Source organism: Pelophylax lessonae (genome assembly GCF_965119305.1).
Source record: "Pelophylax lessonae genome assembly, chromosome: 6".
Taxonomy (NCBI): Eukaryota; Metazoa; Chordata; class Amphibia; order Anura; family Ranidae; genus Pelophylax; species Pelophylax lessonae.
This window is the reverse complement of record NC_138773.1, coordinates 92,263,944-92,408,122: the sequence shown is the minus strand read 5'-3', so window position 1 is coordinate 92,408,122 and position 144,179 is coordinate 92,263,944. Positions and strand designations below refer to the sequence as shown.

Sequence of the window (144,179 nt, the reverse complement as noted above, 5' to 3'; positions counted from 1 at the left end):
ATCACATCACGGTAGACACAGTGCAATATTTTGGAACCACGCAGGGCCCCTTCATCAAACAGGATACATGTATCACATGCCTGATGAAGGGATCCTGCGTGGCTCTGAAACATTGCACTATGTCTACTGCAATGTGATCATTCTTCAAGAAAAATTTGGATGTAATTGACGATCTGTGGTGTGCTGGCTAATATGTGTATTTGATCTGTGATGTTTCTAGTTCCAGCTGATTGTTGCTGCAGCACCCGTTATTTCCAAAGCCTTATCCAAGAAAGTGTGCGATGAGAATATTGTTACTACATTGTTTCTTATCAGGGACAGTGTAATGTAAGGTTGGTGAAAAGGGCAATGGTCTGACACCATATTTGTCACACTATTAACCTCCTTAGCGGTATTCCCGAGTGTGGCTCGGGGTGAAATTTCAGAGCCATTAGCGGTAACCCCCACAAACACCCTGATAACATTACAAAATAAAATAAATTCACATTAGTTTGCCCCCCAGTGCCCTTTCCTGCAGTTTTACTGTACTTTTTATATGTATATATATATATATATATATATACACACACACACACATATACATGTGTATATATATATATATATATATATACACACACACACATATATATATATATCTATATATATTATACACACATACATACATACATACATACATATATATATATATATATATATACTTTAACTTATTTATAGTTATTTATTATACTATAATTTATGATTTTGTGTTTCAAACTTTATCATACCCGAGATGTTATAAAGAAGAACGCACAGTAAAAAAAAAAAAAAATCCTGTTTAAAAAAGTTGGTTCGGGCTGCTCGTTCTTAAGAATTACATGCAAAATAATGGTACCGCTTTCAGCACCTAAAATCGGAAACAATCATACCGCCAGGGAGGTTAACCGTGAACAAATCATTTTGTAGCTGACAGTCAAAGAATGTCAACGACATCCAAAGTGACATTGTTTAATTTTATTTGAGATCTTTTTATTTTTTTTATTCTGAAAGTACCTCCCTCCCTTTCAAGTTAAAATGATGGCCCAAACTTATAAATAACTTTACACACCAGGAAAGGGCATAAAAACAGTGTTCTTTTTTGTTTTGAATTTTTTACAAGTACTGCAAAGAGAACACAGACGCACTTGCAAGCTTGTGGGTTAGCTGTTAGAAGATGGAAATCTGGATAACCTGCCCACACATAAAATGAATGTTTTGATAAGAATACGGAATTCCCCATAAACGAGCTGTGTGCTTTTCACTTGCCTAGTGCCAACTGGAGTAGACAAGAGGTTTTATCTGTGCTCACAAAAATTTAAAGAGCAACCATGTGTATAATTAATAGTTTTGACTGGAGAAATAAAATTGTATTTAAAGCCTAAACTTCTTTGTAGTTTTTTGGAAGGGTTATCAAGTTTGTCTTGTCTATTTTGTTGTCTGTATAGTAGATGCGGTGACGGATCTCTGGTTCATCACCCTTATGACATTTGCTAACATGTAGAGACTGGTACTGAGTATGGAGTATAGAGGTGGCATGTGACTAGGTCACTGTATGTATAATGGGGGACCTTGTAAGCAGGGATTAGTGCCCTTTTAGTGAGTCCCTCCCCTGGGTGAGTAGCTAGTGTGTTCTATATATTCTAGTACTGGAAGAGCCTGGGGAAGAGGGTAATAAGAAGAGGCTACCCCTGGTATACTCAGGGCCGTTTGAAGGAATTTGGGGGCCCCAAGCAAAATGGACATGTAGGCCCCCCCGCACACACGCAAAGCCAGTCAGAGGCTGTGCGGACATGGTACAGGAGATGTCAGGGGCTGTGCGGACATGGTACAGGAGATGTCAGAGGCTGTGCGGACATGGTACAGGACATGTCAGAGGCTGTGCGGACATGGTACAGGACATGTCAGAGGCTGTGCGGACATGGTACAGGACATGTCAGAGGCTGTGCGGACATGGTACATCAGATGTCAGAGGCTGTGCGGACATGGTACAGGACATGTCAGAGGCTGTGCGGACATGGTACAGGACATGTCAGAGGCTGTGCGGACATGGTACAGGACATGTCAGAGGCTGTGCGGACATGGTACAGGACATGTCAGAGGCTGTGCGGACATGGTACAGGACATGTCAGAGGCTGTGCGGACATGGTACAGGAGATGTCAGGTGCTGTGCGGACATTGTACAGGAGATGTCAGGTGCTGTGCGGACATGGTACAGGAAATGTCAGGGGCTGTGCGGACATGGTACAGGAAATGTCAGGGGCTGTGCGGACATGGTACAGGACATGTCAGGGGCTGTGCGGACATGGTACAGGACATGTCAGAGGCTGTGCGGACATGGTACAGGACATGTCAGAGGCTGCGGACATGGTACAGGACATGTCAGAGGCTGCGGACATGGTACAGGAAATGTCATAGGCCGTGCGGACATGGTACAGGAAATGTCAGGGGCTGTGCGGACATGGTACAGGAAATGTCAGGGGCTGTGCGGACATGGTACAGGAAATGTCAGGGGCTGTGCGGACATGGTACAGGACATGTCAGGGGCTGTGCGGACATGGTACAGGACATGTCAGGGGCTGTGCGGACATGGTACAGGACATGTCAGGGGCTGTGCGGACATGGTACAGGAAATGTCAGGGGCTGTGCGGACATGGTACAGGAAATGTCAGGGGCTGTGCGGACATGGTACAGGAAATGTCAGGGGCTGTGCGGACATGGTACAGGAAATGCCAGAGGCCGTGTGGACATGGTACAGGAGATGCCAGAATTATCAGGGGCCCTAATACAATGCTGATCCCCCCTCCCCCTAATACAATGCTGATCCCCCCTCCCCCTAATACAATGCTGCTCCCCTCCTCCTAATACAGTGCTAACCCCCCTCCCCCTAATACAATGCTGTTTCCCCTCCCTCCCCCTAAAATTTTGGGGGGGGGGGGATCAGCATTGTATTAGGGGGAAGGGGCCCCAGGGGGGGATAGCATTGGCAGATAAGCATTGTATGAGGGGGGGCGGGTCTGCATTGTATTAGGGGGAGGGGGGGTTAGCATTGTAGTACTAGTAGGGGCCCTAAAATATGCTGATCCCCCCCAAATGCAAGAGGTCCAGGTCCCCCAGGCCCCAGCCCATTAACTCTTGCCTGGCTCAGCTGGCTGTCTCAGGCTCTGCTCTGCTCCGCTCCGCCTCCGCTCCTTCAGACTGAAGGCTTCAGTCAGTCTCAGTCAGACAGACTCCTGCGAATCGATCATGCTGCTGCTGCTGCTGGCTTCTGCGTGCTGTGGGAGGGATCGGCGCCGACGCGCCGTGACCGTCTTGCGGAGTTGCAGCCAGTCAGACTGTCAGATGAATGAACAACCGCCGCGCAGCCGCTCCCGCCGGATGTGACGTCATGCCGCTCATAGCGGCTGACGTAGCAGGAAAGATCCATCACTGTCACTGGAGCACAGCGGGGGCCGGGGCTGCAGCCAGCCCTGATGATAATGTCAGTCGTCTGTGTCGGGTCTTGGGGCCCCAGGCCAGCTCGGGGCCCCAAGCAATTGCTTCGTTTGCCTGCCTTGACGCGACGGACCTGGGTATAGTGATATGTTAGCCTGTAGCATTAGAGGAAGTGCACCCTTCAGGGTAGGCCCATAACAGACTCGGCTGGAAAACCCACTTATGGGGGACCTATTTTGAAGTCATTGAAGAGTTTGGCGGTTATCCTATGTTTATGATGTGGCACTGTGTGGAATATCTGTGTCTGATCTGGAGGAGCAGAGGAAGAATTTTGTTATAAAGGACCATTCATGATGCTTCTACTACAGTAAAATTGTTAAAGAGCTGAACGTGTGGACATTTCTAATTTCTGAGGCTGGGCCTCAGGCCAGGAGAATGTGAGTAATCAGAGGCGATGGAGTTTCTCTATCTTACAGGTTTGTGCATTCTATCTCATTCCTGAGCAGGAGATTGGTTCGGAAGGGCATCTGGCCAACCTTGTCGTTGCTGGCTTTGAATCATGGCCCAGCTTCCACCCTAATAAAAAATGCTTTTTTCATTTTGGCCTTGATGATTGGTATGGTCGTGTTTTGTATTGTTTTTGTTTTCTTTTTTTTGCCTTATATATGTGTAAATTTATGTAGCTAGATGCGTTGCCTGTTGTGTGAATTCCCTGCTCTTCTTCTCCCCGATACTGGGATCTGTGAAAAATGAAAGCTGAGTGTGTAGTAGCTGCCTCTCACCCTGAGCTTCCCTGCTGTGTGGATTCAGCAGTTCTTTGTGTGATCTCCGGCTCACTCTGCCTCCATCTTGGCATGCAGCAGAGGGACAAATCAGAAAAGGCTGGAGGAGGATCCCCTTTGGAGCGGTGTCCACTGAAAGTAATGGGGCCGGAACCTTAGTTCACACCAGATCCTGCTGAATAAGGAGGGGAAAGAGCTGCATTTTCCAGGCTGTAGAGGACACGGCTTCCTCTTGCCATAAGTTAGCCTGGAGAGTGCACATCGCTGTTCAGTGTGTACCACCACTGATGCATAATGGCAGCCTGAGCAGGATCTGGAGTGCTGAGTCCAGAAGGGCCAACAGCAAAAGTCATCTGGGTGCAGAGCAGAGAGTAAACTAATCACTGTGTGTGACCAGATGGTGATCTGCAATATCGTTGGGACTGGTGAGGTGCTGCTGTGGGGATTACTATTTGCTGCTAGAGAGACTGAGCTCTTTGGGAACTGACCATACAGCCATCTAGTAGCCTTAATGCTGCCTGCAGGCTTGACTGGGACTATTCTCATGTCCACCAACAGTACAACTGGGCCCAAACGCTAGCTGGCTGACGAGTTAGGACTAAAGACTTCCCCTTTACAACTGCTACACAGAGACCTTGACCTATTGCTTATGCTAAGAGGTACATCTCAGGGGACATTGCACGCTATCATTGCCATTCTTTTAGAGTACATTCTAGACTAGTTATAGTATTATTATTCACAATGCAGTTAATGCTTATATGCACTGTTTAATCCCAGTCTAGTGCAGTGTTTCCTAACCTTTTTTCAGTCAAGACACCCTTTAAAATGTTGAACAATCTTGAGGCACTCTTTAAAAATTATGTACAGTCTAGAGGCGCCCCATTCTAAAATGTAAAAGCTTTTCTAATAGTTTTACATAATGCAGCAACATCCACAAGTCCAAGTAGGACACTTAACATTAGAGGTGATTACTTCTTCCAAAGCAAATGTACTTTTGCAAACTGGTACTGAGTAGTATTCCAATGTTTCTGTTCTCCCTCAGTTTTTCTTCTTCACTCAGCTAATGTGACGCCAATGCTGATGGAGAGGGGCAGGGGAGGGTCAAACAAGGATGCTATGCAGGCGACTGACATCCTCCTTATCAACTGATGATGCAAACCTGTGACTTAGTGTAACTAAAAGGGCAGACTTCATCCACACGCTGGCTCAGATACACTTTTTGGGCATTTTTTTTATTTTGCCAACTGCCAAGGCACCCCTTCCTGGGCACCCTGGTTAAAAAAAGGCTGGTCTAGTGGTACACAACTCTAGTCTAAATTACTTTGGCATAGTAATTATACTGTCTAGCGCAGTGGTCCTCAACCCTGGCCTACAGGGCCCACTAACAGGCCAGATTTTCAAGTTAACTGAAATACATCCCAGGTGATATCATTTGCTTGCTCCCCAAGGTAATACCTAAAATCTGGCCTGTTAGGGGGCCCTGTAGGCCAGGGTTGAGGACCACTGGTCTAGCGGACTGTATCTGAACCTACCTTATATGTGTTCATTTATGCTTAAGCCACCATTTATTGTAATCTATACCAATACATTGAGTTAATTTACCACAAAATGGTCTTATGTCTCTTTTCTGGTGCTAATTCACAGTCGTAGACGAGGTGCAGAACTACCAAGCAGCTACTGTGGGGGTAGCACTTATATTTGTGACAACAAATAGGGCATTTCTCTCACTTTGGAAAGATTTTCTTTTGATGCTTCTCTGGCACAGGAAATGAGGGAAAGTCTGCCCAAAGAGGCAATGAACACAAAAGATCTAGCAGGATTTTTAACTTTTACCCACACTATCCACAACCAAAAAAAGTTTAGGCTTAAGATATATTTACATAAGAAAAATAACAGGCCAGTACATAAATCCTATACTGCTATGTACACTTTCGGTTTCTGGCACTTTTATATGTCAGAAATCTGGTAACAATCTTTTTTTTTTTTTTTTTTTTTTTTTAAGAACACAGCTACCTCATTGTTAAAGACTTATTGTTAGACGTATGTATACATTTTTGCACCCTTTATTCAGTACTTCTCAGGTGTGTTTGTTTTTTTTTTTAATTATTTTAAGGCAGCTAGCTTCTATAAAGGGGTGAACAGAAAATACATGCACCTATGGAAGGAGAACTAGACAAATATTAACCACTTGCCGACCGCCCGCCGAAGTTTTACTGCGGCAGGCTGGCTCGGCTGCGCAAATCGACGTAGGGGTATGTCGGTTCGTGGAAGTGGTGCTGGGGGTCAAGCGCATGTGACCGCCTGTGCGCTCCCACCCCCACTATGCAGCAGGGATGCCGATCCACGGGACCGGTGGCCATGATTGCCACCGAGCACCCGCGATCGCTCCCCGCTGAGAGGGAAGGACAGTCAGCTGTTGTAAACACAGCTGACCGTTCTTCTCTCTGAAATGATCACAGAGCGCCTGTGATCCTTCTATAAAGGATCACAGGTCTCTATGATCATTTCACAAGTCCCTCCCCCCATAGTTAGAAAACACTTCCCTAGGCTCACAATTAACCCTTTGATCGCCCCTAGGTTAACCCCCTTCCTGCCAGTGTCATTATTACAGTAACAACCGCCACCGCCACAGGGAGACTCTACTCCAGCTACTCGAACAGGGATTACTGCAGGATATCATCTACTTCAATTACACCTTAACCGCTTGCCGACTGCGCACAGTATATTTACTGCGGCAGTCAGCCCCGGCCAGGCAGAGTGACGTAGGTCTACGTCGCTCGCCTGTCACTCCTTCTAGAGCCAATAGCGGGCGGGCGCGCGCCCGCCGAGGCGCGCGCCCGCCTCGGCTCCTTCACGGAGGAGTGCGGGAGTGTGACTGGCGGACCCGATGTCCGCCGGTCACACTACGATCGCCGGTACAGCGGGAGAAAGACAGAGCGGCTTATGTAAACAAGCCGCCTGTCAGTTCTCCCTGTGTAAAAATGAAGATCAGACGGTTCTACTATGTAGAACCCTTGATCTTTTTTTTTACACCAATAGGAATGTCCCACTACAGTTAGAAGCACGCCCCTAGGACACACTTAACCCCTCCCTGTCCAATAAAGTTAACCCCTTCCCTGCCAGTGTCATTTTTGCAGTAACAGTGCATATATATAGCACTGATTACTGCAGTAATGTCACTGGTAACCCCAAAAGTGTCAAAAATGTCAGTCAAGGGTCCGATCTGTCCGCCGCAATGTCGCAGTACCGCAAAAAAAATCGCAGATCGCCGCCATTACTCGTTAAAAAAAAAAAACACCAAAAATGACAAAAATCTTTCCCTTTGTTAGTAAACGCGATAACTTTTGCGCAAACCAATCAAAATACGCTTTTTGCAATTTTTTTTACCAAACATAGGTAGCGTAAAACAAATTGGCCGAAAATGTTAAAAAATTTTGATTTTTACATTTTTTTTGGGGGGAATTTCATATAAAAAAAAGTGAAAAATATTGTTATTTTTGCAAAAATTACGCTCTTTTTTTGTTTATAGCGTGATCAAAAAATCGCAAAGGTGATCAAATACCACCAAAAGAAAGCTCTGTTGGTGGGAAAAAAAGGACGTGAAATTAGTTTAGGTACAGCGTCGCACGACCGCGCAATTGTCCGTTAAAGTCACGCAGTAAAAAATCGCAAAAAAAACCCTGGTCAGGAAGGGGGTAAAATCTTCCGGGGCTTAAGTGGTTAAAGTGCTATATACTACCAAGAATAAGATATACCTGTACCTTACACATAACGCCCCCTCGGGGGACCATCTTTAGGGATCCTCGTGGGAACCATTGGTGGGGGATGGTCATACTTGCCATGGAATGACGCTTCCACCATTGCACCATTTCTCCCTAAGCTGTGGCAAATTTATCTTGATTTGGTTATACTCTCTGACTATGTCAGTGTTGTAGCAGTCCACTACTGGATGCACAACAATCCTGGTGTTTTTAACACAGTGGCTATATACATCACATGGATTGGCATCATTGCCTGAGATGCATTTCCACTGACCTCTGAGAAAGGCCAAGTTCGAAACGCGTCAGGTCACCATTTGGAACTCTCATGCTGTTCATTCCAATCCCTTTCTCAAGTGATGTAACTCAGGCGCCTCTGATGATGTCACAAGTTTGGCGATACGCGTAAGGCGGACGTATCGATGTGGAACACGCCACACACCGCGGTCTTTTCAAATATTGCAATGCTGTTGATATGACGATTTAAATGTAAGTGCATTACTTCTAATAAACCCTGCTTGTTTAGACTTACTTCACTATTGGCTGTCCTTTGTCTCTCCTCGAGCTTACTTTGCCAGAGACAGATAGTGGTATATGGTTTTGGGAATCATCATATATTTATGTTAAGAAGTCTTGTGTCTGCTGTGGAAGTGAATTAAGATCTACCAGTCTCACCATGGTTTTTATCATCCAATGCCTGTTTTGACAGCTCTGTGAAAGAGGGTCAATCTCTCTGGTAAGATGCCATGAGTGTCAGCACATGGTGCAATTAGGATTTCCTGCTACGCAGTGGTGATTGGTCGGCTGAGATCTGGTCTCTTTCTCCCTTTCCAGCTCTATTTATAAGACTGTTTTCTTGGACTTTATTGTCTTGCATTATTTTATTCATTATCATAGTTTTTACATCTATTTAAGCGCAGCTCCTTATCTATTTAATGTATTACATGGGACTGTAATCTTCCTATAGAGCTGCTGCCTTGTTCATATGTTTTCATTTACGTTGTGTTGAATTTATGTCTTGAGCGCAAATATTTTATTCTTTTTTGCATGACCATACCATACCCTCGCCCTCGCACGCTATAGTGACATGGGCTTTGCAGCCAAACTGGTAGTAACTAGTATTATACAGTATATACAGTATATTCTCATTCATGTAGCATAACTTGAATAAATATTTACCAATTGCTGCTTACCTTTTTTAAATGCTATTTTCTAAAATCCCCTGGACTGACCCCTACTTAGTTCTCTCCCTTTGTATGTAGTGCTTATGATGGGGCTCAGTTGTGTTTGCTAGAATTACCTTGTTTGTACTGTGCTGGCAGATTTTATCACTTGTAAACTAGATATGCTGGACTGTCTGTCCTATCAAAGGGTTAAAGATCTGAGACTTGAGTGGTGCATTGTGTTATTGCACTTTTGGAAAATAGTTTTTTGAATTTGTCCACATCTCCACATTGCCATTTATACAAGTTAATAGAAGCTGCCCAAAGGGTCCTATGTATAAACCTGCTCCAAAGAATCAACTAAAAAGGTAAGACTTTTTTTTAATAAATTAAAAACAATTTAATTTTACTATACACAACTGACCTCAAAGATGAAGATACACTTTAAGCATTGAGGGTGGAGGTAGGCATGCAGATGGCAAACAGGGGAGGAGTGGAAGTACACACAGAGAGTACATCAGAAGCGGAAGGACAAATATAAAGATATCGATGGAGGGGATAGTGAAAGATAGACACCGCCACAGACGTGTATGGCTGAGAAAACAGGAACAGCAACATGTACACTTATTAACTCATTATTTTACCCAAAATAACATTTACAATAATAATCTAAATACAGGATAGCCTTACCTTTTAGGCCCCTTTCACACTTGTAGACCTGAAAGTTGCGCGACTTTGCCGCAATGCCTGTGTAATCTTGAGGTCTATGCACCCTAAGTCGCATCAAAGTCTGACCAAAGTAGTGCAGGGACTACCTTGAAGACGCACAGATATGAATGGTACTCATTGGAAAGCATGGGGTACAACTTGTCATGCGACTTTGCCTGTTCCAAGTCCCAGGACAAGTCGCACAAGTGTGAAACTGGCCTTATAGTTTAGCCAAACAGAAAATATGTATAGCAATTCCATTTCTTATGGGCCATACACACTATAAGATTTTCTGAAGACTTTTTCCTTTAGACTTACCAAAACCATATAATATGAGGTCAAACCTAAACACTTTCAATTTGTATGCAATCTGGCAGGCCCTTGCACTACATAGAAAAGGTAAATCTGGAGGAAATCTAACCACAAAAGTTGGATAGTGTGTATCCAGCTTAAGTGTGTCTTTACCAAAATGGTGGCCACAAGCTGGAGTCTCAGCACAGGATATTATGTCCTCTACTGTGTGGATCTGTGGTCCATCTCTCATTGTTTCTTATTTTTTTTCAGTCCTTTTCCTGAAATGTTCATCCTGTGATCCTGCCAGTAACAAACATCCTGCCCTAGGGTGACAACACTCAATCACTGTGTTGTATCTAGAAAAAAGCAATGTCGTCACCCTTAAACTAAAGAACATCTTTCCCTCTCCTTATCTTAATAACATGGGGAGCGGGGTTCCATAGTTCACAAAGGTGCATTGAGCAGGGCTTTTTACATTGCTTGAGACAACACTGCAAAGACCACAGACACGTGTTTGCTTGCCGGATTCCCAAGAGGTGTTTCTTTGTACTTAAGCCCCGTACACACGCACCGATTGTTGGCCGACCGATCGGCCGTCTTTTGTCCAGTGTTGTTGTGTTGGTTGAAATGTGCTCTAGACTGCACACGAATTTTGTCGGCCAACAACAACCAACTGCAGAAGTGATGTCATGTTCTGGTCTACTTTTCGTGTGTTTTTTCTTCTCTGAGCATGCCCAGTCTTGCTCAACTGATTTTTGTCGGCCGAAATCTGTACTGACTGAAGAACAATCGGCCGTTCTGCTGACGGACAACAAAAATTTTATAGCATGCACACAAGATTTTGTTCGGCCGAAAAGTCGCAGTCGGTTGTCGGAATCATCATACTAACAAGCCGATAATCGGCCGATCGGGCGGCGGCCGAAAATTCACGGCCAACAATCGGTACGTGTGTACGAGGCTTAATTCAGCAGATATAACTAAACAACTGATCTCAGTGGTTTTTTTCCTACCAACCTTTCCAATACTACAGTGTCCTGAAGTGACATGGAAGTCAGCAGGAGGAACCACAGAGTGCAGTGCAAGACACAGGAGATCAACCCCCTGCAGGATCAGCTTCTACATAGACTTTGGGGACAATTTCTCTTAGCTGTAGCTATGTTCACTATTTATTCCCTGATTAATTTTTGTGACTTTAATGCTCTTGTCAAAACTTTTCTTTTTTTTTTTTTTTTCACTTTTTAGGTAGAGTGGTGAGGAGTCAGAACTTTTATCATATTTTATAGTATCCCTTCTGGGGGATTCACCCTCACTATTTATCATCGTGACCATTGGCACCAGTACAGAAAAGAAGATTGGGAAATGCAAACCTTTACATCTGTCAACAAAACAGGAGATGATGGGAAAACTTTGAATGGGGGGCAACTGTCCTGGTGACAACTGTGTAAGGGAGGGATTTCCTCTCACTTTGGGGGGATCACAACATAATTTCTGTCGTGTTGTAACAGAAGGTGAGGGGAGGAACACAGACTGCAAAATTATTAAATCTGACTGGGGTTCTAATCCTCTCCACTCTACACAACACTAAAAAAAGGTTTGGTTAGAAGCAACAGAAATAGACTGTTCTTGCACAAATGAATGTTTCAATGTAGATATAATTTACTTGTATTATTTGAAAAGAACTGATTACAGTAATTCCTCTATTATTAAAGTCAATCTCCATGTAAAACTTGTAGAGAGGAGTAACACTGCTCAGGTGAGTCTGTGTCTACAGTCCTAGGAGGGTGCTGGACCTCGGCTCGCCACCGCAAACAGCATATATGAAGAAATTGGTCGCACACCACCAGGAGATTCAATGAAGAAGAAGAAGATCTTCATTGTACATGCAAAGGTACAAGGTACAGCAGGATGGATATGGTAGATGTGTTTCACACTAATTCCATGTGCTTGTTCACTGCCTTGTACCTTGTAGTGAACAAGCACGTGGAATTCGTGTTAAACACGTCTACCATATCCATCCTCCTGTACCTTTGCATGCACAATAAACAGGGCCGGGACAAGGGGTGGGCAGGAGGGGAAGCTGCCCTGGGCACTGTGTTAACATGTGAGGTGGGGGGAGGGCAATACAAGGGGATGAGAGGGGGGTATTTGGGTTGGGAGGGGAAAGTTGGAGGGTGGCAGAGGATAAGAATAGGAGGGGAAATTAAAAGGGGTGCTAGGAATGATGATTTGGGGGGATTTGTGTTGGAAGGGGGAATGGGGAGGAGGATTTGTGCTTGAGAAGGGGATGCGGGGGATTTGGGGGGTTTCTGCCAGAAGAGGTGATATGGAAGAGGGGGGAGGGAAATTGGGCTAGGAGGGATGATTTGTGCTAGGAGGGGAAATTAGGGGGGGGGGGCGGGGGGGGATTTGTGCTAGGAGGTGGGAATAGGATTGAGGGGGGGGGGGGAATTTGTGCTCGGAGTGGACATTTGAGGGGTAGAGGATTTGTGCTAGAAGGTGGGAATAGGATTGGGATTTGTGCTCAGAGGGGAAATTTGAGGGGTGGAGGATTTGTGAAAGGAGGTGGGAATAGGATTGGGGGGGGGGGGATTTGTGCTCGGAGGGGAAATTTGAGGGGTAGAGGATTTGTGCTAGAAGGGGTGATTTTTTTTTTAGGGGGGGGATTTTTGCTAGGGGGATTTGGTGAGAGGGAGAATTGGAGATTGAAGGGGGGATGGACAAAGATTTGTTCTGGCAGGGGCAGATTTGTACTGGGAGGAGAGTGAATTTTTGCTTGGAGGGTAAGCATGCAAATTAGTCCTCAATTTCTTTTTTTGGGTGGATTTTTTATGACACATAATGCTCATGGGGGGGGGGGGGGGCAGTTTGGTATGTTTGCCCTGGGCTCTAGGTGACCTTGTCCTGGCACTGACAATAAAGATCTTCTTCTTCTTCACAGAATCTCCTGGTGGTGTGCGGCCAATTACTTCATATATCCATGTAAAACTTGACAGCCCCTCTCTAACCCATTCTCTGTGTTATTTTAAAACACCTTGTGAAAGCCAATGTTGTCATCCTTCATTGGTGTATTTTCCAGGTGACGGGTAATCAATCCCTGTGGATGTGCCCTCTACAGCCAGTCCCCTCACGCTGACATCATTACTTTAGTCCATGTTCTGGATCTTTCTGGACCCTGAGAAAACCCTGCCGCTAGGAGGAAGGAAGTGCGATGATGTGAACACCAGAAGAAGGACCCACCGCTTGTACACAGAAAAATTCAGGGCTAGATATTTTATTGGGAGCAGTGGCTGTGTCCATGTGGCCACTGCATCCCAGCTGACATCAATGTGGCAATGTGACTGCCTGCACAGGGATGCACAGAACACCTCTGCTTCCCCATTCAGGTAAACATGGCCTTCACATGGGCATACGCTGTAGTACACCCCATGTGGATGAATCCAGAAGTGGCGATTTAGTGTTTTTTTTTTTTTAACAGAAACTGAAAGTGTTTTTTTTTTTTTTCATGTAGACATTAGCTAGAGGCGCATGGGGAGCCTGAATTCAGCTTGAAATGCCTATTTAAATAGTATCAGTAGTGTTACTAAAAAATGCCCCAAGTATATTATTGTAGATGTTCTCTTAATCATAAGTGACTCATAAATTATTCACAATGGGTCTGTGGTTTTTCATAGAACTAAAAAAAAGCTTACATGTCTATATAATACACAATAGATGCTAGAAATGATAGGCACAATAAAATAATTTGAATCATTAAAACCATGCCTTGTCTTGTAAACTGGCAGAAAATAGGTGCCTCTTGGGCTCGGTTCACATATGTCAGACTGTAGTTTTTAAAAGGAGTGCAGTGCGGTTTGTTCACCGGTTCAGATGAAAATTTTTACTTGAAATCGCTCCGGAACCGGACTAAAAAAAGCACACAGGACTCTTTTTAACTACCTCAATACAGGGCACTTAAACCCCCTTCCTTCCCAGGCCAATTTTCAGCTTTTAGCGCTGTTGCATTTTGAATGACAATTGCGCGGTCATGCAACACTGTACCTAAACCAAATTTGTGTCATTTTTTCCCCACAAATAGAGCTTTCTTTTGGTGGTATTTGATCACTGCCAGTTTTTTTCCTTTTTGGTGCACAAATAAAAAAAGTTTGAAAAAAAAAAGTTTTTTTGTTTAGGTTATAAAATTTTGTAAATAGATACGTTTTTTCCTGCACTGATGAGCACTGATGACGCCGCACTGACAGGCACTGATGAGGAGACACTGATGGGGTGGCACTGATATGCAGCACTGATGGGCACTAATAGGTAGCACTGATATGCAGCACTGATGGGCACTGATATGTGGCACTGATAGATAGCACTGATATGCAGCATTGGTGGGCACTGATAGGCAGCGCTGATGGGCACAGATAGGCAGCACTGATGGGCACTGATCGGCGGCACTGATGGGCGGCACTGATCGGCACTGATGGGCGGCACTGATAGGCACTGATAGGCAGCACTGGTGGGCAATAATGGGCACTGGTGGGCGGCACTGATAGATGGCAATAATGGGCCCTGGTGGGCAGCACTGATAGATGGCATTGGTGGGCAGCAGTGATAGGGAGGGCATCACTGGCAGGCTCTCTGAGCTCTGTTTGCCAGCCCTGGTGGCCATGGTGGGCATCCCTGGTGGTCATCCCTGGTGGCTCTAGTGGCACCCCCAACCCCCAGGGCTGCACTGGTAATCAATGTTCTGATTACCAGCACAGACCCCCCCTGTGATCAGTGAGTAATTAGAAATACTCACTGATCCCCCCGGCTGCAGTACAGATCCTCTCTTCTTCTCCTCACTGACAGGATCTGTCAGGAGGAGAAGAGATCGAAGCCGTTACAACGGCTGTGTTTACATTACATGACAGCTGTGATTGGACACAGCCGTCATGTGATCAGGAGGGTCAGTCACAGGGCCCTCCTGCCGCATCTTGTTGCTCTATGTCCGAGGGACACAGGCACATCGAGATCGCGCCGCTGCGCGTGCCCGCGGCGGCGCGATCTCGCTCCTTCTGAAGGACGTTCCGGAACAGATCAGAAGGACGAGACTCCCACCCGGCCGTATATGTACAGTGTAAACAAGCAAAAAATTGGGGGAGCAAACCCTGAACATGTATATCTAAAGCCGGTGCAGCTATGGACCAAGCAAAATGTATATTAAAAAAGAATAGCGCAACCATGCAAAAGAAATGACTATTAAATATGGAGACAATCCATAAATAAAAATGGGGGTTTAGTCCCACCATATGGCCATATCGTGCTCAAGCCCACCACTGCGTCAAAGTACCCCATTATCAGTGGGTCCTACACTATCCATAGAAAAGGGGTGAATCCAGCCTCTCCAACCCTTGGAGACAACACTCCTTGCTGGGATGGATGTGCTAATGCATTACAAAGGACTCCTCCTGTATCTACTTGATGGTGGACTCTGATAGAGTACAGGTGTGTGTGGGGGTGGGATGCTCAACCACAGAAGTCTGGTTAGACCGAATACATAATAAACAAGCAAAAAATTGGGGGAGCAAACCCTGAACATGTATATCTAAAGCCGGTGCAGCTATGGACCAAGCAAAATGTATATTGAAAGAAGAATAGCGCAACCATGCAAAAGAAATGACTATTAAATATGGAGACAATCCATAAATAAAAATGGGGGTTTAGTCCCACCATATGGCCATATTGTGCTCAAGCCCACCACTGCATCAAAGTACCCCATTATCAGTGGGTCCTACACTATCCATAGAAAAGGGGTGAATCCAGCCTCTCCAACCCTTGGAGACAACACTCCTTGCTGGGATGGATGTGCTAATGCACTACAAAGGACTCCTCCTGTATCTACTTGATATGTACAGTGGCCGGGTGGGAGGTGGTTAAAAATGAACTGTGGCTGCCCCGGACCTATGTTAACTGGCTCCATTGAAAGCCATTCGATTCACATATTATGCGAATTGGATGCTGTTTAAAACAAATCCAATTCGGCTGTATGTGAACTGAGCCTTAGCCCCCGTTCACACTGGGGCGACGCTACTTCGCACCGCGACCTCCGAGGTCGCGGTGCGAGCAGCGCGCCGCTACCTCGGAGCGGCCGCCACGGACTTCATAACATTGAAGTCTATGGCGGTCGCCTCCTGGTCGCCCCAAAGAAGCTCCGGACCCTTTTTCTGAGTCGGAGCGACTTGTGTCGCTCCTATCAGAACGGGTCCGCAGCTTCCCTATGGGAGGCGACCTGCGGCGACCTGTGAGGCGACCAGGTCGCCTCACAGGTCGCCCCAGTGTGAACGGGGGCTAAAAGTTACAAACCATTTATTTAAAGGTATGCTCCTGTGAAACATAAATATTTTGCATTAAATACCTGGAATTTCAGCACCATTATCCCTTCATGCGGAACAAAAAATTAAATGAGATCCTATAGTTTGTTTGAAGAGATAGGGGCAGTCTACACATTGTGGCCTGTAGTATCCCAGTGTCTTTTTCCATTTTTTGTTCTCTACTACTAGAGCTGCATGATTAATCGTAAAAAAAAAATCTCGATTTACCCCCCTCATGATCTTTGTATGAGCTGAAAGTTTAGAGGGACGGCCAGGTCTTCGTAGATTTGCAGTAGTCTGATACTCCTTCCATTTCAATATTATGGCTTGCACAGTGCTCCTTGGGATGTTTAAAGCTTGGGAAATCTTTTTGTATCCAAATCCAGCTTTAAACTTCTCCACAACAGTATCTCGGACCTGCCTGGTGTGTTCCTTGTTCTTCATGATGCTCTCTGCACTTTAAACGGATCTCTGAGACTATCACAGTGCAGGTGCATTTATACGGAGACTTGATTACACACAGGTGGATTCTATTTATCATCATTAGTCATTTAGGTCAACATTGGATCATTCAGAGTTCCTCACTGAACTTCTGGAGAGAGTTTGCTGCACTGAAAGTATAATTTTGCACGCCCAATTTTTTAGTTTTTTATTTGTTAACAAAGTTTGAACTATCCAATAAATTTCGTTCCACTTCATGATTGTGTCCCACTTGTTGTTGATTCTTCACAAAATAATTACAGTTTTATATATGTTTGAAGCCTGAAATGTGGCAAAAGGTCGCAAAGTTCAAGGGGGCCGAATACTTTCGCACGGCACTGTATAAACCCCAAGAATCTGTTTTCAGTAAGTTCAGCATCGTTATTCATGTTATACAATTTTCTTTTATTTTTTGTGAAGTGGTGGCAAAGTTTCTTGCCTGAAGATCATCCAAGTAACAGCACTTCTGATTTCAGACTAACAATGCTACCTTGCAGTTAGCAGAAACATCTGCCATCTATCATACTTTAATATTAGGGATTGTCTTTTGATGTGTGTATTTAGGGACATGGTACCTCAGTCCTCCATCACGCCAAGATGAATATGTATTGTTGGCCTTCAGCTAGCCATTAGGCTGCCTATCAGATCTGCACATGCCTCCTGTAGATGTGCACAGATGATAACAGAATGTCAAAGATTAGTGTGCATCTTTTGATAAGCATGGACTCACACTGAGGATTAGAGTCTGAGTGCCCAGTTTTCACCTGTGACCACTTTTTTGGGAATTAAGGTTGTACTGTGTGACATGCCCCGCCTGGGACCCTAAGTTTTGTCTTTCTAGTGACAGCTGATGAGTTGACGGGAATACAGGAGGAGGAATCTTGTATGTTTATGGTCCCCAGCAACAATTACTGACAGTGCAATGGGTCATTGATTGGTGAGGCTCTTGCGCTATCAATAAAGTGAATAACAGATGACTAACAGACATCAAACACCAATTTAGAAAGATCCTTGGCTAATAAAATAAAAAAAAAAGTAAGTGTAAGGTGCTGAACTGTTAAAGTGATATCGCGCATAAAAGTGCTAAATTCCTCAGTCTTGTGTGAAAATCTATATATCACAGGGATAATACATGGAAACCTGGAAATAAATAAGAATACTGCATTCAAAAATATCATATATAGTGCAATGATATGCAAAGCTAGATAAGACATAGATGTGAAGCAGCAAATATAAAGGAATGACACATATAGTAATATTAAAAATGTTATACCTATATAAATAATGACCTTTAAAATATACACCATAAATATGGCTGCAAAAAAGTCCTTCAATTGACATATATCACGACTTGTCCCTTCACCATGTGCTGATAAGTTTATAGTGACTACAAAATGTGAATCTTCAGTATAGTGACACCGCAGTGCTCACAGGCCGCTCACCTTACTGCTGTAAGGTAACAGCATTTGATAATATAGCTTTCAGTGCAAATCCTTCACTCTCAGCACCTCTAGGGGTAAAAATGTCACCTCTGCAGTCCTCTTCCTTTAATCTTTAATAGACTCCAGTCTGGTTTTATCGCTTCATCGGTGTCTGTACATTGTGCTTGTACCAAGCCTCACTGCCCCGACCTATTTGTGTGTTCCTCTCCCAGTATTCAGATCCGAGTTTCTTCATCCACTCAGTCTTGGGAAGATTCCTGATGAATGTCACTGTTATAATTTGCTATCTCCCGACCATCCACATATCTGACCATAGAGAACACAGGGAGTCCGGATCCCGAAGAGGACACTCAAGTATGATAATACCGCAGAGAGTGACTGTCTCCCAACTTTTTTGAGATGAAAATCCATCTCCACAGTATGACAATGGGTCATACTGTAGAGATCATACTGTAGAGATCAGTGACTATAACTCATATTCAACAAGTCAATATGTTCAATCTCTGCCCTGTTAGATCTGCCTCTGCATTCTGCTGAGTTGGGAGTGGGAGTGGAAGAACTTGCCTGGTTTGAGCTCATCAACATTAAACCCATGTAGAATAAAATAGAACACCAACTGCGAGCCAGGCTTGATTGTCCAACTTTACCATCTAACCATTTTAGTTCTCAGAGATCGTTTTGCCATTAAGTTGCACAAAACCCTGACATCAAACCTTTTAATGGTTAGCAATAAATGGTGTAGTACTGCGCTGCCTCTCTAGAAGGTGCAATATGACTTAAATATATATTTCCAAAAAACAATAATAAACTCACATTAAAAATATATGCTTGCAGATAAAATCATAAATAGATGTTATAATACAATGTGCAAAAACTGCAATGATAATGTGAACAATAGATGGAATGAGATACCAAGTGATATTGTGCAAAACTATAATAATATTGTAAACAATGAATAGAATTGAGGTAGTAAAATTATAAGATACCAAGTGATATGTGGAGTATACAATAAAGTGCTCAGTGCTGGGAAACCGTGTGGTCACAGTGATGCTTGAGGTAGTATACAAAATTAGAAAGCTACAATAAATTTTCCACATATGTCCATGTAATCAATAAAAGTCCATGATTGAGTGAAAAAATTAAATATAAGAAACTTCTTTACCAGTGTCACCAATAAAGTCCAATTTGGTGTGAAAACATTTAAACAAGTGAACAATATATAGATATCCTTTAGGGGTGCAGAAATATTCACTTGTAGGTGTATTGAAGGAAGTGATGGTGTTCTTCTGTGCAGTGCCACCAACTAGTGTGCCTGGCCGATCTCACTTTCTTGAAAAACAGCCTTTTTTATATACAGTGCCTTGCGAAAGTATTCGGCCCCCCTTGAACTTTGCGACCTTTTGCCACATTTCAGGCTTCAAACATAAAGATATAAAACTGTAATTTTTTGTGAAGAATAAACAACAAGTGGGACACAATCATGAAGTGGAACGAAATTTTTTGGATATTTCAAACTTTTTTAACAAATAAAAAACTGAAAAATTGGGCCTACAAAAATATTCAGCCCCCTTAAGTTAATTCTTTGTAGCGCCACCTTTTGCTGCGATTACAGCTGTAAGTTGCTTGGGGTATGTCTCTATCAGTTTTGCACATCGAGAGACTGAAATTTTTGCCTATTCCTCCTTGCAAAACAGCTCGGGCCCATTCAGGTTGGATGGAGAGCTTTTGTGAACAGCAGTTTTCAGTTCTTTCCACAGATTCTCGATTGGATTCAGGTCTGGACTTTGACTTGGCCATTCTAACACCTGTGTTATATGATATACCTGTGATATGTTTATTTGTGAACCATTCCATTGTAGATTTTGCTTTATGTTTTGGATCATTGTCTTGTTGGAAGACAAATCTCCGTCCCAGTCTCAAGTCTTTTGCAGACTCCATCAGGTTTTCTTTCAGAATGGTCCTGTATTTGGCTCCATCCATCTTCCCATCAATTTTAGCGATCTTCCCTGTCCCTGCTGAAGAAAAGCAGGCCCAAACCATGATGCTGCCACCACCATGTTTGACAGTGGGGATGGTGTGTTCAGGGTGATGAGCTGTGTTGCTTTACGCCAAACATAACGTTTTGCATTGTTGCCAAAAAGTTTGATTTTGGTTTCATCTGACCAGAGCACCTTCTTCCACATGTTTGGCGTGTCTCCCAGGTGGCTTGTGGAAAACTTTAAACAACACTTTTTAAAGATATCTTTAAGAAATGGCTTTCTTCTTGCCACTCTTCCATAAAGGCCAGATTTGTGCAGAATACGACTGATTGTTGTCCTATGGACAGAGTCTCCCACCTCAGCTGTAGATCTCTGCAGTTCATCCAGAGTTATCATGGGCCTCTTGGCTGCATCTCTGATCAGTCTTCTCCTTGTATGAGCTGAAAGTTTAGAGGGACGGCCAGGTCTTCGTAGATTTGCTGTGATCTGATACTCCTTCCATTTCAATATTATCGCTTGCACAGTGCTCCTTGGGATGTTTAACCACTTAAGCCCCGGAGGATTTGGCTGCTAAAAGACCAGTGTGTATTTTGCGATTCGGCACTGCGTGACTTTAACGGACAATTACACGGCCGTGCGACGCTGTACCTAAACAAATTTGACGTCCTTTTTTTCCCACAAACAGAGCTTTCTTTTGGGGGTATTTGATCACCTGTGCGATTTTTTGATCATGCGCTATAAACAAAAAAAGAGCGTCAATTTTGCAAAAATAACAATATTTTTCACATTTTTTTATATGAAATTCCCCCAAAAAAAAAGTAAAAATCAAAATTTTTTAACATTTTCGGCCAATTTGTTTTATGCTACATATGTTTGGTAAAAAAAACCGCAATAAGCCTATTTTGATTGGTATGCGCAAAAGTTATCGCGTTTACTAACAAAGGGAAAGATTTTTGTCATTTTTCTTGTTTTTTTTTTTAACGCGTAATGGCGGCGATCTGTGATTTTTTTTGCGGTACTGCGACATTGGGGCGGACAGATCGGACCCTTGACTGACATTTTTGACACTTTTGGGGTTACCAGTGACATTTTTACAGTAATCAGTGCTATATATATATATGCACTGTTACTGTAAAATTACTCTGGCAGTGAAGGGGTTAACTTTATTTGAGAGGGAGGGGCTGTGTGTGTCCCTAGGGGCGTGATTCTAACTGTGATTGGCTGTGGCATGAGCTGTAGGAACAATGATCAACGGTCCTACATAGTAGAACCCTATGATCAGTGTTTCTACACAGGGAGAATGACAGGCGGCTTGTTTACACTAGCCGCCTGACTTTCTCCCTCTCCCCCGACGATCGCAGAGTGACCGGCGGACATCGGGTCCGCCGGTCACACGCGCAGGGGGGGACCGTGACCGCGCGGGAGCTTGCTCCCCAGAGCCTCACAGGCTAGTGACATACCGATACGTCACTCTGCCTGTGAGGGGCTGACCGCCGCAGTATATGTACTTGCGGCGGTCGGCAAGCGGTTAAAGCTTGGGAAATCTTTTTGTATCCAAATCTGCCTTTAAACTTCTCCTCAACAGTATCTCAGGCCTGCCTCGTGTGTTCCTTGTTCTTCATGATGCTCTCTGCGCCCATGCCCAAGAGGGTTAAGGCAGTGCTGGAAAATAATCGTGGCTACACAAAACATTGACACTTTGGGCCCAAATTGGACATTTTGGCTTAGGGGTGTACTCACTTTTGTTGCCAGCGGTTTAGACATTAATTGCCTGTTTGTGGAGTTATTTTGAGGGGACAGCAAATTTACACTGTTATACAAGCTGTACACTCACTACTTTACATTGTAGCAAAGTGTAATTTCTTCAGTGTTGTCACATGAAAAAATATAATAAAATATTTACAAAAATGTGAGGGATGTACACACTTTTATGAGATACTGTAGGTACATACATTGTTTGACATATGTCAATATGTAAAATGAATGCTGAACCACATGACCGGTAGGCAAATACAAGCTTTTGAGGTCAACCTGGGTCATTACTGGCACATACCAAATAACTGACTGCCAACTCAAAGACTCAACTTAAAAGTATCAAAACAGGAGAGGTTTTACGTCTAGTGGATTGCTAATGTTCTTTTATTCTTAGAATCACATTAGGATCTGGTACAAAACATAGTTCTGACTCACTTGTCATAATATAACTTTTCTGTGGTTTTTCGCAGAACCCAATAACTTGTCATTCGTAAAAAGTGTCTGCAGGTATATAAATGGGTGGTAGATATTTCAAGTGATAGTCAAAAAGAGTAAATACATAGGTTTAATATCGTTCCGTTGTAAAGTCGAAATATAAATCAATGAGTTGGTTTTGGTGCCGAAATTCTGGCAGTGCAACCAAAATGAGTCTGGATGGTAAATGAGTTCACTTACTTAACTGATTGTAATCCATGATGGGGAGGCATGTAATGTAATTACTTTGGTATTGCCATATACTTTTTATGGTGCACCAATGGTTGATGCACTAGTGATAAAATGAGAATATCTACATGAGTATATTGTAGATAGCAGTATTTCTAGAAGCTGTATATTTTGTACTACACTTAGAGGAGAGGGGGCAATGACTGAGGCTTACAAGTAAAGGCCAACAAAAATGGTCATCCGAAGGGGATCTTAAAATCACCAGGGCCTAACACAAAATTCAAACTTGACCCCTTTCAGGCCATAATTGTCTGCTTAGCCTTAAGGTGTTACTAAACTCACAACAGTAAAGTCTGTCTGAATAAAGCATGCTTGTTATACTCACCGTGGAACCAAAGGGGTTAATCCTCTGCATTGTGTAAAAAAGGCTGTTTGATCCTTTCTTCTCTGATCCTCCTCTTCTTCCACAGTGCCCGATCCATCTCTTAATAAGACAGTGCCTTTCAAGTAACCCTTGGGAGGGTGCATGTGATCAGCACAGGGCCAATAAGCACTGTCCAGACAGAGGGTCAGGGGTCCTGCAGTCAGAGTAGAATGAAAACTCCTCCTACAAGCTTTAGCCAGACACTGATAGAAGTCACAAGACTGCTATATACTGCTTAAGAGAAAAGGTATTTAGCAGTTTATATTTACTAAAATGATTTCATTTATGTGTTCTGTGTACTGTGTGAGACTAAATACAGTGAATGCAGAGTCCTGGGTTTAGTAACTCTTTAAAATGCCTATTTTTAATAAAAGTAAATGTAGCTCCCTCCTAGGTAGGCACTAGTCAGAGAATATAGTTTTTGCCTATCAAAGGAGAAGCAGGGCAATTTATATGGCTTTCTGCCTACCAGAGAGCAGCATCTGTGAGTTAGATCTGCTCAGTTTGTTCAGTGTGTGATTCATTGGGTCTAGATAGTGTTTTCACGCTGGTCCAATAATGAGGCAGGTTGGACAGTGGGAGGAAACCTGACCAATGAGTACAGAGGCTTTTATACAGTCCCAGTAATTGGTAGAGACTGGCTATGCATTATGGGATACTGTATAAAAGCCAGGAGCACATGTGCTGTGGGGTCTTTGGCTGATAAAAGGAGTCCCGGAGGGAGGGTGGCGGCTACCTCTTCCTCTGTAGCAGTGGCATGTGGTCACAGGCAGTTGGCCTGGGGACCAGTGGAAAGGAACTGAACCCAGAGGTCTAGGAGAACTGACTGGAGGGGTAGAGACACTGGAGACCCTAGAAAAACAGTATCATGAGTACAGGGGATCGTGTCTAGGGGCCTGACCTGAGGGGGACCCCTCGGTGTAGGATAGTCAGAGGATGGGTGTCAGTCTGTGGAGTGAAAGGGGATACTAGGCAGGTATCCGGTAGTTAATCTACTCAAATGAGTCGTCTGTAAAGAGACTTAACCCAAATCCATCTAGTGGCAAGGTGAATCTGCAGCCTGGCTGCATCTTCAGACAGGAGTCCTCATCCATTGTGAATAGTTCACTTTGGAGTATTCCACTCTTCCCTTCTCCCATCCCTATTTAAAATAAAACACCAAAAACAACTACATACCGCTGGACTGATCATTGACTGAGCCAAGAAGTAAAGTATTAATCTATGAATGCCAGTGTTGCTAACGGTAACCCAGGGGGACCTGAGAGTGTATTATTGAGCAGTCCTCAAGGGGGCAGTGCTACATAAAGAAAGAAAGTATCAAGACAGACATCTAAAAATGAAATAACTAACAGTGCTCTGAGAATTCTTTGCTATGAACTAAATGTTTTATTGTAAAACAAATACTGTAAAATCTGTATACAGTAAAAAGAGTTATACAACATCATTAACATGGAAAATTAAATGCATAAAATAAAATTTACTTAAATATTTATTAAAGCACATTAGAGAATAAGTCAATATTTCCCAATAATAGCAACCTAAAGCGATTGTAAAGTCTCTCTTTTTAAAAAAACAAAAAACAAACATGTTATACTTACCTGCCTTGTGCAGTTGGTTTTGCACAGGGCAGCCTGGATCCCCCAATCCTCGGGTCCCTCCCTGATGCTCCTGGCCCCTCCCTCCTATCGAATGCCCCCACAGCAAGCAGCTTGCTATGGGGGCACCCGAGCCGAGCTGCCGCTCCGCGTGTCTATTCAGACACCGAGCTGCCGTTCGGCCCTGCCCTCTCTCTCTCCTGATTGGCTAATCAACTTTGATTGACAGCCGCAGGAGCCAATGGCTCAGCCAATCAGAAGAGATAGTCCTGGAAGGCCGAGGGACTCATGGACATCGCTGGAAAGAGATGGGGTTCAGGTAAGTATTAGAGGGTACTGGGGAGGCTGCTACACCCAGGTTTTTTATCTTAATGCATAGAATGCATTAGGATAAAAACCTTCTGACTTTACAACTCCTTTAAGAAAAACTTAAGAAACAAAGTTAACATTACAAAATAGGAAATTATTTTTAATTAGTACATAACGCCAGATAAGCCTTATGTTGGTATTTAAAAAGTGGGTCATGATAGTAGGATTAGTAAAAAAAAAAAAAAAAAGAACAAAGTGAAGAGATGCTTTTGCTGTATATTTAAATTCATATAAACTTTATAACAATATGCAGTATTAGTTATTGGATCAGTTATTGGATAATTCAGTAAGTGGTCAACTAATGCACTAATGGTTTAAAGTAGTCAACTAATGCTTAGCCTAATTAAAAATTATTTGCAGGTAAAATCAGTAAAACAATAAATTCATTAAACATACTCTGCCAAGATTCTCTTTCACAAATTTTAAAAATGAGGGATATACATGTAATCAGTTATCATCTAAAAATGACTAGGCTAAAATTATACTATAACTCAAATTTGTTGTACATTACATTTACTTTTGCATTTTCAGCACTGTACTCACTTTGAGGTTTCTTATACGAAAAAGTTTTTACCCTAAATGTTTTACAAAAAAAAAAAAAAAGGGGGAACATTGTAAATAAAAAAATGTTGTACAAAATGATAAAAAAATTGTATCTATCTATTGTATCCAAACACGTTTTCTTTTTTGATTGGACAAAATGTCAAATAATGAAGATCAATGGCTACACCCAGCAAAACTGGAATCCTGGCATAGGAACTTTTGTTTAACTGTCCTTAATGGCCCCAAAACTGTTTTGTTTAACTGTCCTTAATGGCCCCAAAAGGATATGAATCCATTATGTGTGCACCCAGTACCTTTGCAAATACAGATATTGCTTTGTAGAAGTAGCAGTGACATCATCACCATGCTGAAAATAGTCTTTGCAGAGAACAGAGACCTTTGGGGGGGGGGGGGGGGGTAGCAGGTCCTTCCACTAGAGCAGGGGTATGCAAACTGTGGCCCTCCAGATGTTGCAGAACTACAAGTCCCATGAGGCAGAGGCATGTTTGGACTTTTAGTTTTGCAACATCTGGAGGGCCACAGTTTGCATATCCCTGCACTAGAGACTGCCTGTAGAAAACCACAAGAGAGGGGGGGGGGGGATGCATGATTAGTCAACCTGCATGAGTAGAAAGTGCAGCAGTGCCTGGTCTATATTCTAGAAAGCTCCTGCACAAAGCCAAAGTGCAGGAGTTTTTAAATGCTTGATTACTGCATAGATCTGAAAATATACAGATCAGACTTTAGGTAGGAATAAGTCTGCATCTTCTATTTGAATATTATTTATTCAGCCTGTATTTCAGGTTTAGGATTTCTAAATGATTTAAATTAAAGTGGAGTTCCACCCATTTTAATATGTTTAGATGTAAGTAATCCCCTTTAAAAATGCTTTTACCAATGTAAACTATTTTTTTCTTTTGCAAGGAAATACCTTTTTTTCTTCTTTATTCATCCGCACTTCCGGGTCCGGCCGCCTATAGGCGATTACGTCACTAGGAGATTCGCAAGTCCCAGCAGCCCTTGCGAATCGCCTAGTGACGAAATCTCGCATTATTACAGCGCCACCAGCTGTACTCAGGGATGGATTGCTTGGAGTCCGCGCTCCGCCCCGCCCCCGCCTCCGCCCCGCCTCTGCCCCACCTCCGCTTAGTGAGCTCTATGGGATGTATTGCTTTGAGTCCAAGCTCCGCTCCGTCTCCATCCCGCCTCCTCTCAGTTGGCGCGGACTGAAAGCATTACATCCCGCAGAGCTCACTAAGAGGAGGCGGGCGGAGGCGGGGCGGAGTGCGGACTCCAAGCAATACATCCCTGAGTACAGCTGGTGCCGGTGCAATAATGCAAGATTTCGTCACTAGGCGATTCGGAAGGGCTGCTGGGATACATGGAATCGCCTAGTGATGTAATCACCTATAGGCGGCCGGACCCGGAAGTGCGGATGAAAGTAGAAAAAAAGGTATTTCTTGCAAAAAAAAAAATAGTTTATATTGTGTGAGGGGTTTGCTCGGTAGCGAGAGAGGGTGACCCCTTGGGGGGGTTCGTTACACAGAGAGATAGCCGAGGAGTAGTTGAAAACAACAGTCTATGGTTTATTCTTGCAATTTTCTTCACACAAGTGCAAGCATCAAAAACAGCATAGTTCAAAACAAACATAAAATAAAATAAACCCTGGCCACTGTGGGCGTCTACCTTCACACACACACCTAGGGAGTCTGTCCCAACCTACTGCTGGGCAGACACTGCTGGTCATACAGCAGACAATCAATAGTCCATTTGTTTTCCTTTCACACAGAAAAAGTCCATGACCTCACCTTGAGAAGTCTTCAGCTGACTGCTCTCCACAGCGCACATCGCTTCAGGAGGCAGCAATCAGTAATCATCCTCTGGATAACTTATAGAGGCCTTAATTGCCTCATCCTGAACAGCTAAAGTCTTTTTAACGTCCTTACACCTTTCTGGCTACCTCTGCGGCCGACACCCTATAGTAATTGGTGAATTTTCTAAACGAGGTGGAAATGTATCTCCTGTCTGTGACAACACCCACGGATTTACCTGACTTCCTGTCACAATTGGTAAAAGCATTTTTAAAGGGGATTACGTCATCTAAACGTATTAAAATGGGTGAAACTCCACTTTAAGTAATCACTGCCTCCATTCAGAGAACACATATTTTTTTCAGTTAATACAAGATATAAGATATGGATAATTGCTAACTCTCACAATCTCTTTAAGGGGTAACTCCACTTTTATGGGAAAAAATAGCAAATAAAAAAATAATATAGCATGTACAATTTTGACACAAGTCATATTGTAATTAAATGTTATTAAAAATTACCTTTCCTTTTCAATCAGCAGCCCTGTAATTTTCTGTAATTTTCTGTAAAGTGCAATGCATTATTGCTACCTGGAGGTGTTCTGTACACATTCTGTGTACAGAACGCCCCCCCAGAAACATAATTTCCTGCATATGTGATTGGCTCACAGATTTTCCCAGAAGTCTACACTAAGATTTCAGGCATCCCCTGCAACAAAAATGTCATTTTTGGTGAGATACTTCTAATAGGAAATGTCCTCATTAGAGCCCAAATTCTGCAGCAGCTGGTTGATAATTATGAAACCACTTCCATTAGACTCACTCAGCATAGGGGCAAAGAGGAACAAACAGGGATTTCTTCAGAATACCAAAAGGTAGGAATCTGCAACAAAGTTTGTTAAAATTCTTGTAATGTACAGAGATAACCCAGAGGGGAATGTTTTTTTTTCCCAACAAAAGTGGAGTTACGCTTTAACACTAAATCAATATATCTGTGTAACTAACAGCATTCCTGCCAACCTTTGCGAGGAGAATATTTTTTATCCTTTAAACAATTCTTACTGACAACCTTTACAAAATATTAATCTCCAAACAAATTCATCAAGTTTACTTGATGATGTTAAAGAGTGCCTAGAATACAAGGTCTGATATTTTATCAATTTTATGAGAATCCCAAATTATATAATACATAGCCCCAGCATGGCGCATTAAGGTTCTTCTCATAAAATGTGGGTTTTTCAGCATTCCCAGAATCTTGCCAGGATTGTGACTTCACCCTTGCCAAAGTGTCATGGGAGAAAACTGTCTGTAAGGTAAGTATAGTGTCCTTTCCCCCATTTTCTTTTCTTTTTTTTTAACCACTTAAGCCCCGGAAGATTTTACCCCCTTCCTGACCAGGCCCTACTTTGCGATTCGGCACTGTGTGAATTTAACGGACAATTGCGCGGTCGTGCAACGCTGTACCCAAATGAAATTGACGTCCTTTTCCCCCCACAAACAGAGCTTTCTTTTTTTGGTATTTGATCACCTGTGCGATTTTTACTTTTTGCGCTATAAACAAAAAAAGAGCAACAATTTTGAAAAAATAACAATATTTTTCAATTTTTTTTTTTATATGAAATTCCCCCCAAAAAATGTAAAAATCAAAATTTTTTAACATTTTAGGCCAATTTGTTTTCTGCTACTTATGTTTGGTAAAAAAAATCGCAATAGGCGTATTTTGATTGGTTTGCGCAAAAGTTATTGTGTTTACTAACTAAGGGAAAGATTTCTGTAATTTTTGGTGTTTTTTTTTTACGAGTAATGGCGGCGATCTGCATTTTTTTTTGCGGGACTGCGACATTGCGGCGGACAGATCGGACCCTTGACTGACATTTTTGACACTTTTGGGGGTACCAGTGACATTACTACAGTAATCAGTGCTATACATATGCACTGTTACTGTAAAAATTACACTGGCAGGGAAAGGGTTAACTTTATTGGTGATGCAGGGGTTAAGTGTGACCCTAGGGGCATGCTTCTAACTGTAAAAGGGTGTGGCTAGTGATGTAACCACAGAGACATACGATCCTACATAGCAGGATCGTATGATCGCTGCAGCTAGATCAGGGAGAATGACAGGCGGCTTTGTTTACATCAGCCGCCTGCCTTTCTCCCTTTCCACCGGGAGATCGCGAGTGACCGGTGGACATCGGGTCCGCCGGTCACACGCGCGGACATGTTAGGGCCCTATAGGCTCTCAGACGAGCGACGTAGTACTACGTCACTTTGCCTGTACGGGTCTGACCGCCGCAGTAAATAGTCTGGCGGCGGTCGGCAATAGCTTTAGTGGCACAATTTAAGATGAGGAGGAGACACTATCTAATAGGTAGACCTTGTCTCTTTTTCAAGGTCCGCTTTATTGTAACATGGCTATTGGCCCTTTGTGGGACACTCTTCCACCCATCCTTTTTTTTAGAATGCAGTAACTACACTATAATCACTAGGAGGTAACATATTTAAAGCAGAGCTAAAATCTACATTTAAAAAAATTGACCTGCCTGCTTACAGTCTCTTGTAGAATGTACACTGCGCTGCACATTACATTCCAGCACAGTTCCCTTTTGTGCCGGGATGACTGAACTCAGTCATCCCGGCAACCTGTCACACTGTAGAAGGCAGGTGGAAGATGGAGGACCTTGGACGAGGGAGGATTAAGAAGAATTAAGTATTGCAGACTTTAGTTCCACTGAGTCTATTTGACTGCTTTATCAACAGATGAATGGATTTTTTTACAAATACAGCCTGTTTGGTTATGGGTGGATTCATTATTGGATCAACCTTTTTTTGCATTTAATGCTACGGTGCACAACATACATGGCCAGGGCATTCTATGCCAAACAGTGCATCCAAAATGCTGATTCAAATAAAGACCAGTTCACTCAACATACAGTAGTATATGTACTATGCAGTCTTGTGTTTCGTCTGAAGTTTGGTGTTACTCACCACCATCCATTTCCATAGTTTATTAGTTTCACTCAGCTTTAGAAAGGCTGCTCAGGCAGATCTGATGACCATTTCTGAATGAAATACACTATGAATACCACCATCTTGCCTTCACAGATTGTGTGTCTCCAAGCAACCTGCTCCATGTTAAACTATTCCACTACCTCTACTAAATTTACAAAGTAAGTGCCGTTGTATGTAAAATAGGTAGTCGGGCATTCCACCTCAGATATATCTTTCTCTTCCTCCTCATTAAGCAGGGAAATGTCTGGAGAGACAGTTGGATAGCATTCACTTAGAGATATGTCCTTGTTTTGGAGTAGACCAGACCAAGAGGGGACATCACATTCCTTATCTATCACAGGAACGTCATTTGTTGGAGTAGGAGCTTCCACTTTAATAGGAGAAATGGTCTCCTTCTGAAAGCACAAGATGGTGGAAACTTGAAGGGCTGAGTCCACAGATCTACAGTACTTTCCCTGTTGCTTCTTTTGAATGCATTTATTTGGATACTTAGTCCAGTCCTGAAACAACAAAAATGTTAGTGTATATCTATGCATTTACTGTATTTGCTTTTTTATTTTTTTGACTCTGAGAAAACAAAAAGATCAAATTATTTTCCTCAAAAAAAGGCATTTAAAAAAAGACAGGTTTGCCCTGATTTTCATTTCTTTAATGCCCCTTAAAGTATTTAAGTATTTTAAAGAATGTTTCCTTTGTCCAAATGCAAGATCCATCCTCGCACCTCAGCTCTGATACGGTAAAATCGAATATGTTAAAGTATCAGCAACGATAAAATTGTCCATGTACAAGTTCTTACAAGCTATATACAAATCCTACTTGGTAACATTTCCACTCAAATGGGTTATGTATGTTTCCTCTCACTAGACTGGTGTGGCCATCTATGACTTGTCAAATTCCTCCTGCATCTGCCTGGGTCCATCACAGAGGCATATGCACAGAGGGGATGCCCATGTCATACTTTTTTTATATTGTGACAAGAAATATTGTTACTCTCCAATTATCCTGAAGAAGTGAACAACATTGTTCATGTACTATATTGTTCATTGAGTATCTGATACAGTCCCACCATTGGATGAAAGCAAGAATGTGGAATCATTGGCTAAGATAAATTACTTCTTTTCAACGATGGGGCTCTGGTTGGAGGTGTTCTAAAAACAGTAATTGTAACCTGCACCAGCTTTTTATTTTAAATATTATATTTAATGAAATATAAATAAAAAGCATGAACATTGTCTACACCAGTGCTTCAGCCCGGTGTTCGGCTGTAGGGTTCCTTCTGACAATGATTACACACAAACTATGCCCTCAATGACCCCGAGTCTTTACTTTACCACTTTGGTGTCACCTCCTGATTATTGATTGCAGCCATCTCCTCCTCGCAATTCTCTGGCCAGACCTGTCTCCCTGGTAAGGGCTTTGTTCCCACCCCCATGCCTGCCCCATGTATTTTCTCCCTGCAGGAACCAACTAACTATGTAGTGTCTTGCCTCATCTGGTAAATAGAAATAAAGCAGTGCTCTCCACCCATCAGCACCATCTTTAATATGTAGCACAGACCTTGGACTGGCCCTACTGATTAACCCAGATTCTGATCCCAAAGCAAAGCAGTCAGTCACATGGAATTTTCAGCCAGTATTCGGTTTAACAGGCTGGGTCACTCTGCATTAGGCAAAGGACTCTGCTGCTCCAGGTTCCAGACCTTATATTCACCTCTCTACCCACTGATGGTCACTCTCCTGACCAGGGATTGAATAAAGCTGTATACATGGCCAGCTCAGGATCTCTCTCCACCCACTATATTCCAGCACATTCTGGAAAGAGAGGGGAAGACAGGTAAACCTGCAGTACAGAGTAACCCAGAACAGAACAAATCAATCGAACCCAGCTCCACTGACTAGAATAGAGCCAAAAATAAACAACATTTACCTACATCCTACCTAACCTAGTAGCACCTAACTAGGAAGATGCTGCAACTAAAGTTAAATAAACTGAAGCCCTTCATCTGCTTTTGTGTATTGAGACATTAACTGCCAATGTAAGAGGACACACTGAGCACCAATGTAAGGGGCACACGGAACATTGACCACCAATTAAGTAGATGCACTGAGCTTTGACCACCAGTATAAGAGGGCACACCTAGGACTAGTGTAGGGGGGCATGCTGAGTGAAGGTAGCACACTGACCAACAGCATAAAGGAGCATTAGTTCATAACCCCTGCACTCTGACTGTTGCACTGTATGTGGTATATTGTACATTACATAGTGCTGACTGCTACACTGAAACCTACGAAATATTATCTTATGCAATCTATCCACAAAAGTTTTTTGAAATAATGTTACGGTTACGGGTCCTGGTCTCACTAAGTTTTGGAGCCACTGGTCTAGACTACATGTGTAGTAGGGAAAAGGTCCCATGAAAAGTTATTGTATGTGGTTGTATTTAATCCTATATGTTGGTACTCCTCCGTCTCTTATTATGCATGATTATTTAGTGAAGGTACTGAGAACTTTGGCAGAATGAGCAAAGGGTGCAGAAGATGCTCAGCTGACAAAACATAAAAAAAGAGCAGAATAGGAGAGCAGTGGCATCAGGGTAGAAAGAGAACAGATGATAAAGGGCGGAATATATAACTGGAACAAAATAGGAAAGTTAGTAAATTAGGGAGGAGATTGGTGAAAAAAATACCTGAGAAAGAATGGTTGTAAGCAGGTTAAAGTGCTGGTTTGTGAAATAGCTGCTGCCTCAGCTGGGAAGAAAACAGTTAACCAGGTTTCCCCGCATCTGCCTCTTTCTTTGTGCTGATAATAAAAAGGGGGGAGGGCTCTACCCAGACACAGTCTGCTGCATGGGAAGGAAGACACAGACAAGCCACAGCGTGTCATCTCCAACTTCTTACAGATAGGAGAGAAGGGGAGTAGTTCCACTGTCAGGGAAGAACTTGATGAAGAATGGCAAATATGCCAATTTCCAAAATGGCTGTGCGGGACAGTCAGGGAATGGCAGATATGCCAATTTCAAAAATGGCCGTGCAGGACTGTCAGGAAATGTCAGATATGCTAATTCCCAAAATGGCCATGTGGGACATCCTAATTAGTGCCAATTATCAACATCCACTTCCTATATAAACTCAGCACTGGCTGCCATTTATTGCTGGATTATCTTCAGCTAGTACCCGATTTCCTTGTGCCTTGAAACTCCTGCTTGATTGATTACCCATTACTGACCCGGCTATCCTTGACCTGCTCTGGCTTTCTCCTGCTCTGAACCCGGGTTGCCTTACGGACTTCTCCCTGCCTGCTCCGGATTGACTACCTGTGTTTGATCCTCGGCCTGGCTTCTGACCTTGATTGAACTAACCTGCCTGCACTTCCAGTGATCCAAGTGACTGTCTTATCTACTGCAGATCCTATTCCTGACACAGCTACACCTGCAGGCAACCTGAGCACCTTTGGGCACAGCACTCTCTGTCACCATCTCCAGGGGTGCTCTGCACTCAACCGCAAGGGGAGCCCTCTCGTCACCTCAGCCTCCAACCAGGTTCGTGACATCTACCTTGGAGAATAAGCCTGTCTGCTGCCACATCCACCAAGTCGGGGGATTGCTGGGACCTGCAGTCCCTCTGAAAATACCAACCCTGGATACCGCCACCATGGATTTTGCCATAGATTGACTCACTGCAGGAGTAACATGGTGCGGAGTAAAGCAAGTGGTTACCAAGGTTAACAGAGGTTTGCAAAGCAGCCTAATGTGAAACATGTGCTTCTGACAGGTGGGGCAGCCTCTTGCAGTGGGAGAGTTGTTGTCAGCTCTCTCTCCTTGTGCGGTCCATCTCCTATTGCAACGGGAACACATCAGCACCGCAAATGTTCTCAGCCTGTGCACAGGTACGGAATAGAAAGTGTTAATGCAGAGCATGTATGGAGTCCATGTAAGGTGCTCGGCGGGACCCTATTCCGTTACTGGTAGTGAGGTAGCAGAGGACAGGTGGAGGGGGCATAGGCTCAGCGTGTCCCTCTTAAATACAACAGAGATAGTACAGTGTACATTGACAAGGGAGCAAGATAGTTAACTGGAATACAGTTTATCGCTCAATGTACACAGTGCACAGCACAAGTAAAGGTACCCTATGTGCAAGGCAAGTGACCCTGTTCAGAGTGCCCAGCATAGCCCAGATGAATTCACCCTGGGGTAGGCCTCCTGTGTAACCCACCCTTGGTGACCAACGAGGAGGGGAATATGGAGGAAGTGTCACCCGCCTACCCTTCAAGGCCTCTGGCAAGGAGTGGGACAAAGGCTTACACACTACCAGCAGTGGGTTTATGTCCTATCCACGAAGAAGTGGGAGCTTGGGGACTTGGCACCAACATCTAACCAATCACAAGCCCCCTTAAAAGCAGAGTAGTGGAGGTTCAGAAACTGCAATGAAGATGAATGAAACACAGAGGATGCCAGGGGAAGAGGAGAGAAGGGCCACAGAGAAGGAGCAAAAACACAGAAAAAGGTCAGTTAAAGAAGTGGGAATAGAACACTGAGGAGGATAGCATAGAATGAGGCGGTGCATGTTCCCTGAGGATGTGACATTGAATATGTGCAAGAATATATCACAAACAGGAAGTTACTCGCTATTTATACTATTGATTTTTACTTTACAGATGATGTTTACCTGAAAATTACCATTGTGCACAATGTACAGAGGCCTAAAGAAGTTGGCTGCTGTAGGGACCTCCTTTAAAAATGGTATCCTTAACCTTCAATATAAAAAAAAGCAATTATCAGATTGTACCAAAATCAGAAACACAAAATGGTAATCTATGAGGATAGAAATATGTGAACTACCGCTACTGACTTATCTTTCAAGATACAGACTTCCAGACCGTCAACCTGATGCAGTAACCTGGAAAAAGCATGCAACCTGTGAAATCTGAAGTCTTAATTCTTGCATACCTGTTTCAGGTCACTGACTCACTAGTAATGAAATTATGGTCTGGATGAGAGACCCAGAGACCTTTAAAAGGAAATAGTCGTTTCTTGATTTGTTTTTATATTTTAGCTTTAATTACCAGGGATTGCTTGATTTTGTTAAAATTAACTTGTATGCTGTTCCTGTCAGGCGGAGTGTCAGTTTGCAAGAGAGAAGTAAAAATTGGTTTTGATGGATCTACCATTAGGCAAATCCATGACTAAATTCTAGTATGGGTGGAACTAGTTCTGGTCCTAGGCTGTTACCTCTCTGATAGCAACACTAGGAAGTGCAGAAAGTGCTCACCAGATAGTAGGCTCTTAAATGTGTATAGAGGAGGGCCTGGTAGAAAAATGCAGCTCACTTTGAGGACTGGAATATTTGTAACTGCTGACTTTAATTTAAAAAAAAAAACTTGGTGAAGTTCCTCTTCATTGAATAACAGCGAGTTTACAAAAAGGAAGCCCTCTGGAGATGTCAGGGACCACACATAAGTGGTTTCAGGGTAAGTCAATGTGAACATTGGTGTTTTCTCAGGTTTTCTCTGTGTACTGTGCAAACTTTTGGCCCACTTGCATTCTTTACTTACCTTCTGCCTAAGCTGGAAAAGAAAACCAAGTACAGCAAGATACATGTCGTTGCCAGTGCGCATACAACCATTATTACATAAACGATGTTGACTTTGCCTTCATCTTTAGCTCCTTAAAATAAAAAGGTATAACATAAGAAATTTACAATTGATTGAAACATCAGCGTCTGGAAATACATAAATGTACAAGGCAGCGAGCTAGTCCATATGCTAAATCAACAGTCATTATAATGCAGTCAAGCAAATCAGGCAGTTTGCTGCACATTACTTCAAAATATGCAAATTCATTCATATACTGTATGTACTGTAGGAATGTGCTATGGTTGCAAATGCAAACCGGTATGTGAAATCCCTGATGGATGAGGGGTGTACATCAAGCATCGCCTCCGGATGGGGTCCGCTCTCTGATGGGGAAAGCTTGAGCTGGTTGATTGCGCAGCGAGGGGAGGGGAGCACACCAAACCACCCGGTGTGCACTAACACTTCCTCCTTCTACCTCTTATGCTGCAGAGCTCAGCGGAGCGGGATGGATGCGTGCAGCCGGAAACCGGAAGGACGTCATTACCGGATTTGATGAAACAGGAATTCAGAGCCAGCTTGACTTGCAAACAATGCCCAGTTGCCGCGACGACATGTTTCGCGGAAGTACCGCTTGGTCAAAGGCATCCATCCCGCTCCGCTGAGCTCTGCAGAATAGGAGGTAGAAGGAGGAAGTGTTAGTGCACACCGGCTGGTTCAGTGTGCTCCCCTACCCTCCCCGCACAATCAACCAGCTCAAGCTTTCTCCATCAGAGAGTGGACCCCATCCGGCGGCGATGCTTGGTGTACACCCCTCATCCATCAGGGACTTCCCATACCGGTTTGGATTTTTATTCTCAACTATCAATTTTCAATAAACTATATTGGTTCATGTTGGCTGTGGTTCCCCTATATCCACTGAGGCTAGCACTGGTCTCCCTGTTTTCTGTGTACTTTTTTGCTGGTTCAGCACCTTTATTAGCAGCACCACACGTGGAGTTATTATAAATCATCTATTGAGACTGCCACAGCTCCAGCGCTAGAATTTCTTTGGTTTTGTATGTTTGCAAATGGCATCTGAACGCACATGCACCAAAACATAGATATGAACTTCAAAGTCTACAAGGAGAAAGACTCAGAAACGAAAGTAACTAAATTTTGGCAGAATTGGGTCACTAACAAAGACAATTTAAAGTGTTACTAAACCCACAACACTAAAATTAGTCTGTATATGCAGTAAAGCAATGCTTGTAACTTTGTGAAACGACAAACAAACACAAGGGCGCACCGGCCTAGTGCATTATCCTTAAAACAGATTTATTAAAATGATGAATTAAAATTACTCACAAACGAGTTCTTGATAAAAGGCACATCAAACAAGCATAAAATCCTCAGCATCGAGATCGGGATTCCATCGTCCCCCGAAGCTGTACAGGCTTACCGGTTTCGAGGCAGCGCCTCTTCTTCAGAGGCTCTGAAGAAGAGGCGCTGCCTCGAAACCGGTAAGCCTGTACAGCTTCAGGGGACGTTCAGGGGACGATGGAATCCCGATCTCGATGCTGAGGATTTTATGCTTGTTTGATGTGCCTTTTAGCAAGAACTCGTTTGTGAGTAATTTTAATTCATCATTTTAATAAATCTATTTTAAGGATAATGCACTAGGCCGGTACACCCTTGTGTTTGTTTGTCGTTTCACAGTGTTTCCAGACTACCCTGGTCTAGTGAGGGGCTGCAAGGCTGAAGCATTAGAAGGTTGCCGAATGATTTGTTCTCATCTACAAGTCGAGTTGGATAGAGGATTGCACCACTTTGAGCGCAGGGAATAGGTGCAAAGCACTGACAGTGTACCTTCTTGCTTGTTAATGCTTGTAACTTGTTTGGAAAAAAAAAAAGCAAAGCAATTCTTGTGTTACTCACTGTGGAACCTAAGGGGTTAATCCTCAGCATGGTGTAAAAAGGCTGTTTGATCCTGTCTTCTCTGATCCTCCCCTCCTTCCACTGTCCCCTGATAATTTCCTGATAACACAGAGTCTTTGGAGTCAGGCTGCACATGCTCTGCTTGGTGTGTATTGCTAGAGAGCTTTTTTTTATTCTTGGGAGAGTGCATGTGATTAGCGCTGGGCCAATCAGCACAGTCAAGAGTGTCAGGGGTCTTGCAACCCTGTAGGACAGTCAGAAAACTCCTCCTACAAGCTTTAACCAGTGCTTGGCTGGATACTGATAGAAGTCACAAGACTGCTCTAACTGCTGATGAGAAAAGGTATTTAGCAGTTTGAATTTATTACAATAATTGCATCTCCATGTTCTGTTTACTGTGGAAGATCAGATATAGTGAATGCAGGGTCCTGGGTTTACTAACACTTTAGGTCCTAAGTATAAATTGGCTCCAGTTTCAAAGATACAGCTTCAGGTCTAAATTGCTTCAAAATAATTCCAAATTAGGAGGGGGATGTGCGTTTATGCTCCATAACTTTTCTGCAAAATGTGATATAGCAATGAGAATGGTGCCACACCAATCAGTAGAAATGTATCTTTTTATTGATACCAATAACATAACTTTCCATTCATTTATTTGTTTGCGTGTAACATTTTTATGCTCCCTTCACTACGAAAGGCACAGACTTTTTCCTCTTGTTTAGCCAATGAGGCAGATAGGTTGCACATGTTAAGCCCCGTACACACGTACCGATTGTCGGCTGTAAATATTCGGCCGACGACCGATCGGCCGATTGTAGGCTTGTTAGTATGATGCTTCCGACAGCCGACAGCGCATTTTCGGCCGAACAGAATCTGTTGTGCAGGCATTAAAATTTTTGTTGGCCAACACCAGAACGGCCGATTGTTCCTCAGTCAGTACAGAATTCGGTCGACAATCAGCAGATTTGCAAGACTGGGCATGCTCAGAGAAGAAAAAACACACGGAAAGTTAACCATCACATGACATCTCTTCTGCAGTCGGCTGTTGTTGGCCGACAAAATTCGTGTGCAGTCTTTTGCACTTTTCAGCGGACAGGACATCCCTGGACAAAAGACGGCCGATCGGTCGGCCGACGATCGGTACGCGTGTATGAGGCATAATGCAACAATAATGAGGGGCACAACTCTTGTCCTGATCCCCTATTTTGCATCCAAAATATGGGTGGTATGCCGTTTTTACCACCGCCGTCATACTGCACTTTTGAGATGCAAATGTAACCTCACCACAAATGTATCAGAAGTTATCTGCATTGTTTACACAGTTTCGAGCATGGCTTCTGAAAGAAAATAGAACGTGACTGTTCCTTGGAAATGTTAAGCAAAGACACTTTCACAAACCACCAAATGTAACTGTATGATGCGTAGATCTGACCAAGACAAGTTTACAGTGCAATAAAAGAATAATAAATTACAGTTAGGTAATAATCTTCAGTCTCAAAGTGAAGATAGATTCATACACTTCCATGTGGTACCATTGTTTCATTGTTCTATCATATTTTGCCAAGAAGTTAGGATGCAAAATGGTCTTTAGACACCTCCCTCCCGTGTAGGCGAATATAATCGCCTGTGTGTAAATCTTCATTGTGAAATATCTTGAAAACTTCAGCCAACCAGCACCTTTATCACCTGTTTTCTAATTCATCCAATCAAAATATGTAAGAATAAGCACATTTTATCTTGGAGGCCGATAATTTACCAAAATTTGTAGACCAGTGTTATCTGGGTGTTGTGGTGCACTGCTTTGATATAATAGTGCAGGTATATTTTTTTTCATGTTTTAGGGTGTAATTTAAAAGGAATGTACTGCATTAAAGTAGAACCCCAACTAATATATTTAGGGTGACTTCCGCAACTCCCCTCCATTAAAAAATATTTCAATTTTTTCTCACCCTTTCCAGCATGCTCCAGTACTGTCCCTGACTTTCTTCCTGGTTCAGCGCTGCCAATCCTGTGTTATTCTGCCCATTTTCTGTTAGCCTAGTATGTAATTTACATGCCCCCTTGGGGGGAGGGGGGCACATCATCATGTAAGAGATATCCCTTCACTTCCTGTCCCATAGCCAAACAGGAAGTAAGAGGAAATCCCTGCAAATTAAGGGAATTTCTTGGGGACCCCCAGGTCACCAGAACTAGTGTCCCCATCAGACGATTTCCCTTCTAATACATTTTTAGTAACAACCCAAAATGTGGGTTTTTCTTTTACTATACCTTTCAATATTAATAGTAAGTAGGGCCTAATGGGGGCACAGACAGCAATAAAACCTGACAGGGGTTGTAATCCATCTCCACTCTATCTAAAAGTAAAACAAACGTTTTGCCTTTAGTTATACTTTAACCGCACGCCCACTCGCCAGCAGGGAAGTAGATTTACGGGGCTGGTGGCCACGATTGCCAGTGGACACCCGAGATCGCTCCCCGTGAAGAGAGAACGGCGGTCTGCTGATGTAAACACAGCAGACCATTGTTCTCTCTGCTATCAACACAGAGCTCCTGTGATCCTCCTATTTAGGAACACAGGTCTCTGTGTTGATTTCACAAGCCCATCCCCCCACAGTTAGAAAACACCCCCTAGGCTTACATTTAACCCTTTGATCGCCCCTGGGTTAACCTCTTCCCTTCCAGTGTCATTAATACAGTAACAGTGCACATTTTGTAGCACTGATCACTGTAGTGTCATCACTGGTACCCCCAAAATTGTCAAAAATATCAGTTAGGTGTCCGATCTGTCCGCCGCAATGTCGCAGTCTGGCTAAAAATCGCTGATCACCACCATTACTAGTAAAAAAAACTGAAATAAATATAAATTACATAAATCTTTCCCCTAGATTGTAGAAGCGATAACTTTTGCGCAAACCAATCAAATTACGCTTATTGGAATTTTTTTTTACCAAACGATGTAGCCAGAATACAAATTGGCCTAAAATGATGAAAAAAATTAGAACAAAGGAGAAATTGAAATATGGGGATGTGTGGCACGCTTTCAGAAGAAAAAAATTAAATAAATAAATAATTGCTGTGATTAAATTATATGGTGAATAAATATTGTGTTGTGTTCTCTCAATTCCTTATCCTCGTGATTTGTATCACGAGGATAAGGAATTGAGAGAACACAACACAATATTTATTCACCATATAATTTAATCACAGCAATTATTTATTTATTTAATTTTTTTCTTCTGAAAGCGCGTCACACATCCCCATATTTAGATTTCACTAACTGGGTTCTGGTACCAGTCCAGTGGTGCAGCAGTCGGAAGGGATCAGAATCACCTCCTTTGATAGCGCAGGAACCACCTACACATATACAAAGGAGAAATTGAACTACCCAGTAGGTGCCATCATCCAAAAAATTGAAAACAAGACGATTTTGTGAAAATTCGTGCGTCTGGAAAACCAAATCGAATGATCACAGAAAAAATTGACTGGACTTTCTAAGGCACATCATAGAATGAATCAAGTTGACTCGTATATAGTAAAATATAACCTTTTTATTACAGAAAATTAAAAGTTTTGGAGACAAACAATAGAGTTTTTCCTCTTCAGGAGGTAACCTTTGACATGGATATTAAAATCGCATAGCCCAAGACAATTTTTATCCAGATCGGCCAAAGGAGGGGGTGACTGGAAAAATTGTGTGGGTTATGATGCATTCATAATGCATTCACAACAATAGTTAAACAACTATAAATTCATATCTGATCTTTGGGTCTACGCGTTTCGCAGCGTGCTTCTTCAGGACCACATTTTAGCATCAGATAAATCTTAAGACAAAAGAGAATTTTCCATTAGTACATTTATGGTACATATAATGAGTAATGCATTGTGTGTGCGTACAATTCAAAGTAGACTCACACCTTGTGGATGTAGCTAGTGTCTCCCGGGCGGACATAGAAGATGCGATACAGGACAATCAAGGCAGAGTAGTGATCTAAATAATTTCTATGGTAAGATCTAAAAGTATATAGAAAATGTGGTTTAAGACATTTATATTTAGTAAGTTAAACCAAAGCCTCATTATTAACTGTGCCTACCTGTATTATTTTTCTTACTGTATAGGCATATAAAAGTGAATTTTTGGCAGAAATGGAATGCAGCAGAGGATTTTACCAGGATCGATAAATCCTGGTCTTGGACAGACCTGATAGAGCATAGAAAAAAGGGAGAAATATAATTTCTCATATGTATTTTACACATATAGTGGGCCCAAAATTGTTGTTAACTTATTACCTTTATAGCATGTCTGTGGTAACAGATATGGTAGTATTGGAACCTCTTGAATATTGCTCCTACGCTCACAGGATCCAAAGGGAAAGACAGCAAGATGATGCTGAAAGGGGTAAGATGATTTTAGCTAGTATTGGGATACATCTTATCTATTATGCCAAACAGTGTCTATGCTGTATTACCTTGTTAGTCCAGTGGTCACAAATATGACCCTTTGAAGATTTAGTTGATCGGAAGGGCCCTCTCAAGGCTATAATGGACCAGATCGAAGATAGTGATAAGGTATCCAATCCTAATGGGCTATATGTTTAGATTGCTTTTTCCCACATTCAACCTACATATAGACAATATACATGTATCTTATATTAGGATGCTGTTAGTAAAGGGTTCGAATCATCTAATAGATATGATTATATGGTATAGGCAACATACCGGATGTATATATGGATATTAATATGCCCATAAGGTACGATTAGCTGGCTGGTAAATTAGGGTCCCTGAGTGTGGAGCCGGAGGTTCTGGCCTGTAATGTATCAAAGAGTCCATTAGGAAGAACGTCCCCGAAAGATTGATTAGTGTGGTAAAACAATTCCCCTGTCTGTTACCTGTGCTGCCGCTCTGCCACGAGTCCGCCGCCATATTGAATGGTTGGCGGTCTAAGTCCTTTTGTATCGCGCCCTCCACACCGCCATTGGCGGATCAAGCGCCCGGGGGCGGAACTTTCCCCAATGACGCTACTTCCGGCGTGCGGCGGTGCGTGCGCCTCAATACACTCGCTTCCGAAACCGGAAGTTATGAGTGCAGGGAGGTGATCGGGCGCCGGCACACGGAAGTATGCCGATCACATCCGGTCCCTCCCGAGAAACGAGGGGACACCGTGGTGTCTCTCCGCTGAGGCGCATATGCCCGCCCGGAAAGAAAAGAGCACGCATCCTGTGGGGGTCCATTGAAGTATTGCACACAAACCAATTAACTATAATGTACAGGAACATAAACAATAATTTTAAACCACATTTGGAATTTAAATCGAGGTTCTTATTTATATTTTAGTAGAATGTAACAACAGGTAGTATGGCACCCTAATTTACATAGGACCCCATTTTAAATATTAAAATATTCTTATGACCGACTGCACCTGAGATGTTTTGGTGCTATTTCTTAGTGGTGCATATCTGGGTGAAGGCCCAGAGGAGGGGGAAGGGAGGGTTTTTAAGAAAAAAGAAAGAAAAAAAAAATATATATATATATATATATAGGAGTAGATGGGATTATTATATATACGGATGTTATAAGAACGGCTTGTAACTTAAAGCATCGTTCAAGCCTGGATGTTTAGTAGCTTGTAAACAAAATATCCATCTACTCTCTCTTTGTAAGATTATTTTATCAAATTCCCCTCCCCGGGGGTTTTCCAAAATCCTTTCTAGCGCTGCAAATTTGATAACCGAGGTGTCATTTTTGTGATAGACCCCCAAATGTCTCCCTATCGGGGTTAATAATTGGTTGTTTTTTCCATAACCTATATGATCTTTGATTCTCTTCCAAAAGGGTCTTTTTGTTTTCCCTATATAGTATGACCCACATGCACAATACATGATATAGACAATACCTATAGTCTGGCAGTCAACATGGTGTAAAATGGAGTGTAAACGGCCATCTGGTAAATACATGGATTGATTTTCGAAAATCCAATCACAGTAGTTACATTTGCCACATTTCCATGTACCGTTTACTTCCTCATTTTCCTGGTTCTCACTCCCACAAAAGTGGCTCTTAGTCACTCTGTCCCTTATTGATTTAGCTCATTTAAAGGTAATTTCGGGATGATCTTTAACATATTTGCTTAATATAGGGTCATTAGTGAGTAAGTGCCAGTTTTGTTGTAATATTTGACGCACAATATTATGTTGTCGATTGAAAGGGGTAATAAGCCGAACAGCTTCTGTATTATCTTTCTTTTTGGGTTTGTAAATGAGGTCCTCTCTTGTTCTTTTAGAGGCCTTGTTAAAGGATTTTCGGAGGCATGTTTTTGTATAGCCTTGTGCTAACAATCTGTCACGCAGAGCATTTGCTTCCTGTTGATAGTGTTGTTGATTTGAACATATGCGTTTTAAACGTAGAAACTGGGAGTAGGGAATACTTTGAATTAAGGGTTTGGGGTGGGAACTAGTGGCGTGCAAAATCGTATTGCCTGCTGTAGGCTTACGGTACAAAGTAGTGCCTATTTTTCCTTCTTCATCAATATAGATCTGGATATCTAAGAATGCAATAGTTTGATGGCTATATGATTGGTGTTTAACAGACCCAAAAATGTAATGAGGTCCTCCTCCGGCCCCGACCACAGCATGAACACGTCATCTATGTATCGGAGCCAGAGGAGGACTGAGGAAAAGTAGGGTAACATCACCTCATCTGAAAAAATGGCACGTTCCCACCCCCCCAGGTACAGGTTAGCGTAGGATGGGGCGCACGAGGTCCCCATCGCTACTCCCTGTACCTGGAGGTAGTGGGACTCGTCAAACATAAAGAAATTCCCTGTCAAAATGCATGATAATGCCTCAAGAACAAAACCATTTTGTTTACAAGCTTCAAAGGGACGTTCCCTTAGGAACGTTTTCACCACTTCTATTCCTTTATTATGGGGGATACTGCTGTATAGGGCCTCTATATCAATCGAGACTAGAATTGAGTTGGAGGGAACCCGTAGGTCCTCTAAGTGTTTTAGTAAGTGAGGTGTGTCCTTGACATAAGATGGTAGGGTTGTGACATGTGGTCTTAGATATAGGTCAACAAATTGACTGGTTGGCTCAGTATATGAGCCGACTCCTGATATGATGGGCCGACCAGGGGGATTTTCAAGATTTTTGTGGGTTTTCGGTAGGGAATAGAACGTAGGTGTGCGTGGGTTCTTTACAATGAGTGTCTCATGTAGTGCTTTATCTATAATGCCATTATGGTATGCTTCCCCAATTGCGTGAATAAGTTTAGTTTGGAGTCTGGTTGACTCTTCTTTTGAAATTGGTTTATACCAATCATGGTTGTTCAAAATGGTTAGGCACATGGTTTTGTATTTTTCTACACTCATAATCACTACGTTCCCCCCTTTATCTGATGGTTTTATCACTATCTGGTTGTTATTAGTTAAATTTGTAAGTGTTTTTTTCTGATCCCAAGTAAGATTTTGGGTGGCCCACTTGTGTGTACTTACATCTTGAATTTGCTTGGTTACCTGCGTTATAAAAGTAGCTATGTTGGGATTTGCTTGCAGCGACGGAAATTTGTTTGATTTCTTTTTAATATTAGGGATTGGCATTAATGTGTTTAGGTGATGGTTTCTTGCCCCTCCTGCATTGGTCTCTGGTTCAAGCTGGGTATTATTAGTCTCTAATCCTTCATTTTCCTCTAGCAAGTCCATTAGGTCTTTGAGGGCGCGAAAATCGCGCACCTTAAAGTCCTTCCATTGCTCTTTTTCAACTATTTCTTGTTTTTTTCTCTTTCTATCTGAGTCATATAAATACTTATATGTGAGTTTTCTCCCAAAGAGATTTAGATCTTTAATGAACTCAAAATGGTCTAGTTCTTGGGTAGGGCAGAAAGATAGTCCTAGTGATAATACTTCTATTTCTGTGGGAGTGAGATTGTGAGTTGAGAGGTTCACAATATTTAGGTTCGTGGTGTTGTGTTCATTTTGGCAAAAAGAGTGTCCAGTGGTCCCTTTATTTGTCTGTTGTCTTGTGATGGTTCTTCCTGAAGTGTTTCTATGTTTGGTAAGACTAAAAAACCATCGTCTTCAATGTGATTAGCCTCTGATCCCATTTGTGATTTAGTATGTGTTTGTACCTGTTGTTGTGAAGTAGTTTTCGAACGTACTGATCCATCACCATTATCACCACCCGTGCGATTCGCAAGTGCTTGTGTCCTATTTTGTGAGGGTGTTGATACTGTTTTGTTTGATTGTGCGTCGTGTTCAAGTATTCTTTTCATACCCACATCCCCCGGTGCGCCATTACCATCACCATGTTTTGTTCTTTTCTGAGGTTGTCTCCAATGATTGGCTTGGTATGTATATGAGTTCTGTGAAAGAGATGACATGTTAGAGGAATCTGATTCAATACTTTCGTAATCCCGGGTATTATTTGTTCTATTAGGTTTATTGAATGTGCAGCCTTTTTGTGGACCCATTATGGGCCATTTATATGCCATATTGTTACCAAAAGCTACTCTGTCTCTCATCACCTTTTGTTCTTTCTTATGGACAATGTCCATATTGTATTTTTCCAGATATTCCTGGAGATTTGTATTTCTAGATGTATATTCAGGGAGTAGAGTCAATGCTTGGTGTTTGGTATAAAGTGTGTTAATCTCATCATTCAATTCTGTCATTTATTTTCTGTATTGATCTAGTAGGATTAGAATCATTCTTTTAGTACATGAATTGAGATTGGCCTCCCATGTTTCTTTTAAATTGGGTGTAATGTTCCTAATTGTAAAATATGTAAATTACTGCGCTAACCTAATGAAATCGCTTGAAAAATAAAGTGCACGTGCAAACGTGTACCAATACTAGTATATTGCCTTATGCTGATAAATAAAATTATTTAAATAGATAAATATGAATAAATATAACAATAAATAATGCCGTGTATAGTAAATCACTAAGCAAACGTGTAAACAATATTCTGCTACTGCTTGATAATAGATCAATACATAAAAATAGTTCAAATATATAATAGTCCGTGAAAGTGAACACAATTTAGTAATGTGCAAAAAAGAAAGAAACGTGCTCAGAAAAGTCTCTGGTGCAAGGATGGGGTCGTGCGTGACGGTGATCCTTTGGGTTCTATCACTCTGTGCCCAGGGGTAAGGTAGCACACTTACCAGAGGATGTGGATTCCAATGGCGTACGCCAAGAGTAATCTAAAGCGCTTAAGCTGCTGCTCCCATGTATGGATAGGTGGGTGGACGATCTCCTTATGGATAGGGCTGGACACTCGGCATGGAAGAAAAAAGGTAGAAGCTCCTCATAGTGTAAAAAGGTTTACCTTTTATTGAACTCCAAAAAATGCACAACAAACTTCACATACAACGTCCATAAAAATATCCATAAAACCCCCGATCGGTACTGCAGCCAAACTTTAAAAACACTCCAAGGTGATAAAACCACTCCAAATGAATCGTAGGTGACACATCAAAAACAAACTTGGCCCAATATGAGTAGGGTCAATATAAAAAAACCGCTGTTGAGCTCCTATGTTGCCTCGCGGCTGGATAGGACGCTGGCTCTCTCCGCTAGTCTCGCCGAACCCGGAAGTAAGAGTCTCGGCGTGCGGTCCAGCTGCTAGCTCAAATCGAGGCAACGTGCGTGCCAACTTGACGCGTTTCATCAGAGTGTGACGTCTTCGGAAGTGGCACGTACGTTGTGTTTCAGCTTGGTTATATGCTGGAATGGTGACTCATTTCCGCTCCTTTTCCACCCGCTCGTAATTCCCTTTCTTAGCATATATGTTCCTAATGTTAGGAAAAATTTGTATACGTAATCCCATGGGATTTAGGCCTTCTTCATTATATTTTTCAAAGAATTTTGTATGCCAATGCAGGTTCGACTTATTTTCCAGCAGTTTTTTAAGTTTATGGAAGAAAACTTCTTTATCCACTGAGCCTCCCTGACCTCCTTGGACATTGTTGTGTATTTTTTTCATAAATCCATCCCATGATGTGCCCATATAGTCCGTCATTCTAAGAATATACTTGTAAGTATTTTTTGTAAAAATCAATTTATATATATTTTGCTGTTTAGAAAAATAGATATATAATCTATTTTTTATTTCCCATTTCCCGGTAAGGGGAATAAATTAGGGAAAATGATTATGACAATGTCTGGGTGTTCAAAAAACAAAAACGGGTGGATAACACCCAAACTTCTAGAACAAAGGAGAAATTGAACTACCCAGTAGGTGCCATCATCCAAAAAATTGAAAACAAGACGATTTTGTGAAAATTTGTGCGTCTGGAAAACCAAATCGCATCGAATGATCACAGAAAAAATTGACTGGACTTTCTAAGGCACATCATAAATGAATCAAGTTGACTCGTATATAGTAAAATATAACCCTTTTATTACAGAAAATTAAAAGATTTGGAGACAAACAATAGAGTTTTTCCTCTTCAGGAGGTAACCTTTGACATGGATATTAAAATCGCATAGCCCAAGACAATTTTTATCCAGATCGGCCAAAGGAGGGGGTGACTGGAAAAATTGTGTGGGTTATGATGCATTCATAATGCGTTCACAACAATAGTTAAACAACTATAAATTCATATCTGATCTTTGGGCCTACGCGTTTCGCAGCGTGCTTCTTCAGGACCACATTTTAGCATCAGATAAATCTTAAGACAAAAGAGAATTTTCCATTAGTACATTTATGGTACATATAATGAGTAATGCATTGTGTGTGCGTACAATTCAAAGTAGACTCACACCTTGTGGATGTAGCTAGTGTCTCCCGGGCGGACATAGAAGATGCGATACAGGACAATCAAGGCAGAGTAGTGATCTAAATAATTTCTATGGTAAGATCTAAAAGTATATATAAAATGTGGTTTAAGACATTTATATTTAGTAAGTTAAACCAAAGCCTCATTATTAACTGTGCCTACCTGTATTATTTTTCTTACTGTATAGGCATATAAAAGTGAATTTTTGGCAGAAATGGAATGCAGCAGAGGATTTTACCAGGATCGATAAATCCTGGTCTTGGACAGACCTGATAGAGCATAGAAAAAAGGGAGAAATATAATTTCTCATATGTATTTTACACATATAGTGGGCCCAAATTTCTTGTTAACTTATTACCTTTATAGCATGTCTGTGGTAACAGATATGATAGTATTGGAACCTCTTGAATATTGCTCCTACGCTCACAGGATCCAAAGGGAAAGACAGCAAGATGATGCTGAAAGGGGTAAGATGATTTTAGCTAGTATTGGGATACATCTTATCTATTATGCCAAACAGTGTCTATGCTGTATTACCTTGTTAGTCCAGTGGTCACAAATATGACCCTTTGAAGATTTAGTTGATCGGAAGGGCCCTCTCAAGGCTATAATGGACCAGATCGAAGATAGTGATAAGGTATCCAATCCTATTGGGCTATATGTTTAGATTGCTTTTTCCCACATTCAACCTACATATAGACAATATACATGTATCTTATATTAGGATGCTGTTAGTAAAGGGTTCGAATCATCTAATAGATATGATTATATGGTATAGGCAACATACCGGATGTATATATGGATATTAATATGCCCATAAGGTACGATTAGCTGGCTGGTAAATTAGGGTCCCTGAGTGTGGAGCCGGAGGTTCTGGCCTGTAATGTATCAAAGAGTCCATTAGGAAGAACGTCCCCGAAAGATTGATTAGTGTGGTAAAACAATTCCCCTGTCTGTTACCTGTGCTGCCGCTCTGCCACGAGTCCGCCGCCATATTGAATGGTTGGCGGGCTAAGTCCTTTTGTATCGCGCCCTCCACACCGCCATTGGCGGATCGAGGGCCCGGGGGCGGAACTTTCCCCAATGACACTACTTCCGGCGTGACAATGCCTACATCCGCCAGCGGCGGTGCGTGTGCCTCAATACACAAACAAAAGACCATTTTGGAAGAGAATCAAAGATCATATAGGTTATGGCAAAAACAACCAATTATTAACCCCGATAGGGAGACATTTGGGGGTCTATCACAAAAATGACACCTCGGTTATCAAATTTGCAGCGCTAGAAAGGATTTTGGAAAACCCCCGGGGAGGGGAATTTGATAAAATAATCTTACAAAGAGAGAGTAGATAGATATTTAGTTTACAAGCTACTAAACATCCAGGCTTGAACGATGCTTTAAGTTACAAGCCGTTCTTATAACATCCGTATATATAATAATCCCATCTACTCCTATATATATATATATATATTTTTCTTTCTTTTTTCTTAAAAACCCTCCCTTCCCCCTCCTCTGGGCCTTCACCCAGATATGCACCACTAAGAAATAGCACCAAAACATCTCAGGTGCAGTCGGTCATAAGAATATTTTCATATTTAAAATGGGGTCCTATGTAAATTAGGGTGCCATACTACCTGTTGTTACATTCTACTAAAATATAAATAAGAACCTCGATTAAAATATATGATTGACAATGGCATCTGTATTCTACACGCTGTAAATGGTAACTCCAAATGTGGTTTAAAATTATTGTTTATGTTCCTGTACATTATAGTTAATTGGTTTGTGTGCAATACTTCAATGGACCCCCACAGGATGTGTGCTCTTTTCTTTCCAGGCGGGCATATGCGCCTCAGCGGGGAGACACCACGGTGTCCCCTCGTTTTTCGGGAGGGACCGAATGTGATCGGCATACTTCCGTGTGCCGGCGCCCGATCATCTCCCTGCACTCATAACTTCCGGTTTCGGAAGCGAGTGTATTGAGGCGCACGCCGGAAGTCACGCCGGAAGTAGCGTCATTGGGGGAAGTTCCGCCCCCGGGCGCTCGATCCGCCAATGGTGGTGTGGAGGGCGCGATACAAAAGGACTTAGACCGCCAACCATTCAATATGGCGGCGGACTCGTGGCAGAGCGGCAGCACAGGTAACAGACAGGGGAATTGTTTTACCACACTAATCAATCTTTCGGGGACGTTCTTCCTAATGGACTCACTTTGATACATTACAGGCCAGAACCTCCGGCTCCACACTCAGGGACCCTAATTTACCAGCCAGCTAATCGTACCTTATGGGCATATTAATATCCATATATACATCCGGTATGTTGCCTATACCATATAATCATATCTATTAGATGATTCGAACCCTTTACTAACAGCATCCTAATATAAGATACATGTATATTGTCTATATGTAGGTTGAATGTGGGAAAAAGCAATCTAAACATATAGCCCAATAGGATTGGATACCTTATCACTATCTTCGATCTGGTCCATTATAGCCTTGAGAGGGCCCTTCCGATCAACTAAATCTTCAAAGGGTCATATTTGTGACCACTGGACTAACAAGGTAATACAGCATAGACACTGTTTGGCATAATAGATAAGATGTATCCCAATACTAGCCAAAATCATCTTACCCCTTTCAGCATCATCTTGCTGTCTTTCCCTTTGGATCCTGTGAGCGTAGGAGCAATATTCAAGAGGTTCCAATACTACCATATCTGTTACCACAGACATGCTATAAAGGTAATAAGTTAACAACAAATTTGGGCCCACTATATGTGTAAAATACATATTAGAAAGTATATTTCTCCCTTTTTTCTATGCTCTATCAGGTCTGTCCAAGACCAGGATTTATCGATCCTGGTAAAATCCTCTGCTGTATTCCATTTCTGCCAAAAATTCACTTTTATATGCCTATACAGTAAGAAAAATAATACAGGTAGGCACAGTTAATAATGAGGCTTTGGTTTAACTTACTAAATATAAATGTCTTAAACCACATTTTATATATACTTTTAGATTTTACCATAGAAATTATTTAGATCACTACTCTGCCTTGATTGTCCTGTATCGCATCTTCTATGTCCGCCCGGGAGACACTAGCTACATCCACAAGGTGTGAGTCTACTTTGAATTGTACGCACACACAATGCATTACTCATTATATGTACCATAAATGTACTAATGGAAAATTCTCTTTTGTCTTAAGATTTATCTGATGCTAAAATGCGGTCCTGAAGAAGCACGCTGGGAAACGCGTAGACCCAAAGATCAGATATGAATTTATAGTTGTTTAACTATTGTTGTGAACGCATTATGAATGCATCATAACCCACACATTTTTCCAGTCACCCCCTCCTTTGGCCGATCTGGATAAAAATTGTCTTGGGCTATGCGATTTTAATATCCATGTCAAAGGTTACCTCCTGAAGAGGAAAAACTCTATTGTTTGTCTCCAAAACTTTTAATTTTCTGTAATAAAAAGGTTATATTTTACTATATACGAGTCAACTTGATTCATTCTATGATGTGCCTTAGAAAGTCCAGTCAATTTTTTCTGTGATCATTCGTTGCGATTTGGTTTTCCAGACGCACGAATTTTCACAAAATCGTCTTGTTTTCAATTTTTTGGATGATGGCACCTACTGGGTGGTTCAACTTCTCCTTTGTTCTAGAAGTTTGGGTGTTATCCACCCGTTTTTGTTTTTTGAACACCCAGACATTGTCATAATCATTTTCCCTAATTTATTCCCCTTACCGGGAAATGGGAAATAAAAAATAGATTATATATCTATTTTTCTAAACAGCAAAATATATATAAATTGATTTTTACAAAAAATACTTACAAGTATGTTCTTAGAATGACGGACTATTTGGGCACATCATGGGATGGATTTATGAAAAAAATACACAACAATGTCCAAGGAGGTCAGGGAGGCTCAGTGGATATAGAAGTTTTCTTTCATAAACTTAAAAAACTGCTGGAAAAAAAGTCAAACCTGCATTGGCATACAAAATTCTTTGAAAAATATATTGAAGAAGGCCTAAATCCCATGGGATTACGTATACAAATTTTTCCTAACATTAGGAACATTACACCCAATTTAAAAGAAACATGGGAGGCCAATCTCAATTCATGTACTAAAAGAATGATTCTAATCCTACTAGATCAATACAGAAAAGAAATGACAGAATTGAATGATGAGATTACCACACTTTATACCAAACACCAAGCATTGACTCTACTCCCTGAATATACATCTAGAAATACAAATCTCCAGGAATATTTGGAAAAATACAATATGGACATTGTCCATAAGAAAGAACAAAAGATGATGAGAGACAGAGTAGCTTTTGGTAACAATATGGCATATAAATGGCCCATAATGGGTCCACAAAAAGGCCGCACATTCAATAAACCTAATAGAACTAATAATACCCGGGATTATGAAAGTATTGAATCAGATTCCTCTAACATGTCATCTCTTTCACAGAACTCATATACATACCAAGCCAATCATTGGAGACACCGACAACCTCGGAAAAGAACAAAACATGGTGATGGTAATGGCGCACCGGGGGGTGTGGGTAAGAAAAGAATACTTGAACACGATGCACAATCAAACAAAACAGTATCAACACCCTCACAAAATAGGACACAAGCACTTGCGAATCCCACGGGTGGTGATAATGGTGATGGATCAGTACGTTCGAAAACTACTTCACAACAACAGGTACAAACACATACTAAATCACAAATGGGATCAGAGGCTAATCACATTGAAGACGATGTTTTTTTAGTCTTACCAAACATAGAAACACTTCAGGAAGAACCATCACAAGACAACAGACAAATAAAGGGACCACTGGACACTCTTTTTGCCAAAATGAACACAACACCACGAACCTAAATATTGTGAACCTCTCAACTCACAATCTCACTCCCACAGGAATAGAAGTATTATTACTAGGACTATCTTTCTGCCCCACCCAAGAACTAGACCATTTTGAGTTCATTAAAGATCTAAATCTCTTTGGGAGAAAACTCACATATAAGTATTTATATGACTCAGATAGAAAGAGAAAAAAACAAGAAATAGTTGAAAAAGAGCAATGGAAGGACTTTAAGGTGCGCGATTTTCGCGCCCTCAAAGACCTAATGGACTTGCTAGAGGAAAATGAAGGATTAGAGACTAATAATACCCAGCTTGAACCAGAGACCAATGCAGGAGGGGCAAGCAACCATCACCTAAACACATTAATGCCAATCCCTAATATTAAAAAGAAATCAAACAAATTTCCGTCGCTGCAAACAAATCCCAACATAGCTACTTTTATAACACAGGTAACCAAGCAAATTCAAGATGTAAGTACACACAAGTGGGCCACCCAAAATCTTACTTGGGATCAGAAAAAAACACTTACAAATTTAACTAATAACAACCAGATAGTGATAAAACCATCAGATAAAGGGGGGAACGTAGTGATTATGAGTGTAGAAAAATACAAAACCATGTGCCTAACCATTTTGAACAACCATGATTGGTATAAACCAATTTCAAAAGAAGAGTCAACCAGATTCCAAACTAAACTTATTCACGCAATTGGGGAAGCATACCATAATGGCATTATAGATAAAGCACTACATGAGACACTCATTGTAAAGAACCCACGCACACCTACGTTCTACTCCCTACCGAAAACCCACAAAAATTTTGAAAATCCCCCTGGTCGGCCCATCATATCAGGAGTCGGCTCATATACTGAGCCAACCAGTCAATTTGTTGACCTATATCTAAGACCACATGTCACAACCCTACCATCTTATGTCAAGGACACACCTCACTTACTAAAACACTTGGAGGACCTACGGGTTCCCTCCAACTCAATTCTAGTCTCGATTGATATAGAGGCCCTATACAGCAGTATCCCCCATAATAAAGGAATAGACGTGGTGAAAACGTTCCTAAGGGAACGTCCCTTTGAAGCTTGTAAACAAAATGGTTTTGTTCTTGAGGCATTATCATGCATTTTGACAGGGAATTTCTTTATGTTTGACGAGTCCCACTACCTCCAGGTACAGGGAGTAGCGATGGGGACCTCGTGTGCCCCATCCTACGCTAACCTGTACCTGGGGGGGTGGGAACGTGCCATTTTTTCAGATGAGGTGATGTTACCCTACTTTTCCTCAGTCCTCCTCTGGCTCCGATACATAGATGACGTGTTCATGCTGTGGTCGGGGCCGGAGGAGGACCTCATTACATTTTTGGGTCTGTTAAATACCAATCATTTTAATCTGAGATTTACACACCAATATAGCCATCAAACTATTTCATTCTTAGATATCCAGATCTATATTGATGAAGAAGGAAAAATAGGCACTACTTTGTACCGTAAGCCTACAGCAGGCAATACGATTTTGCACGCCACTAGTTCCCACCCCAAACCCTTAATTCAAAGTATTCCCTACTCCCAGTTTCTACGTTTAAAACGCATATGTTCAAATCAACAACACTATCAACAGGAAGCAAATGCTCTGCGTGACAGATTGTTAGCACAAGGATATACAAAAACATGCCTCCGAAAATCCTTTAACAAGGCCTCTAAAAGAACAAGAGAGGACCTCATTTACAAACCCAAAAAGAAAGATAATACAGAAGCTGTTCGGCTTATTACCCCTTTCAATCGACAACATAATATTGTGCGTTAAATATTACAACAAAACTGGCACTTACTCACTAATGACCCTATATTAAGCAAATATGTTAAAGATCATCCCGAAATTACCTTTAAACGAGCTAAATCAATTAGGGACAGAGTGACTAAGAGCCACTTTTGTGGGAGTGAGAACCAGGAAAATGAGGAAGTAAACGGTACATGGAAATGTGGCAAATGTAACTACTGTGATTGGATTTTCGAAAATCAATCCATGTATTTACCAGATGGCAGTTTACACTCCATTTTACACCATGTTGACTGCCAGACTATAGGTATAGTCTATATCATGTATTGTGCATGTGGGTCATACTATATAGGGAAAACAAAAAGACCCTTTTGGAAGAGAATCAAAGATCATATAGGTTATGGCAAAAACAACCAATTATTAACCCCGATAGGGGGACATTTGGGGGTCTATCACAAAAATGACACCTCGGTTATCAAATTTGCAGCGCTAGAAAGGATTTTGGAAAACCCCCGGGGAGGGGAATTTGATAAAATAATCTTACAAAGAGAGAGTAGATGGATATTTAGTTTACAAGCTACTAAACATCCAGGCTTGAACGATGCTTTATGTTACAAGCCGTTCTTATAACATCCGTATATATAATAATCCCATCTACTCCTATATATATATATATATATATATATATATATATATATATATATATTTTTCTTTCTTTTTTCTTAAAAACCCTCCCTTCCCCCTCCTCTGGGCCTTCACCCAGATATGCACCACTAAGAAATAGCACCAAAACATCTCAGGTGCAGTCGGTCATAAGAATATTTTCATATTTAAAATGGGGTCCTATGTAAATTAGGGTGCCATACTACCTGTTGTTACATTCTACTAAAATATAAATAAGAACCTCGATTAAAATATATGATTGACAATGGCATCTGTATTCTACACGCTGTAAATGGTAACTCCAAATGTGGTTTAAAATTATTGTTTATGTTACTGTACATTATAGTTAATTGGTTTGTGTGCAATACTTCAATGGACCCCCACAGGATGTGTGCTCTTTTCTTTCCGGGCGGGCATATGCGCCTCAGCGGGGAGACACCACGGTGTCCCCTCGTTTCTCGGGAGGGACCGGATGTGATCGGCATACTTCCGTGTGCCGGCGCCCGATCACCTCCCTGCACTCATAACTTCTGGTTTCGGAAGCGAGTGTATTGAGGCGCACGCACCGCCGCTGGCGGATGTAGGCGTTGTCACGCCGGAAGTAGCGTCATTGGGGGAAGTTCTGCCCCCGGGCGCTCGATCCGCCAATGGCGGTGTGGAGGGCGCGATACAAAAGGACTTAGCCCGCCAACCATTCAATGTGGCGGCGGACTCGTGGCAGAGCGGCAGCACAGGTAACAGACAGGGGAATTGTTTTACCACACTAATCAATCTTTCGGGGACGTTCTTCCTAATGGACTCTTTGATACATTACAGGCCAGAACCTCCGGCTCCACACTCAGGGACCCTAATTTACCAGCCAGCTAATCGTACCTTATGGGCATATTAATATCCATATATACATCCGGTATGTTGCCTATACCATATAATCATATCTATTAGATGATTCGAACCCTTTACTAACAGCATCCTAATATAAGATACATGTATATTGTCTATATGTAGGTTGAATGTGGGAAAAAGCAATCTAAACATATAGCCCAATAGGATTGGATACCTTATCACTATCTTCGATCTGGTCCATTATAGCCTTGAGAGGGCCCTTCCGATCAACTAAATCTTCAAAGGGTCATATTTGTGACCACTGGACTAACAAGGTAATACAGCATAGACACTGTTTGGCATAATAGATAAGATGTATCCCAATACTAGCTAAAATCATCTTACCCCTTTCAGCATCATCTTGCTGTCTTTCCCTTTGGATCCTGTGAGCGTAGGAGCAATATTCAAGAGGTTCCAATACTACCATATCTGTTACCACAGACATGCTATAAAGGTAATAAGTTAACAACAATTTGGGGCCCACTATATGTGTAAAATACATATTAGAAATTATATTTCTCCCTTTTTTCTATGCTCTATCAGGTCTGTCCAAGACCAGGATTTATCGATCCTGGTAAAATCCTCTGCTGCATTCCATTTCTGCCAAAAATTCACTTTTATATGCCTATACAGTAAGAAAAATAATACAGGTAGGCACAGTTAATAATGAGGCTTTGGTTTAACTTACTAAATATAAATGTCTTAAACCACATTTTATATATACTTTTAGATCTTACCATATAAATTATTTAGATCACTACTCTACCTTGATTGTCCTGTATCGCATCTTCTATGTCCGCCCGGGAGACACTAGCTACATCCACATGGTGTGAGTCTACTTTGAATTGTACGCACACACAATGCATTACTCATTATATGTACCATAAATGTACTAATGGAAAATTCTCTTTTGTCTTAAGATTTATCTGATGCTAAAATGTGGTCCTGAAGAAGCACGCTGGGAAACGCGTAGACCCAAAGATCAGATATGAATTTATAGTTGTTTAACTATTGTTGTGAACGCATTATGAATGCATCATAACCCACACAATTTTTCCAGGCACCCCCTCCTTTGGCCGATCTGGATAAAAATTGTCTTGGGCTATGCGATTTTAATATCCATGTCAAAGGTTACCTCTTGAAGAGGAAAAACTCTATTGTTTGTCTCCAAAACTTTTAATTTTCTGTAATAAAAAGGTTATATTTTACTATATACGAGTCAACTTGATTCATTCTATGATGTGCCTTAGAAAGTCCAGTCAATTTTTTCTGTGATCATTCGATGCGATTTGGTTTTCCAGACGCACGAATTTTCACAAAATCTTCTTGTTTTCGATGAAAAAAATTTGATTTTTTTTTTTTTTTTTTTAATTGGAAATGTAATATAGCAGAAAGTGAAAAATATTGTTTTTTTTTTCAGAATTGTCACTCTTTTTTTTGTTTATAACGCAAAAAATAAAAATCGCAGAGGTGATTAAATACCAGCAAAAGAAAGCTCTTATTTGGGTACAACATTGCACGATTGCGCAATTGTCAGGTAAAGTAATGCAGTGCCGAATAGCAAAAAAATGGCCTGGTCATTAAGGGGGAAAATCTTCCGGTCCAGAAGTGGTTAAGTTGTTATTGGGTACATTACATTAATACAGACATTTTTCTATAGAGTTTTTAATGTGACTTTTTTGTTTCTTTGAGTTGATTGATTTTTTTTCCATCTTTTGTAAACAGTTTAAGAAAGCTTCATTGTAATTTTCTTTCAAATTTATATTATTTTGATCAGTTGTCGTGGGGTTCTTAAACAACTTGGGGCCCATAGGTCAATGCCTGTTTTGCCTATATTGTAATCCGGCATTGCTCAAAAGTAGAAATGGAAAGGCCCGGGAAAAAACCCCAGAAAAATAACATTTTTTTTCCCGTTTGTTTTAGGTTTTTTTTACAGAAAATTTGGAAAAAATTGGAATATGTTCTTTTACAATGATAAGTAATGAAGACCTTAAAGATTAAAGAGTTCTGAGACTTTATGTAAAGTCTTTATTGCAAGTTCTCTCAGCTAAAGACAAGCAAATCCAGTTCTCAAACAAGAGAAATATGCATTTCTGCCACTAGAGGGCACTGCAGGGGAAATGCTCCAGTTTAGTTTGCTTGTGGATTCCATCTTGTTCCTCATACAGTTGGGTGATGCGATACAGTAGAAAAAGGTTTCTGTCCTAAACCCTCACATATACCCAGTAAAGTCAACAGCCTTAGATGATACACAGAGATGAAACAAATCCTCCTACATAGGTCTTACTTGTTTATATGCAGTCTTCCCCTCTCTACACCCTTTCAAAAGTGCAGATTGTGTTCAAAATGTTTCTTCCTCTGTCAGCAGCACAGAGAAGAGGGCGGAGGGACTGCAGCTACAATGTGTGAGAGCTGATTGGAGGAAAGAAACACACCCCTGCCCATACAGCAGACGAACTGTGTTATGAATAGACCAGCTCTGTTCTGAGCTCCCTCCCCCTCCCTCCCGACACTCATCTCATCTCATCTGTCCGAAAAATTCTCAGAAGTGACTTGTGCTGACAACAGAGGAACGATGCACCAGAAAAAGGATTCTTAGCCCCCGTTCACATTGGAGCGATTTGACAGGTCAAATCGCATGACAGTTCGCATCCTATTGCCGGCAATGGCAGTGTTCAAATTGATGCAATGCTGACTTTGCGGTGCTGCATTGATTTGAAAAAGTAGTACATGCATTACTTTTGCTGATTTCAGGTGCAACTTAAATCGAGATCTGTGCATAAAGCCACACAGATGTCTTCAATGTCACCACCGAAGTCGCACTGAGATGCAGTTTTGAAATCGCACAATTTCAAAGCCCCATTCCATGTGAACGGGGGCTTAGAGCTTTGGAGAGACATAAGTAAACACTGCAGTTATATGCACTTTGCCCAAATTTCATGACTCAGGCTTACAATCACTTCAATTGAGGGTACATTTTTCTGATAAATTAGTTTATCCTTTTTAACCTTAAAATGATACCTATTAATGTTCTTCGCCATCGCAGCATAATGTTTCCTTATAGTGTGGTCAGTAAATAGTTTTTTACTTTTCCTCCTCTCAGTAAAATGGTGAGACTAACATCTAGAGCAGGGGTGCTCAACCTTTGGAAGAGCTAGGGCCACTTAAGGGATTTGGTAACCAGTTGTAGGCCACAATGAAATTAAATGGTTCAGAATTTTGAGTTTCTTTTTTATTTTGAATAGCATAATGAACATTTTTCTTCTGCAACTCACTAAATGCCACCAGGAGGGAAAGAAGGAGAAGCCTTCTTTTAGCAGATGGAGAAGGGAAATTGAAAGAATTGGTTCCTGTGTATGCTGCCCCTCGTGTCCAAGTGTAAAACAGAATCTGACAGGGAGGCTACACAAGCCCCCTGGAGCATGGGGTGGGGTCACTATTGCGACCCCTGACACTACACTAATGGTTGGGGGGTGTTGTAAAAACATATCTCAACTATGGGGTTTTTGCTGCCCCCCCAAACTACAAATGTAAACAAGCCCTTACTGTCCTCAGTCCCCTATAAGTGCCGGTTCACACTTGTGCGATGCGGGAACGCTGCGAATATGCAGCGTGTTCCTGCAACGCATCCGCACATCTGGCAGTTCACACTGCCATATGCGATATGCAGGGGGTGTCAATTAAAAGTTAACGACACCCCCAGTTGCGATCGCATATCGTAGTGCGATCTGCAAGTTCGCAAAGAATCGGATCGCACAAGTGTGAACCACTGTGCGATCGATTCTGATGCGGCTCAAAAAAAGCCTCATGTGCGAGTTTGCTGCGGATGCGCTGCAAATTCAGCCATACAAAGTGTATGGCTGAACTCGCATCTGCACATGAGATCGCATGTAATGAAGGAGCAGTGCGCTCCGAATTACATGCGATCTCGCAAACCGCATAAGTGTGAACCGGCACTAAGACTGTTTTCAAACTGATGCGCTGCAATTTACCTGCTCCATGAGTGCAGCGCAGTGCAACTGAGGGTTAACTATGCTTTGCCATAGACTTCTGTTACATCTTATGGGTGTGCTGCACTTTCCCAAAAGTGCACCAAAACTCCTGCATTCAAGTATTTTTGTTTGCCTTCAGAAAGTGCACCAAACTCGCAGGATATAATAGAAGTGCGCTTTCCTGGTTTGAGGTCAAGGGCCACTCAGAGGACACTATGGGCCACAGGATTAGCACTCCTGATGTAGAGTTTGGAAACATTTCCACAGTGCAATTTCTGCTGAGAGCAAAGCTGCAATTTGCAGATATTGTGAGAAGAAATATTCTTTTCCAAATGCTACAAGGATGACAAAACACATCCTATCAATCCAGAGGTGCCCTGAATACATTAAAAAACGAATGAAATGATGAGGACCAGAATAAAAGTGCAAGTAACTTTTCACTCCAGAGCTCTCATTCCAGAAACACTTTCTGCTGCTTCTGGATCATCACAAAGTGTTTGTCCACCAGCAAAATCTTCAAGTAAGGAAGCGTTACAAACGACTGCTAGACAAAAATACACAAATCCCTTCATTTATAGATAAAATGACACCTGAAAATCAGGATAACATTGACCAAGCTCTTGCAAGAGCAATATATGCTTCTGGATCAGCATTGTCAATAACTGAAAATGCATATTGGCAAGAAGCTTATAAATTATTATGAGGGAAAGGGTGGTGGCGACCTGTACTCCTGTATAGGTGAAATGTTCCTAACTCATACAGTCCTTGGTATTCCATTTGTAATAAAAAAAATAACATTTTAAAGTAAACATAAAATGTACAAATGTAACACTTTCAGGTGTTTATTGCATCTCACCGAGATCACAGTATTCTTCATGAAAATGCCTTTACTTGCTTTTCTCTCCAGAGAACACAGCCATATTTTTTCAGTTATCATCTACATTCACTATTTACTTCCTTGAGTGAGGGGCTAGCTCAGAGATGAAGCAATTATGTTCATACTGGAACCCATACAGTTCTGTGTTCACAAATGTCTGACACAGGACAGCCCCTGCTGCAGCTTCTCACCTTGCCAATTGTTACAAAATTATAATTTTGCAGTCTGATCACTGGGAGGAAGGAGACTGCAGAAAGGCTTATTCCTGCCTGTCGCAGACTGATGACATCCTTTCAGCCTAGGCACACTCACTGAACTGGAGCTCAAGGATGGCTTTTTAATGATAAATACTTTTAAAAAAAATGATACCGTTGCTGTATATTGTGACATGTCAGGAATTTTTTTTCTGCAGACTGTAAAGATACTTAAGGTACACTTTAATTTAATAGATTAAAGCTGAGCGGATTGATGGTACCTAAAGCAGGTATCCTGAGCTCTGAACTCCACTCGCTCCATTGGCTGTTATAAGAATCCGTCTCCAATATTTTACAGCGAAGACGCAGATCATAATCTGAGCCTGTTTCAAACTCTGATGCCAGTAACTCCTCAGACTGCTCTGTGTGATCTTTGTCATCGAAAGTCTTCTGCTTTGCTTCCTGTATAAACATAACAGACAGGAAAACCACGTCATCACATGTCACTATTGTAAGATGTTAAGAATCAGTTTGCAGGTAAGAAGAGCATACTCGGGCTGATTTACGAAAGGAATACAGACTGTTCATTCAGCCAAATGATTGTTCACTGAGCTTAGTAAATACAGTGAAGTTATGTTCACTTTAGTCAGTCAATCACCTTCCAACAAATATTAATTTCTTCATCCAAAACTGGGTAATCAAGATGAACACAGGTTTGCTTTATTTAATGTTCCTCACTTGTCAATGTGAACATTTCCTCTAAAGTCTAGGTCCAGCTTCTGCATGTGCAGGACTGTGTGTAAATTGCACACTTTCCTGTACCCACAGCACAAACACACTGCTGTTAGCAAATGCACGGGGGTGCCATTTACTCATCATGCCACCTCTATGCCCTGGAAACCACAGAGTGTTTTTCCATTCTTGGGAACCATATAGTATTATATTGTTTCCCCGTGGCTATGTTTTTGGTGTAGCACTACCCCCGTCAAAGCCGTTAGATATTGCTTGTCTTTCTATACTGTACTAACCCTGGGAACTTCCCAACCCCTCTGACACTCTAGGTTTGGACAAAATGTATACCCCTTTAAATGAACCAGAGTCACAGTATAAACTGAACTCAGCAGTCTTTCTGTATTGACAAAAATAGGCAGTGGGCACCATTAAGTACCAGCCAAACCCTGGGAAACCACCCAAAGCTGGTTGAGTTGAGCACTCGACAATCAGGTATGTACAGAATAACAAACAGACAGTGAATAATAACACTTAGATATGCAGAAAAATATAGTATACACTAAAGGATTGAATGGGTCTAGATAACTCAGTTGTGATGGCAATATGACTAGAGAAAAGGGGTGGCTTGCAGCTGTAGCACACCCCCTAGGGAGCCGCAGGTGATCTGGATCCCCCACTTCTGCAGTCAGGCACTCAGAATGTTCACAGACACTACAGAGGCAGTTATTTATTGAGTGTTAATAACTTGGATAGGAATGGGAGGTTATGAATTTGACAGTCTCTAGCAACAGCCCCTTACAGGCAGGGACTCGCAGCCCCTATGAGTGTAGAACCGTAGAGTGACACAGCTTGTACTTTCACAGTTTCCTCCTTGTGGTCATTGATCCTAGAACCACCTCTTCAGGCACTTCCAGCCCACCTTGCTGCAGCTGCCCCTTTCACTAGCCCTCCAGGCTAACTCCTCACCAGCCCACCCCGCTGACTCTCTCTCCAGCCAACCCGGCTGACTCTCAGGAGATCTCCTAGGGAAGGACGCAGACATAAGCACACCACTGTCTTCATGGAGAACTGGCTACATGTGACAGTCGCCCCCCTTGTAAGTCCCCAGAAGTGCTGATCTACTTACACTGTCCTTTTTTTTTTGCTCCCATGCATAGGTGTGCGCAGCCTATTGCATTAGGGTGTGCACCCCAAAGTTTAAATACACATGCATGTGTTTGCCTACATGTATATGGCCCCGGTACATTACTCTCCCTGCTGGCAAAGTGAAATAGAAGTGTGTGGCACTTCTCTTATGGCAGAGCAGGTCCGAGGGAGATCTTTCCCATCTCCTCACTGGCAAACAGAGCGATAATGCTAATGTGCCCTAGGTGATTAGGGTGTGCCCAGGCACACCCGGCACACCCTGTGCGCACGCCTATGCTCCCATGCCTACAGGAAGGGCTTCCTCTGTGTGCTGTGGCAGGATCCACAACAAGATTCTACAACATTCTAGACCAGGGGAAGGCACCAGAGGAGCTGTCAGGATGAGTCATCCATCCCTGAGTCAATGAACCCTGGCCCAGAATCAGAGCTACCGTATGCATAACTTACCTACTCTAACACTACTTCTAGCACACACTAGAGGGTGCTTCACAGGGAACTCTACTCCTATGGAGGGATTTAGGCAGTATTCAGGCCAGCTCACACACTGCAGATGATGGGATAAAGATAGTCCAAGTGTTAGCCTGAACACAGTCTTCATTGGCATGTTGAAGCTCAGAGATGTAGGAAAGGGAAATCCTTTCCTATTGTCAAGAGGAAGGTGAGAGACACCAGACCCAACAATGCAGACGAGCTAAAGGCTGCTATCAAAGCAACCTGGGCTTCCATAACACCTCAGTGGTGCCACAGGCTGATCGCCTCCATGCCACGCCACATTGATGCAGTACATCATGCAAAAGAAGCACCGACTAAGTATTGAGCGCATACTATACTGTACATGGACATATTTTTAGTAAACCAACATTTCTGTATTAAAAATCCATTTTGTAACTGGAATATTATATAATATTCTAATTTTCTGAGATACTGAATTTTGGGTTTTCACTGATTGTAAGCCATAATCTTCAAAATTAAAAAGAAAATGCTTGAAATATGTCACTGTGTGTAACATATCTATATGAAATATATGAGTTTCACTTTTTGAACTGAATTACTGAAATAAATTAACTTTTTGATGATATTCTAATTTTCTAAGATGCACCTATGTATGGTATGACCTGCAGGGGGCAGTGACCTTTCTGAAAAGAGAAAAAAAACATTAACCTCTGCTTCTCAGACACCACCAGTTTAGCAGGTCAAGGACACATAAGACAATGTAATATTTTGCACCTGGCTGACCTAATTAACTGAAGGGCATGAACACAAACAAAAAAAGCATTAACCCTTCAAAGCCCTCTTGGAAGCACTTGTTTGCACACTTGTTTTAAACTTCCTAGACAAATGATGTCATACCTCCCAAGAGTCCTTAGAAGAGGAGGAGGGGTTTTCACAGCTAAACACACCCTCCTGCATGCATACCTGAGCTAAGGGCAGATGGATTCCAGGAAGTAAATTCTGCATGAATTATCTGCCCTAACTATTTAAATAAATAAATAGCTATTTGGACTGTGTTATACATTGTAGTTCCGCTTTAAACAGGAGGGGATAACAGTGGCTATAAACTGGCACTAGATGTCAGCTTACGTCAAACAACTACAGCCAGATACAGTTATCAGATACAACACAGAAAAAAACACATATAAGTGGGGCAGAGCATCTTCAGGAATGGTGCATATTTCTAGTTTTGCTCTTGGTTAACAAGGTTTCGTTATGTTATTTTTTAAAATTTTTATTATTTGTTCGATTTTTACGAATGGTATTGTTAAGCCTTCATTGGAACTTACTGGTGGTGCTAAGTCTTTGTCTAATACTGTACATTTTAATATAATACAGTATATCTCACATGTAATGGAGAAATCTTTCTACCTGATACAGCCCATAATCCAGAGAAACTCCTTGAAGATTCTCTTAGTAGTTAGTTGAATTTTCTGGAAATGAGAGAGTGTAACGTTTAAAGTGGTTCTAAAGCCTAAACATTTTTTTTTTCTTAATGCATTCCTTGCATTAAGGTAAAAAATGTTTAGGCATCAGCATCCCCCCTCACCTCCCTTTACTTACCTGAGCCCTCATTCGATCCTGCGCTGTGCATGTCTGCAGCTCTTCTCTCCCCTCACTTCCGGGTCTCGCTGGCTTTGCTGGGGCACCAGGAGCCATTGGCTCCTAATGCTGTCAATCAAAGCCAGTTAGGGGGAAATGGTTGCAGGGCCGAGTTCCGCTGTCTATGTCAATGGACGCAGCAGCTGGGCTTGGGAGTGAGCACGCATAAGTGTCCCCATGGGTGGGACATTGGCTTCTCTCGGGGGCACTGAACAGAGAGGAGGGGCTAGGAGTGCTGGCAGGGGACCCGAGAAGAGGAGGTCTGCATTGCACAGAGCAGGTAGTATAGAGAGGTTTGTTATTTTTTGTTTTTTTATTTCCACTAAATGGATGCAGCCAGAATTCAGTTGCTGTTCAGCCTACATTTACTCAAGTTTCTAAATTGTATCGTCAATTCCAGATCATTCAGCTAAATAGACCTAGAACTCTATTTTCTAATTATTCAGAGGATCATTTTCCAGATATCTGAGAATTCAGAAACTTTTGCCTGTTTTTGTCACCCACACATATCCTTCCTACCCCCACCCTTTTAATAAGTTTGCTTTTATTGCTAAATTTTGGCTAAATAAAGGTCACATAGATGTGAGATGATTGTCTTGGATTTGACTCATGGCTATGAGCATCGACTAAGCACATCAGACACCCCTAGCTGCCTGCTCATAAAGGGAATTAAATGAGAATGAGTTTTTTAATTTTGGCTGATTCATTTTATTGACCCCCGAGATGCACTAAGGGCCAGTTCACACTGCTTTACAACATTAGAGTAGACGGTGCAATTACAATACAATTCAATACAGGAGGAATCAGAGGACCAAATCTTTCTATAGGCCTCATTCAGATGGGCGAATATGTCAGACGTCTGTGCAGAGCCACTGACAGATCTGTCTGCATCCACCTCGGAGCTGTATGCAGGCAGCCCATGGAAGTGGATGCTGACACAATCGCATGCCAAAGTTTGACATGCAGGCAGGGGCGGCTGCATGGATCTGAATGAAGGGCTGTAGAAAGGACACATATAGAAAACAATTATTTTTTATGTGCTCTGATCACTACAAAATGCTGTTGTGATATAATAGGTGTGGTCTAGTCAGCACACTAAGCTGCTGTGCAGTGACATGAATGAAGTGTCTCTATGTGACACTTCTGTAGCACCCTCATAGGTAGGTGCTAGTGAGAGAGTATATCAGAGGAGCAGCAGACAAATATATATTGCTTTCTGCGAGTTAGGTCTGCTCAGTGTGCTTAGTGTGTGATTCGTTGGGTCTAGAGAGTGATTCACACTGGTCCAATAGGAAGGCATGTTGGACAGTGGGAGGAAACCTGATCAATGGGTGCACAGACTTTGATACAATCCTGGTGATTGGCAGAGACTGGCTGTCTCGGTGCATTATGGGATACTGTATAAAAGCCAGGAGCACATGTGCTACAGGGTCTTTGGCTGGTGAGCAGAGTCCCAGATTTAGGGTGGCGGCTGCCTCCTCCTCTGTAGTGGTGGCACGTGGTCGCAGGCAGTCGGCATGGAGATCAAAGGAGCAGAACTGAACCCAGAGGTCCAGGAGAACTGACTAAAAGGGGAGAGACACTGGAAACCCTCAAAAAACAGTATTGTGAGTACAGGTTATCGTGTCAAGGGGCCTGACCTGAGGGGGCCACCCCGGAGTAGAATAGTCTGAGGGCGGGTGTCAGTGTGTCAAGTGAAAGGGGATACTAGGAGAGTATCCTGAAGAGAATTTAGTTCATCAAGTCTTCTGGATAGAGACTTAATCCAAATTCACCTAGTGGCAGGGTGAATCAGCAGCCTGGCTGCATCATCAGAAAGGAGTCCTCCTATCTTGTGAATAGTTAATTTGGAGTATCCCACTATTCCCTTCTCCCATCCCTATTTAAAATAAAACACCAAAAACAACTACAAACCCCTGGACTGATCATTGACTGAAGAAGAGATACTGCCTCGAAACGCGTCAGCCGATTTCCTGGACTTAGACAGTGGACTCCAACATTATGGATGTTGTCAGTCAGATTTGATATGCTGGTTTACATCACTTGTTTGTGAGTAGACACTTTAACTATTTATTATTAAAAGCCTACTGAGGATAATGCGCTAGGCTGGTGCGCCCTCTTTTTCTGTGTTTATGTTTACAGTATCGGAACAAAGAAAGGCCTGAGCTATGGGACACCCTCTGCTCTGTAGGAACCTAGGGCGGGCCATCTACATAGACCATGTGGAGGTCCGCCGCCTAAATGGAACTGGCTAGGCTTGGTCTGTCCGTGTCCAGGACTCTGAGGGGAAGTCTGTACGGATCCCTCATCCTGACCATTACTGCTAATCCTTGCAGAGTTACTGTTGCTAAAGGGCAGGCTAGCCTAAGAGCTCTTTGAGAAGCAAAGGGCTGGTGAGCCAAAAGCACAAGTTCAAGTTGTTTTTGCTAGGGCTAAAGCCCTATTCCCATATTCCCCTTTCCTTCTATCCTTGCAAAAGGGATCAGGAAATCAGCAGAACTGCTACCACTGTGTAGTACCATCAAAAGAGGGCCGACCCTCTAACACACAACAGACTTTCTGTTTAGAGGACTTCAGTAGTCACTTGGTGTCATGTTTCAGTTGCTATCGGAAGTTTTCTTTACCAAATGTTCTAACAAGATCCTTTGAGCCACAGTGGCGGAGCCAGAGGGTTAGCTGGGGTGGCAATTGACACCCCAGAAGAAGTCCTTGCCACCCCTGTTGCCACCCCAATCCTGGGTGGGTGCATGACAGCGCCGCAGCGCCGTGGAGGAATCACAGGGGATGAGGATCGCTGTACAGGAACTGCGGAGGGAGGAGGGAGGCGGATCGGATGGAGAGCTGGTAGGCAGTGGGAGGGAGGCGGAGCGGAGGAATCACAGGGGACTGGAGCGCCCTGGGCGGTACCATTTACTAGAGGAGGGGGGAGGGGCGCATGTGAAGTGCTCGCAGTCCGCAGAGTACAATGTGTGTGTGTGGATGACTACACTACACACCATCCGCAATGTAGCTGCAGCCTGCAACGATGTGCCGAGTGCGCTCCTCCTGCACTCGACACAAGCCTAGAACAGCACAGCAGAGCCCTTCCCCTTCCCTGTCAGCAAAGACACTCCCCCCTGACGTGACGTCACTGAGATGCCGACACTGGCGGGATGAGAGAGAGAGGACTCAGTCAGAGGAGAAGAGTGTGCTGCCAGAGGAGGAACCAAGTTAGTAAGGAACAAGTAAGCAATACTTAGGATTGGGGGGGCTTGGGGAGAGAGAGACTGAGGCTGTGGGGAGGTTCATTGTTAATGATATTTGTAATATGCAGCATGAGGGGGTAATTCATTTCCACTGGTCATTGATGCATTAGTGACCGATCAGTGGCTGTTAATTAACCCCTATTTGCTGCATTAGTGGCACCAGTGTCAGTGTTAACACTAACATTGGTGCCACTAATGCAGCACAAAGGGGTTAATTTACTGCCACTGGTCGGTCACTAATGCATCAATGACCAGTGGCTGTACATTACCCCCTCATGCTGCATATTACAAATATCATTGGCAATTAACCACTTGCTGACCCGTTGCAGTATATGTACTGTGATGGGGTGTCAGCTACAGGCGTGCGTCCCTGCCTGTTTCAGGGTTTCTGGCACATGCCCCCACCCACCTACTCCCCTGTGATTTGACACAGCAAGAGACTGTCAACAGATCTCAGCCAATGATTCACGGCCGAGACCTGCTGATCGGCTGTGTCAAATCACAGCCCAGAGCTCTGTGTTGACAATCAATACAGGGCTCTTTACAGAGGGAATGATCGCTTTTTCTTTCTTTTCCCTGCAAAGCAGAGAAAATAAACAAATCGATCGGTAGTAAAAAGCAGCACACGTTACACATTGTTAGGCACACAATTAACCCCTTGATTGCCCCTAGATGTTAACCCCTTCTTAGCCGGTGTCATTAGTACAGTGACAGTGTATAGTATTATCACTGATCACTGTATTAGTGTCACTGGTGATGTGGCAGTAAGTTAGTTACCACAAAGTGTCAGGCCCGTGACACGATCACAGTCCCACTATTAGGGTCCTTTCACAAGAATGATCTGATCAGATCCGCCTGTACGTTTTTCAGGTGGATCTGATTGGATGCTCCATGCATCCCTAAGGGGCAGCGGATGACACCCGCTGCTATCCGCTTCCGATCCTATCCGTGAAATCCGGACGGATGGAAACCCTATTTTCCATCCATCCAGCGGATCGGATGGGATCGGATGAGAATGGACAGACGGTCCATCCTCATCCGATTCCCCCATAAAGGACAGCGGGGATCTGACACCTCTGTCTCCACACACAGAGCGGAGACGGAGCGGTCATCCGCCTGCTCAGCGGGGATCGGCGGATCGTTCCCCACTGAGTAGAACGGACTCCGTCAGCGGATGCGGACCATGTGAAAGGACCCTAAGTTGCTGATCACCACCATTTCTAGTATATATAAAAAAAATAAAAAATTCCATTATATATCCCATTTGTAGGCATTAATATACACTTATTTTTTTACTAAAGACAGCAGATTTCATTTTGGTCTAAATTATGGAAGAATTTTTTTTTTTTTTATTGGATGTTTTATAGCAGAAAGTAAAAAAATATTTTTTTTTTCAAAATTGTTTTTTTCTTTTTTCATTCACATAATAAAAGCGAACACACACCAGTGGTATGCAAATACCCTCAACAGAAAGCTTTTTTTTTGTGTAAAAAAATTACATACATTTTATTTGGGTACAGCGTTGCATGACGGGGGTAAAATCTTCTAGAGCTCAAGTGGTTAATTAACCTCCCAGAGAGTTAACCACTGCAGCCAGTTCACATGGGGATCGCAGTCACTGCCATCAATGCTGGGGGTTATTAAATAAGCTAGCACCATTGCTGGGGATCATTGTTGCAGAAACGGATGCGAATGCTGTGGATTATTATTGCGTAAATTGGCTGCTGTTTTAAGTATTTTCTTGTTTTGAAATGACACTAAAACTTTCTTTACACCTGGGGGGGGGGGGGGGGGGCAGTTTGCCACTGCATCCCGTCCGCATGCTGTATCCTGTCCGCCACCTGTATCCTGTCCGCATGCTCTGTCCGCCACCTGTATGTATTTATTCTGCCACATATTTTTTGTAAAAAATCCTAAGTGTATTTTGATTGATTTGCAAAAAAGTTATTACATCTACAAACTATGGAACTTTTTATTTTTAAATTGTTTTTACTAGTAATGGCAGCGATCAGCGATTATTAGAGGGACTGCGACATTGCGGTGGACAAATCTGACACTAAATGACACTTTGTATATTGACCCCCCAAAATAATATCTTGCCACCCCTTTGCCACCCCTGTTTTAAAAGTCTAGCTCCGCCACTGTTGGGCCAATGGGCCAGGAGAGAGAGTACAGAAGAAGATTCCTTTACAAAGATACTTTGCTCAAAGGACACTTTGTGAAGATCCTGTTAGGCTAGTAGGCCAGTTGAGAGAACGTTTTGCGAGTTGCTACCTCAGACAAGGAGGTAGAGGCTCATTGTCTCTTCAGAGGAGGTGATGTCAGAGTGAGGGACCCCTCGAAGAGATGTTTAAAACTCACAAGTTGGACAAGCTTGCTCAGGCTCTAGCAATATAGCTTGTCACAGAAGATGTGTTGCCTCGGTGTTACAGAAGGAAAGGGCACTGTGAACACCAGTTGGGTGGACTCCGCATGTCTTTATTCTGAACTTGTGGGTCTTACTCAGGGCCGGCCCTACCATGGGTCCCGGTGGGATCATGGGTCCCAGGCGGCATTTAGAGAGGGGCTGCCCCCGGCCGCCTCTTCTCTTCCTCGCCTATCACAAAAAAAAAAAAAAGAGGTCCGCGGCTGGCCGGACATGCACACTGCGCATGCGCCGCCGCTCGGCAAAGCCCCGTAAACATTCGGCTATTTCCGGAAATAGCCGAACATGTATTAGCTCTCCCGTGCGGCGGCGCATGCGCAGTGTGCATGTCAGGCCGGCCGCGGACGTGTTGACGTGTGGCGCCGGGCGGCGCCGTTTTTAAATCCTAAGGCGCCCTTTAGGAACAGGTAAGTGAGACTGCACACTACCTGTCATTATGCGGGGCTGCAGGCATACTACAGAAGATGCAGTGCTGTGGGCATGGTACATGCCCACAGCACTGCATCTCCTGTAGTATGCCCACAGCCCCGCATTCTCTTGTACCAAGTCCGTCTCCTGCACCATGCCCGCAGACCCTGCATTCTCCTGCACCATGCCCACAGACCCTGCATTCTCCTGCACCATGCCCACAGACCCTGCATTCTCCTGTACTATGCCCGCAGCCCCGCATTCTCCTGTACCATGCCTACAGCCCCGCATTCTCCTGCACCATGCCCGCAGACCCTGCATTCTCCTGCACCATGCCCACAGACCCTGCATTCTCCTGTACTATGCCTGCAGCCCCACATTCTCCTGCACCATGCCCGCAGACCCTGCATTCTCATGCACCATGCCCGCAGACCCTGCATTCTCCTGCACCATGCCCACAGACCCTGCATTCTCCTGCACCATGCCCACAGACCCTGCATTCTCTTGTACCATGCCCGCAGCCCCGCATTCTCCTGCACCATGCCCGAAGACCCTGCATTCTCCTGTACTATGCCCGCAGACCCTGCATTCTCCTGTACTATGCCCGCAGACCCTGCATTCTCCTGTACTATGCCCGCAGCCCTGCATTCTCCTGTACTATGCCCACAGCCCTGCATTCTCCTGTACCATGCCCGCAGCCCCGCATTCTCCTGCACCATGCCTGCAGACCCTGCATTCTCCTGTACTATGCCCGCAGCCCTGCATTCTCCTGTACCATGCCCGCAGCCCCGCATTCTCATGTATCATGTCCGCAGCCCCGCATTCTCCTGCACCATGCCCGCAGACCCTGCATTCTCCTGTACTATGCCCACAGACCCTGCATTCTCCTGTACTATGCCCGCAGCCCTGCATTCTCCTGTACCATGCCCGCAGCCCCGCATTCTCATGTATCATGTCCGCAGCCCCGCATTCTCCTGCACCATGCCCGCAGACCCGCATTCTCCTGTACCATGCCCACAGCCCCGCAGTCTCCTGTACCATGCCCACAGCCCCGCATTCTCTTTTACCAAGCCCACAGCCCCGCATTCTCCTGTACCAGGCCCGCAGCCCTGCATTCTCCTGTACCATGCCCGTAGCCCTGCTTTCTCCTGTACCATGCCTGCAGCCCCGCATTCTTCTGTACCATGCCTGCAGCCCCACATTCTTCTGTACCATGCCCGCAGCCCCGCATTCTTCTGTACCATGCCTGCAGCCCCGCATTCTCCAGTACCATGCCTACAGCCTTGCATTCTTCTGTACCATGCCCGCAGCACTGCATTCTGCTGTACCATGCCCGCAGCACTGCATTCTCCTGTACCATGCCTACAGCCCTGCATTCTTCTGTACCATGCCCGCAGCACTGCATTCTCCTGTACCATGTCCGCAGCCCTGCATTCTCCCGTACCATGTCTGCCACCCTGCGTTCTTCTGTACCATGCCCGCAGCCCTGCATTCTCCTGTACCATGCCTACAGCCCCGCATTCTTCTGTACCATGCCCGCAGCCCTGCATTCTTCTGTACCATGCCTGCAGCCCTGCATTCTTCTGTAACATGCCCGCAGCCCTGCATTCTCCTGTACCATGTCCGCAGCACTGCATTCTACTATATAGGGCGTGAATTTTTTTTTATATAGGTGTGATAGTAGCAGAAATATATTACTGTAAATGATTTCATTAGCGCAAGCATATATTTCTGCTACTATCACACCTATATATGTCTAGGTGTGTATATAAATATATGTATGTGTGTATATACACCACTATACACAAGTTCTGATGTTTTGACTGCCTCCAAAAACTCCCAAAAAATGCCAGCAAAAACACACCTGGGCATTTTTTTTTTTTGACGCTAGCGTTTTTTTGGCATTTTTTGGGGTTCTTTTGAGGCAGGCAAAACATCTGAACTTGTGTATAGTGGTATATATACACACATTATTATATGTATATAGACACCTAGCCATATATAGGTGTGATAGTAGCAGAAATATATTACTGTAAATGATTTCATTAGCGCAAGCATATATTTCTGCTACTATCACACCTATATATGTCTAGGTGTGTATATAAATATATGTATGTGTGTATATACATCACTATACACAAGTTCTGATGTTTTGCCTGCCTCAAAAGAACCCCAAAAAATGCTAAAAAAAACGCTAGCGTCAAAAAAAAAAATGCCCAGGTGTGTTTTTGCTGGCATTTTTTGGGGGTTTTTGGAGGCAGGCAAAACATCAGAACTTGTGCACAGTACCACTATACACAAGTTCAGATGTTTTTCCTGACTGCAAAGAACCCAAAAAAATGCCTGCTATTAAACCGGCAAGGTGTTACAGCAGCGAAGCCAACCTCCTGTGCTGAAAGTTTTCTAATACAAACAATCTTTTTTTTTATGGTTCTGGACATGCTACAGAGCTGAAACTTCACATGTACACCTTTTAGACCCACCAGATACTAAATCCAAAGTCAAAATCAAAAAATCTCTCTCTCTTTTTTTTTTTTTCAATAATTGGCTTTTTTTTATCAAAAATGACAATTTTTAAGAACTTTTGTTTGTGTGATTAATAGTTAATGGGGCATGACCCAGAACCCTAGGCACTTTTTAGGGGCATTTATTGGGTTTTAGGGCTTAAAAATTGTGTTTTTTGATTACCGAAGTTCGGGTCCCATTGATTTCAATGGGGTTCTGAAATCCGGGCCGAACTTTCGGGAAGTTCGGATGTTCTGGCCGAACCGAACTTTTCAAATGTTCGATCATCCCTAGGGCAGTCTCACTGATGTAAGTAGCATTCATCAATTTATGCTTAACCAAATTTCCTTCACAGGCTTGCTTGGAATTTTTGGGTCTGGCTAGGCCCTCCATTACTTAGTGTCAATTTCTATGCCATGTAGATAATGTATCTAGTTAGTTAGAGAGGGTAATGTCTGTTCACCTGTCCGAGCAGATTTTTGTTTGGCGCACCTCCCATGTATATAAAAGCATGTGAATATTTGTATAGCAGATATATTTTTTTTCACGTAATTTATTATATCAACTGGCCACATATGGGGTAACATTTGTTACTTCCCTTTTCCTCCTTTTCCAGGTTTGTGGGATACTCCATAGAAATTTCTAGAAAATCATTTTTGTAGGGGCGGCTGCCCAGAGCCAGTGAGGACATGGCTTGTTTGGCAGGGGTGAGTGTAGCACACTCATAGGTAGGTGCTAGTGAGAGAGTATAGTTTTTGGCTCTGTCTGCCAATCAGAGGAGCAGCAGGCAAATCTATATTACTTTCTGCCTACCAGAGAGCAGGATCTGTGAGTTAGGTCTGCTCAATGTGCTCAGTGTATGATTCATTCTGTTTAAATAGTGTTTCACACTGGTCCAATAGGGAGGCATGTTGGACAATGGAAAGGAAACCTGATCAATGGGTGCACAGTCCCAGTGACTGGCAGAGATCGGCTGTCTCGGTGCATTATGGAATACTGTATAAAAGCCAGGAGCACATGTGATGCAGGGTCTTTGGCTGGTGAGCAGAGTCCCTGAGGGAGGGTGGCAGCTGCCTCCTTCTCTGTAGTGGTGGCACATCGTCGCAGGCGGTCGGCCTGGGGATCAAAGGAACGTAACTGAACCCAGAGGTCCAGGAGAACTGAGTAAAGGGGGAGAGACACTGGAGACCCTCGAAAAACAGTATCGTGAGTACAGGTTATCATGTCAAGGGGCCTGACCTGAGGGGGCTGTTGAAGTTTTATTTGAGAACTTGGATAGGAGAAGGGATGAGTGGGATACTCCAACTTGAATGAACAATGCACAATTTGCTGGGACGTTTAGATATAACTGAGTGCGGCAAGGCCGCTGCTTCACCTTGTCACTAGCATGGAGAAGAATTATACTGGACTTGAATAACTCTGTGAATCGCTCTTCAGGGCCCAACTAGGCATCCCTTTTATCACTATTCTTCAGGGTTCTACACGGCACCCCCTTTACTGTGACTCTCTGTGTGAGCTAGCTCCTTTATCTCCTGACTTCACTGGAGTGGTCCCCTTCCTGTGCCGACACTTTGGCAAGTCCCTGAGTACTCACGGACACTGTTTTTCCAGAGAGACTCTGCCAGCAACTCCACTGTCAGCTACACTGGATCCTCTGCAGCTCAGCTCCACACCTGGTTCACCAGGCCGACTGCCTAAGACCACCTTCCTCATACACAGCAGGAGGAGAGACCAGCTGTCTGCCTCCTCCTGGGACTCTGCTTCCCGCCAAAGATGCCCTGTCACATGTCTCCTCCACTTTTATGAGCAATCCCAGGATGCATTGCAAGAATGCCCTCCCACTGGGACTCCCATAAAAGCTAATGTGTCACTGGCTGGGTTTCCTCTACTGTCCAACAAGCTCCCTCATTAGATGCAGTGGGGACACTCCCTCAGACCCAGTGAATCACACCTGGAGACATGCATCAGGCAACCTAACAGATCAGGTTCCCCTGATAAACAGAAGGAGCAATAGATGCTTTTTCTTAGCACCTACATAGGAGGGTGCTACATACAGAAGGTGGAAGAACTTACAATCTGTTACAGTATAAGGGAGGCTACAGACAGTAGGAGAGCTTACAAACTATTAGGGTAAGGGAGGTATTACAGACGGTAGAAGAGCTTTCAATCTATTAGGATATGCAGGTTGTTACAGAAGGTGGAAGAGTTTATAATCCATTGGTGTATATAGGAGAATGCAGAAGGTGGAAAATCTTACAATTTATTACGATATAAGGGCTGATACAGAAGGTAGAAGAGTTTACAATCTATTACAGTGTAGGAGCAATAGAGAAGTTAGAAGAGCTTACAGTCTATTAAGGTATAGGGGAGGATTTAAAAGGTGGAAGAATTTATAATCTATTAGCATTTAAGGGAGGATACAGAAAGTGGAGGGGCTTACATTCTATCAGGGTGTAAGGGAGAATAGGAAAAGTCGGAAAAGCTTACAAGCTACTAGGGTATTGGGGGGGCGGGGGTGTTACAGAAGGTGGAAGAGCTTATAGTCTATCAGGATGTAAGGGAGGATAGGAAAAGTTGAAAAAGCTTACAAGCTAATAGGGTATGGGGGGGGGGGGGGGTGTTACAGAAGGTGGAAGAGCTTATAGTCTATCAGGATGTAAGGGAGGATAGGAAAAGTTGAAAAAGCTTACAAGCTACTAGGGTATGGGGGGGGGGGGGTGTTACAGAAGGTGGAAGAGCCCACAGTCTATTAGGATGTAAGGGAGGATAGGAAAAGTCGAAAAAGCTTACAAGCTACTAGGGTATGGGGGGGGGGGGTGTTACAGAAGGTGGAAGAGCTTATAGTCTATCAGGATGTAAGGGAGGATAGGAAAAGTTGAAAAAGCTTACAAGCTACTAGGGTATGGGGGGGGGGGGGGGGTGTTACAGAAGGTGGAAGAGCCCACAGTCTATTAGGATGTAAGGGAGGATAGGAAAAGTCGAAAAAGCTTACAAGCTACTAGGGTATGGGGGGGGGGGGGGTGTTACAGATGGGGGAAGAGCTTATGGTCTATCAGGACAGGATGTAAGGGAGGATAGGAAAAGTCGAAAAAGCTTACAAGCTACTAGGGTATGGGGGGTGTGTTACAGAAGGTGGAAGAGCTTACAACCTGTTACAGTACAAGGGAGGATACAGAAAGTGGGAGAGCTTACAATCTATTAGGGTATGCGGGGTGTTACAGAAGGTGGAAGAGCCTACAATCCATTGGGGTATAAGGGAGGATACAGAAAGTGGGGGAGCTTACAATCTATTAGGGTATGCAGGGTGTTACAGAAGGTGGAAGAGCCTACAATCCATTGGGGTATAAGGGAGGATACAAAAGGTGGTTCCTGCTGCTGTCTCAGCCAATAAGGAGGGAGAGTCCCTGGAGTGCCGAGACTCTTGTGCACATCGCTGGCTCAAGATGGGGCTCAGGAAAGTATTAGGGGTCTGCTACACACATAGAATGCATGAAGGTAAACATTCTTGCACCTTTAGAACCACTTTAATCTGGCTCTGCACCAAATGGGGTACACAGTTTTGCGAGAGCAGTCTTACCTGAGATAGTATGCTCCGACTGTTCAGATAGTTATAACAGAAGATTCAGGGGCACGTACACATGTACTTTCTGCATAGACCTTTCTAACTGACAGGTGGCTAATTTTATGTCCTCCTTTGTATCATATAATTTGTTTTCTGGATAATTTTGTTAGAATCTGAATTATTTTGCACACATTTATATGACAATTTTATTGTAAATATGTATCTAGCCAATAACAGATTGCAAATTGCTACCTTCCAGGTTGATGTATGCCTCTTCAGCTGTAATTCATAATGAAAATTTTCACTTCCATGATAGCCTTCATTTCCGTTCCACGTTAACTTATACATAGTTCCATTGATCTTGTATGCAAGATTCACAGGTGGATCCAGCTTGACTGTGCAAAGAACAACAATAACAATAATAAAAGTAATGATCATACATTTAAAGTGGTTATAGTCTAAATCCAGCAATAATTAAAAAAATCATAAAAGATTGATAGGATGTGGCTTCTGTTAGGAATGCCCACCCGCATTCCGCCACTGGAGATAAAAAGTCAGTGATAGCGGCTGCAGCAGGACGATGGAGTAAGGTGATTATTACCGTGTGTTAGCTCATTCCCTAGCAAAAACAAACAACAGAATCTTCATTATTGGGGACAAAAGCAATTCTGATTACTTTTTTAAATGTGACAGGAAATAGACTTTAATATATATCTCTACCAAAAACTTTTTAGTTTTGAGTAGAGAAGGGTTTAACTCCCGGTCAGATTTTTTTTTACTAATTTATAGGGATTTAACTACTTCAGCTCCGGAAAAGATTTACCCGCTTAATGACCAGGCCATTTTATGTGATAAAGCACTGCGTTGCTTTAACTGACAGTTGCGCGGTCATGCGACGCTGTACCCAAATAAAATTGGTGTCTTTTTTTTCTCATAAATAGAGCTTTCTTTTGGGGGTATTTAGTCACCTCTGTGGTTTTTATTTTTTGCTCTATAAACAAAAAAAGAACCACAATTTTGAAAAAACAACCACTGTTTTTTACTTCTGCTATAAAAAAAAAAAAAAAAAAAAAATCTATTATTTTTTTTATCAATTTAGGCCAATATGTATTCTGCTACATATTTTTTGGTAAAAAAAATCCTAATACGTGTATATTAATTGGTTTGCGCAAAAAATATAGCGTCTACAAACTATGGGATACATTTATTGACTTTTTTTTATTGTTTTTACTAGTAATGGCGGTGATCAGCGATTTTTAGTGGCACTGCGGCAGACAAATCTGACACTAATTGACACTTTTTGTGGACCAGTGACACCAATACAGTGATCAGAGCTAAAAAAAATGCATGGTTACTGTATAAATGACACTGGCAGGGGAGGGGTTAACACTAGGGGAAATCAAGGGGTTAAGTGTGCTCCTAGGGAGTGCTTTCTAACTGTAGGGGACTGGATGTACTGGAGGAAAAGAGAGATCTGAGTTTTAGCTTAGCTTTTCCTCCCTGACAGAACAGCGTTCTGCCTTGTTTACATAGGCAGACCGGCGGCCATCACTGCTGCCGCACCCGCTGATTGGCTCCCACTGTGTCCAATCACAGCGGAAGCAGCGCTTTGGTGCCCCCAAAATCTAATGCACAAAATCACCTACATGTACGTGATTTTGCACAGCGGGGTACTGCGGCAGGTGATCCGGAAGTGGTGGTCAATCATCTCTTACTATAAACCAGGGGTCTGCAAACTATAGCCCATGAGCCGAATGCAGTCCGATGCAAGATTTTATTAGGCCCACAACTAGGGTCAGTGGCCTCTCGTAAGGGTTTCAGTCTCTCCCCTATATTCACAACCCAGCCCCCTACAGTCTCAAGCACACTTCGATGTAAGGGGAGTCTCTGATGGGGACCTTGATGTAAGAAAGGACTCTGATGGGGACACTGTTGTAAGGGGAGATTCTTATGGTGATCCTGATGTAAGGGGAAACTCTGATGGGGACCCTAATGTTAAAAGGTATTGGATAAGGACCCTTAGGTAAGAAGGACTCAATATAAGTAAGTATGAAAGGGGAGCTCTGATGGGGGCCCTGATATAAGGTGGGGGGGACTCTGATGGGGACCCTGATGTAAGGAGAGACTCTGATGGGGACCTTGATGTAAGGAGGACTTTGACGTAAATGGTACTCTGTTGTAAAGTGGGACTCTGATAAGGCTTAGATTTATTAAGTTTGTTCTAAAGGCACAAGGTTTTTTACCTTCATGCAAAAGCTCTGCACTGAGCTGGGCTCTGTGTGTGAAAGGACAAGGTCTATTCACAGGAGAGCGGTCTGGGAGTGAGCCTGCTTGAGTACCCCCATGGCATGAGGGAGGGAGGAGCCAGGACCACCGGTGGGGGACCCAAAAAGAAGAGGATTGGGGCTGCACAGAGAAGGTAAGTATACCAGGTTTTTTTTTTAATCCAACCTTTAGAATCACTTTAAGAATTTCTTTGATTTATTTTATTGATTTATTTTATTGAAGTTCTTAATCTTTCTCTAAATCATATTATACGGATTACAAAAGAGCTCATTAAGGCACTGCGTTAGGTCAGCTCATGCATTTTTGGCAACACAGAGCTCTTCAGTGCACACTATGCGCATTATGGGTGCTGAACTGCTGGGCCACTGGCAGCTTCTGTACAAGTGTTACAAGTGTGTTGGTAGTTACAATGCACTTTAATGCAGTGTTTTTCAACATTTTTCCAGTCAAGGCACTCTTTAAAATGCTGCACAATCTCAAGTCACCCCATTTTAAAATGTAAAAACCTAAACTAATAGTTTTACATAATAAAGCAACATCCACACATGTAGGACACCCAACATTGAGGTGATTTATTACTATCAAGCAGGGGTCTCCGAACTTTCAAAACAAATGGCCCGTTTACTGCCCTTTAAATATTAGGGGGGCTGGAACTATGGCCAGCGGGAGTAGAAAATGCCCTGGCATTGGTGGGAGTAAACAATGCCATAGGCTTGGTGGTCAGTGAGAGTAAAACAGGTACATCATTGATTTCAGATGGAGGAATAGTGCCCCATCACTGGTGTCAGATGGAGGAATAGTGCCCCATCATTAGTGTCAGATGGAGGAATAGTGCCCCATTATTGGGGTCAGATGGAGGAATAGTGCCCCATCATTGGTTTCAGATGGAGAAATAGTGCCCCATCATTGGGGTCAGATGGAGAAATAGTGCCCCATCATTGGGGTCAGATGGAGAAATAGTGCCCCATCATTGGGGTCAGATGGAGGAATAGTGCCCCATCACTGGTGTCAGATGGAGAAATAGTGCCCCATCATTGGGGTCAGATGGAGGAATAGTGCCCCATCACTGGTGTCAGATGGAGGAATAGTGCCACATCATTGGTTTCAGATGGAGGAATAGTGCCCCATCACTGGTGTCAGATGGAGGAATAGTGCCCCATCATTAGTGTCAGATGGAGGAATAGTGCCCCATCATTGGTTTCAGATGGAGGAATAGTGCCCCATCATTGGTTTCAGATGGAGGAATAGTGCCCCATCACTGGTGTCAGATGGAGGAATAGTGCCCCATCATTAGTGTCAGATGGAGGAATAGTGCCCCATCATTAGTGTCAGATGGAGGAATAGTGCCCCATCATTAGTGTCAGATGGAGGAATAGTGCCCCATCATTAGTGTCAGATGAAGGAATAGTGCCCCATCATTGGTTGCAGATGGAGGAATAGTGCCCCATCATTAGTGTCAGATGGAGGAATAGTGCCCCATCATTAGTGTCAGATGGAGGAATAGTGCCCCATCATTGGTTTCAGATGGAGGAATAGTGCCCCATCATTGGTTTCAGATGGGGGAATAGTGCCCCATCATTGGTTTCAGATGGAGGAATAGTGCCCCATCATTAGTGTCAGATGGAGGAATAGTGCCCCATCATTAGTGTCAGATGGAGGAATAGTGCCCCATCATTGGTTTCAGATGGAGGAATAGTGCCCCATCATTGGTGTCAGATGAAGGAATAGTGCCCCATCATTGGTTGCAGATTGAGGAATAGTGCCCCATCATTGGTTGCAGATGGAGGAATAGTGCCCCATCATCTGTGTCAGATGGAGGAATAGTGCCCCATCATCTGTGTCAGATGGAGGAATAGTGCCCCATCATTGGTTTCAGATGGAGGAATAGTGCCCCATCATTAGTGTCAGATGGAGGAATATTGCCCCATCATTAGTGTCAGATGGAGGAATAGTGCCCCATCATTAGTGTCAGATGGGGGAATAGTGCCCCATCACTGGTGTCAGATAGAGGAATAGTGCCCCATCATTAGTGTCAGATGGAGGAATAGTGCCCCATCATTAGTGTCAGATGGAGGAATAGTGCCCCATCATTAGTGTCAGATGGAGGAATAGTGCCCCATCATTAGTGTCAGATGGAGGAATAGTGCCCCATCTGTGTCAGATGGAGGAATAGTGCCCCATCATTGGTTTCAGATGGAGGAATAGTGCCCCATCATTAGTGTCAGATGGAGGAATAGTGCCCCATCATTAGTGTCAGATGGAGGAATAGTGCCCCATCATTGGTTTCAGATGGAGGAATAGTGCCCCATCATTAGTGTCAGATGAAGGAATAGTGCCCCATCATTGGTTGCAGATGGAGGAATAGTGCCCCATCATTGGTGTTAGATGAAAAAATAGTGCCCCATCATTGGTGTCAGTGGGAGGAATAGTGCCCCATCATTGGTGTCAGATGAAGGAATAGTGCCCCATCATTGGTTGCAGATGGAGGAATAGTGCCCCATCATTGGTTGCAGATGGAGGAATAGTGCCCCATCATCTGTGTCAGATGGAGGAATAGTGCCCCATCATCTGTGTCAGATGGAGGAATAGTGCCCCATCATTGGTTTCAGATGGAGGAATAGTGCCCCATCATTAGTGTCAGATGGAGGAATATTGCCCCATCATTAGTGTCAGATGGAGGAATAGTGCCCCATCATTAGTGTCAGATGGAGGAATAGTGCCCCATCACTGGTGTCAGATAGAGGAATAGTGCCCCATCATTAGTGTCAGATGGAGGAATAGTGCCCCATCATTAGTGTCAGATGGAGGAATAGTGCCCCATCATTAGTGTCAGATGGAGGAATAGTGCCCCATCATTAGTGTCAGATGGAGGAATAGTGCCCCATCTGTGTCAGATGGAGGAATAGTGCCCCATCATTGGTTTCAGATGGAGGAATAGTGCCCCATCATTAGTGTCAGATGGAGGAATATTGCCCCATCATTAGTGTCAGATGGAGGAATAGTGCACCATCACTGGTGTCAGATAGAGGAATAGTGCCCCATCATTAGTGTCAGATGGAGGAATAGTGCCCCATCATTAGTGTCAGATGGAGGAATAGTGCCCCATCATTAGTGTCAGATGGAGGAATAGTGCCCCATCATTGGTTTCAGATGGAGGAATAGTGCCCCATCATTAGTGTCAGATGAAGGAATAGTGCCCCATCATTAGTGTCAGATGAAGGAATAGTGCCCCATCATTGGTTGCAGATGGAGGAATAGTGCCCCATCATTGGTGTTAGATGAAGAAATAGTGCCCCATCATTGGTGTCAGTGGGAGGAATAATGCCCCGTCGTTGGTGTCAGTGGGAGGAATAATGCCCCGTCGTTGGTGTCAGTGGGAGGAGTAGTTTCCCATCATTCAGCTTCGGGTGTGGCTGCAGGAAGGTTCTCTGGCTGTGTGTCTGGAGCTGCTCCAGGTGATTTCTGTGAGAGGGGAGTTCGGTAAAATCTCTCCCAGCCCTGCTGGCCCCTATCTGGGGAGGCCATGCAGGCCAGCAGGGCCTCTCCTGCTGGAAGCTCTCAGCCATCCCCTGGGCTGATGGATGACATACCTGCTCCTGGACAAGCCATGGCTGGAGATCTCTCTGCCCCTGGTGAGGATGAGGATACCGAGTCCATTCGGGAGCGAGTGGTGGCCGGGATCAAGGTCCTGAATAGGGAGAGAGACCAGCTCTACAAACTGAGAGCAGAGTTGAAACGCCTGCGAAAGCAACGTGAAGGTTTGCACAGCCGCAGCCGTGGATCTATGGATTCGGAAATCCAGTTGGCAAAGGTCCGGGTTCAACACCAGGAAACCATTGTGGCCATGATGGAAGGTAAAGAGGGGCCCTTTAAAGAAAAGTTCTGCAATGACCGCAGATTTGCAAGGATGGCAAAGATGGAGGTGGAGGAGACCCCCAGTTCTGACCCCCTGCCCCCCAAGGTGAGGTGAGCAGCCTGTTGCCTTCTCAGGGCTCAGGAGGCATGCTTAAAGTGATCCAGGCAGTGGAGTCTCCAGTACGGGCGGATCAGCTGGTGTTTGGTGAGGAGAACATACCTGATAATGTGCCTGATAAGGTAAAACCTAGCAAGTCACAAGTGACTGATAAAACTATTTTTGTGCCATTTAACACCTTGGCTAATACTGATGTTTTGCCCAATGACACCCAGGCTGGTAATTTTGTATCCAGCAATATTTCAGCTGCTGATGTTTCCTTGCAGGAAAAACTGCGTTTAAAAAATGACATTGCAGCAAAGGAACTACAAGAGCCTGAACAACCCATTAACCCCCCTTTTGCTGAGCCCAAGGCTGTTTGTCCAGTCACAGCTGTTGTTCAGGACTCTACACTGCAGCATCAGGCCACCTGTGGTACTACAGCAGACACTGTGATAATGAATGGTGATTGTAACGATTCTTCTAACGATTCTTCTATTTCAGGTGTTCTGAATAGTGCTGCCAATATGTGTGCAATAGACAATCCTGCTGGCTCAGTACAAGCAGTTAATAATAAGGATAATAATAATAATGTACCGGCTAAAGTCACATCAGTGTGGGGTCTTGGCCCTGATAAGCCCTCTTTTGCTCAGGTGGTACGCTCTGCACCTGGTAATATTATTAAGCCAGGGCTGCAGCCAATGAGGAACCCTGCTTCCAGGCAGAGATTTACACCACAGACTGCCATTTTGAGCACCCCTGGTTCCGGTCTTGGGTCTCTGGCTTCTGCTGGGGGTCCAAGGCGTAATGTAGTCATTCTTAAATGGGAAGGTGGTGCAGTCTCTCCAGCACGGCGTGTGGTGGTGGATATGATTTTGGAGATGGGCTTTGGGGCGAATGACCTTTATGCCCTAATACATGTAGCTGGGAGCCGGGAGTACACAATCAGCTTCACCAGGCCAGAGGGTCTTGACCTGTTCTGGGAACGATATGAGGCTCGGTGCAGGTCAAGACCCGAATGGGAAGATCTGGCACCAGTTGCTGTTTCACAAAGATCAACGGTTAAAAAAATAACCATCATCCTCACTAACGAGAGTGTTCCTGCTCGGGACTTGGAGGTCTGGTTAAGGAATTATGGTGAGGTTTTGACAACGCCAAATAAAATCCTTGATGAGCGTGGCATCTGGACTGGGGGTTGGTCAGTAACGGTCAGGTTGGCCAGGGATGGGAATGTTGTCCGTCACCTGCCCTCCTCGGCTTTCATAGGGAGGGATAGGATGACTGTTTTTTATCCTGGTCAGCCAAAGCTGTGTCACCGCTGTGGAGAAAAGGGGCATTTTAGCTCCTCCTGTTCAGCCTTAATATGTTCGGTATGTCGGGGACAGGGTCATGTGGCCAGGGACTGCACCCAGGCGATAAGGTGCAACCTGTGCTTGCGCCTTGGCCACCCCTACAGCCGATGTCCGGAGGCCTGGCACAATATGGAGAAGGAGGTAGTAGATGAGCTGTTGAGGCTGGACAGGATGGAGGATGAGGCCCCTGGTGTACCATCCTCCTCTGCGGTGACTGACCCCCCAGGTCCTGTTCAGGATCCCTCCCCAGTTTCTGTGGCCAACCCTCCTGTGTCTGTAGGTATTCCTTCTGTGGCTGTCTCTGTGTCCCCCCAGCCTACTGTACCCGCTCCTCTTGTGTCAGAACCTTCTAAGTCTGTGCCCCCTGAGTCAGTCTTGCCCCATGAGTCTCCTAGGTCTGACTTAAGGGAAGGTCCCCCCCCACCTGGAGCGGTGGCATGTGCCAAAAAGGGTGCTGCTGCTTCTTCTGTAAAGAAGTCTTCTGCGAAGACTTTGAAGAAAAAAACAAGAGATGAAAACATCTCGGAGTCTGACCTGCAGTACCTGGAGGAGAGAAGGAGGGTTGTGAGGCGGAAGAGACAGGCGGTGAGGACGGAACAGGGACAGGAAGAACCAGTGTCTGTCCCCAACCGTTCTAGGGCTTCCGCTTGGGATATTTCCTCATCTGGAGCTTCCTCTGAACAAAATTCAGATTCAGAAATGGAGTTGGAGGAGGCCTCAAGAAAAAGAGAGGCTTCTGGTGATGAGCAGCAGAGGGGAGCTAAGAAGCAATCCACCCAATAACCCAAATGGCGGTTCCCCCTCCGTTAAAAGTGGTGACAATAAATGTCGCCAGTATTAAGTCGGTAAGAGCTCGTTCTATGGCCTTCTTTTTGTTCAGCCAATTAGATGCTGAAATTTTATTTTTGCAGGAGACTAGGCTCACCTCCTTGGCAGATATTCATATGGCCAAGAGAGAGTGGAGGTATGGTCCATCTTACTGGTCTCTTGCGGCCGAGCCTTACAGCGGGGTGGCGGTGTTGTTTAAAACCGGCATGGTAACTGTCCGGCGGGTTATTGAGGTGGAGATTGGGAGATGTATGGTCTTAGACGTCCTTGTGGGAGGGCAGGACCTGCGCCTAATTAATATTTATGGGCCGCACACAAAGTGGGACAGGAAATGCCTTTTTACAAGGATCAAGCCATTTCTTTTTACATCCCGGCAAGTGGTTTTTGGAGGTGACTTTAATACTGTGACTAGGCCCAAGGACAGGAAGGACTTCAATGACAGGCTGGGATATGATAGCGTTTTTTTAAATAGTATGGTTAGGGATGCTGGTCTTGTGGATGTGCACATTAAGCACCTTCCGGATGACACAGGGTTCACCTTTCATCGAGGTAATAGTCAGAGTAGGATAGATAGGTTTTTTTTGAAGGAGGCCTCTGCTTTCTCACCCCCAGTGGTGCAGGCAGTGGAGTTCTCTGATCACTGTATGCTATCTGTGGTCTTGAATGCTTCAGACTTCCCTCAGAGGGGCAAAGGCATCTGGAGATTGAATTCGACTCTCCTTGAGGAAGAACATATTAGACAATCCTTTGAGGAATTCTTTCAGGCACAGGTGACCATCCTGGACTTTTGTAGCAGCAAGGCTGAGTGGTGGGAGCTGACCAAAAAGAGGATTGCTGGATTCTTCAGGGGCCTAGCCAATAAAAAACAGTTTAATAGATACATGACCTACCAACGTTTGCGGAGGAAGCTGGATATTCTTGTCTCGAGAGGAGGAGATCCTGGGGCAATCTCTGAAGTGAAAATCCTCCTCAGGAAGGTTCTGGAGCGGGACTATGGGAAATACCACTCGCCTGACCCTTACCAGAACTGCAAACAGGGTGTAGCTGTTAAGATGGTCGTTGGCCTTAAGGATAGTACAGGTTCCTTGACAAAGTCCAGGTCAGGGATCCTGGAGGTCGTGAGGTCTTTTTATGCTGAACTTCTTGGGAGGAAAGAGCTTGACCGAGACAAGATGGAAAGCTTTTTGGACTCTACTCCAGGTCTAAATGGTGGAGATGTCCCTTTGATGAATTTGACAGAAGAGATCACAGTTGAAGAGGTGACGAGGGCAATTGAACAGCTTGCCATCAAGAAGTCACCTGGACCGGATGGTCTGACGGCTGAGTTTTACAAAGCCTTTAAGTCTATTCTGGCCCCACATTTGGTAGAGATTTTTAACAGTTGTCTTGCTGAGGGGGTGCTTCCCCCTTCCATGAGACACTCAGCTGTGATTCTTCTTTCAAAAGGTAAAGATCCTTCGATGATTGAGAATTGGCGCCCCATCAGCCTTCTCAATGTCGATAGAAAGGTGCTGGCGAAGATACTTTTCTGGCGCCTATCGGCAGTAGCAGAGTCTTTGCTTTCTCGCCATCAGCACTGTTCGATCCAGGGTAGGAGCACCTTCACAGCGGTTTTAGCTGTCCGGGAGGCCTTGGAGCAGTGCAGGGCTGCAGGCTGGGGAAAGTATTTACTGGCATTGGATCAGGCAAAGGCTTTCGATCGTGTCAACCATGAGTACCTGTGGTTGCTCTTTAGTAAGTACGGTCTGCCGGGTGGTTTTGTCGATTGGTTAAAAGTCTTGTATAAGGGGGCAGAAAGCTTCCCTCTTGTTAATGGTTGGGTTGGACAGTCCTTTGAGGTTGGTTCTGGGGTGCGCCAGGGTTGTCCCCTGAGACCCCTGCTCTATGTGTTTGAAATCGACCCCTTCATCAGGAGGCTAGAGAGCAGCATGTTGTGTGGGGTACCAGTGGGAATCCCGGGTGAGCCGCCTTTGAGGGTTGTTGCCTATGCGGATGATGTGTCAGTGATTGTCACTGGGACAGATGAAGCAGAGGAGGTGGTCTCTCTGACATCACGGTACTCTGAAGCATCAGGCTCCAAGATCAATCAGGAAAAGAGTGAAGTTTTTTGGATGGGAAAGGAAGGTGAGGGGTTTGATCTCCCGGACACCTTTCCAGTGCCCCAGGAAAAAATTAAGATATTAGGCATTGAATTCGGACCTGGCGATTATGGCCTTAAAAACTGGGAAGGCAGGCTGGAAGTTGCCAATACTAAGGTGGTCAGCTGGAAGAGATGGAAGTTATCTCTGAGGGAAAGGGTTGATCTGATTAAGACTTACCTGATACCGATCTTCTTGTATGTCAGCCCTGTCTGCATCTTGCCAGTGTCTCTCTATGCTAGGATCTATAGTGTGTTCTTCCAGATGCTATGGGGGAACAGACTGAACCCCATCAAGAGGAATGTCACCTATCTATCCAGGAGGGAGGGTGGCTTAGGTATGGTCAACCCCGTTCTTTTCTTTTCACTGCTATTTCTTAAGTTTAACATTGGTAGTATGCTTGCAGTGGAACCTCCTGGATGGGCAGGCATGTTTAGATCTTGGTTTAGGCCTTTTCTGCGACTTTGGGAAGAAGGTGGCCAAGTGAAGAATCTCAGGGGTCATCGTGGTCAGCTCCCAGCCTATGTCGCTCCGTGTCTGAAGTTGCTGCGGCAGTGGCGACTGTCGGCTGAAGATCTCAGATCTGCTCCGAGGAAAGTCCTTATGAGCCGAGTCTTGAGCGAAGTCTTTCATGACCCACTGGCCTTAAGGGATTGCCCAGGCCCAATTTTGAGGGAAGGGTTAAGATTGATTAATTTGGCTAGAGTCCCCCTTAAATTCAGGGATCTGGCCTGGTTGTGCTTCCATGGGAGGCTCTATGTTCGGGGCAATTTGAAATTCCGCAGTGGGATGGATCGTGGTTGTCCTCGGGAGGAATGTTCAGGTGAGGAGGAGACTATGGACCATTTTCTGCTTCGTTGCCCTTTTAACATAGAGGTATACAAACAGGTGGGGCGGGCCCTCTGTGTTCCTTTCCTCTCCAGGCTGGGTTATGCTGAGTGGGTGTATGGAGCATTCAATACTGGTGGGGGCTTTTGTTTGGATACACTTTTTTTAGTTAGCTTAGTAGTCCGTTATTACACCTGGAACGCACGGTGTCAGGTCACCCTTCGGCGTAAAATCCTTCCTGTTCAGGTGGTGGTGTGTGACATTCTGCATGAGGTGGGGAAGATTCGGGCGCTTGAGAGAGACAAGTGGGGTCAGAGGGCTTGGTTGAAGGCGTGGAGGGGTTTCAAGCCTCCCTGACTGCCAGGAGTCTCTGTCCTGGGTGTGGCTTTCTGTCTCTTATCACCCTAGATTTTTTCTTAATGCTCAGTTTTTGATAAATGGCTGCATACATAGGTGGTGGGTTGTGCCTCTTAGGCCCTCTCTGCTGCTTTATGTAAATAGTTTTCTAAAAATGTTGGAAGTGGATTATGTATATATTGTATATATTCTGCACATGGATGTGTATTCCTTTCTTTTCTGTTGGAATATTGTACTATAGTTATGTTTTTTACTTTTGTATAAAATATGTTGCTTGATTCTTTTCAATAAAAGATCAATAGTGTCCCACCGTTGGTGTCAGTGGGAGGAATATCGCCCAATAGTTGGTGTCAGTGGGAGGAATAATGCCCAATAGTTGGCGTCAGTGGGAAGAATAGTGCACCATCATTGGTGACGGTGGAAGGAATAGTACCACAAGGATCAGACAAAGGTAAGCAAAGGGCTGCATTCGCCCCACAGGCGGCAGTTTGGAGACCACTGTTCTAGTTCAATATGTAATATATTGTCAAAAGTATTGGGACACCTGCCTTTACATGCACATGAACTTTTATGGCATCCCAGTCTTAGTCTGTAGGGTTTGACCATTCTTCCAGAAGCGGATTTGTGAGGTCAGGCACTGATGTTGGACGAGAAGGCCTGGTTCACAGTCTCCGCTCTAATTCATCCCAAAAGTGTTCTAACCTGTTAAGGTCAGGACTCTGTGCAGGGCAGTCAAGTTTCTTCACCCCAAACTCACTCATTCATGTCTTTATGGACCTTGCTTTGTGCACTGGGGCACAGTCATGTTGGATTAGGAAGGGGCCATCCCCAAACTCTTCCCACAAAGTTGTGAGCATGCAATAAATTGTCCAAAATGTCTTGGTATGTTGACATCTTAAAAGTTTCCTTCACTGGAACTAAGGGGCCAAGCCCAACCAACCCCTGAAAAACAACCCAACATCATAATCCCCCCTCCACCAAATGATTAGGACCAGTGCACAAAGCAAGGTCCATAAACACATGCATGAACGAGTTTGGGGTGGACAAATTTGACTGGCCTTCACAGAGTCCTGGCCTTAACCCGATAGAAAAACTTTGGGATGAATTAGAGTGGAGACTGTGAACCAGGCCTTCTCGTCCAGCATCAGTGCCTGACCTCACAAATGTGTTTCTTAAAGAGTGGTCAAACATTCCCATTGACACATTCCTAAACCTTGTGGACAGCCTTCCCAGAAGAGTTGAAGCTGTTATAGCTGCAAAGGATGGGCCAATTTAATATTGAACCCTAATGATCTATGATTGGGATGCCATTAAAGTTCATGCTCATGTAAAGGCAAGCATCCCATTACTTTTTACAATATAGTGTACATACAAATAAGTTGTACTTACTGTGGCAAGTCGTTGTAAAGTTCAAAATCTCGGCCAGGATCTCTTTAGTGGTAACATCTTGCACTATTACATGAAAAGGATCATCAGTGGGGTCGGCAAACAGATCTGTCATATTACAACTGAATTTATTTTCATCATGTGCCATTTTCATTAGGATGCATTGCCAGTTCCCTAAAATTCTGTAGTGAAATGAGGAGGGTAATCAAAAAAAAGATACATTTATGTATAACTAATGTATATGTTCTTTATAAATATTCACTGCGGAAAAGCAGGTTAAGGCCTCATGCACACTTTAGTCTCTAAAACATCTTCATGTTAATCTATGTCTCCATGCACATATTCATATTAATCTATGTGCCCATGCACATATTCATATTAATCTATGTGTCCATGCACATATTCATATTAATCTATGTGCCCATGCACATATTCATATTAATCTATGTGTCCATGCACATATTCATATTAATCTATGTGTCCATGCACATATTCATATTAATCTATGTGTCCATGCACATATTCATATTAATCTATGTGTAGAAGCATTTAGAGGCAGGGGCGTTTAATGGCAGAAAAGTCATCACTTGTGTGCTCAGGAGAGAAGATTTTGAGCATAAAAGGCTCTCTAAAGCGCATAAACACGCATTAATGCTAGGTTCGTTTAGGCACATCCCTGCATAATTATGTTCTAATGGGCAGAATTTTAGCCAATAGAATATATTAACACCAAGCGTGTGAACACACATGCATAAAAAGCGACCTTTTATCACGTTTTCGCTGCTGCTAAACTCCTTTAGGAGAAAAAAAGCATCAGTAGAAAACAGTGTGCATGAAGCCTAAGTATATAAAACAATTTAAACCAATAACTGATTTTCAAAAGGAGTCTGTAAAGGACAAAACACAGAGGTTGCCATTTAAAATGCTAGTTGCCTGGCAATCAGTAAATTGGACAAACATTATTTATTTTATTATTTCAACACTGCAAGTCACCAACCAGGAAAAGGTTTACAAGTGAGAATATCTGGCCTTTTTCATGGTCACCGAAGCCTACAATTCCAGGCAAAATTTGGCAGCATCAGTATGCATCAATTATCATGACAATAACTTTATAACTTGTAACTAGTTTGCCCACCAGGGGTCAGGAATGCATAATGTACAGAGTGCAGGGGTCAGGAGTGTGTAACGTACAGAGTTTAGGGGTCAGGAGTGTGTAACGTACAGATTTTAGGGGTCAGGAGTGTGTAACGTACAGAGTTTAGTGGTCAGGAGTGTGTAACGTACAGAGTTTAGTGGTCAGGAGTGTGTAACATACAGAGTTTAGTGGTCAGGAGTGTGTAACGTACTGAGTTTAGGGGACAGGAGTGTGTAACGTACAGATTTTAGGGGTCAGGAGTGTGTAACGTACAGAGTTTAGTGGTCAGGAGTGTGTAACGTACAGAGTTTAGGGGACAGGAGTGTGTAACGTACAGATTTTAGGGGTCAGGAGTGTGTAACGTACAGAGTTTTGGGGTCAGGAGTGTGTAACGTACAGAGTGCAGGGGTCAGGAGTGTGTAGCCTACAGAGTTTAGGGGACAGGAGTGTGTAACATACAGAGTGCAGGGGTCAGGAGTGTGTAACGTACAGAGTGCAGGGGTCAAGCGTGTGTAACATACAGAGTGTAGGGGTCAGGAGTGGGTTTCCTACAGAGAGCAGCCAACAAGAATGAGTGACACACAGAGTGCAGGGGTCAAAAGCGCATAACGTACAAAGTGCACGGGTCAGGATTGTGTAACCTGTATATACACTCACATACAAGCACGTTCACATACATAGAAACACTCATACCCCCATACCTTCACTGTACCTGGCTAACTTTTTTTGCAGAGTGCACGGCAGGTTTACAACACAGCATAGTAAAGACTGGGAGGGAAGTTGGGACTCAGAAGGCAGTGCATTTACAGCATTCCCTCCATCCTCTAAACTGTTTATACTGGCCTGAGGTGAGCTATGGAGCCTGCTGGTGGGAGACATTGATCGGTGCTGTGGGTTGCAGCACATCTATTGACAACCAGGACAGTTTTTACCACACATATTGCCACATGGTGCCCACCCTCTCAAATGAAATCCCTTCGCCCAGGGCAGCTGCTTCTCAAACTGAGGTCAGTTGCTGATGTTGGACTAGAAGCCTTGGCTCCAATTCATCTCAAAAGTGTTTATTAGGTTTGATTTCAGGTTCTATGCAGGCCTTTCAAGCTCCAGATCAAACCATGTATTTGAAAAATCTGGCTTTATGCACAGTGGGGCAGTTATGTTAGAACAGAAAAGGGCCTTCTCCAAACTGTTGCTGGTTGGAAGCTCACAATTTTTTAAATGTCTTTGTAAGCTGTAAATCAATAATTCAGAGGGGTATCCACGTACGTCTGCCTAAAAAATGTACATTTCAGTTTGTTTAGCTGAATCTCTTGGGTGAAGTTTCATTCTGTGACCCTAGGCATTAGCCAACAATAGATGGTCCCTGCTGAACTGGTCAAGATTCAAACTGTCTATGGCTGGCTTTAGGAGCCAGCAGTGAGCAGCTCATTGATGCAAAGGAAGAGGATTATTCTCCTTAACCACTTAAGCCCCGGAAGATTTTACCCCCTTCCTGACCAGGGCCTATTTTGCGATTTGGCACTGCGTGAATTTAACGGACAATTGCGCGGTCGTGCGACGCTGTACCTAAACGAATTTGACGTCCTTTTTTTCCCACAAACAGAGCTTTCTTTTGGTGGTATTTGATCACCTGTGTGATTTTTTGATCATCATATAAACACAAAAAGTGCGTCAATTTTGCAAAAATAACAATATTTTTCAATTTTTTTTATATGAAATTCCCCCCCAAAAAATAATGAAAAAATTACAATTTAACATTTTAGGCCAATTTGTTTTATGCTACATATGTTTGGTAAAAAAAAAAAATCGCAAAAAGCACATTTTGATTGGTTTACGCAAAAGTTATTGCGTTTACTAACTAAGGGAAAGATTTTTGTCATTTTTTTTTAACGAGTAATGGCGGCGATCTGCAATTTTTTTTGCGGGACTGCGACATTGCGGCGCACAGATCGGACACTTGACTGACATTTTTGACACTTTTGGGGTTACCAGTGACAGTACTACAGTAATCATTGCTATACATATGCACTGTTACTGTAAAAATGACACTGGCAGGGAAGGAGTTAACTTTATTTGAGAGGGAGGGGTTAAGTGTGTCCCTAGGGGCGTGCTTCTAACTGTGATTGGATGTGGCTACTGGTGTAAGAACAGAGATCAACGGTCCTACATAGCAGAACCGTATGATCCCCATTCTTACACAGAGGAGAATGACAGGCGGCTGTGTTTACATTAGCCGCCTGCCTTTCTCCCGCTCTAACGGACAATCGTGAGTGCCCGGCAGACATCAAGAAGAAATTCGGGAAACAAAACGGTGTGGGGTCCCCCCAATCCATAGCAGGCCATAGCAGGCCCTTCAGGTCTGGCATAGATTTTGAGGGGAACCCCACACTAAAATGTTTTTTAAAAAATGGCGTAGGTCCCCCCCCCCCAAAATACATACCAGACCCTTACACAGGTCAGGAAAGGTAGGGGATGAGTGAGTGCCCTCCCCCTCTTGAACCATACCAGGCCACATGCCCTAAACATAAGGGGTGTGCTTTGGGGCAGGGGGGACTCTGCCCCCCTCAAGCACTTTGTTTCCATGTTGATGAGGAGAAGGGCCTCTTCCCCACAACCCTGGTCGGTGGTTGTGGGGGTCTGCTAGTGGGGGGCTTAGCAGGATCTGGAAGCCGCCAGATCCTGGCCTCCCCCCTATGTGAATGAGTATGGGACACATAGTATCCCTATGGGTGTAGTATAAAAAATGACAGTATGCAGTTTTTACAAGTTCTTTATTTAAAAAACAAAAATAAAAAACAATGTAAATCTATTGTAAATCATGCCGCCCACCTCCACTGTCGACTCAAAAAAGAAAAAAAAAAACCGACCACTCCCACTAAAGGATCTGCCAATTCCTAATGTCTCTTTTTTTTTTTTTTTAAATAACAAAAATGTTATATTTACCTGCTCTGTGTAATGCTTTTGCCATCTCCTCTTCTCGGGTCCAACGCCAGCACTCCTGACTCCTCCCTCCTGCCAGTTGCCCCCACAGCAAGCAGCTTGCTCTGGAGGCAGCCAAGCAGACATGCTCCCGACCTGCGGCTCTGTGTGTTCATTCAAACACGGAGCGGCGGCTCAGTTCCGCCCTTCTGTCTCCTGATTGGCTCACTGGCTTTGATTGACAACAGCGGGAGCCAATGACTGCTGCCAGAAGCCAATCAGAAGTGCAATTGCCTGGAGAGGCAAGGCTCTCGTGGACGTCAATGGATTGAGAGGGGGCTCTGGTAAGTATTATGGGTGGGGGGGGGGGGCAAAGAATGCATGAAAGTATAAACCTTGTGCCTTTACAATCACTTTAACAACCAGCTATTCACAGTTTGTGATGGAGAAAAAAAATGCAAGACGCATGTAAAATCACATCAAAAAAGCAACACTTGCATTTTTATTGCGGGTCCATTAAAGTCTATTGCGCGCAAAACGCAATCTGCTGCGGGAAAAAGAGTCCATGACCCTTTTCAAGAACACACCAGCTTAAAAACGCATAGATATGAACATATACCATAGAAAACCATGTAAAATGGACTGTAGTGTGTTTCTGCAAACTGCAATACTCACTAAAAAGGCATAGGTGTGAATCCAGCCTCAGTCATACACTCTGTGTTAGCCCTTTAGAAGAAACCATCAAATAAACTGTTCACAAGAATGATGGCATGCTACACCTAGGCATATATTGCCTACATCATTTAAAGCGGAATTCCACCCAAAAGTGGAACTTCCGCTGATCTGCTTCCTCCCCCCCTCCCCCACTTCAAGGAGACAGTGCCGCGACACCGTCCCTTTGAAGTTTGGGCCTCCTCCTCCTTCCTCCACTGCTGGGCCAATTGGAAAGCACATGCGCAGTAGGGAACTGGCTGTAAAGCCAAAAGGTTTCGCTGTCGGTTTCCCCTGACAAATGGCGGCAGCACCTGACAGCCAATCGGAAAATCAGCTGGGGTGCCAACATTGCTGGTTCCTTGGACGGTAAGTGTCTATATATTAAAAGTCAGCAGCTACAGTATTTGGAACGGAAGGATTTGCCCCCTTAATGACCAGGCCATTTTTTTTGCGATTTGGCACTGCGTTATTTTAATGGACAGTTCGCAGTCGTGCGACACTGTGCCTGAATAAAATTAATGTCCTTTTTTCCCTACAAATAGAGATTTTTTTTGGTGGCATTTGATGACCTCTGCGATTTTCATTTTTTGCGCTATAAACAAAAAAAAAGTGACATTTCTGGAAAAAAAAAAAAAAACAATATTTTTCACATTCTGCTAATAATAATATATAATATAATACTGTATAACAATCCCCCCCCCAAAAAAAAAATTTAAATCAAATTTTTTCAACATTTTAGGCCAATTTGTTTTCTGCTACATATTTTTGGTGAAAAAAAAAAAAACGCAATAAGCGTATTTTGATTGGTTTGCGCAGAAGTTATCGCGTCTACAAACTAGGGGAAAGATTTATGTCATTTTTATTTATCTTTTTTTTACTAGTAATGACGGAGATCAGAGATTTGTAGCGGGACTGCGACATTGCGGCAGACAATTCAGACCCCTAACTGTCTTTTTTGACACATTTGGGGGGACCAGTGACATTACTACAGTAATCAGTGCTAAAAATATGCACTGTGACTGTAATAATGACATTGGCAGGGAAGGGGTTAACCTAGGGGTGATCAAAGGGATAAGTGTGAGCCTAGGGGAGTGTTTACTAACTGTATGGGGGATGGGCTTGTGAAATGAGCGTAGAAACCTGTGATCCTATATAATAGGATTACAGGTGCTCTGTGATCATTTCACAGAGAATAACGGTCAGCTGCGTTTATAACAGCTGACTGCTCTTCTCTCTCAGTGGGAACGATCGCGGGTGCCTGGCCAGTGCCATCTTAAGAGCCTTATAGGCCCCTAGGCAATGCAGTGCACTGCGGCCCTGCCTACACAATCACCCACGAGAATAAAAATGCAAATTATCGATAAGGTGATATTTATTTTTATTGGTACCTCAAACAAAATCAGTGTTTAAACATTAACACAACGTTTGGACAACATAACATGAGCGTGAAACACAAGGAATTAAAAAACAAGAAATTACAGTACTAAAACACTATGGATTACACATTGTGGCACACACACAGAGGATGGCACACAGAGGATGTACATGGCACACAGAGGATGGCACACACACACACATACAGGATTGCAAACAGAGGATGGCACACATAGGATGGCACACACACAGAGGATGTACATGACAGGTATAGGATGGCACAGAGGGGTGCCCGGCGGACAACGGGGGGGGGGGCCTAGACCACCAGGTAAACTAATCTGGCCTGGTGGGACAGTGTAATTGCCGCCCTGTGCGTGGGGCCCCTTGGCAAGTGGGCCCCCCTGGCAACCGCCGGGCATGCCCATTGGAAAAGACGGCCCTGTGCCTGGCGGCAATCGTGGCCACCGGCCCCGTGCATTGGCATCCCCGCTGCCTAGTGGGGGTGGGAGCGCGCAGCCAGCAGCACCCGCTCGCCCCCCAGCACTAGGCACGTGACTGACGTAGGGCTACGTCAGTTCGCGCAGGAGAGGCTGCCGCAGTAAATGTGTGGCGGGCGGTCTTAAAGCAGTTAATATAGGAGTTTTCAAACAGATAGATGTTCACAATGTAGCTCTATCAGCCAGGTAGTGGCTATTTCTCAGGCATCCATCCATCCAAGGTAGTTGAAACTGGTCACACAACAGTTCAGTGGGAAAGAGCATATACTGACCCCATTCAGTGGTGCAGCCGATCAGAGTTTAGACAAGCAGTTCAATATCGGCATAAACAGTGAGCTCAGGGTGCTCACCTCCACATCATCCTGACAAAAATGATATAATGCGTTGGGAACCAAGGTGCTTTACACTCCACGTCCATTGCTGGTTGATCTCCAATTGAACACCAAGGTGGACCACAGGTCTTTACAGCACCTCAGCACTCATTCAGTTGTCAAATCCCCGCTTGTGTCTCTTGCCGACCAGCCATTGCAATCAGAATTCCGCCTAGCTGTCAGTCTGCATGTCCAGAGCTCTGTAGAGTGGTGCTGTAAGTACCTGTGGTCCACCCCGGTGTGCAATTGGAGATCGTTTTCACTTTTTTATATTGTGGCGGTGGAGGTATCTGGATTTGCAAGGGCAATGTGTACACAAATAGTAGATTTACATCCTTTGTGGCTATTAATAAATGTATTTTATTGAAAGCTTTTGCGCCCAGAGTTCAGCTGTGCACTTCTGTGAACTTAAAAAAAAAAGTTTTGCCTTTTCACACACTTTAAAGGCCTTCTATGGTACAGTGCTTCAGAGAGTTATTATTGGATTTTAGCTGAAGCGTAACATATTGCCGGGAAGGGCAGGTATTCCCCCTGAGCATTTAATGCAGTGAACAGTGTATGGTGTATTGCCCCCTCTGTTGCTTGCAAGCTAGAATGAACTGCGAAAGAGACAGGTGCATAGATATACTTTGCAATACAGTTGTACAATGTGAGATGGGCTTTGATTATTCGTTTCTAGATCCTAAAATAAATCTGTGCTTTTCCTATGCAGACATCAAGTTCACTTAAATTGCAGGTTTCATAAAAGTCAGTATATGACTGGAACAATGTTATAAGGGCTACAGTCATACCTTAAAGTGAAGGATATATGTTCTCATCTATCACATACAGCTGCTACTACAATAGTTCTGTCAATTCCATAGGTTCATATTTTAAGTCCACATATGAAAGTGAACCCCTGTCACTTTTAGATAAATGTACTATACAGATATTTTTATCTAGTTCAGTTCCTTTTTTTTTTTTTTTTTTTTACTATACTGCATCAGGGATATTACTTACCTCTGGGGCTTTTTCTCTCAGAAAAAGGTGCAGGAACTCAACCATGACCTCCCGAAACCCCCCTCCATCCCCACACACACACGCTCCAAACCGCATGAAATAGTGGTTGTAGTCAAATTTCAGCAACAGTTGACTGGTCCTAAAGGGGCAATAAATACTAGGAATGCATTACATACAGAGTACAGAGTTCAGGGGTGCGCTACATGCAGAGTTCAAGGGTATTCTGCATACAGAGTGCAAAGTTCAGGGGTGCCCTTCACACAGAGTGCAGAGTTCAGCCTTCTTCCACAGCTGCTTACCTCTGCATCCCCTATCTACATCTCACTTTCACCCCTATACAGCTCTGACCTCTACATGCAGCTCCTCTTCCACTGCCCCAGTCTTCACACTCCCTCCTTAAAACGGTAGTATACCAATTTTTGTGACTTTTACCTACAGGTAAGCCTATAATAAGGCTTACCTGTAGGTACAATTAATATCTCCTAAACCGTGCAGGATTAGGAGATATTTGCACTGCATGCAGCCGCTGACGCTAGCGGCGCATGCGCTCTGAAGGTCAGGCGGACCTTCAGAGTTCCTTACCGGGAAGTTGCCGGAAAGTTAATCCCCCGCGCGCATGCCAAAGTGGAAGTTTCAGCTGAAAAAATGCCCTGCCTCTAATGAACAGGGTTCGGCAAGGTGTCCGCTCATGGACACTGATGTCCGTGAGCGGTCCTTGCTGCAGATTTTCAGAGACTCACTACGAGTCCAAATAATCCCCGACCCGATGCAATGGCTCAGGGGCAGGGGTCTCGCTGCCTCTGGTCTCCCTCGGCTCGGTCGCTCCCGAGTCCAGCCTCCCGCTCGGCTCTATCTCTGGCGCCACCCACAAGTGGAATGGTGGTGGCAAGAGACACCTGCTGCCTGCGTGGCTGCGGAGTGATCTCTCTGGGCCCTGGCTGGGGGAGGGACTGTGAGAGTCTCTCTGTGGCTGTGCACTGTTCAGAGCACAGCCATACACTGGGATTCAGAATTTCTTCTTAAAGCAGGGGGGACTGGACTCGAGTCTGGACTGCGGGGACTGGAGAGGCCCGGAGGACTCGAGACAGCGGCAGCCTAAGGTAGGAATCTAGGAGAAGTAATAAGAACTGTCTTGAAGTCAAGTAAGTGACTCACTAAGGGGATTGAATTCTATGGGGGAGGGAGGGACAGGATCTGCCCTGGCCTGCCCTGCTCTAAGGGGATCTATAATGGTAAGGGGACTCTGGCTTGCTCTAAGGGAGATGGGAGGTGGACCCTGGCCTGCTCTAAGGGGAATCTATAATGGGAGAGGGACCCTGGCCTGCTCTAAGAGGGATCTATATGGGGGGGGGGCTGGCCTGCTCTAAAGAGGGATCTGTGGGGGACCTGCCTGCGCTAAAGGGTAAGCTATAGGGGACCTGCCCTGGTCTGTTTTAAAGGGGCATGTATATGGGGGAACCTGGCCTGGCCTGTTCTAAAGGGGGATCCATGGCCGAGGACCTGCCTTTGCCTGCAATAAAGGGGTATATATGGCAGGGGACCTGCGCTTGCCTGCGCTAAAGGGGGATCAACGAGGGACCTGCCCTTGCCTGCGCTAAAGGGGGATCTATGAGGGACCTGCTCTTGCCTGCGCTAAAGGGGGATCTACATGGGACCTGCCCTTGCCTGCTCCAAAGGGGGATCTACGTGGGACCTGCCCTTGCCTGTGCCAAAGGGGATCTAGGAGGGGCCTTCCCCTTGCCTGAGCTAAAGGGGATCTATGGGGGACCTGCCAGAGGGGAGAGAGTAGACAGAATGTTTTTTGATGGTTTTAATTTGAAATGTACCTTGGTGACCTTCACTAAGGTCTGTACTTTGGAAAATGTCCGCCACAGCCTTGGTCCGTGCCTATCCCTGCTAATGAAGTGTGTCCCATGCCTGGCTGGCTGCTGCTTTGTGCTTTGTGTCCCACTGCTGCCAGATCCTCCCCACAGCACCGATCTTCTGGCGATGCAGAGGTCAACATCAGCCATTGCAAGTGAATTGTTCCGCTCGCCTCCTCCATTCATATACCTTGTAGTATTCTTTTCCATAATGCAAAGCATTCTGTAAATGGAGGTCGGGCAGATAAAAAACATGATCTATTGCCTCCAATCACAGAAAACCTTCCATTCTGGTAAAGAATGCTGCAAATTACATGAATGGAGGAAATGGTGGAAAGGGCGGGTGAGTGGCGCAACTCTTTCAAACTCACAGCGGCTGAAGTTAACCCATTCAGTGCCAGAAGACCAGTGCTGTGATTTCTACACTATTCAGCAGCCAGACAGACATGGGACACACTTTATTACAGGTAGGTTATGTTTATGTGCTGCATATAAAAAAAAATCAATAAAATGCAGCTTTAACTATGATTACTGGAATATTTGGTAGGACTTTTTTTCACAGCATTTTGTGAAGCTGAAAACCACAGTGAAGGTTGTAAAGTCAAAACTGAAGAGTCATAATGAAACAAAACATTCTTGGTTGTTAGTAATGAACTTTGATCAGGTGCAATAGCCTGGGGGGTGTGGAAAGCAAGGATATCAACAGCCAATATAATTAAAGTATAACTAATGGCAAAACGTATTTTAAGTTTTGGATAGAGTGGAGAGGGATTAGAACGCTTGTCAGTCTATTTCTGTCTGTGCCCCCATTTACTATTTCTATTTGTCCTATTTACCATTATCATTGAAAGTGAAAGTAAAAGAAAATTCCAAATTTTGGGTTGTCCCCAGTAAAATAATAGATTGGAAAGCTTCCAATGGGGACACTAGTTCTAGCGATCTGGAGGTTCCCAAGAAATTCCCTTGATTTGGAGGGATTTCCTCTCACTTCCTGTTTGGCTATGGGATACCTCCCTCCTCTATTACCCACCTAAACTCTCATTTGATCCAGCGCTGTGGACAACTCACTGACTTTGCCAGGGCACTGAGAGCCATTGGCTGTCAACCAAAGCTAGTGACTAAGAAGCAGGGGGCAAGTCTTTCTTTCTGTGTCATTGTACGCAGCAGCGGGGCTTGGGAGCACGCAGAAGAGGCTTCCTAAGGGGGCACTGGACAGAGGGGAGGGGCCAGGAGCACCGGCGGGAGACCCAAGAAAAGGAGGTTCGCGGCCACTCTATGCAATTCCATTGTAAGCATAGACATGCTTGTTTTTATTTATTTTTTAATTTTCCTTTGATTAAAATATGAGTTTGACCCAGACCCAAGTAATTTGCAGTTCTAGTTACTGATAATACACTTTCTGGACACTGAACTATTGTCATGTGGCTTAGAAGGGCTAATAATTCCAGCCCCACCCTATAAATCTCAGGGGTCCAGCAGCTATTCTCTCTCTCCTGCTCCCCCCACTCCAGAGATCATAACTCAGTCTTTGCAGCCATTGGCTGCAAGCACTGATCGGATGCTGGTTTTCCAGCATGTCCCTTTGACAAAAGCTGGTCATTAGACCGGTCACTGTCGGAAAGATAGCTGTACACACTGACTGAAAGTCAACTGCTGAACCAGCCAATTTTCGGGCAGTGTGTACCCAGCTATATTTGCTGCTTAATATACAGTTTTGCTGAAAAATGACATATACGGTGCAGTGGTCCTATGCACAGTCAGTGTGTGTGAGAAATCTGGAGTAGAAAGGAAGAGCTGACAGAGTGTTTGCTTGGAGCGTTCGCTGCAAATATACTATACAGTACTGCTGGAAAGTGCTATACCCAATGTTGTATTGTGCCACAATACAGTGAATTGCAATGTGGGGGGTTATTTTGTACCCCCCCCCTTTGTTCACAGTCCATAGATCTAACTTGGACTACCTTTTAGTGTCTCGCCAACAACTTTGGTTGCTATTTAGCTGTCGCACCCACCCTTTTTAGTTTTTTGGTGTTTTATTGAGTGTTTTTGTATTACATGTTTTCATAATTCTTTTTTACTTTCTGTTAAAACACACACACACACACACACACACACACACAAACAGAGGGTTGGGTTTTAGTATTTTAGTGCTGGGGGTTGGGGTTCAGTGTTTTCGGGTTGGGGTATGGTGTTACATATATATCTATCTATATATATATATATATATATATATATATATATATATATATACAGTATCACAAAAGTGAGTAAACCCTTCACATTTTTGTAAATATTTTATTATATCTTTTCATGTGACAACACTGAAGAAATTACACTTTGCTACAATGTAAATTAGTGAGTGTACAGCTTGTATAACAGTGTAAAATTTGCTGTCTCCTCAAAAAAACTCAACACACAGCCAATAATGTCTAAACCGCTGGCAACAAAAGTGAGTACACCCCTAAGTCAAAAAGTCCAGATTGGGCCCAAAGTGTCAATATTTTGTGTGGCCACCATTTTATTCCAGCACTGCCTTAACCTTCCTGGGCATGGAGTTCCCCAGAGCTTCACAGGTTGCCACTGGAGTCCTCTTCCACTCCTTCATGACGACATCATGGAGCGGGTGGATGTTGGAGACCTTGCGCTCCTCCAGCTTGCATTTGAGGATGCCCCACAGATGCTCAATAGGCTTTAGGGCTAGAGACATGCTTGGCCAGTCCATCACCTTTACCCTCAGCTTCTTTAGCAAGGCAAGGGTCGTCTTAGAGGTGTGTTTGGGGTCGTTATCATGTTGGAATACTGCCCAGCGGCTCAGTCTCCAAAGGGAGGGGATCATGCTCTGATTCAGTATGTGACAGTACATGTTGGCATTCATGGTTCCCTCAATCAACTGTAGCTCCCCAGTGCTGGCAGCACTCATGCAGCCCCAGACCATGACATTCCCACCACTATGCTTGACTCTAGGCAAGACACACTTGTCTTTGTACTCCTCACCTGATTGCCGCCACACACGCTTGACACCATCTGAACCAAATACATTTATCTTGGTCTCATCAGACCACAGGACATTGTTCCAGTAATCCATGTCCTTAGTCTGCTTGTCTTCAGCAAACTGTTTGCAGGCTTTCTTGTGAATCATCTTTAGAAGAGGCTTCCTTGTGGGATGACAGCCATGCAGACCAGTTTGGTGCAGTGTGCGGTGTATGGCCTTAGCACTGACAGGCTGACCCCCCCCCCCCCCCCGCCCCTTCAACCTCTGCAGCAATGCTGGCAGCATTCATACATCTATTTCCCAAAGACAACCTCTAGATATGACACTGAGCATGTGCACTCAAATTTTTTGGTCGACCATGGCGAGGCCTGTTCTGAGTGGAACCTGTCCTGTTAAACCCCTGTATGGTCTTGGCCACTGTGCTGCAGCTCAGTTTCAGGGTCTTGGCAATCTTCTTATAGCCTAGGCCATCTTTATGTAGAGCAACAGTTCTTTTTTTCAGATCCCCAGAGAGTTCTTTGCCATGATGTGCCATGCTGTGCTTCCAGTGACCAGTATGAGAGAGTGGGAGTGATAACACCAAATTTAACACACCTGCTCCCCATTCACACCTGAGACCCTGCAACACTAACGAGTCACATGACACCGGGGAGGGAACATAGATCATTGGGCCCAATTTGTACATTTTCATTTAGGGGTGTACTAACTTTTGTTGCTAGCGGTTTAGACATCAATGGCTGTGTATTGAGCTATTATGAGGGGACAGCAAATTTACACTGTTATACAAGCTGTACACTCACTACTTTACATTGTAGCAAAGTGTCATTTCATCAGTGTTGTCACATAAAAGATATAATATTTACAAACATGTGAGGGGTGTACTTACTTTTGTGAGATACTGTGTGTGTGTGTGTGTGTATATATATATATATATATATATATTGTAAGGGATTAGCTCGGTGGCGGGTGTGGATGACCCCTTGGGGGGTGCGTTTTCCCAGAGAGGTAGCCGACAAGTGCTTGCAAACAAACAGTGTGGTTTATTAAATGGTGTTTTCTTCACCAGGCTGTATGCAGCAAAACATCCAAAATAAAATAAAACAGAAAATAAATCCTTGCCTCTGTGGGCGGCTACCTTCTCACAACTGGAACCTGCCTAAGTGTCTGTCTCCAACCTACCGTCGGGCAGACTTCCTTGTCCTACAGCGGACACTCAATAGTCCTTTTATAATAGCTTCACAGGGCAACACAGTCCTTTGTTTCTTTCACATCAACAGTTCGTCTTCTCACCTTTGAGACGTATTCACCCTTGGTTACCGTCCCGGGCACACATCACTCCGGGGGGTCTTCTCCCAGGCCCACACATCCTGTCGGGAGGCACACGCTGACTGTCCTCCTGCTCCCAGCCCACATGGCTTCAGGACACAGCTTCTGGAGGCAGCAAACAATAGGAATTTCTCTGAACAAATTATAGAGCCTTAACTCCCTCATTCTGAACAGGTGAAGGCCTTTCAACTTCCTGCTGGCTAGCTCTGTAGCCAACACCCTAAATTAATTAATGGACTTTCTAAATCAGGTGGAAATGTATCTCCTTCCTGTGACTACATTCCCAGATTTAGCTGACTTCCTGTTACATACCCCCCCCTCTTGTTTCAACCCTAGGGTTGGGACACAGATTTCCAGGCACGCATGTGTCAAGCACTGCTGACTCACTGATAAGCCTCCTATTATCCTCAAGCTTCCGGATGAAACTGTTTTGTCATCTTCATTGACGGATTTCTCATAAATGCCACACAGTTTGTCTCTCATCTCATATACACATTCTTCAACTGCATTTTTGGCATCATTTCGCTCCTTCTCGTTTCTGTCATCTTCATTGACAGCTTTCTCATAAATGTCAGACAGCTTGTCCCTCATAACCGTCTGTCCAATCCACCACGGAGGACCGTGATCCATAGGCAACTCAATTGGGCTAGTCTTAATGTCTTCAACATTCTTAAGACGCCTCTCTCTGCAATCCATAAATGTTTTCCACAAAACTTTGAGAACCTTTGCTTCACTAAGCTTTGTTCCAAGTAGGGACTCTTGACATCCCTCTGTGACTTGAGTTGCCTCTCCATACAGCTGTACACAATCATTGACTTTTTGTTGTAAAAGGGAATGATCTTCCTTCTTGAGCTTTGCTTGCTCTAAGATGCTGTGCAGAGGATTTTCCAACTGAGACAACAGGCTGTCACACATTTCTTCAAAGTGACCCCTGTTCCTTTTCCCAGAGATATCAATATCATTCAAACATTTCATATTCATAGGCAGATCTGAAGCATTTGCACTCATCAACTTCTTAAACTTTTCGCCCTCCTGAGCGAGTCGCAGTAAAGGCCTACTATTTGATTTGATATTCAGTTTATATTTCTTGCCAAACTCTTCACAGAAGTAGCCAACCAGAACATCATCAACTTTCCTTCCACCAACATAGGGGTCAAAGGCAACAACACAGTTGAACCCAGCGATCTGGGTGGTATCCATTATAGACCTCCTCTCTGCATCAGTGAAGAAGCATGGAACTGCAACACATTCTTTTACAGGTTTCTTCAATGCACTTTCTGCTGAACTATTTGACCGCTCAAGGTCACCTAGTTCTTTTTCTCTATCTGAATTCCACATGGAATGCATCTCAAGATCACGATCAAACTTCTGCCACCCGTCTTTCACCAGTTCCATTTTGGAAACACTCCCTGAAAGGCACTTATTCATTTGCTTCAGGTTTTCACCAACAGCCTTAGTTTTCTCCACTAGGTTTTCAGCCTGAACTGAGAAATCACCACATTTCTTACTCAGCTCCTTTGTTTGCTGAAGCTCTAATGATACATTTTCCAATGCTTGAAGTTTTTGAAGGAACGGTTTATTCCAAAGGGGTGATTCAAGCCACATGTCGTCACATTTCTGAGGCTCACTCAGGACAGACCCCAAAACACTGATCCTTTTAAAAACTGCATCAGGCACACTATCCCCTCTTTGGGACAGATCCTCTGTTGCCTGGAATTCCTCTTCCAGTTCCTGCAACGGAATCTTCATCTCTTCTAGTTGCTGTTCTAAGGCTCGCTTAGACTTTTCTAGCTCCTGAACGCTTTTCACAACATCATCCTTGGAGCTGACCAATTCTTCCATTTCTGTACGCAGCTGTTTAACACTTTCTAGTTCAGCCTTACACTCTAGAGCTTCCTCCAAAGAGCGAGCCAAGAACAGGGCTTTGCTCTCATTATCACGCACCTCCGTTTCTGCACGTGCGCGTTCTTCTGCATATTTTGCAGACACATTCTTCTCTTCACCAAGCATCTGATCAAACTTCTTTTTCACATCTTCAACACACTGTAATGAACCAACGCTTTCTTCCATGCGTTTTTTCATAACCGCTATCTGAGCTTGCAATGTTGCGACTTGCTCTGATAGGTTTTTCTTTGCTTCCGCCTCCTCTTTTAATTGTTCCAGGAAGCCATTTTTCTCATCTTCCATTTGTTTGAGCTTTGTGCTAAAACTCAGCCTTTGACACCTCTCTTCCTGTAAGAGTTCCTGCGTGTCTTGCAGCTGCGATTCCAAGATAGAAAAATCTTCCGCAATTTCTCTAGATTTGCTGTCTGCTTGAGAAAGCTGATTTGTAACATTGTCCAACTCAACCTGCAGTCGGTTTGCCTTCTCTGACAGCTTAGCACACAATCGGTCACCTTCTGACACCTTCACTTGCGATTCCAGAAGCTGTGCCTCTACTTTTTCCCTCTTATGTTCACAATCTCCTTTTCCCTGCATAAGAGCTTTCACCTCATTGGCTAGCTTCTGGGAATGAGACTGTAATTCTGCCACACAGGCTTCTTTCTCCTTTAACTGCTGCTGGAAACGTTGGGCTTCACCTTTCCAACTTTCACAGTCTGCACGTAATTCATCTACCACATTGCTCAAAGTAGTGAGCTCATACACAGTACTCAGTAATTTAGCCTCTCTTTCACTTTTCTCTTTGTCGCTGAGAGACAATGTCGCTTTCAGAGCCACATTCTGTTCCTGCGACTCCTGCAGGTCTATTTTTGTAGCTCCCAAAGACTGAAGACTTTTTTCCAGCTGATTACGCAACTCCAACATATCAGCCATACTTTGCTTCTGCAAAGTCTGAATTTCATTTTCCTTTTCCATGAGGATGGTATCTTTCTCCATTATAGTCTCTCTGCGTTTTTGCAACTCGACCAAAAGAAGAGCAGTGGATTCTTCCCACTGTAACACATGAGACTTGAGTAGTTCATTCATTTCCTGCAAGTTTCTATGCTCCATTTTAAGCAATTCCAAGGCTTGTTCCTTTTCTTCCATTTTCCGTTGCAAGGCATCCAACTCAGCCCTGCACACATACTCGGTTTCCTCCAAACCGATGGCCTCCATTGGCTGCTGGCGTCTCTGTTTCCAGCCTGCCATGCTCTCTTGATGAGCCTTTTGTTGAGCTGCAAAGCTCCGTTGTTTCAGCATCTCCCCCATTTTGGGTTTACTTTTCATCTGAGCACACTGCGTCTCCATAGCAGTTTCATTTGTGTTGCTAGGGACAACAACCTTCCTCTTTAGTAGACTCTCTTTAGGCATGGATGGGGCTGGTTCAGACGGTAACATCCCCTCCATCCATAGAATCCGGTCTCTCATTTCATCTATCTTTGCATTCTTCAGGCGTTTTGAACGCCCCATCTTCAATAACTCCACAAACAAATTTTTCACAGTCCAGCAAAAAATTTTCAGACCACTGTCTCTTTAACACATGTAGTTTTTCTCTCTCTTGCAAGATCTCTTTTCCTGCACACACAGTTTGTGCAGTCACTTGCACCAGACACAACAAAGTTCATCAAAAAATTTTGAGACCCCTGTCTCTTTAAAACACTTTTTTTTTTTTTTTGTCAGGATCTTCTCTCCTGCACACATAGATTGTGCAATCTCATGCACCAGATAAAGTTCATCAAACATATGCACTTCCTTGCAGGGATCTCTGCTTATGCCCACTGCATACCTCCACCATATGTAAGGGATTAGCTCGGTGGCGGGTGTGGATGACCCCTTGGGGGGTGCGTTTTCCCAGAGAGGTAGCCGACAAGTGCTTGCAAACAAACAGTGTGGTTTATTAAATGGTGTTTTCTTCACCAGGCTGTATGCAGCAAAACATCCAAAATAAAATAAAACAGAAAATAAATCCTTGCCTCTGTGGGCGGCTACCTTCTCACAACTGGAACCTGCCTAAGTGTCTGTCTCCAACCTACCGTCGGGCAGACTTCCTTGTCCTACAGCGGACACTCAATAGTCCTTTTATAATAGCTTCACAGGGCAACACAGTCCTTTGTTTCTTTCACATCAACAGTTCGTCTTCTCACCTTTGAGACGTATTCACCCTTGGTTACCGTCCCGGGCACACATCACTCCGGGGGGTCTTCTCCCAGGCCCACACATCCTGTCGGGAGGCACACGCTGACTGTCCTCCTGCTCCCAGCCCACATGGCTTCAGGACACAGCTTCTGGAGGCAGCAAACAATAGGAATTTCTCTGAACAAATTATAGAGCCTTAACTCCCTCATTCTGAACAGGTGAAGGCCTTTCAACTTCCTGCTGGCTAGCTCTGTAGCCAACACCCTAAATTAATTAATGGACTTTCTAAATCAGGTGGAAATGTATCTCCTTCCTGTGACTACATTCCCAGATTTAGCTGACTTCCTGTTACAATATATATATATATATATATATATATATATATATATATATATATATATATATAGCACCATTTAAAAAATGGCACTGGGACCGCGCTGCAAACTTATTTTTATACACACTCCCAGCTCACTGTATATTTGTAAAAGCAACTGTCAGGTTTCACATGGAAGTAATATGAGCAGCTCTAAAGCCGCCCAATCACTTCCACAACAGCTGCATTTTTTTTAATTTTCGTTTTTTTTTAAATTCGTTTTGAGGTGGGTCAGGGAAGGGGCCAGGGGCGGGTTCAGGGGCGGGTTCAAGGTCAGGTTGAAGGGGGTCATGTCAGGTGGTAAACTTTGTTCAATAATAATAATAATAATAATAATAATTCTTTAACTCCATGGTGCAAGACATCCCTAATTACATTGTCTTACCAGGATTACATATTAGTAGGATTTGTCAAGCCAGCAGTAGAGAAAACCTGTTGCCTAGTGCTAATTAGGATGACATTCTTTAAACAAAGGTTTTTTAAGAGCTCTCTGTTTTCTTGGACCCCATTGTTTGCAAAGACACTACAAAATATACTAAATATTGCATACATAAATCAGAAGTAGTTTCCTGGGGGGGGGGGGGGTTAAAGTAAGCATTGCACTTAATAAAGCCACTCAAAAGGAAAGAATATGGTATACGGTCTACATTTATTAGATTTCGATTGGGGATTCAGTTTGTGGTGGGACTACCAGAGCTGGAGTTGTAGCTGAAGTAGCTGGCCTGAAAAAGTGCGTTGTGGTCATTGCGGAAACTACATACATGAGACAGTGCAATCTTTATGTGACTAAACCTTCTACATAACTTGATAAGTATCTTAACCGATAAGGATCTGGTAAACTAAAGACCATAAGTTGTTAGTCATGATTAATTCATAAGTGATTAATGTTTTAGACATGATCCAGCCACTCAAGGATGAGTCTTTGGGGGGCCTTCAAGTAAATTTTAATCTCCATAAAGAGTTCCATATGTGACCTGTTCTCTTTGTGATTAGTCGATTTTTCACCAGTTAAGGAAAAGCTAACCAACGTGTGGGCAAAGTCAGTGGAGTGTAGCTTTCTGGTGTGGAGAATTGAGACTTAAAGTGTTACTAAACCCAAATCCTGCTTTCATTATATCTGGTCTCCTACAGTACACAGAACATGGAAATTCAATTATTTTAGTAAATATAAACTGATAAATAGCTTTTCTCATCATCTGTATATAGCAATACTTTGATACTTTGTGGGAGGAGTTTTCATTTCTCCCATGATTGTCCTATCAGGCTTCAAGACCCTTAATTCTCTGTTTGAACGTGTCTGGACAGTGCTGATTGGCCATATGCTGATCCCATGTACCCTCCCAAGATAAAAAAAAAGATCCATCAATCAAGATGTGACATCCCACCCACTGTGTTCTTTTTCGTTACTGGGCATGGAAGAGGAAGGAGGGACTGGGCTGTCATTTAGGATCTGTATACACGTGCCCACATGTGTGATGTTAATACCATGTGACCTGAATAAAACCAGGAAGTTTTCTCTGAGCAAGAGAGACCAAACTGAGCATGTGCAGCTGTTATTTGTGGTCCAGCAATTAAGAGCATTTTGTGGGTACAAGAACTGGGGAATATGTGTGCAGTGTACATATGACTAGGCACAGATTCAGTTTATTGATCCCCCTTTAAGCCCCTTTACTGTTTGGCAAAATCTGGCATTGCATATCATTTGAATAAATGTTCCTGTTCTATCCTGGAGTACCCCAGGCCATTCATAATGCTAGTCATGTTCACATTTTTTTTTTTCACTCTGTTTTGAGTTTTAAATTGTAAGATTACTTGTAGACTACTTGCTATAAGTATTGTTAATGTGTACATATTGTTATACTGTGTAAATATTTATTATTTTCGTTTATAACAAGAACTTCTGTCATATTTAGGGTGTCAGTAAAAAATGCGCTCCGTTGGTAAATTTTTTATGTTTTGTCAGTAAAAAAAGTCATGGGGGGTTGGCAACACTGATGTTTGCATTTACACTAAAGCATTTAAAATGTGTTTTATTGCAGAGTAGGTGTAGAAGCCGCATTTGATATGCTTTTGCCTTTGCTGCCATTTTAAAAAAAACTTTTTGGAATGGAACAGGCAACATCAACAAAAATGCAAAGGAAACTATCAATCCATTAACAACCGATCACTATGCAAGATGAAAATTTATAAAAGGAAATAAAAAAATAGCTTACTTACATTTCTGAGCATGTTCCAAATACAAATCAAATATAGTTAGTAGATGTAGTCTATGAAAGATTCCATCTGACCATGAATAAAAGGGTCATCAGTATGTACAATGTTATTGACCATAGGGCTCCCTGATTCGACTGAACCTATGCTAAACCTATACTTTGATTATTACTTGTGTGTGTGTCTGTGTGATCTTTAACAACATATTGGAAGTCCCAAAGTGATATTAAACCCAAAAACAAAAATGTAATATATTGCAGATTACTATTCCTTAGATGCGGTGGGTGCGTTAGTTTAAAACCGCTTTACAGTATGTCTAAAGGCAAAATATAATTTTGTTTGGTTTTGGATCGAGTTTGGAAGATCGAGAACCCTTGTTTAGTTTTTATTGTTTGGGAAATTTACGCTCTCTATTTTTCCTCCTAACTATTGTCACTTATACTGAAAATGTGAGGAAGTTTAACATTTTGAGTTGCCCTCAGAACAAGTTGGAATAATTTGTTTTCACTTTGTGATGTGTCTAAAACACATGAAGTGAAGGGAAATCTCTTGAATGGGGCATAACTGGCAAAAAAGAAGCTGATAAGGCCTTTACCACATTCTACTTGAATAAATTTGACTTTATATTATTTTAAACTGATTCCTGAATAAATCACATACCAGCAGATTTGGGTTAGTTCGGTTTTACTTCTTCCTTAAAATGCGTAATTTATAAGCTGCTAAAGTATTATTATTTACAGTGTGTGCTCATAAAAAGCAAAATATGTAACTCCAACTTCGAGGCCTGTTTAAGATTGGCACATTATTTACATCCTCCAGCGCTACCTGCAGTTTCTAAAGAGGTGAGCTTGTACTCCGAAAAAAGAGGTCTAAGAGGGCTAGCTGTTATTTATGATCCACCGTGATCAATGCCTGCTATCCTTTCCTCCCTTAGAGCAGTGTTTCCCAACCTGTGTGCCGCGGCACACAGGTGTGCCGTGAGGAGTCCCCAGGTGTACCGCGACAAAATGACCCAAATGTGCATTAATCCTAAAGAAATGTTTTCCTTGCAGTAATATTAGCAGACAAACCGTTCTACATTCTGATTGTGGCAGAAGGGACGGCTAAATTCCGTTCCGCTGCCATTTGGGATCCGGAAGCTGCGCCAGCCTCCCGACAGCGTCTATGCCAACCGATGACGTCATCGGTTGCTATGCGAGGTACGGCAAGTAGGTGAGGTGAGAGCCACGGTCACGGAAGCTGCTGCTGGCGCTCTTTTCAAGACAAGTTCCAGCAGAGAAGAAGAAGAACAGGAGTGGCTTCAGTGGCTCTGTGAGTTAATTAATAATTATAACATCAGAATATTATAATGGATGGACTGTCACTATCTTAACTTTACCTGTTCTTGCTTTCACTATTTCACCAAGTAGTATAAATATACATGGGTTTTAAATGCTGTATTATTGTTAATAGAAACTGCAATTTTTTTTATGTTGTATTCTGCTTGCACATGTGCTTCTGTTTGCAACAACATTAAAAAATAAGTGCAGTTTCCATTAACAATAATACAACATTTAAAACCCCCATATCTTATCTATGTATATTTATTTTACATAAAAAGAGTAAAAAATTGGTAATTTACATTTAAAAGAAAAAAAAAAAAAAAAAAAAGCAATCGCAATCATCTGTATTATTGTTAATGGAAACTGCACGTCTTTTTTTTATGTTGTATTCCGCTTGCACATCTGCTTCAGTTTGGCTGCAGCGCAGGTGTAGCGCAGAATACCCGCTGTTTTCATGTGCGTTACCTGTGGCTTCTCATAAATATAATTTTATCAACATTTTTGGTTGGTGTGCCTCGGCATTCTGCCAGATTGTAAAGGGTGCCTTGGTTGAAAATAGGTTGAAAAACACTGCCTTAGAGGACATTTCTGAACCATATTGATGCTGCCAGGACCATGTCAATACCTTAGTCCGGTGATGGCGAACCTTGGCACCCCAGATGTTTTGGAACTACATTTTCCATGATGCTCAACTACACTGCAGAGTGCATGAGCATCATGGGAAATGTAGTTCCAAAACATCTGGGGTGCCAAGGTTTGCCATCACTGTTTAGTCTATAGAGCCCCTGAAGCTGGGATAAAACTTGCTGCTTTCAACATTTTATTTTCTTTTTGTAATTTGCCATGCAAAAAAAAGGACCCTCCAAAAAGTATCTGCTTAGCAGCATTAATTCTGGCATTCCAGAAAACATAAAACAACATTTTTCTGCACAACATAGCCTCTTAAAAAGTTTGATAATTTTCCCTCAATATTTAAGACAAAATACCTACTTACACTAAGAAAGGTCCATCGCCAGGGTGTGAATCGCTGTGCCAAGTGCAGCTGCCATAAGTAGCAGAGTTACTAAAGCACTTGAAATTGTCTGGCATATATTCTGTATAAAGTAAAAAATAAATGAATAAATGAATAAAGAAATAGAGAGAGAAAAGAAAAAGGAAGAAAATCATAAATACACATTTTCAAATGTAAGGCAAAGGTTGTTATGATTATATAAAGAGCAACTTGTTCTGCTCATTGTTAGAGTTTTTTCTTATAAGGGAGCAGGTAACCACAGTGCATCTGGGCCTGGGTCCCAGAATATGTTGTCTTTCTGTTTAATAAGTCAGTATCCACTGCTTTTAATGCAGTAGCACCCATTCCTTCTACAGAAGCTTTACTTAGTCAACCCTAACCGCCTCTGAATACTCTTTCTTTGAAGGCTATTGATGTAAACTATGTAAATAGATAATATTCCTTCCAAAAGCATATTGTGATTTTATTTACATCATAATATAATACAGTTGTAAATAGGAAAGGTGAAGTTGATAGGAAAGAGTATAATCTGGAAAATGTTCCCACAGCAAAAAAACAAAAACAAACTGCGAATATAGCCATAATCTCACTTGGATCTTGGATACCCCGATCTTGATCATTCATCTTTGTTACAAATTTCAAATTGCAAACCATATGCTGTCAAAGAAGTGTTCACTGCTGGTTTTATTTGACTTAATTATTTCGCTACTTACCTTCAGGGCATGCATGAATGCCAACATGCATTGTCAGATATACACTAATCAGCAGATGCAGGGTCACAACACACTTCTCCATTTTTAAATCAATCCTACAAATACAAAAAGTGTAAAAATAACTAGTCAGTTGTTTGCACCACTATAATAAATGGAAAAAAAAAATAAAAAAAAAATTCTCAACCATATACGATATACATGTAGAATAGACATTTAACATAACCCTCTTAAAAAAAAAAAACAACAACCCAACAAAGAAACAACAATTAAATGGAGTAAAACAGGACCTTTACATGGCCGCTTTTCTTCTTGAGCAGGTATACCTGAGTAGATGTGAATATGTACATAGCTCAGCTCCAATAATGTAGTAAAATCTACCTTTTTTGGGTCTGCATAAGCTATGTTGTTTGTATGGCACAATGGAGAGGGCGGACACAGACCTAATCTTTTCCACTCATCCATGAGTGCCAAAATCCCAACTCTGTCTCTTCAAGACGTATACTGTCTGAAGGGCCGGTGCAATCATGAGGCTTAGAGAGCCGCCTTAAGGCGCCAGCATAGGGGGGGGGGGGGGCAGTAACATCTGAATCCCCAGCCACTTTCTAGGGATTCAGATCTTTAACTCATCTGCAGACATGTGTTTTTCTGCACACTCCTGGCGTGTGTACTTCAACAAACTGTCGGCTTTCATGTGGAAGTGGTACAAGGAGCTTTGAAGCCACCTATCACCACAACCACTGGTGCGATGTGCAGCCCCCCCTCCCCAAACAACACCCATGCCATGTTCACTGGGCTCTACTGTCCCACCTGTGGGCCCAGTGCAGTTATGGCAGATGTCAGTGGAAAGGCCGGTGGGGACTCAGCAAACCTCTGTCCGCTAAGCTTCTCTCCTGTGCACAGACTGGGAAGTGAAGTGTATACCATTAGTGATGTAGTCAAAAATTCAATCAGATTACTTGGACATAATCTGTCCTCAGTAACGCCATGCTGCTTTGGCTTCACCAAGTTGTACGTTTTTAAGGGATCAATGATTCTTCTTTTCAGGAGTGATTTGACTACAACAGATGTTAAACTCAGTGGCCTATATTTTCCAGCTTCTACTTTGCTACTCTTCTTGTGGCTAGGTACAATATTAGCTGTCCATCAGCAATGGGGAACTTCTCTTGTTAGAAGAGATTGATTCAAAAGAACCAGAAATGGTCCAACAACTATACCTTGAAGTTCTTTTATGACTCTGGGATGAATACCATTGGGTCCTATTGCTTTATTAAGCTTTACCTGAGTCAGTTCCTCTGCTACTCCTGTCTCCAGGAATCTTAAAAATGAACCAGCATTACTACAACCAATATGATTCTCCAACTTAATATTGTTAGTACACCTTATTTTCTTAGAAGACTGAACATAAGTAATTGTTTAAATGATTTGCTACTTTCAGGTCTCCCTCAACATAATCATAACATCATTTTGGTGATTCCATTGCATTTATTCTTTCCCTCGCTGAACCTAAAAAAGGTTTTGTCTAATTTCTTAAAGAGGAAGTAAAGCTTCCCCTGTAACTTGTACCTATAGGTAAGCCTATGATAAGGCTTACCTATAGGTACTGTAAATATCTCCTAAACATGCACCGTTTAGGAGATATTTACTTTGCATGCAGATGGCCGGAGATCGCGAACCTGGAAGGAAGATGGATTAACATGTCGTCTGTGTAAGCATTATGCGGGTGCCGCTGCGGGGGCTTCGTTCTAATGCGATGCATACTAACTCATTATGCCTTTGTCTTTCAGATTTTTATTTTTTTGCAAGTTTACAACCTCTTTAATAGATTTAGCAACTTCCTCCTCTTTCTGTGCTTTGGCAAAGCTAATAATGTGTTTGGCCTCCTTTTGTCTATTTTTATACACTTCCTAACTGCATTTCCTGTTTCCTTTAATCTCCTATATGCTGATTTTTTTTTATTTACTATCCACTTCAAAACTGTCCACCACAGTGATACTGTGGCAGGGCAGTCCCACTGCACTAGATCATGTACAAGTACGTGATTTTGCATCTCCTGGTAGGGGGCACGCGAGTGCGCAACCGCCGCCCTGGCTGTGCTGCCATATGCTACAGTACAAGCCGATCAACGGGTCCCTTGCAATGAATTATGGTTGGAAACCATAGATCCGCTGAGCGAATGACAAAAGATAGCTCTGTGTAGGTAAACAACACAGGACTCTCTACTGACAGCATCAATGTGCTTTTCTTTTCTCCCTGCAAAGCAGAGAGTAAAAGCCAGCACATTGCTCAGTAAAAACAGGACACACTACACAGTAAACATTGTTAGGTACACATCCAACCCCTTGATCACCCTAATTTTTAACTCCTTCCCAGCCAGTATCATTAGTACAGTGGCAGTGTATATTATTAGCACTGATCACAGTATTAATGTCACTGGTGATGTCAGTGGCAGTTAGCCAGTCCCCCCCATAGTCAGTTAGTGTCAGATTGTCCCACCTCACTATCACAGTCTCATTATACGTTGCTAATCACTGCCATTAGTATGTAAAAAAAAAAATTCAAATATACTGTATATACCATAGTTTGTAGAGGATATAACTTTCATGCAAACAAATAAATATGCACTTATTGTGATTTTTTTTACCATGTAGCAGAATACATTTTGGCCAACATTTATAAAGAAATGTAAATGTTAATTTTTTTTATTGGATATGTTTTAGAGCAGAAAGAAAAAAAATGCTTTTATTTTCAAATATTTTTTGTTATTTTCTCGTTTATATCTCAAAAATTAAAAAAAACCCATTGTCACTGTATTGATCAATTACCACCAAAAGGAAGCTCGATTTATGTGAAAAAATAACTAAAAATCTTTTGGCTACAGTGTTGCATGACCGCCCAATTACCAGTTAAAATAGCACAGTGCTAAATAGCAAAACATGGCCTTGTCACGAAGGGGTACAATCTGAAATGGCTATCCTACTTACCTTTCTAATGAACTATATTAGTTTTTAATTACGTTTACTCTTGCAAATTTGCCTGACATATAATCTAGTTGCCTCCTCGATGGTAGGATGTTGGTCCCACTGATTACTGACTCCTGTTGATTTTCTCCAATCTTTCGATTTATTTTTTAGAAATTCCCCGATTTCAGCAAAATCTGTCCTTTTGAATTGTAAAACTTTTGTTTTTGTATAGAATTTTTCAGTTCTTGTTTTAATATCATACCAAAGACATTGGTGATCACTAGAACCCAAATTTTCTCCCACCTCTACATCAAACAATCGTTCCCCATTTGTCAGTATTATGTATAGAATTCAATCACCTCAGATTGGGCTTTTTACTAACTGTTTCAGAGAAACCCCATTCATTGCCTCTATTACATCCCTGTTTCTGTTTGTAATAGCAGTTTGAAAATTATAGTTAATATCATGCATGTTGAAGTCACCCATTATCAAAACCTCTCATTTCATTGCTATTTGTGTTATCTTGTCAATCACTAGGTTATCATAATTTTCAGTCTGTCCTAGAATTTCTACATCAATTCTAAAGGAAGATCCAGAGGATTTTAAATATTTCATTTGTTTTTTAGGAGGGTGCTACACAAGTCTTGTTAAAACTCAGAGTGAGTCCACTCCTTAGTATGTACTGATATCTGGGCACTGCTTTGCTCATTTTAATAGGTTTGTAAGAATACGAGAGTCTAAGGCTGGCCATACACTATACAATTTTCTTATTCAATTTCCTTTAGATTTACCTTAAACTATGTAGTGCAAGGGCCTGCCTGACTGCATACAAATTGAAAGTGTTTAGGTTTGACCCTATATTACATGGTTTTGGTAAATCTAAAGGAAAGTTGAACAAGAAAATTGTATAATGTATGGCCAGCCTAACAGAATAGCCCAATCTTACAACAGCTCTAGGCACAGTCTATGTTCTGCACAAATATATTCTGATTTCCCAAACACTCTGATTTCACAAACTCTCTGATTTCCCAAACACTGAGACCCAAAAGGTGAGCTGAGAGCATCTTCCATCATGTTTGCAGGTCTTTGGGGCATTACAGTAGTCCCAAAAAAAAAAAAGAAAATCACAAGGAATTCTGCAGAAGATTTAGAAATCCTACATGTTTATCACTTTGCCATCCCAGCCTTAATACATTATGACTGGCTGCTTTTATAAATAATTATAACACATATCATAATCACTTCTGGTCCAGCCTCACAGTGGCTGTTAGAGATAATTAATGTTATAAGATGTAGGAAACTCTACCTCTCCAAAATCAGTTGCAAAAAGAGCAAAAACAAAAAAACAAAAAACTTTTTTACACGTTAAATTTTTAAGAGACTTTACAACCACAAAACTTTCACATACAATTATATTGCCAGAAAAGGGAATTGCATGTTACGGTGTAAGTAGTTTCTGACCTGATGTTTATGATTAGATTTTATCCAACTTCCTATAAATAAAAAAATTGAGTTCTCCAAAGATGCTCTTGAACATAGACTATATTAGAGAATGCAATGCTCAGAAATACAAATTGAAGAATCCCAAGAATTAAGAAGCGCATAAAGGCAATATCCTAAGAATAAGTAGAAGTCAGTGGGTAAATAAACCTACCATAAATTAGGTTTTATAAAGGACGATGTTCCTGCTGCTGAATACACCGAAACAAGCAAGGGCAAAACTCTTTGTGTGAACATTGCCACACTGAGGAAGTGACATATTTTAGCTATGAAACGCATGTTTGGTGTTAAGTAATTAATACATTTCATGTCTAAATTAAAAACAATGACTTTGACTTCTAAACTCCTAAACATCAACACACCCTACCATGGAATCCTCTGCCATTGGAACAATCAACAGGGCTTTTCCTCCTTTATAAACTAGCCCATCAACCCCCTGATTTCCCCCTGTGAGGAACTAGGATCTGGTTCCCCAAGGTATCGGGTGGACCTTACCCTTTGTCCTGCATGGAGACGAAGATATTCTCCACAAGCATACATTGAAGATGGCGTCTGCCATGCAACTTGGTCATTTGCAACCTTGCCAAATGTCAATTGTTTACTTTCTTGCCTATTCTTACCAAATATATTTCCTACTAATACCATCCATGTACATAAGGACCCTCCCGACTCTCCTCTTAATTTTCCTATGAACCTTTTGGAACTTGGCTTCCTCTTTTCTTTGTAGACCTTTAAGGACCACCACCCTACAAGCACTGCCCTGAAGTAAGAAATCAGTTTTGGATGGACTTACCATTTAAAGTATTCTACAAACTGCAAAAAGCTCAAGATTGTTTTTTCACTAAATTATTTGTTAAACGTACAAAGAACAGTACAAACAAAGTATGTATGACTAAAGTAACAGTAAAAAGGTATAGTAGAAACTGTCCTTTTTACTTTTATATGTTGATAGATTTTAATGAGGCAAGAGATCATAAGTGGCATAAGAGGTCAAGGGAAGATGAGTGGTAAAACAAAAATAGAGATCAGTATGTAACATTGTATAACTTAAACCAGGGGTCTTCAAGCTTTCCAAACAAAGGACCAGTTTACTGATTTTCAGACTTTAGGGGGGGCTGGTCTGTCTGTGTGAGTGGAAAATGCACTGGCATCAATGAGAGTAAACAATGCCTCATCATTGGTATAAGTGGGAGGAATATTGCCCCATCATTGGTATCAGGAAAAGAAAGACTGCGTCATCATTGGTGTCAGTGGGAGAAATGGTGCCTCATCATTGGTGTTAGTGGGAGGAATAGTGCACTATCATTGGTGTTAGATGGAGGAATGGTGCCCCAGACTTGGTATCAGTTGAAGGAATAGTGCCACATCATTTGTGTCAGTGGGAGAAAATATGCCCCTTCCTACGGAAATAGGCAGTCAAAGGGTCACATCCGGCCCTTGGGCTGCAGTTTGGAAACCACTGACTTAAACCAAAGCCAGTCAATGCAACATGCAAGTGTACTGTATCTAAATTCAATTTTTTTCTTTTAGTTTTGGCCATCAGAAATGTGAATTGTTTCCTATTTTACAAACATAGCTCTCAATTTTGTTAAACTTTAATACAAACTCATAAAAAACTGTCTATGTGTTTAATGTAGTTTATAAAAGCTGTACCTAAGTTGGTATTCTAAATTAATCATGCACAATTTGCCTTTTAGAGTGAGAAACTAGGTACTGCTGTGTTTGACACAGGACTGTAAGGATTTGGCACCAATATGGTAAGTCTGGTATTCAAAGCCCAACTACTGGATGGAAGAAAATCCCTTGCAGTGGGGTCCTCCTGCACAGCCAAGGTTAAATGGGCTGTGGGAAAGGTGACAGTTGCCATCTCAAAACCCACCACTGCCATCAACATGTGACGGTAGCACTCTCAACTTTACTCTGCACAAAGATTTTCCAGCTCATGGGACAACAATCCAAGGTTGGAGGTAGGAATGCTAAAGAGGTAATGACATTTTCAGTAGACCCTCCCTCCCTTTCTAAATGAATTCATATTTTCATTTGAGCATATTGCAGTCTGATAACCAAAATATTCTTGCACAAGATAAAATTACCATTTTATAGTGAATAAACATGATATGGATTTGATGTTGATTCTCTTTAAGAGATGGAGTGTGTCTGATCTGCCTAATGCACCTCATAACATAGTGTTCACTTTAATTTTACAACGATTGTAATTCTTGTTGTTATTACCATATTTTAATTATATCAGGAGTTATGAATGGTATGTAGGTTTTGTTTTTTAGCAGTTCAACCTCAGCTTAGAAAAAGCAGACTCAGAACGTGTATTGTGGAATCACATACCATACTGTACATGCATTTTACAACCCCTTATTACCAGGCCTGGAGTAGGAGACATTTCTCTAATAGATTTTACAGCATTCAATTATGTATGACTGGTTTGTTGACAGCTGTGTAAGTTTAACTAAGCAGTATTTATGGTCCTTCTGGAAGGTTCATTTATTCAATTTGACTGTGTTAATTACAGGCTGTGGCAATGAATTCTATTCCCTATTCTACTTTATGTATATAGCTGTATTCTGGTGGGGGTAAATAAGAAAAGTCTATTAAAAATAGTTGTCTCTGACAGGAGCACAAACGATAGATTTAATCTAAATGATTTATTTCAGAATTGAGAATTTCACAGAAATGAGGATGGCACAGTGTACAATCCAACTTTTTTCTTCTCCCCTCACAGTATGAGGTCTTCAGACTTCACTGTCATCATAGATGGTCCCATCATGTACCAAGCAGGGCTATTAGTTCTGCATTGTATGTGAAGGGGGTATGTGACAGGAAATAAGATGTCCTGCCTTAGAGAGGAGGCTGAGACAGGGAAATGAAGTATTTACCACTTTGTGTGTGTGTGTGTGTGAAGTGGTGGGGGGTGCCATTGAGAGGTGTTTTTTTTCTCCTTGTGCCTGGGGGTTTGGCTTTAAGGAATCGGGGTAGAGTTTAGGTTTAGGCTTGCTTTTAGGGTTAAAAGGGGTCTATTTATCTATATCTTAAATGTTTTCACCCAAGATTCACGCTTGTTTCCCAAAGAATTCATGGAAGATAAATATGTGGATCTTTGTGATGGCGCTGGCTAATATGAATCCATCTGGTTCATGGTGGAAAGGCTGACAGAGAAGAGAGAGAAAAGCAGGTATTTCAAATAATACTCAGAGCCAATCAGGCTCTACTGCTTTGCACAATATTGTTAATCTAGCAAATGAACACACATATAGGAGGAGAGGGCACAAAAATGAACTCATTAATGTATGTTCCCTAAATGTCCAGTCACCAAGCTGGAGGAGAAGACACTGAGTGAATTTCAGACATATTTTCCTAAAATTACCACTCAGACTGGTGAGCCATACAACTAGAATGGCTTCAGGGTAAGAAGGGATGACATACAGTATACGTAGTTCTTCCTTTTGTGCCAGCCTGTGATGTGTGGGCAGGCATGATGCCACCACATGCAGCCAATTCGGGGGCCAATTATCTATTTAATACACATGGAATAATGGGCTGTTTATTACAGAAACTGTAAAATCCATGAGTACCTGCCTCAAATTTAAAGGCTGTCACTGTTTTGTAAATTAATATACATATGTATGTCCGAAGGTGCGTCGACTATACAGTGGTGATCGAAAGTTTGGGCACCCCAGGTAAAAATTTGTATTAATGTGCATAAAGAAGCCAAGGAAAGATGGAGAAATCTCCAAAAGGCATCAAATTACAGATTAGACATTCTTATAATATGTCAACAAAAGTTAGATTTTATTTCCATCACTGACACTTTCAAAATGACAGAAAACAAAAAAATGGTGTCTGCAAAAGTTTGGGCACCCTGCAGAATTTATAGCATGCACTGCCCCCTTTGCAAGGCTGAGACCTGCCAGTGTCATGGATTGTTCTCAATCATCATCTGGGAAGACCAGGTGATGTCAATCTCAAAGGTTTTAAATGCCCAGACTCATCTGGCCTTGCCCCAACAATCAGCACCATGGGATCTTCTAAGAAGTTGTCTAGAAAACTGAAAATAGTTGACGCTCACAAAGCTGGAGAAGGCTATAAGAAGATAGCAAAGCATTTTCAGATGTCAATATCCTCTGTTCGGAATGTAATTAAGAAATGGCAGTCATCAGGAACAGTGGAAGTTAAAGCAAGATCTGGAAGACCAAGAAAAATATCAGACAGAACAGCTCGCAGGATTGTGAGAAAAACAATTCAAAACCCACATTTGACTGCACGATCCCTCCAGAAAGATCTGGCAGACACTGGAGTTGTGGTACACAATTCCACTATAAAGAGATACTTGTACAAATATGGTCTTCATGGAAGAGTCATCAGAAGAAAACCTCTTCTACGTCCTCACCACAAAAATCAGCGTTTGAAATTTTCAAATGAACATATAGACAAGCCTGATGCATTTTGGAAACACGTTCTGTGGACCGATGAGGTTAAAATCAAACGTTTTGGCCGGAATGAGCAAAGGTACGTTTGGAGAAGAAGGGGCACAGAATTTAATGAAAAGAAACTCTGTCCAACTGTTAAGCATGGGGGTGGGTCAATCATGCTTTGGGGTTGTATTGCAGCCAGTGGCACAGGGAACATCTCATGAGTAGAAGGAAAGATGGATTCAATACAATTTCAGCAAATTTTGGATGGTAACTTGATGCCATCTGTGAAAAAGCTGAAGTTAAAGAGAGGATGGCTTCTACAAATGGATAATGATCCTAAACACACCTCGGGGGATTACATCAAGAGGCGTAAACTGAAGGTTTTGCCATGGCCTTCACAATCTCCTGACCTCAACATAATTGAAAAATCTATGGATAGACCTTAAAAGAGCAGTGCGTGACAGACAGCCCAGAAATCTCAAAGAACTGGAAGACTTTTTTAAGGAAGAATGGGCAAAGATACCTCAAACAAGAATTGAAAGACTCTTGGCTGGCTACAAAAAGCGTTTACAATCTGTGATACTTGCCAAAGGGGGCAGTACAAGATATTAACTCTGCAGGGTGCCCAAACGTTTGCAGATGCCATATTTTTGTTTTCTGTTATTTTGAAAGTGTAAATGATGGAAATAAAATTGAACTTTTGTTGACATATTATATGAAATGTCTAATCTGTAATTTGATGCCTTTTGGAGATTATTAGATCTTTCCTTGGCTTTTTTATGCACATTAATGCAAATTTTTACCTGGGGTGCCCAAACTTTTGATCACCACTGTATATCTTTAGAATTGCAGATCTCTTGATTAGGACCATAACTCTTGGGCTTTTTGGCCTTTTGATATATTCTCTACTGCATTACTGAGCATTTACACCCCGCAGCTCTTCTGTATCTTTTGCCTGCAAACAGCTACATATTCTGTCAGGTAACCATAAGCGGATCTAAGTAATTTAATTCATAGTTTATGAACCACTTGCCGACTGCCTAACGTCCATTTACTGCGGCAAAGTGGCTCTTTCCCCAGTCAGAGCAACCCCTCCACAGTTAGCAAGCACCCCCTAGGGACACATTTAACCCTTTGATCGCCCCTAATGTTAACCCCTTCCCTGCCAGTGTTATTAGTACAGTAATAGTGCATATTTTTAGCACTGATCACTGTAATAATGTCACTGGTCCTCAAAAAAGAGTAAAAAGTGTCAGTTAGGTGTCTGATTTGTCCGCCGCAATGTTGCAGTCCCGCTTGAAATCACCTATCACCGCCATTACTAGTAAATAAATAAATAAATAAATAAATAAATAAATAAAAACTCCATAAAAATATCCCATAGTTTGTAGACGTGATAACTTTTGCTCAAACCAATAAATATACGCTTATTGGGATTTTGTATTTACCAAAATAATGTAGCAGAATACATATTGTCCTAAATTGATGAAGAAATTTGATTTTTTCTATTTTTTATTGGATGTGTTTTAAAGCAGAAAGTAAAAAATATTGCTTTTTTTTTTTCAAAATTGGCTGTCTTTCTTTGTCTATATAAATGCAAAAAAAATTTCCGTGCTATCCCTGCGTATTAACCACCTATTACTCAACTCTATATACCAGTGATGGCGAACCTATGGCAGGCGTGCCACAGCTGGCACACATAGCCCTCTCTGTTGGCACACGAGGTGGTTCAGAAATGAAAGAGTGCCCAAGCCCCAACAGCCCCTGAAGTTGAACCAGCCAGAAAGGAGCAAGAGGATGGTGCTGAGAGGACACCATCAAGAGTGAGGAGGGTGATCAAAGGCACTAACAAAAGGAGAAGCTGCTTGCCAGGCACACCGACACTGGACACCAGAGTCGGGTGAGTGCTGAATTGACTACAATCCCTCTTGGAGGGTGCGGTCATCACCTGGGTGGCTGGGTGTCTGCAGTTTAATTGCAGGGTTGGCACTTTGAAAAAAATAAGTTGGCTTTGTGATGAAGTTTGGGCACTTGGGCTCAAAAAGGTTCGTCATCACTGCTATATACTATAGAAAGCAGCAAGACCACTATGCATCCAACCACCTGTACAAAATGTAATAAATATATATATATATAGTCCCGAAAAAGTGCAGCGCTCTCCTTCAATAAAGTACATTCAAATTATAGTGCATAAATAAATATCTGAAAACAGTGTAAAAATCATTTATGTATAATAATTTAATTAATTAACGTGTGTGCATCTTTTTTTTAAAGTATATATACAATCCATCAATAAATGATTCAATGTTTGTGAAAAAAAAGGGTTGCAGTCCCATACACCAGAAACTCTTCAGTAATTGCCTCTGATCACCACAGTGCCCTTCAGCCCACCTATGGGTGTCTTCTCAACTGCTTGAATGGAACTCACTAATTAAAGGAGGTCTATATGCACTTTGCACTGTTATAGGTGGCACCACTCCCACTGGCTGTACACTCCAAATCCGTAGCTCTCAGCAGCTCTCAGCGTGGTGTCAATTATATAGGAGGCATGAGGAAAGGACCATAGTTCAAATCACTAATAAAAAGCATTTATTTCCATATAAAAATCCACTCACATTTCAGAAGTACAAAATTAGCATTTCACAATACAATCCTCTGCATACACAGCTCCACCTAGTCCCAGCGTGATTACATCACCGCCCACCTCACGTGTAGCGCCCAATGAGTAAGTAGATACCCAAAATGTCATGTTTTAAAATTGTGCACGCTCATGGAATGGCAACAAACATTGGTACTTAAAAATCTCCGTTGGCAACACTTTAATAATTTCTACAGGTTACCAGTTTGGAGTTACAGAGGAGGTATGGGCTATAATTATTGCTCTAGCTCTAACGATCGCGGCGATACCTCACATATGTGGTTTGAACACAGTTTACATATGTGGTTCGCTTCTGTGGGCAAACTAACAGGGATGTGGCGCTTACATTTTTTGTTATTTTTTCCTATTTGTTTTATCTTTTATTTTTTATTTTTACACTGTAATTTTAGAAATAAATAAATAATAATTTGATCACTTTTATTCCTATTACAAGGAATGTAAACATCCCTTGTAATAGCAATAAGCAGGACAGGACCTCTTTAATGTGAGATCTGGGGTTAAAAAAACCTCAGATCTCACATCTACACTAAAAAGCAAAAAAAAAAAAAAAAAAAAGTATTTTTTTTTTCATGATAATGAAAACATTAACATTTCATGATAATCATGAATGGGCCCTTTAGGACCGCTGGGAGAAAACGACATATGACCTCGAGTGGGGACCATCTTGCCCTGTTAAAGCAGACCGCTCGCTGTTTAAAAAAATACCGGGGTTATTGCAGCTATTTGTATTTAACGTCAAAGTACCAACGTGTATATACAGTGGGTGGTCCAGAAGTGGTTAATTAGTGAGATCCATTTAAGCAGGTGAGAAGACACCCACAGGTGGGGTGAAGGGCACTATAGTGGCCAGAGTCAATTAATGTAGAGTTTCTGGTGTATGGGACTGCAACCCTTTTTTTTTTTTAACGGACATTGAATCATTTATTGATGGATTGTATATATACCTGTATATTTAAAAGAAAAGATTTATTATACATAGATGATTTTTACACTGTTTTCAGATATTTATTTATGCACTATAATTTGTATGCACTTTATTGAAGGAGAGCGCTGCACTTTTTTGTGACTATATATTTCTTTGTCTATAGTGTGAAAAATAAAAAATGCAGCGTTGATCAAATACCACCAAAAGAAATCTCTATTTGTGGGAAAAAAAGGACATCAATTTTATTTGGGTACAGTGTCGCACGACCGCGCAATTGTCAGTTAAAGTAATGCAGTGCTGTATCGCAAAAAATGGCGATAGGCTCTTTACCATGTGACTAGCTGTGTCCACATAATAAATATGTGTTTTTCTCTCCCTTCTGTGAATCCAGGCATGCCACGGGTGATTATGGTGATGCAGTGGGTGGTGGTATAAATATCAAGGACCGTTTCAGCAAGTCTCTATACCCAATGCTCATGCGACTCTTTGCCATTGGTATTAGAGTCCATTTTTTCTGGTAAGTGCTCCCAAGTTTTCTAATTTGGTGATTGGAGCATTGGTGGTGTCTTTTCCTTATTTCCATTTTGGATCACAGAATTCCCTTTCTTAAATGGATTTCATCATCCTGATTTGGACACTATAACTTATTTACTTAGCAATTTAATTTGCACTGTTGCACGTTTTTTCACTCATAGGTGAAAGTATTATTGGACTTATATTGAAAGACTTTTTTTGCACATTTTTTTGCACTATGCACTTTTGCTATTTTTCACATACATTTATACATGTCATTTATAATTTGCGATTTTATTATGTGTTATAACACATGTTGAATCCTTTTTTTAACCAATTTTAGTGCGCCATTGTTTATATATATATTTAATGGTTTTAACAATATTATTGTATTGTAGTGCCAGCAGCTGATTTTGGAATAGGGTTGAGTAAGCGTCGTAGTTCTTATATATTTATATAGGTGGTGTAAATATGAATTGTTTAAGAAGTGATTGCTGACAATTGGTATTTTACCTAGATTGTATGCTGTACAAATCATGTATCAATGGCTCCTGAGGAAGTGGACTAGGTCCAGGAAATGCATCGAGCCTTAAGACCATCATATATAGACAAGATACATCACATTGTCAATACTGGCTTTTTATGGTTATGTATTGCAATATTTTTTTATGTAATGACAATATATTTTAAAATGAACTAATAAAATAAATTTTTTTTTAAATAAAACGAATGTTGTGAACAAAACTAAAAAGGAACAGACTCACTCTGGGCAAGGGAATCAGTGAGGGACTAAAAATATGCATCCGCCATTCCACCTCAGAGGAGGGTGGGTCTACATACCAATAGACTACTAGTTACAGCAAAGCAAAGTGGGTATAGAACCCAAAGAAAGTTGGTATAATGTGACCTCAGACGATAATGCAATATCAAAAAGTTTCATATTTGATTGGACTCAATACAAAATAACAACTTTACAAAAATCATTACATGCCTCCACCTATCACCACTATAACAACGTTGTTATAATAAAATCAGTAAACTCTAGGGCCCATTGACAGCACACAAAACAAGTGAGATATAGCTTGTCTGCTATTCATTATGGGACAGCTGTCATGTAGAGCGCTCAGCAGAGCAATATCAATCTACATTGCAGGCATTTAGCATAATTCTGTCCCTTCAGAGTAGTGACAACCTCATAATAAACACTATTAGGATCAGGTGGATTTTACAAGAAATCTCAGTATCAAGATGGAGAGTAAAGTAGTCTAGTGGATAGAAAGGTCCCCCCCGTGTGGGGTGTGAGTAACAACAGGTTAACAGTTCATCCAGGAGTAGCGTCTTAAGGAACTCTTAAGTGAACATTGCACAGTGGGATCGATAGGAATGATAACATCCTCTGCAGGAGATCAAAGTCTTCAATAACTTGCCATACTTACAGATAAGGACCAGACTGCTGGGGAATTATTTGTCCGTCTGTGACAGTAGCAGTAATCAACCAGGGAATATTTATCAGGGATCTCAGAAAAGACTTACAGTTCATCGCCCTTTATGGGCCGTAGGTGGTGCAATGCTAAGCTGGACAAATTGGAATAAGGTGTTATTGCCATCAAGAAAGACAAGATAACCAGAGACTGGATTGATTATGAGAGCAATAATGCTTACATTTGGAAAAAACCTTCATTTTTTTTCTGGCTGTCCATGTAAAGGCTCTACCAAGAAATGGGTAAGCCTCTCGGATCCCGAGGGTGAGCTGGCCAATGATACTCTGGCGGTTACAGCATCAGATTCATCCCCTGAAATCATGGGTCCGCTGATTGGTGGAGATCGTATGGTCAATGTGGAAGGTTTAAACCACAATGCCTGGGGCTACAACAAAAAGAAGACAAAAAAGGCAGGAAAACAAGGAGGAGGTGGCAGAAGACACAGGCGAAGCAAGCGGTGGCAGATACCCATTACGGGGACGAGTGCAGTAATGACAACAAATGTACTCAATTTATTTCATCGATCCCTTGGGGACTCAGAAGTAGCTTTGCTTTCCAAGGGTTTAATTTTGTTGCCCAACTAGACGTTTGATTTATTTGGAACGATTTTGGATGTGAATAAATTTGCCCGGTCACTCACATTAGGAAAGCATTATTTAGGCGTATCAGATGATGGGGAAGAGTCCTTGGAGGCGCTGTCCCCCCACAGGTGAGCCACCTCCTTCTCTGCTATTGTTCTGGATTTAGCCCATGAACTATGTTGTGGTTCCTTTTAAGCTAAGATCGGATTTTTATCCTGTTGGCTCATGGGGTAGGGACATGGACCTGTTCCAGAGATTGGTTGAGAAGGATCTGACTCACTTGGCTCGCAATTGTTCAGGTAGCCTGAGCACTGATAACCTTACAGGTCCCGAGAGGATGGCTTTAAAGGACTTTAGTAGTGATGGGAGCATTGTCCTAGGATGTTCTGTGGTGGTCCTTGATTGTGAAACTTACAAATGTGAGGCATTACGCCAACTATCTGATGTTAATACCTATGTTAAATTGAGCGGTGACCCCACATTGTCCTAAAAAATAAACTATCCGCCTTTTTGGATAGGGCAGTAACAGTAGGGATATTTACTCAAAAGGAAAGGGGTAATGTTTACTCTGGATTTTCCCATTATGCCTGTGTTCCATCACCTTCATAAAGTTCATAAGGGATTGGATCCACTCATGGGTAGACCTATAGTTAGCATAGGGTCACTAATAGGGCTTTTCCACTGCATGGAACCGAACGGTTCGGCTCGCTTTTGTGCTTTTCCACTGCTGGTACCGCATGGTATGGTGTAGGAACGGTACGGTACGGTACGGCGGCGCTTTTCCACTACATGGAACCGAACGGTACGGCTCTCTAAAACAGTACCACCTTGATTGTGGTTCCAAGAGGTACCATACCGGTACCATATCCCACAATCCTTTGCAAGCAGTCACTACTAGCCACTGATTGGTCAGAGAATCATTGTTATCCCACCCACTTACTTTAGTACTACTTTAGTGGAAAAGCAAACCATACCAAACCGTACCGAACCGTTCCAACACCGTACCATGCGGTACCATGCAGTGGAAAACTGGGCCAAGCAGGGCCAAGCAGGGCCGAGTAGAGCCGAACCGGTACTTGCAGTGGAAAAGTGCCATTATTCAACAGTTTGGTGAATGGATTGACTATCAGTTACAACCTCTAGTCTCCAATTTACCAGGTTTTCTTAAAAATACTAAGCAACTTTTATTAAAGTTGAGGGATTTTGAGTGAAATTAGGGATGTAAATGGATTACCTGTGACGTAGCAAGTCTCTGTTCATCTATCCCCCATAATTTAGGTCTTCGGGCGGTGGTCTTTTTCCTTAAAAGATTGGACGAAAAATGTACTTGTCCTCCATGAATTTATTTTGCTTGGCTTAGATTACCTTTTGACACACAATTTTTTTCATGTTTGACGGGGACTGCTATCTCCAGATCTGCAGGACCTCTAGAGGGGCTTGGTTTTCACCCTCATTTGCAAATCTCTACATGGGATGGTGGGAGAGGTCCAGCATCTTTGGATCGGACAGTCACCCTGTTTTATTGTCGCTACGTTGACGACTTACTGTTTGTGGTTTCAGGGAATACATTTAACTTGGATAACCGGCTTTCTTTTTAGAATGACAGTGATTTAAATTTGCGATTCACGAGACATTTTGACAGTGTATCCATTGATTTTCTGGATGTGACATAAACAGGTGAGGGCAATAAAGTGGCTTCCAGTTTGTTTAGAAAGCCATCAGCGGGTAATACCCTTTTGAGAGCAGATTCTAGTCATCCTAGTCATACTATACGAGGTATACCTGTGGGCCAATTTTTGAGGCTTAGGCCTATATGCAGTAAGTATGGTGAATTTAATAGGGAAGTGGCAGATATGACCATAAGATTTAGGGGAAGAGGTTACTCCAAATCCACTTTAAATAGAGCCTTTAAGATTGCAATTGATACCCCAAGAGAGGATTTTTAAGGGATAAGAATGGCAAAGCTGTGGGTCTCAATCAGAACAGGTTAAAGGATGGAGAAGTTCATGTTCCTGTTTTTTCTACTTTTTTTAGTGACCAGTTTGATAGAATTAGGGACACTATTCTTTGATATCTTCCCGTTCTGTATAATGACCCGGTCTATGCCCGGATTTTGTCCAAGGGCATTAAGACAGTATCTCGTAGAGCCCCTACCCTTGGTGGGGTTCTCTCTCCTAGTCTATTCATTAGTAATGAGCCTTGTAAACATTGGCTGCAGTTTAAGGGTACCTTTAAATGTGGTCTGCTCATATTGTATACATTTAAAAAAGGGAGGTTCTGTTAGATCGACCTTGACTGGTAAAGAGTATAACATTTCTTCCTTTATTAATTGTAACAACCGATTTTTGGTCTATGTCATTAGGTGTGAACTGTGCCATATACAATATGTGGGTAGAACCACACGTAGATAAAAAGACAGATTGCACGACCACCTGTATGACATAGAGAAAGGTCATAATACCAATATGGCTAGACATTGGTGTGAACATCATAATAAGGATGCTTCCAGTTTGGTAATACAAGGTATAGAGAAAATCCAGATATCTATCAGAGATTGGGACAGGTTTAGGTTACTGTGCAAGAGAGAGGTGTTCTGGATATTTCGTTTAAATACCCGAGGGCCAGTAGGCATGAATTTTTTATTGGGATGTTATTAATAGGTTTCTATATTTGTGTATACACCTCCTCCTGGGCAGTTCCAATATCAATGGGTCAATGGGTCTGAATTCTGCGTTATTTGCCATCAATCCTCAATGTCATGAATGCATTAATGGATTAGTTGCAGTTTTTGTTTAGTCAGTCTTAATTCACAACACCTGCCTGTTTATTCATCCCCCACTTTTTATATCAACATCTTTCTCCCCGTCTTCTTATTTTTTTATTTGATTTATTTTGTTTATTTATTCTGATATTTATTTTAGTATTAGTTATTTTGAAATTGGAGGGTTTTTTGTATCTAGAAATTTATGGATTCCAATATGTGGGTTTTTTGTTTTTTATTGTCCATAGAGTATATACACAGTATGTGTTGTTTTTCTTCTTTTTTCTTTGCTGTGATGGTTCTTTATATGAGTGTTCTATGAATATGTCAGCACTTTAATACATTTGGTGATGGTTACATTCTTTGCTGTGATGGTTTTTTATATGAGTGTTCTATGAATATGTCAGCACTTTAATACATTTGGTATATACGATAAATATGGTTCAATTAATATGGGGGTCGTCTGCTGTCCTGTGGGCTTTTATTTCCTGTCCCTTCATCACTTCCTGGTCCGACTCCTATTGGCTTGTCTATATCAGACATGCTCAGTGTAACCCTCATTGCTTGAGCAACTTCACTGTTCTCTGAGCTTCCATCTGTATACCCCTAGGCTATTGTATCTGATTCACTGTGTACCGACCCCAGCTTAGTTTTCCCATCTGTGTTTGTTTGCTGCCTGTCCTAACCTCGGCTTGTCTCGTGGATATCCTTTTGTCTGCTGTTTACTCTGCACATGCCGGCGGTCTCCGCATGTTCAGCTGGGCCTACCTGGGGGCCGCGACCTGGTTCCAGCCTGCTGCAAGTCCATCCCCACCATCAGGGGCCCTGGTGAAGAAGCAGGGGCTTAGACTCTGCACCCTGGGGAATCCTGATCTGGGGATCTACAAGGGCTCACTACCACAGACCCACTGACAGTGAGTGTACAGCTTGTCTAACAGTGCAAATTTTCTGTCCTCTCAAAAAAACTCAACACACAGTCTAAGCCGCTGGCAACAAAAGTGAGTACACCCCAAAAGTTAGAAATGTCCAAATTGGGCCCAATTAGCCATTTTCCCTCCCCGGTGTCATGTGACTCGTTAGTGTTACAAGGTCTCAGGTGTGAATGGGGAGCAGGTGTGTTAAATTTGGTGTTATCGCTCTCACTCTCTTATACCTCTTCACTGGAAGTTCAACATGGCACCTCGTGGCAAAGAACTCTCTGAGGATCGGAAAAAAATAATTGTTGCTCTACATAAAGATGGCCTAGGCTATAAGAAGATTGCCAAGACCATGAAACTGAGCTGCAGCAAGGTGGCCAAGACCATACAGCGGTTTAACAGGACAGGTTCCACTCAGAATAGGCCTAGCCGTGGTCGACCAAAGAAGTTGAGTGCACGTGCTCAGCGTCATATCCAGAGGTTGTCTTTGGGAAATAGATGTATGAGTGCTGCCAGCATTGCTGCAGAGGTTGAAGGGATGGGGGTCAGCCTGTCAATGTTCAGAACATACACCGCACACTGCATCAAATTGGTCTGCATGGCTGTTGTCACAGAAGGAAGCCTCTTCTAAAGATGATGCACAAGAAATTTTTGGCTGGACTTCTAATTTAAGGCATGTAGCAGAATACCCGTTTACTCATCATGCTCAGAAGCAAATGCAGTTCATTTTAACTCCTTTTCACACAATTCCCTGGGTTCATGGATATGTAGCACTGTCCCCATATGGCTTGATGTATGATGACTTGTTGGGCCTACTCTGATTACCAGCACACAGTCACTTAGGGTACAGTTCACACATACATCATTACTCCCAATGGCTCATTGCTCAGTAAACAGTCCAGGGGTATTGGTTTTTAGTATTTATTGTGGAACTTGGATGGGATAAGGGATTAGTGGGATACTCTTATTGGATCTATGTACATTGGATAAGGACAACTCTCTCTTGGCCTGACCAGGTTGCTTGTGGAAGCAGTCATACTGCTTAAAGCATACTGCCACATGTATGGAAAGAGTTAAGTCTCATTGCTCTTTCTCCAGAAATAGACTTGGTGATCTACATCAGTGGTCCTCAACTCCGGTCCTCAGGGCCCACTAACAGGCCAGATTTTAAGTATTACCTTGGAGAGATGCAGACTAGAATACTGCAATCACTGAGCAGCAAATTATATCACCTGGGATGGATTTCAGTTATCTTGCAAACCTGGCCTGTTAGTGGGCCCTGAGGACCAGGGTTGAGAACCACTGATCTACATTATCTTCAGGACACTATCTAGCATCCCTTTTACCGACATCTGTTCACTGACTCTTCAAGTTGCAGGGTTGGCACCCCTTAGGTCAGGCCCCTTGACACAGATCTGTACTCACTGTACTGTAGAATCAGATCCTTCCACTGTCTCCCCTCCTAGTCAGCTTTAGAGGATCTCCAGGTTCAGTTCCTCTCCAGCTCTCTCTAAGCCCTCTGGTTAACTACCTGAGGCCACATGCCACCTCTATAGAGGAGGAGGCAGCCATCCCCTCCCTCCGGGACTCCACTATTCAGACGAAAGACCCCAAGTACATGTGCTCCTGGCTTTTTTACAGTATCCCAACATGAACCAAGGCACTTTCCTCTGCCAAATAACCAGGGCTGTATTAAACTCCTGTGCACTCATCTGTCAGGTTTCCTCCCACTGTCCAATATGCCTCTCTTTTGGACCAGTGTGAAACACTCTGCAGACAGACTGAGTTGCACCTGAGCATATTGAGTAGACCTCACTAGCAGATCCTGCTCTCTGGTAGGCAAAGAACATTATAGATTTACCTGCAATCTTGCTGGTAAGTACGGTAGACAGGATTCAAAAACTATACTCTCTCCAGCACCTATGTATAATTGCTCAGTTGCACTCATATATAAATTATTGTGTTTTTGCATCCATCCCAATCAAAATCAGAGGGGGGCGTGGCCAGCAGCCGGAGGAGATTGCCGTGTGAGTGCAGAGCTCCGTCTCTCCCGGTCTCTCCGCACATCAGCAAGCGACGAGGGTAAGCAATTTCGGCTCCTACTTTCTACACCAGACCCCAGAGACCCTCTAGACCGTAATGGGGAAGCGAAAGAACCACAGGGGAACCCGTAAGCTAACAGATTTTTTCGCTTCCACAAGCTCCCAGCGCTCCCAAGATGGCGCCAAGGCCTACTCACAGGCAGACGGCACCGGAGCATCAGGCGGGCTTCTACGGGGACACAAGCAGACTGATGGAGCCCTCTTCCCTTCCGCTAGCAGCAGATAATCTCAGGAAGTCTCCCCATCCCAGAGCCCGCAGAAGACCGCGCCTAGAAGGTCAGTGAAGCATAGGTGTGCGTGGGACAACCATGAGGGGAATATATCCTAAAACAGTACTCTGGAGTTTTATGACAGTATTAGGGACTTCCCCACCACAGGACAACCTCTCATGGATGTCACAATTAAAGAAATGCTCTTATTGATTAATGGCTCCTTTCATAGGGAAATTGTGGCCTGTGTTAGTGGCATTAAAACTGAAATGACTGAACTGGGGGGAAGGGTGGATCACATAGAATCCAAGATGGAAGAGTTCTCCATAGCTCATAACGAACTCGTGGACACTCATAATGACAGGGAGGATGATGTAGAGGCACTGAAAAGCAAAATGGCGGACTTAGAAGATAGGGCCCGCTGCAACAATGTTAAGCTTCGGGGTGTTCCGGAGTCGATCCCACCCTCAGATTTGAGGTCCTTTGTGCAAGCACTGCTCCTGGCCCTTATGCCGGAAATATTCTTTTGAACACCCATGCCTGCACAGTAGAACCCCATAAACTTCTCCTAAGTAGCTCTTATATCAGGAGAAACCCCCCTACAGAAACATATAGGGTTCTACTGTGCAGGCACAACCAAGAGTAAAATTTGGCTAGAAGCTCTGAAGACTCCTATGATTTGGAGAACTGAAGAATAGGGTTGGGCTGAACAACCCCCCCCCCCCTTTTCAGGTTGGGCCAGAACTCTCGAACTTCACAAAAGTTTGGACCTGAACCCGAAATTGAAAGGCTTATATGCAAGTTAAATCAAAATTGTGGTAAACGGAAAACCATAGAACCAACCCAGCGCATATGGTATAAAAGATGTAAAAAGCCGCTTCTATACACATAAAAAGTCTTGTAAGGTGCTGAAATAAACGAATAGTTAATCCAGTACTAATAACGGGGCACATAACGTAATCCAGCAACAAAAGCATTTATTTTTAAATACCCTCCTACAAAATTGCACTTACAAACAATAGATTAAATCCAGCATATATAAAATGTGAGTGCACGGCTCACTCTTAATCTCTCACCGCTCCTCAGCTCGTGCTCGGGACTCAGTGATTCCTGGGTAGATTCCTTAACAGCCATCACCCTGACAGGTCCCGTGGTCACACCCTGAATGTGTTTCGTCATTATGTCTTCGTCAGCGTTCCCCGTTGTTTTGTTTTATGTATGAACACTCATCTATTTGAATGGGGATGAAGCACCTAGCTGACAGCTAATGGTTTTTAAGGCGCTTTGACCCGTTACTTCTGGTGAGTGTTTCATTTAATGGGAAGGATATCACGAGGTGTGGTGACCGGGACACTGAGTTTTATTCACTTATATGCAAGGTATTGGCCATGAAAAGGGTATGGGGGTCCGGGTGCTTCCCTGGGGGACATGTATCAATGCAAACATTTCTTTTTTTTTAAAGAAGATCATTTTTCGGGGAGCAGTGATTTTAATGATGCCTAAAGTGAAACAAAAAAAAAAGAAAAATTCTAATAAAAATAGTGGCGGGGGGGGGGGAGGGGGGCAGGGGAGATCCCCTTAGTCTGCCTGTAAAGTGGTGTATCTGTATCAAAAAATAAGCACTGTTTTTAATTTAAAAAAGTCCCTGACCCTTTCCAAAAACACAGCAGCTGAAGAAAGCATAGATGCTAACATGTCCCATAGGAAACCACGTTAAATAAACTGTAGTGTGTTTCTGCAAAAAGCACCAAAAAACGAATAGGTTTGAACCAAGCCTTATAAGAATGTCAGCAAAGAAAGACTGACTATGTTTCCTTAAAATTACAGAGCTTGGTTTGGAATAACACTTTAGCAAAGCGCACTGAGGATGAGAGGGTGTGGGTAAATGTGATAGTGCACAAGGTGTGAAGATATTATCTCCCATGCATGTACAGTGCACTACTGTCTTTACAAAGATTTACTAATAGACTGTATGATACTCTATGGTTTCAATTTGTGCTAGCAGGCACATTACAGGTATTATACAGTGTCCATACATAGGCAGCGCTTTACGCCTAAACTGTCACATAGAAAATCTTAGAGAAATGCATGTAAAAAACAATAAATTAAAAGTCCATTAAATTCCAAAGTCCCAAATGACCCCCACCTGCCTTTTCCTGTTCAACATCATCAACATCAATATGACTTCTTCATTGGCTCCTAACAAAGTCATAATAATGAAACATCTTGGAAAGGACCAGGTAAGTGACATCATCACATTTCTACATGACTCTAAATGCACTTGAAGATGCATGTTTTTTTATTTTGCTTACATACACAGATTATCCATAGTTATGTGTGCATTTTTTAAATGTGAGCATAAATGGTTTTATTTTGTTTTTTTTTTAATAAAAGTGGTATGACCCTATTAAGTTGTCTCATGCTTCTCTGCCAATGATGATCGTTTGTGGAGGGAGGGTGAGAAATGTTTACATAGTGGAATTAACTTTGATTTGAATTACATTATGTGCAATAAGACCTTAATTTGAGGTCCATCATATCTGATGAGTGTCTCTTTATTGAAGGGGGTGGAGGATTATCACAAAGGGCATTTGCATTTTTTATGAATCACTTATGGTGGATAGGTGCAGATTTATGGGGACATTTTTCTTCACAGTGACAAGTTACAATGAAGTATATTTGGGACTTTTGAATTGAAGGAACTTTTTATTTATTGTTTGTTAATTATAGGCATTTGTATATGATTGTGTATGTAACAGTTTATGTGTATAGCACTGCTTATACTGTATAATTTAGTGCAGTGATTTTCTACTTTTATAAATTTTATTTTAATTTTCACGATTGTTTGAGAGCAGATAGTGCTGCAGTGTAGCTATAGTACATTACAGGCATTCTCACTGTAGTTTGACCTGTTCTGGCAAATGCTGGCTTGTTAGTGTACAGCAGGTCTCATCATTCACATTTATAGGGTACAAGTACAAACCCAATTCCAAAAAAGTTGGAACACTACAAATTGTGAGTTAAAAATGGACTAATTTACAAATCTCATAAACATATTTTATTCACAATATAATATAGATAACATATCAAATGTTGAAAGTGAGACATTTTGAAATGTCATGCCAAATATTGGCTCATTTTGGATTTCATGAGATCTACACATTCCAAAAAAGTTGGGACAGGTAGCAATAAGAGGCCGGAAAAGCTAAATGTACATATAAGGAATAGCTGGAGGACCAATTTGCAACTTATTAGGTCAATTGGCAACATGATTGGGTATAAAAAGATCCTCTTGGAGTGGCAAGATCCTCTCAGAGTGGCAGTGTCTCTCAGAAGTCAAGATGGGCAGAGGATCACCAATTCCCCCAATGCAAAATAGTGGAGCAATATCAGAAAGGAGTTTCTCAGAGAAAAACTGAAAAATCGTTTGAAGTTATCATCATCTACAGTACATAATATCATCCAAAGATTCAGAGAATCTGGAACAATCTCTGTGCGTAAGGGTCAAGGCCAGAAAACCATACTGGATGCCCGTGATCTTCGGGCCCTTAGACGGCACTGCATCACATAATGGAATGCTATTGTAATGGAAATCACAATATGGGCTCAGGAATACTTCCAGAAAACATTGTCGGTGAACACAATCCACCGTGCCATTCGCCGTTACCAGCTAAAACTCTATAGGCCAAAAAAGAAGCCAAAACTAAACATGATCCAGAAGCGCAGGTGTTTTTTCTTGGTCAAGGCTTATTTAAAATGGACTGTGGCAAAGTGGAAAACTGTTCTGTGGTCAGACGATTTAAAATTTGAAGTTCTTTTTGGAAAACTTGGACGCCATGTCATCCGACTAAAGGACAAGGACAACCCAAGTTGTTATGAGCGCTCAGTTCAGATGCCTGTATCTCTGATGGTATGGGGTTGCATGAGTGCGTATGGCATGGGCAGCTTACACATCTGGAAAGGCACCATCAAGGCTGAAAGGTATATCCCAGTTCTAGAACAACATATGCTCCCATCCAGACATCGTCTCTTTCAGGGAAGACCTTGCATTTTACAATATGACAATGCAACACATACATCATGGCTGCGTAGAAGAAGGATCCGGGTATTGAAATGGCCAACCTGCAGTCCATATCTTTCACCCATAGAAAACATTTGGCGCATCATAAAGTGGAAGATGCGACAAAGAAGACCTAAGACAGTTGAGCAACTAGAAGCCTGTATTACACAAGAATTGGACAACATTCCTATTCCTAAATTTGAGCAACTTGTCTCCTCAGTCCCCAGACATTTGCAGACTGTTATAAAAAGAAGAGGGGATGCCACACAGTGGTAAACATTGCCTTGTCCCAACTTTTGTGAGATGTGTTAATTCCATGAAATTTAAAATCAACTTATTTTTCCCTTAAAATGATACAGTACATTTTCTCAGTTTAAACATTTGATATGTCATCTATGTTGTATTCTGAATAAAATATTGAAATTTGAAACTTCCACATCATTGCATTCTGTTTTTATTCACAATTTGTACAGAGTCCCAACTTTTTTGGAATCGGGTTTGTACATTTATGAAGACCAGTTACAGCAATACGCAATATTTTCAGCAGTAAAGCAATTTTGATGCAACGTTTGAAAAACATGCACTTTCAGAAATCCAACGCCAGTGTAAATTAGGACATTTCCTTATTACCATTTTGCAGATTACTTAAATAGGTGTTATTGATTTTTAAAAGGCACACAATCAAACACCACTGTTCCTTATCCGGTAATGTAAAAAATGACACCATAACAACACAGGTCAAATACCACCTAAAGAGAAACGCAAAAATCTAAAACACATCTAAATATTCTTACATATTCTTATCAGTTCTATTACTCAGAAAACAAGAAATATGAAACCCTTACCCACTGGAATCTAATCAGATATTATCATTTTGCCATATTTTATTGGTAGCATGTGGACAGTTGAATACAATGTAAACTCCTAACTATCATCATACAAAATCATTTTTGTAAAATGGACAGTTAAACAACAAAAACAAAAACATGCATCCAAAGTTAAAAAAGTAATACAAGCTATAAAAAAAAACATAAAAAAGCTTTTATTCTTTAAACAGAATAAAAAAAAATCATTAAATTGTTGATTGCATCATTTTGCACTGGTACATGTTTACAGATAAAAGTAAAATATTACATTTTAAAGACAGAAAAATGTTGTGCTGCTTTAATTTCAACACAAATGGCTTGCTTTGAAGGCTTTAGAAAGTCAAGAAAAATAAGTGCAAAGATCATACCTGTCAGTGTCCTTCCCAATATTGTGAACATTTTCTGTGTCAGAGTGAGAGATATTAGAAGACTCTTATCTTCAGGAAAATCACGACTTCATTTCCTGTTGGAGAGGCGTTGCAATCATTTGATAGTTATAAATAGTTGACATCTCCTCCAGGGACTTCTAATTTCTAAAGAAGTTAGTTCTGAAATAAGTAAGAGGTGCACGCGACTGGTAAAAGCTTTATGTGTTACTGTCAATGCTACACTTGCACAGTAAGGTAGGGCTAGAAAAGCTGCTTTTCAAACTTTTTGTGACATACTTTTACATGTTTAAAAAAACACATGACCTTCCCGGTATCCAGCAGTGTTCTTCAAACTTCTGAAAGGAACCATTAAAAATAATATGTGTATCTGCACCTGCAGTTTTTACTTGGACCACATAAAAAGTAAAACAAATACCTGTTGATCCTGCCAGTGAAGCTTAGCCAATGCAGCTTTCTGTGATGCGGTGGCAACAATACTGCACTGCTGTTGAATTAAGAGCAACCCCCACATTGGCTGTGCCTAATTGCTCTTCAGCTATCAGCATTGTCACTGTTAATTCACAAGCCTGTAGCTTATTATGGCGCTTTTCCACTGCATGGAACCGTACCGGTTCGGCACGCTTTTGTGCTTTTCCACTGCTGGAACCGCATGGTATAGGGTCGGAACGGTTCGGTACGGTACGGTATAGGTTTGCTTTTCCACTTCATGGAACCGAACGGTACGGTACGGCTCTGAAAAAACAGTACCTACTCGATTGTGGTTCCAACAGGTACCAAACTGGTACCATATCCCACAATCCTTTGCATGTAGTCACTACTAGCCACTGATTGGTCAGAGAATCCCATCCACCCCGTTGTTATCCCACCCACTTAACTTTAGTACTACTTTAGTGGAAAAGCAAACCTATACCGTACCGTACCGAACCGTTCCGACACTATACCATGCGGTACCAGCAGAGGAAAAGCAAACCGGGCCAAGCAGGGCCGAGTAGAGCCGAGCCGGTACTAGCCGGTACTTGCAGTGGAAAAGTGCCATTAGTCACCACCTGTCTGGTCACGCCTAGTCCTGTCCACTGCTTTCTGAACTGACAGCACTGCTGTAACCCTCCCATTGTGAACTGCAGTGTCTGAGAGAGGGAGCATGAGAGACACAAATAAAGGATGATTTGGCTTAGTTGGAAAGGGTAAAGAAAGTTTTTTTTATTTTTTTATGTGGCTTCTGCATCATATAGTAACTAGTTTTATTACTTGTTTACCTGTAACACAGAAGCATTTAGTTGCACATTAAAGGCTTTTACTTCTTAAAGTTTAAAATGACATTTGAGCTCAATTAAAAGTGTATCTAAACTAGAGAACAAAAATAATATAGAATGCAGCTCACCAATTCTTTGATGTGGTGACTTCATTCGTTTTCAGGCTAAGTACACTATTTGCAAGTACAGATGCAATACTTGTTGATCCTACCAGAATTTCAGTGTGCTTTCAACTAGTGATCGACCAATATCGGTTTTTCGTTGCCGATACCGATATTTTGGTCAATGCATATCGGTATCGATATGGGTGATATTTTTGTACATATAAAAAATATATTTTTTATTTTTTTGGTTTACAGGTACTACTCTTGTGGATGGATCTGGGGGTCTAAAAGACCCCAAACCCCTCCGTTGCACTTAAAAGCATTCAAAACGCCAAGTTTGGCTGTTTTGAATGCTGTCATTTTTTTAAATCTGGCGCCAGACAGTACCCGGAAGTGATGTCACTCATGACATCACTTCCGGGTTTTTGCATGGAGACCCGATCAGAGCCGAATGCGGCTTTGATTAGGTCTTCGGGGGCCGTGCAGGCTGGTTGCCCGGGTGTCCCGGTGGGACAGGAGACCTGGGCGAGCCACAGAAGGTGGCAGGAGGGGGGATGTCCCCTCGGCTCCTTGTAATGACAGCCGGCCATAGGCTATGGACGCCGGTACCGGGGTGATGCCTCTAGCTGCAGGCATCACTCTGGTACAAGCACTTTCCCGAAATATCGGCAAAATCGGTCACCTTGGTGGCCGATCCCGATATATTGGGGAAAGTGCATATCGGCCCTCGATATATCGGCTTTGCCGATAATTGGTCGATCTCTACATTCAACATCCTTTGTACTGAACTATGTCAAACAATGTTATTAGTCCTACCTAGTTCTGTTCCATGCAATACAGTACACCTACCTCCTGTGTTATAGACATGAGGAGGGTTGGTGTTTGTAGTCCAGATCAGGAGAGCAGCACCGTGTTGCTTCTCTATAGATACAATACAGTTAGTAAGCCTTTGCACCCTAGGACCAAAAGTGTTTTACTTGCAGAAAGAGAGGGCAAAAGTCTAAACAAAAAAACAAATGCAGCCATTCTATCTAGACTGGTAACCTGAAATGAAATGTATTGACACAGACACATGACACAAATCAGGGGCCCCCTAAGTGGATAAAGGAGCAAGTAGGCAATTAATGGGTACCATTATCCTAATGTGACATTAACAAACTCCAGGAGACCACCCCCAATGGTCACCCAAAAGAAGAAAAATGGACTATCTCGACACCCATGGACTTTATACAAGATA

General features: G+C 42.7%; 1 protein-coding gene across 1 annotated transcript; it reads right to left on the bottom strand.

Annotated features, from left to right (window-relative positions):
- Positions 1–30,390: 30,390 nt before the first annotated feature.
- LOC309558110 (interleukin-21 receptor-like) lies at positions 30,391–141,673 on the bottom strand. The gene is made up of 9 exons (XM_082261084.1): positions 141,565–141,673; positions 115,236–115,330; positions 114,505–114,604; positions 91,363–91,541; positions 78,485–78,627; positions 62,397–62,577; positions 36,107–36,218; positions 35,221–35,305; positions 30,391–31,056 (listed from the first exon to the last, which is right to left on the bottom strand). The coding sequence occupies exons 2-9, from the start codon at positions 115,315–115,317 to the stop codon at positions 30,685–30,687; spliced, it is 1,254 nt and encodes a 417-aa protein (XP_082117210.1). The 5' UTR covers positions 115,318–115,330; positions 141,565–141,673; the 3' UTR covers positions 30,391–30,684.
- Positions 141,674–144,179: the final 2,506 nt, after the last annotated feature.

Bases quoted from the DNA above. Each gene is read 5' to 3' on its own strand.
- LOC309558110 (XM_082261084.1), bottom strand. From the start codon at position 115,317: ATGGAGAAGTGTGTTGTGACCCTGCATCTGCTGATTAGTGTATATCTG. The intron at 114,605-115,235 runs GTAAGTAGCGAA...TACTTTATACAG, and splicing joins CATTCATGCATGCCCTGAAG to AATATATGCCAGACAATTTC. The intron at 78,628-91,362 runs GTAAGTACAACT...TTCTTTGCACAG, and splicing joins CTTTACAACGACTTGCCACA to TCAAGCTGGATCCACCTGTG.